General features: G+C 41.9%; 2 protein-coding genes across 3 annotated transcripts; both read left to right on the plus strand.

Annotated features, from left to right (window-relative positions):
- Nucleotides 1-396: 396 nt before the first annotated feature.
- On the plus strand, nucleotides 397-13,963 carry STRAP (serine/threonine kinase receptor associated protein). Of its 2 annotated transcripts, none has more exons than XM_075897601.2 (10): nucleotides 397-776; nucleotides 2,878-3,013; nucleotides 7,762-7,843; nucleotides 8,098-8,170; nucleotides 9,146-9,242; nucleotides 10,131-10,268; nucleotides 11,434-11,570; nucleotides 12,200-12,349; nucleotides 12,963-13,049; nucleotides 13,437-13,963. In XM_075897601.2, the coding sequence occupies exons 1-10, from the start codon at nucleotides 665-667 to the stop codon at nucleotides 13,496-13,498; spliced, it is 1,074 nt and encodes a 357-aa protein (XP_075753716.1). In that variant the 5' UTR covers nucleotides 397-664; the 3' UTR covers nucleotides 13,499-13,963. The 2 variants fall into 2 exon arrangements, with proteins under 2 accessions (XP_075753716.1, XP_075753722.1); XM_075897607.2 differs by having other exon boundaries at nucleotides 404-776; nucleotides 12,984-13,049.
- A 4,052-nt stretch (nucleotides 13,964-18,015) lies between these two features.
- DERA (deoxyribose-phosphate aldolase) lies at nucleotides 18,016-102,216 on the plus strand. Its single transcript, XM_006130270.5, has 9 exons — nucleotides 18,016-18,171; nucleotides 28,367-28,464; nucleotides 39,904-40,051; nucleotides 43,097-43,192; nucleotides 45,308-45,442; nucleotides 59,007-59,135; nucleotides 91,755-91,867; nucleotides 95,889-96,038; nucleotides 97,250-102,216. Exons 1-9 carry the CDS (start codon nucleotides 18,141-18,143, stop codon nucleotides 97,304-97,306), a joined length of 957 nt encoding a protein of 318 aa, XP_006130332.2. The 5' UTR covers nucleotides 18,016-18,140; the 3' UTR covers nucleotides 97,307-102,216.
- Nucleotides 102,217-144,179: the final 41,963 nt, after the last annotated feature.

A 144,179-nucleotide genomic window follows, 5' to 3' on the forward strand; every position in this document is an offset into this window, starting at 1 on the left:
TGTGCTAGATTTACACCCCCGGCCAGCACTCAGTGCCCGGGCAGTGATGACTGGTGTAACCCAGCACAGTCCCCAGCCCGGCTGCCTGCAGGGGCACAGCCACTGGCACTTGCTCCCCGGGCATCTGACCCCACATCCTGCTCCCCCCCCCCCATCTGGCTTTGCCCCCTGGCTCGGGACAGGGGCGGAGGCAGCTGCTGGGTGGGAGTCGCAGCAGCCTGGCGCTGCCTTTACCCCACCTGCCTTCAACCAGGAGCGGCCCCGCTCCATTCGCCTGCTAGTCGGTGCATTACGGTAACCCCGCAGCGCTCCCCCCGATGCCTAGGCTCGCCTCGGGGGGGGGGCGGAAGGAGCGGCGACTGCTCCGACCCGCTAGGGGGCGCGCGGGGATAACACAGAGGCTCGTCACTTGCGGAAAGATCGGAGGAGCACAAACGGTGAGCGTTCGCCTCCCTTCCGCCCTTGGCACGCATCACTTCCGGCGACGGGCTCCCACTTCCGGCGTGTCGTCAGTTCCGCCGCCATCGGTTCCCATTCCTTCTGCCCGGCCTAGCTCGTGGGCCCGGCCTGTGCCTGTCGCGCGCCGCCCTCCTCCCGCCCGTCCCACGCGCGCCGCCCCCCCTCCCTCAACCTGCCCGGAGCCGCCGCCGCCGCCGCCGCCGCCATGGCCATGAGGCAGACCCCGCTGACGTGCTCCGGGCACACGCGGCCCGTGGTGGACTTGGCCTTCAGCGACATCACCCCCTACGGCTTCTTCCTCATCAGCGCCTGCAAGGGTGAGCGCGGGGGTGGGTGCGTGGGGGGGGGGGGTGCTGGCGGCAGCGCGCTCCTGGCATTAGTCGGGGGGGGGGGGCAAATCCATCCTCTGGCGGGGAACCAACCGACGCTGCCCCGGGGCCGCTTGTCTCTGATCTGCTCCCAGGTCTGTGCGCGGCCTCCCTCGGGCTGCCTGAGCCCCGAAACTGGCGCAAGAGACGCTCCCCCCTCCTTTGCTCTAGTTGGGTTGCCCTGCGCTGTGGGCACGGGCAGGCAGGTGACCTGGGGGACACCCCAACACCGTAAACCAGGGCGATGATTTTTGATGAGGGGGGGGCCACTCCAAAATTTTGGTAAGTGGTCAAGGGCCAAGCTCTTCTACAGAAGGGGTGGGGGTTTAGGATGGAGGTTGGGTGCAGAAGCACATTCCAGGGCAGGGGATTGAGGTGCAGGAGAGGGCGTGGGGTCTGAGAAGGAGTTTGGGTGAAGGAGGGGTGTTTGCAGTGGACAAAGTACCCACTCCTCCCACAACAGCACAGAAGGGTAGATGAAGCAGCCAGCTTGCTCTGAACCATGGGGCTGCTCCCTGCCTATGGGTCCAGTGGGATGGGCTGCAGCCCAGTTTGAAAGGCTTTGTTGGCTGGATTCATCCCCTAGAACATTTCTTGCCTGCCTGCCACTTCCTTAAATCCTAATCCTCGCATGCGAGTTAAAAACTTGACTGATGCCTTGTACTGTCCCTGGGATGGATGTTGGAGTAACCCATCTTGGATGGAGGCAGCCCCAGAATTCAGTCGGGGGGGGGGGGAGATATGTGTTCATTTTTTTAAATTGTATCCTTTAGTATATATGGTTGTGACAGTTTTCTTCCACTATTTGATCTGAGGAAGTGGGTCTGGCCCACGAAAGCTCATCACCTAATAAACCATCTTGTTAGTCTTTAAAGTGCTACATAGTCCTGTTTTTTGATTATATTGTCTCACACTCCATTCCCAATAAGTGTGAGCTCAGGTTGCATAGCTGTTTGTTATGTAGTTGTAAACCTTATCCAGGTACGCTTAGGTCTGCAGTGAAATACCTGCCAGTTACTGATATTTTGGAACCACCTCAGGTTAAAGTGTTAGCAAGTTGGAAAGAATGCTGACACTGCATAAATTGCCTTAGATTGTCTGCATACTCAGTGTGTCATTACTCCATTATCTGGCTGAGTTGTGTTCAGTTCACATCTTAACCGTTCTTATCATAATCTTAAGGGTTAGAGACTTAAACATTTGGCTAGTGGATTTTTTAAATTCTAAAATTAGGCATTGTCATCAGGTGAATATACAGTTCCCCAAGTTACTGTGAGCCTAGCCTCCTTCAACGCCTATGGTGGATGGATTATAAAGTGAGATATCTTTCAAATAAATTAACTGGCAATAAATTGGACATAGTGCTCATATAGCTGTACATTAGCAGCACCGAATTGTTTTTTCCTCATGCTCATATCCTGTTTCAGCAGGGCTCTCTTGCAAAAATAAAGATGCCAACCTCCCACCAAATACATGCACATTTTATTTATTTATACTCCTCTCTTCCCTCCTTTTTTGACAGTACTCCTGGATCTTTTATTTAGTCCGGGTTGTATTTTTTCTGCAATAATCTTTCTAGATCTTTAGTTTTAAACAACTGCCATATATATCTGAAAAGTAATCTATGTATAAGACAATTTTAAAGTGAAATGTTGTGTAACTAGTGTTGGCATCAAAAACAGGTTCTAATATAGTTAAACTAAAACAAATGTATGGTGAAAGAAAATGGCTGATTTTTGAAGGAACTGAAACACAGAAAAACTGTATTATTTGTATTGCAGTAGTGTCTAAAAGCCCCAGCCAAAATCATGGTACCACTTTGTTAGCTGTACATAGCAAGAAGTAGTCCCTGTTTGTACAGATACAGAATTAAAGATCCGTGTTTATTAAATTGGTAACAAAATATATTGCATTAAAAGTATGTCACATTTTTATTGTCAGAGTGCACTGGTATTTTCTTTTTTTCCCCTAGAATAGTGTACATGGACTATGCTTGCTGTTAAGTAAAATAAAACTGTTCTGTCTGAAAACTTATCTGTTTTTTGCCTAGATGGTAAACCTATGTTACGCCAGGGTGACACAGGAGACTGGATTGGAACATTTCTAGGTCATAAAGGTGCTGTCTGGGGTGCCACTCTGAATAAGGATGCCACTAAAGCAGCTACAGCAGCTGCAGATTTTACAGCGTAAGTAATGATTAACATTGAAATTTCAACTGTTGTGATTTCATCTTGTGGTGGTGTTTTTCTGAATTGTGGTTTTAAAACAATTGCTGTTTTATGTGTTTACCCTTTAATAAACCATTAGTTACAGATGTGTACCTGGAAAATTTAGAAACTGAGGGTTTGGGTATTTTATTCAAGTACAGTAATAGTAGTTAATTGTCATTATCAGCTGTCCCTTGACTTGAGGATGATGTCTGCCAGGGGAAAAAAGTAATTGACTGGACTTAAAATGACTGCAGAGTCCAATCTATGGCTTATAGGTTTTTCCACATGTGTAACAGGTGGTTGCTTGGAGAGACAGGGCACAACTGCTGGCTGGAATACTACACACTTTCTTTCCTTCTCTGCTGTTTCTCAGCCTCTTGAGCAGTGTAGTTCTCGAAAACAGGCTGAGGCTTGATACGTGATGCAACACCATTGCAGTCTGCTGCCATTGCAGCTCTTCCCAATTCGTGAGGTCAGTGCCTCTCCTCAGAGATACTTTCCAGGCATCATAGCATTTCCCATATCTCAGCAAGTACTCTTACCCACGACTATATTTAGAAAAGAGGAGTTGCTTTAGAAGACCCATATCAGTCATTCACACATAGTCTTCTAAAGCAGCCATAAAGAGGAGTGGGGAAAACTACTACATTGTAAATCAGAATCCGCACATCTCTGTCAATTAAAAACACCAATGAAGCAACTTTTGGCAGGATTCCCTGGCACAGCAGATCATTTGTTTGATCTCCACGTCAAGACTGGCTGCCTGGGAACGGTGGCTACCAAATAGTCAATATGTTATGTTCTAGGAGTTTATCACTGATGGCAACTTGTACTAGGACAGGCTGGTGTAGTAGCCACCTTAGTTTTCCCAATGTGTAGGAAAATTCCAAGGCCATGATTGGTGCATGAGAAAAAAAGGTAGATTGCAAGGATAACACAAATCTCAGCTGTGGTGTGTGCAAGGATATCACAAATCTCAGCATTCTCAAGTAGTAACAATCCTGCTGACATTAGTTTTAGAATTTAAGATGCTGCAAGTTGAAGAGCTGGTCATTCATGCAATGCGATAATCCCAGTTCTAAAAGAAAGATGGTCATGAATAAGAATAAAGATCATAGAAGGTTAGATGGGGTTGGGGAAAGGTTGGGGGCAGTAACAACCCTGTTTAACACCAGTATAGATGATGAATGGATCTGTCTCCTGCCCATTACAGAAGTTGGTGAGAATGTAAGTGAGTTTTAATGAACAACTGAGCTCCACAGAACTTTCCATAATGCTCCATGATTGTTGTGATCAGATACCTTCAGTTAATAAATGCCATAAAAATGGCTGGTGGCATTCTCTACAATTTTCATGGGTCTCTTGTGCAACAAAAATCATGATGGTGGCTTGAGACAGTCTGAAACCACATTGGGATTCTGAAAGGACGTATTTAGTAAGAGGTAGGAAATGGTTCAAAAAGATGTGAGCAAGGATCTTTCTGGCAGTGGAGAGGAGGGCAATATCTTGGTAATTGCCTCATATTGACTTTCCTCCTTTCCAAACAATGGTCACAATATTAGCATCCTTTAGGTTAGGTGGAATTTCCTCATTAATCCAAATTCTAACAAGAAGTTGATGAAATTTTTGCACAAGTTCTATTTCACCAACATTGAAGACCTCCACAGTGATGCTATCTGGGCTTGGTGCTTTGTGTCTAGTCTGAGTAATGGCATATCAGACTTCCTTACAAGATTGGTGTGAGGGGAGGTCTCCAAGGGTTTTGTTACTGGATGCTGAGAAATAGATTCAGTGGTGGCAGCTGAGACTTCAGTTTTGCAGTTCAGTAGAATTTCGAACTGCTCCTTGCAGCATTGCTTATAGGCTGCATTGTCCTTAAGGAGGATCGAGCTGTCCTGAGATTTGCTTGGGAAAGCTTTTCCTTTCATGTAGATCAGCAAAGCTCAGGATTTCCCTGGCTATTTGTCTGTCACCACTAATTCTTGATGTTACACAGTCTCCTTTGAACTACAGCTTTAAGCTCATGTGAAGTCTCTCATTTTTGTAGTTTAGAAGGTTTATTTTACCAAGTGCAAAATGGCAGTCTCTATACTTTTGATGAATGCTAAGATTTCCTTTTTAAAATTAAACTACAGGCAGTCCCCGAGTTACGCGGATCCGACTTATGTTGGATCCGCAGTTACGAACGGGGCTTTTCTCGCCCCGGAGGACGGGAGCGGCGGGACGCCCAGATGCGCCGTGGTCCGCCGCCCCCGTCCTCTGGGGCGAGAAAAGCTGCTCCCCGTCTCCCTGGTCTGCAGGGAGACGGGGAGCAAAGCCACGGAGCACGCCTGCAGCGGGACAGCCTGGGCACGCTTGAGCTGTCCCCCTGCGGGCGTGCTCCATGGCTTTGCTTCCTGTCTCCCGACCAGCAGACCAGGGAGATGGGGAGCAAAGCCTCGGAGCACGCCCGCAGTGGGACAGCCGCGGCACGCCTGGGCTGTCCCGCTGCGGGCGTGCTCCAAGGCTTTGCTCCCTGTCTCCCTGCAGACCAGGGAGACGGGGAGCAGCTTTTCTCGCTCCAGAGGACGGGGGCGGCGGACCGCGGCGCATCTGGGCGTCCCGCCGCTCTGGGCCGAGAAAAGCCCCGTTCTTAACTGCGGATCCGACATAAGTCGGATCCGTGTAACTCGGGGACTGCCTGTAGTTTAATTTAAAAAAGGAAATCTTAGCATTCATCAAAAGTATAGAGACTGCCATTTTGCATTTGGTAAAATAAACCTTCTAAACTACAAAAATGAGTGCCATTAGTGCTGACTTTCCCCACCCCTTTCCCAATGGTGCTTCTCCACCATTTGGGATGTCTTCTGACTCTTGCAGTTAAGTGACTCCTGAGTATAAATTTGTCCTCCATGTCTGTCAGTCAGGACTACATTGAGAACACAGTAAAACTTCTCCTTGTTTTCTTCAAGTGTAGGCATATACGCATTGATGACTATCGCATACTGGTGATTACTATGCTTAAGATAGAGACTTCAGATTTTTAATACCTGTAGAGAGTTCTAAAAAAATGGCTAGCAATCTTGTTTTTGATGACAAAACAACCCCATGAGTATGCACCTCTTTAGATAATTTTTCTTTTCAAAAGAAGGTTTAGCCAACTCCATCTCTGTTGGCCTTCAATGGCCAGACAGCTCTCATTTAGGGCAGTAATATTGCAAGCTATGACATCAAGTTCTTTAGCTGTGATGTCACTTCTTTCTTTCAGGATAGTCAGTGCTTAGGGACTCCATGAGAGAGTGCAGGGACTCCATGAGAGAGTGCAAACATTCCAAGTGGTGAACTTCATTACTAGGCTTCATATGTTCTGACAGTAGTTAGTGAGTCATCTATGGGAGTGGAGGAGTTGAGACAGCCTATGTTTAGGGCATCTTTTCTCGTCCCTTCTCCATTCATGGTAAGTAGCAGGAATTCTGTAAAGGATTTCTCAGTAGTAACCACAGTTGTCGAATTGTTCATCTGTCTCTCAAGTCCAAGCACAGGATGTCCAGCATACCACTTGCATGCAGATTTGTGACTAGGTACTCTGAGACCCCTCCTGTCCCCACCTCTGCTCATCCATCGCTGCAGGAGTACGTTAGGGGAAGTTGTTAACAGCCTCAGCAGAGGCCTATGCATGAAGTATTTTATCATGGAGAAGCCAGTGCACAGGTGGCATTATTGCAAAACTTGACGGAAAGGAACTCTGGACCCAGTGGCAGCGAAGTCAGACAACTGGAGGCCTCAATCCTGCTGCAACCCTTACCCACTTTTGCAGCTTCAGAGAACTGACAATCCCTCAAAATGCTTTGTGAGAAACCTCTCCTCAGAACTGTATGCCAAGGGCGGTCCTACTATGAGTTCACAACTCCAAATGACACAGTTCCGAGAGTTATTGGGGGACCCAAGTCTTTCCGCCACAACAAGGTAATGGTGCAAGGGAAGGAATGACAGTTAATGTCCATGTGGATTGCCTTGTTCTATGGATGGCCCATCCAAATAATTCAGGTATTCTTCATAATCCATAATGTTGCAATTATTTGGAATACCAAAGTTAATGATTTTGTTGCACAATTGCTAATTCTCTGCTTTTTAACACTCAATTTTTTCATTGCTCCTGGGTCAAACAGTAATACATATGACTTTCCCACCAAGATTCTACATAGCAGCATGTAACACAAGGTATATTCTGAGTGAAATTAACATTAAGTGTTGAGTATTAGTTTTACAAAGACATAAGCACAAGCTTCATGTACTGTGAGCAGTTAGCTTGACGTCATTGGGGCTCCTTGCAAAGTGGAAAGTTAAGTATGTAGGCATGTCTTTGTGAAAATGTGACTTCTATGTATGAGCACTTAGCCTATGTAGATCCAGGAATACTATGCCAATCTAACTCTAAAAAGACACGTACTATTAATCTTGGACTGCTCTGGAAAAGCGGTATGGTGGCAGTGGGCTGGTAGTACAAAAGAATTAAGAAATGGATTTTAGTAGGGAAAAAATATTCACAATCTAATCGTTTCCATTATTGAGTTTTAACTGTTTTATCCCAAATGTTTTATATGTAGGAATCACCAATCTATCGTGTTAGCAATAATGGTAGTTATCGGGGAAATGTCATTATAACCAGAACATCCAACTTAGCTTGTAATTAAGTCAGTATTGGCTAATGAAACCACACTTTCTTGTTCTTTCTTGTATTTCAGCAAAGTTTGGGATGCTGTTTCAGGGGATGAACTGATCACATTGGCTCACAAACATATTGTAAAAAGTGTGGATTTTACAGAGGTATGAAAAATCTTTGTCTTGTCTGTTAGGAAGTAAAAACAGTTCAATGTAACCACTGTCCTTTCAGCTGTATTCTTATGCTTTATGCTTTCTCAGGGAGAGAATTGGGTAAAATCTTTTTCATTTCTAGGGAAGAACTAAATGTAATAGGGGTTTATTAGGCTACTAGAAGAGTGTTTTTGTAAGAATCATGATACATTTAATATTATAGTTTTTTAATAAAGCTCACTCACCGTAATTTCTAACTATTTCAGGACAGTAATTACCTACTGACAGGTGGACAAGATAAGCTGTTGCGTATTTATGACTTGAGCAAGCCAGAAGCAGGTTAGTCTACTTTTTATATCCTACTTATGCATTCATTTTGCAGAATTGCACACAGTTCAGTTGATTGTTCCTTTGAAAATATTCAGGTCTGTTCTATTTCATGAATTATACTTAGAAATCAAGATTTGAAATTCTATTCTTAATGATAGTTATTGACAGGATTTCAGATCTAAATTACTGTTTTGGGGACATGCTGAAAATTTCTAGCATCCTTCAGATTGCTTTGCTGCTTATTTATTCTACTGTCAGCACTAGCTTGATTTGAAATTTCTTATTTTTAAAGTGAGCTAAAAAGTGTACAGCAATTTAAACTGTTTGATATATTTCATCAGTAGAAAGCATGGGTACCTTACATTTGAGCTCACAAGGTACCTGCCTCAGTATGTTTGCCTGGATTCTGTACTTGCATCGTGCTTTTACCTGCAAAGACATGTGAGCTTGTTTAACACCAGCTACTGTTGAAATATTCATAGTATTTCTAGAGTAGGAGCTTGTGTACACAATGTTCACTGGTTCAGTTTAAATGGATTTTTAAACCGAGTTAATTTGAAACTATGCAAAATCCTGTGTGGACGCTTATTTTGGTTTGAGTGGCTCATTTCATTTTGGTTTATACATGTTCTTAATTCACTTGTTCTCAGCTGGAGTAAGAGTTTGCATTTCTTTAACTGAGTGCATTTAAATTAATACATGAAGTTAAATTGGTGCAACTTCCTTGTGTGGACAAGCACTAAGAAGCAGGTAATCTGTTTGGTCTGTGTTGTTCACTCCTGGAATTACTTCAGGTAAAAAATAAAATACAGTCCAAACAACTCCGTAGCATTTTCATCCTAATGCCATTTATTGATTTCTGAAAACTGGTAATTATTTATAGTGACTTATAAACCAGATGAAATGGTTGTTCATTGATTTGTAGTAAGATTTTTTTCATCTCTTGTTTATTCCTTATACTACTATGCTTGCTTCAATCTTAAGAACCTCAGATGATCAGCGGACATACTTCTGGTATTAAAAAAGCTTTATGGAGCAGTGATGACAAACAGATCCTTTCAGCTGATGATAAAACTGTCCGGTAAGAAACACTGACTTTCAGACTTTTTAAAAAAATGTTATATCTGAATATACTTGTATTCAAGTACCATAGGCTTTTGAGTCTATAATATCAAAAACCATAGTTTTATTTAGAACTCAGATTCATTCTGCAACTTAAGTACATAAACTTCAATTGTCAGTGGCTGATTCGTGGTATGTAAGATCCCTGATTTTCCTGATTTTTATGTACTGTGTGGGGTTGTCTTATATTGCTCATTATTAATGCCCTACTCTAGAGGGGTATATCACTGAGATAAAAATAGTTAATCACGTTATTTTATCAAATACTCTTTGTCACTACGTTTCATTATGCCAATTGATTAATTTAAGATTGTCACTGCCATCTGTTAGGCTCTTTTTTTTTGTAGTGGTGGTCTCGGAGTCCATGTGGAGGCTCTGTCCCTTTAAAACTGGCAACAGGGGTTGGGGGACTTCTGCTGAGAGAGGCAAGCGGGACTGGCTGCCGCTGCTCTGTCCCTTTCAGCATGCAGAATGGCAGCGTTGGGGCTGTCCTAAGACCTGGCAGGGGGCATCTTTGCGCACCGGCTCCTCTTCTGTCCCGTTAAGAGTGCAGAGCGGCAGCCAGGAGTTGTGCTGAGACCCAGCGTGAGCCGGAAGTGAGCGCTTTAGGTGCCCTTCCTTAATGACTAGTCGAGTAGTTGATGGAAATTCCATCGACTACTTGACTAAAAAATTAATTGCTACTTAACATCCCTAGATTAAGACTGAGCATACCATGCAATCCAGAATGATTATAGAACCTACTTAGTTTTTTGTTTAGGAGGGCTTTGTAACCCAAAGGCTTATATTGATGTGAATGAAAGTAATTTGGTTTATTCGAGTAATTTTAAGTGTCTTTGTTCTACAGCCTCTGGGACCGGACCACTGCAACTGAAATAAAGGCAATAAATGTTGCAATGTCTGTGAGCAGCATGGAGTATGTTCCTGAGGGGGAGATACTGGTGATAACCTATGGGAGGACTATTGCTTTTCATAGTGCAGACACGTGAGTTTCAAACATGAAATCTTCAGAAGTTTAAAGAGGACTAGAGAACATATGAGAATGGTAACAGGTGACACTGGGGCTGTATGTATGGGAAAGGGTCTTAATCTGGTACACTAATCTGGCACCAATACTTCCCATTCCATCCCTTTCTTCTTTTTCCTACCTTTGTTTTCCCCCAATAAAGGGGAATAGACCTTCACCTTTAGTTGGCCCTTTATCAATCTAGCTGAAATAGTACTTGAAAATGATTACTGGGTAACTTTGTTCACAGGTCTCCATCCAGTTTTTATTGCACAAAGGGTGTATCACTCAACTACCTCAGTTTGTGACTGGCATCTTTTTGGGGAATGGTGGTAAGAGAGTCAAAGGTCTGACTGAGCTTGGGGAATCAAGTACTCAGTCAGCTCTAGAATTAGACTTACTAGCACATGAATCTCAACTAATGGACATGTAAAATTGCCACTGCTATACATGGGTTTTGTAGTATTTAAAAATGATGTTGCTGAGAATTACTGTTTATTTGCTTCTCTATATGATGTCTCAGTTAGGATCTGGGCCCTGTTGTGTACAAACACATAGGAATATACACTCCCTGCCCTGTGGAGCTTACAGTTTAAGAATCCCTTTTGCTAAATGACAACTTTCCTGCAAATTATTCATTAGCTCAAGGTTAGGCCTCTTGTTCTTGAGGAAATCTAGTAAATACGTTAAGGTCCAAAGACCAAGAGCTTACAATATAAAGTTAGACAAAACAGTTTGGAGAAAAGGGAAGAACAAGGGTAGGCAAGAATATGATTTTGTTTGGCTATGCATGTATCATCATGCAGCAAATGTTGATTTTGTATAATTTAAACATAAAACTCCTTTTGGTTTAACATGATTAACTTGAAAGTAAAAATCTGAAGTTGCAATGCACTGCAAATAGCCCATGCAGGAGAATTGTTGCCTAAAATAAGTGATGCATTGGTCACAAAATCTTATGGTGCACTATCTTGTCTTTAGTTCAGTGCAATGCAAATTTACCATCTTATGGCTTACACTGGAAATAGCATATTTAAGAACTAACTGATTTATTGGAACATCACATTGTTCTAGAAAGACAAGCTTACAGTGATTATATATGTTTTTAAAAACATTTTAAATAGCATTAAAACTTTTTTCCTAGTCTGGAGCAGATTAAATCATTTGAAGCTCCTGCTACAGTCAACTCTGCATCCCTTCACCCTGAGAAAGAATGTCTTGTAGCTGGTGGTGAAGACTTTAAACTTTATAAGTATGATTATAATACAGGAGAAGAGCTAGGTAAGTTTTCATTGGTAAAATTGATTTTTTCACAATATCTTGTGATTACATTTTAAACTGAGTGCAAGTTAAGTTGACTTAGCTCTGTCATTATTTCAGAACACATTTTTTACGTATTTAAAGAAATGCTTTTAACTTTGCATGCTTTATTTTTTAGACTAGTTAATCTCCTGCACCAACAAACCTAGCATAACACTTTCAGAAAGCCTGGAGTAAGCAGGGGTCAACTCCAATTGAAATCTGAGAGTCAGATTCCATGTTCATGTAAATGATAGTGTAAATTGAACGAGATGTCAAGTGGTATGGCATTCACCTGATGGGCACCCCCGATAATTGTGTCTTATTTGTTGGCATGCTTTCTTTGTACAAGGAGTGAAATGGATGTTTTTTCTGGTCCCAACTAGCGATTGGCTATTAACTTAACAGTTTTTAATTCGGTAGTATATTTTAATAGGCACCAAAATTCAAGTTCACTTGGGTGCAGTTATAGTTTGTACTTGTTTATCTGAGAAGATACACATGCAACCTTCTGAGAAACTGTTGTATTTAAAAATTCAGCAGTAATTTTTTAGTTCTCTTTGTTGCTTAAGATTTTAAATTTAACACTGTGCCAAAACTATTTCTTATAGAATCTTGCAAAGGGCACTTTGGTCCCATTCACTGTGTGAGATTTAGTCCAGATGGAGAGTTGTATGCTAGTGGCTCCGAGGATGGAACGTTAAGACTGTGGCAGACAACAGTAGGAAAAACATACGGTCTTTGGAAATGTGTAATTCCTGGTAAGAACTTTGTGTGTATTTTGGGTAAAACTAAATTGCATCATAACTTGTCAAAATCCTTTATACAGATAGTTGCTGGTGAAAAGTCAGACGTGCCAGAGTTGCATGCATAGTGACTTCTTTCCTTTACCAATCTCTGTCAGGCTGTTTCACTTTAATTTGAAACAGGGAGGTTTTTTATTTTAGCAACTACAAATTTAATCTATTTAAGACCAATAATATAATTTAATAAATGCTTCAGTAAATTTTCTAAGCGAAATAATCTTATGGAGAATTTTTTCCCCTTTGATATAGAAATGTAAAACAAGACTCATAATTTCAGTAATTTAAACAAGGGCAAGATAATAGAAATATGTTTGCATAATTAGAGAAGCAAAGAGTGGTATTATAATATTGAGGGAATTTTAAAAATAAAGTTGATAATAAAATGAGCAATAAAAAGTCTAGTCGGATGCAGAACACATCTCCAGTAGAAGGGAGGGTTGGCAAACACTTCCCATTATTACTCAACAAAGGTTTAAAAGAAACTGGTTTGTCACTTAAAAATAACAGTTGAGATCATCAGTCAATCAAGTTTGTGGTGAATGGAGATTAGGATTAACAAAATTGGAAGATATGTTTTTGTCTTTCACAGAAGAGGAAGGTGGAGAGCTGGCAAAACCAAGGGTCAGTCTTCCAGGAACTGCAGAAGAGGAACTAGGTGATGTATTGATAACTATATACTTCAATTACACCTAATAGTTTCAGAACTAATTCCAGGGGCTTAATCTGTATAATATTTCCTTTAGAATTTAGGGATACTGTGTCAACTCTTTGCTGACAATTTTTCATATTTCACAAGATCCCTGAAACTAGTTTCCTGAGAGTGTGCAAATAGCTACACTTTTTTAAAAAAAACCAAGAAACTAACAAAGTATAGCCTAATGAGTAAAAAAACTGTGTAATCTTGCAAACTATTTTAAAGGGATGTGTTGAAAAAATTGGGAAAAGGTTAATTTTAAAAATGGATCAAGGTTCGGGTATGGTGGTTATTTTATTCTGTGTCTAAGGTGAAGTTTGAAAATAATTTTTGTATTTTTAACCACAGAAGACCTTGCTTCTGAAAATTCAGATTCCATCTACAGCTCAACTCCTGAAGTTAAGGCTTGACCATCACAGCTGTTACTCCACAAATGGACATACAGACTAAACCAAGCAAACAGTGATAAGCAGCAGCCTTCCAGAGTACGCTCTCTACATAAGGCAAAGATGGGCAGTAATTGATGAGAATGCGTTGGAGCTGGCTAGGTGGTATCCATAAAAGAACTGAGTATTGAAAAAGACAAGTAGTAGAGTTCTGCTATATTTCAGCGTAGCCGCCTACTGTCTTTTTGAATGAAGTGTGCAAGCCAAGATCCAGTCTTTCCAATTTCAATTAGACTTAATTGTAGTGTCTTTATTATGGAGGAAATATGTAATGGCTTTTACCAATATTTGTTCTGAAAGTTGGAAAATTTGGCATCATATCTAAAGAAGGGATTATGTGCTAAAGTATTTGGTTCAGATTTTCTGTTTCATTGTACACTGCTTCTGAACATGTTTTCAGTTGTCTAAATAAAATGCCTTGACAACAGACTCCTATTTTAATGTTAATATTGGGTTCGTGGAATAGAAAAGGAATACTTATAGCCTAATTCTTACTAGTATCCATTTATTTTTTAGTATTTTACAAAGAGGGGAAAAAACATTTTTTTTCATATTAAAGTCTCTGAAATAGTGGTTGACAGGTACCCTGCTTCACAAATCTTGTATCTTTTATTCTTTATACTTTGTTAAAGTGAATCTTGAAAATATCACTTTTTTGGAACACCTGAAATATATACTCCAGAAATGGTTTCAGAAACTGACCGTATTCCTCTAGAGTGGATATATACAGAGCATGCATTTAGTCATCCAAACTGGTTTAAAAAGTAGTGGTTTTTCCTTCAATATAAACTATATTTTTCTTCATTAAAGCAACGTTATGGCCATACTTAAATTTGTAATGTCACTTTATTTAATATTGTTTAGTTTTTTTCATTTGTGTAGTGCATGTGTGTGCAGTAGCCTGATAGCCACAACTTTCTTCCTTTCTGAGAGGTAGTAAAGACGACATTTATCAAATAACAGGGCTTCAAGGAAAATAGCTATTGGCAAATCAGTCTTCTTGCTGTTATGATCTGCTACATAAATTAAGTGAACCAAAATGTGTATTCAATGGCACTGGAATGAGAATTTTAAACCTTTTTCTGTACCTCTGGTATTGAGACTTGGATTTTTTAAAAAAATACCAGGAGGGCTCCTTGCCAAGAAACGTTGTTGTAGCTTTATTGTCCTTGTTAAGATTTAAAGGCAATTTTTAAAAAGAAAACAGAGTGCAGTTAACTTTTATAAATCCACTTGAACCCTTAGGTCAAATATAGTATGACTCAGTGTTTTGTCTTCCATATGGTACAGTAGTAGTAACTGTCAAATGTAATTATATTAAAACTATCTAACCCTACTTTAATTACTTTTGTAAAACCTATGTTAATGCTTCATTGGAGTGGAGTGGAGGGGAAATGAGGTACAGAGACTTGTCCAAAGCTACATTGAGTTAATGGTAGGGCTGGAAATAAGATGCTGGCACTGGAGTCTGTTAGCACAGGTTGAACCTCTCTAGTCTGGCACCCTTGGGACCTGACTGGTGCCAAACCAGAGAATTTGCCGGACCATGGGAGGTCAATATTATCTAGTAGCATTACCAACACTTCCACTGCTTATTGTGTTCTTAAACATTTAGGATTATACTAGGGGACTGCACCTCCTGCTCGCTATACTTGCCAACCCACACCCTCCTATGGCTGCTATACTCACTAACCCTCTCCCGTGGCTGCTACGCCCTACTACTAGCCTGCTCCTGCACCCTCCCTCCTGGACAGACTCTGCACCCCCATCCTCTCCTGCACCCCACCTCCTGTCCAGATTCTGCACCCCCATCACTATTTTACTCACTGGCAGAGACGGGGGTTGGGTGTGTGCATGAAGGGGAGGAAGAAGGCTGCATGGCTGAGTGGAACACAGATGATGTGACTGTTATGTGGCAGGAAAATTTTTATATAATATATATGAGAGAAATTTTATTGCTGTCAGTGGCAGGTTTTGTTAAATTTTAGGAGAGAGAGACTGATGCGGACTTGGATCGCTATTTGGGAACTGCGTAAAGAGCTTGAAAAAAGTAAACTAAGATTGGCTTGGGAAAGCAGGTGTGAGCTAGTCTGGAGAGCAACAGGTTGCCTAATTACAACTTTCCAACCTTGTATTCCTTTCTGTCTAGTGTATGCTAGCACCCAGTGTTGGTAAGAGGTGTGGGAGGATGCGAGGGCATGCTCCAAGACTGGGTGCTGGTGCAGACTGGAGCCAAGCTGGGCTAGCAGGAAGCAGTGGAGGAGGTAGGTAGCTAGTATCTGTTAGCATCCCACCGCAGTTGGGGATACAGCCACACTGGCATGGAGCTCTGTTGGTGCCCTGGAAGGTTTGTCTTCTGCTAGCCCACTGCAGTGTGGCCCCCAAGCGCTGTGGCCAGGCCTGGGCCGCACAGAGCAAAACTGAGCAGCAGGCATGTGGGCTATGCCAGGGGTGCATGGGGATGGAGCTGCCCCTCCCCCCCATTTCACAGATCAATCACATGGTCAAGGCTCCTGAGGTGGCTGAGGATGGAGGCGGATGGTGGCATGAGGATGTGATAGAGAGAAGAAAAAAAGATATATTTTAGAGCTAAACAACAGCTCTGAGTTACTAAAGTGGCTGTAAACCAGCTTTATGGGACAATAGGAAACTTGGCCATACTCATGTTAAGTGGACATATGGCTAACTAAAACCATGCCAGGCCACTAACTGAAATTTAGTTTGTAAAATGAAAGCTAGTACACCTTGAAGTTTGTGCTGAGAAGTACATAGTTGCTTTTTTGTGTAATTTTTAAATTAGCATTTTCCTAATATCTTAAAATACCATCTGAAGTATGAGCTGTACCACAATCTTGTAGCTCTGACTCTTGTTTCCTTTCAGGGAATGTTTACACAGCAACATCAACAGTCTGTGTCTACACAGCAGGCAGTTATTTCGAAACAATGTCAAAATACTGTGAAGCAGAAGGACTTCTTACTCCAACTCCCGTAACCCTCATTGTAGGAGCAGTAAGGGAAGTCTGAGGAAGAGTGCTCTGTTTCGAAACAAGTGTTGGGTAGAGGCTCCCTCTTTCGAAATAAGATATGCAATTGATATAGCTCAATTTGTGTAGCTTATTTGGAGGTAAGCCCTGCTGGGTAGAGACACCCTGAGTGGCCAACAGAACTGAGATTTTGCAAGGTCCAGCGGTGGAATAAAGGCCTGGGGCCAGAACAGCTAAATTTGTACACACACTGCAAATAGCTGTGATTTATTATGAGAAAGCAGCATCTTGCTGAAGCTAGATTTCCCCTGCTTTATACACTAAGGAAACTCTGTGGCAGGAATTGTGTATAGTCAGAACTAAAGTTTGGAGAACTGCAGGAGCTCAGGTAGTGATGGCTATGTAAAAAAAATGTTCTAGTTCTATGTTTAATTAAAGTTCCTAAGCCCTATACTCTACCTTTCCCTAAAGCAGGCATGTCCAAAGTTCGGCCCGCGGGCCAATTGCGGCCCGTGTTCCGGTTTAATACGGCCCCACAGGTAATTTGGCAATATCTATCTTTTATGGCCCCCAACGAATCCATATGTATTGAGATGAATACATTATAAAATCTCAGTTAATGTCAGTTGGTCTAAATCAGTTATAAATATATTTGGACACAACATGTATACTTGGTGTTATGTTCCTGTTCATATTTTTTTAACTTAAAAGTTGACAGACAACCTTTATTACCAATAATATGTAATGTACTTTACAATGTTCCTGACATATATTTCAGCTTCCTGGATTTTTTTTTATCTGGCCTTCAGATATGAAAGGCAGAGTGATTTAACACCTGTTTAGATTTGTCATCCATGTGATGAAATGAAAAGTATGTCGTTTGCAATCAACTTTGCATAAAATAGTTAATTTGCATTTAATTTTAACGGTTCAAAGAATGTCAGGCAAAATGGTCGGCCCTTACGCATGTTCACTTCATCAAATCTGGCCCTCTTTGAAAAAAGTTTGGACACCCCTGCCCTAAAGGAAGGGTGAGGGGATGTTGCCCTTACTGGAACAAATGGTTCCTGCTTAAGCAGGCGCTAGCCGTCCTAACTAGCAGTCAGCAATTCGCTGTTTCACAAGATGAGGGAGCCGGTCAGCATGTTCTGATGGAAGAACGCGAGGTCTGATCGCAGAGTGCGGCGGGTGCCCCCGGAGGCCGATGCTGCAATATACGCTGTGGGGAGAGGCACCGGCTGCCTCCCATGCGCACGGTATCGCACTAGTGCACAAGGGGCGAGGGGAGGCGCTGAGGCCCGTCCCTGACTGCAGGCAGTGGTGCAAGGGCGGGCTAGTACTGCGGTGTGCGAGGCGCTCCCAGCTCCGCAGTGTGTGATTTGAGTGCGTGTGGCTGGGGGAAACGCCGCTAAGCTGCAGCAGGCAAGCGCGGAGCGAGTTGCACCAAGTCCCTCCCGCCTGGGTGGGAGAGCGAATGAGCAGCCTGGCCCGGCTTGCGGGAGAGGTAGCGGAGGGGGGGGGGGGGGTAGGGGCGTAGCCAGGAAGTGCCGCGCTCAGCCTGCTCCTTTGGCCCGAGGGCAGCCGGGGGCCTGAGTCTGGGCCGGCTGCTGCAGCTGCTGATCATGTCGGCTAGAAACCCGGGCACAGAGCTGGGTAAGGGACAGCAGCTCGCCCCCCGCCCCCGCAGCCGGCGCGTGTAGTGGAAGGTGGGCTGGGGGCATGCAGTGTGTCCGGGCACGGGTGAGAGAGCCCAGGGGTTGCCCAACATTCAGGGGGCAGCTCTGCCCCCCCGCACCGTAGTGGAGGTGAAGCTGTCAACAACCCAGGGGGGCTCCGAGGATCTCACCCAACCCAAATCCTGCCCAAGCCTTCAGGGAAGGGATGTGTCTGCAGAAACAATCATGAGATTCCTTGTTAAAGCAGCGAGGAGTCCTGTGGCACCTTATAGACTCACTGAAGTGTATCACTGAAGTGTATAGACTTCAGTTAGTCTAGAAGGTGCCATAGGACTCCTCGCTGCTTTTGCAGATTCAGACTAACACGGCTACCCCTCTGATACGAGATTCCTTGTTGGTTCCTATGCACCCTGCCCTTGGACTGCCTCTGTAGAGAGGTTAACATTAAGCCCAGCTGTGCCCCAACAACATATGTGAAACTCTCTAGAACTGTTAGTGTCCAGGTGGGAACCTGTCAGTTTCCACAAAACTTCTATCAGGAAGGATAGAGAAAGGGGGATGGCTCTTTAGCGGGGTAGTTAAGGTACTGGCCTTAGGGTACGCCTACGTTTCTAGTTTCACTTCTGTGAAACTGTATGAAAGTTTTTTCTTTTTCTCCCAAAGCTGGAAAGTTGTGATACTATGGAATGGCCATCTTTGGGTCAGTTTATCTGTCTGAACTGTTACTTGCTTACAATGTATATGATGAATTCTCCTGCTGGTGCACTTGTCTGGGAGGAGATCAGTTTTTAAAGTATTTTTTGTATTGTATACAGTTGTTAAATGAGTAGCTTTTATGAGCAGGTTTCAGCCTGTGGGACCATTCAAGATTTTGATTATTAAATTAAGCTCTGGGTTTTGGAAACAGCTCATTGCAAGTCAGCATTCATTTAACAATAAATATATATTTAGTTATGGAGAAAAGCTTAATAATGTGACCCCAGCTGTGATCAGCTTAAAGGCTACAGAACAAGGAAAATAAGAATAACCCATTTATGGTTTATTAGTTTTTAAACATGATGTGGGGGGCCCTGACTCAGGATATCTGAAGTTGTGTGGTTGGCAATAGTAAGAAAAACTGACCATCCCTGGATTATAAACCAGATTTAGAATCATCCCCTTCTCTCTTCCCCTTCATACTACTTTATTGGTCTCTGTGAAGAGTTGCTCTCTTGGACTTTTGTTCACACAAATACTTATGGACAGCAAATTTTGGGCCTAGTGCCCAGATTTGTTTAACCAAGAAAATAATTGGTTTCAGAAGAAAGAAGTTTATAAAAGAAAGGTCAGCCATTCTGTAAAAAAAAAGAAAAAAAATACCACATGGTATAGAGACTAATCACTAAGTTCAAAGAGCAAATTCCAAATCAAAACGTTGAATGGTCCAATAGTTACTCATGGTTCATAAAACTACTCATTTAACAAATGAGACAAGTAATAGTCAAATATATTAGAATTTTAATATATTACTCCATTTGATTTCTTCTCTTCTATTCTATGTAAACAAGTGTCACTTGTGCATCTAAAATGTCTTATAAAAAGCCAAGATTATAGCTCATGTATCTTCTCCATGAGAAAGTAAGACTGGTGCCCTCAACTCATGCCATGGCACATATCATATAATCACAACTACTTGTTTTTAAAGTTACAGACTAACAGGGCTCCCCCCTCTGAGTCTGTTTATTGTAATTTTCCTATTCCTTATTTTCTGTAAAATAAAACATTGAAAATAATCATTAATTTCTTCTTTTTCCTTCCACTCTCCCATAATATCAGAAGAAGGTAGTTACTTGATTAAAAGCAGGTGCAGTTAGAACAGAAAAAAGGAAGTATTTCGCTACAGAATAAAGTCCCTCTCTGAAATTTGCTTGCCACAAAAGTCCTGTACTGAAGACAGATTTTGTAAAGGACTAGAGGATTTTACAATCTACACCATTTATAGTTTACTTAGGGATGTGACTGATTAATTGGTAAGCATCACCCTTACCGAGTGATGCTTACCGGTTATCATTAACTGATGGGGGCTGGAGCAGTGGTGGGCAGAGAGTTGTTGGGGGAGTGATCCAGCCTAACCACAGCAGGTGCAGATCCACGTCAGCTATGCTGGAGTGGATTTAACCAATTAACTGATTAAACAGGATTTTACAACCCCAATGCATACTGAGATTGGGGAATAAATCTCCTATATTTATGTATTGACCGATTGTCACAGGCAATAGGAAGGAAGGAATCTTTCCTCTCCTCACACTGCTTACAAAGATAGTTTGACCAGGTGCTTAGTCTGTGTGTTTTCCCAATTTCTGTAGACATCAGTGGATGTCAAAGTGCTTTACAAAGGATGTAAATACCATTTTATTGGCTTAATTGTTAAACTGAAGCACCCTCAGACTACTGGAAACTCGATAGTGGATTGGATAGACCATTGGTCTGATTTGGTGTGGTACAGGTTACATCTGTATCAGATGAATAAAATAGACTTTTGCTGGAAAGTGTTTTCCCTGGAGGAATGACTTTTTAAATATATGTCTCTAGCGTTCCCCTCTTCCTTCATTTGGTTTCGCTATAGGGTTAGCAAATTGATGTACAGTATTCCATCTGGAAGTTTATCATAGTCCTCCCAGAGGAATTTTCATGTGAGGAAACCACGTCAGAGGAAGAAGGGACATCCTATAACAGAGGTTACAAGCAGAAGATAAAAAGAAGAATGCTTAAAACCAGAGAGATAGCTCGTCTGTGTAGAGCCTGACTTGCATCTAGAAATCAAGTTTTTCATAAACTTTAATCAGTGGGAACTATGATTCCACACCTTTCACAAATATGCCACTTAAGTGCCTTATGTGCAGACTTGCAGGATGCGGGGTGAGAGATCCTGCAGAAAATAAGTGGCAAATTTGATTTGAACTCAGGAAACCTGGCTACTAATCCTGCACTCATACTATCATTCTCTGCCTTTGAGAACCAGTAATCATTGTAATTCCTAGAACAAAGTGCATTCTTAGATGTTAAACAAAACATCACTCATATTCCTTAGCCCAGAAATTTGAGAGTGGAAGAAGGAAGGGTGGATGGATTTTTCTGCCAAGAATATAAATCTATATATTGTAATAGTTGGCAGTTCTGAGCCATTTCCATGTGTTCTGATGGAGTGGGGAGGTTGAACTTAGGGGTGGGGAGAGGCACTGAGGAACAGGATTAATTAATTCCAAAGTGCTGATGGATGACAGAACAAGGAATAAGGATCTCAAGTTGCAGTGGGGGAGGTCTAGGTTGCATATGAGGAAAAACTATTTCACTAGGAGGGTGGTGAAGCACTGGAATGGGTTACCTAGGGAGGTGGTGGAATCTCTATTCTTAGAGGTTTTTAAGTCATGGCTTGACAAAGCCCTTGTTGTGATGATTTTGTTTTGATCGGTCCTGCTTTTAGCAAGGGATTGGACTCGATGACCCCCTGAGGTACTTTCCAACCCTATAATTCTATGAATTTCTGGACGGGGTCATGGGCAGAGGTGGGTGTGAAAGATCCTGATGCAAAGGCCATAATGACCTTATGGGAGAGAGGGTACCACTGATTGTCTGATATATATTGGGGAGGTGGAGGAGGAGTTCAGTCAAGGGGCAGACTGCAAAAAACCAATGTCATCTTTTTTTGAAATCATGATTATTTGGGCCAACTCAGGATTTTTGAGCTATTGAGATTGGCAATGCTGTCTCTTGTGCTCTCAGTGCTCCCCCTGTTGGCATCAAGTCAGCTTGGTCAAATAAGAAGATATAAGGTAGCTGGAATGTGGAAGTGGGAGGATGGGCAAAGGGGGAGGATGACAACATTTAGAGTTGGGTGACAGGGATGGGGCAAGAGCTTGTGAGAGGATAGGAAAGGAGGTGGGGGCAGAAAGAAAGGAAGTTGATTCTTGCATTAGTTCAGGTATTTCCTAACTTTTAGGTGATCGACTGCAACCTTACCATTTGTTCAATGTAATTTTATTTAGGTTCTCATTCCCATTTCCTGATCTGATTCTTTTCATGTGTGAAACTCATGTTTCTTTATGCATTCAGGGAATTGGGGCTCCACACTGCCCAAGGTTGTTACTCCACCTACACTGTTCTCCTCACTTCTAGGATAAAGAAAGAAAATACTTGTAAAAATACTCTTAAGTTGTGTTGGTGGATAATTTTTAATTAGTGTGTTTGTTTAAAAATGGCCTTTCTGGGAAAAAACAAACCAACAAAAAACTTTGCAGGTTCAGTAGTGTGTGTGTGTATGTGTGTGTGTGTAAACTGTGATGCAATCACAATAGGTCAGTGAAGTAATCAGGCATGGAGGGGCTACCTCCCCAACCAACCCAGACTACCTTCGAGCACCTGGGCCAGGCCAGGAAAAAATAATAAGGAACTATCAAAGCAAATGGATTCAGCTTGAAATGGGGGGGAAAAAAAAGTCAGATTTTGAGGACCTAAAAATGGAAGTGGGCCCTACTTTCAGGGGAGTCGACAGCCATGCTGGGCCTTGGGGCAAGGAGGGGGGCAGTTCTGTGCTCTTGGAAGACGCGGGGCCTCAGGTGGGGCCAGGGCAGTCAACCCTCAGTGCTGCCTGGAGAATGCCATGCCAGCCTCCCTCAGTCCTCAGACTCACCTGGAGTATGGTGCCCCTCCCCAGCCCTCAGCGCTCATGTGTTGCTCTGGTGGCAATTTAAAGGGACCGTGGCTCTGGTCGCTGCCCTTTTCAATCACGGGGCCCCAAAGCAGTTGCTTCCTTTGCTCCCTGCTAAGAGAGATATGAGGGAGTTTGAATTGAAAAGTATCCAGAACTTGGAGCTTCAGGGAGTAGCCGAGTGAGTCTGTTACAGAACAAAACAACAAATGGTCTGGTAGCACTTTATAGACTAACGAAACATAGGGTTATGCTGGGAAGCTGTTTTAAAGCAATAGATGTAGCCCTGCATGGATAAAAAATTTGTATCCGCATTTGCAAAAATGAGCTGCGGATATCCACATCTGTTACCTGCGGATATTAGGGATGTTAAAATGTGTGTAATTAAGTAATGGTGTAACCACTGAAAATTTCAGCAGTTTTATGCGGGGCAGCAGCTCCCTGGGAGTTGGTGCTCATGGAGTGCCAGCTTTTTAAGTCGGCTCCCCGTGTGTATCAGGGCCCTGTGTGTACATGTGAAGGTTAACCGATAAGCTGAGGTTCATCAGTTAACCACTTACATGGTTACACTTTCACATCCCTAGTGGATATACAGTGGGTAACCTCAAAACCCACTTTATGTGTAACCAGTTTAACACATTCCATTATGGAACTTGATCCTTGAGCTGTTACTGATACTTGTAATTCTGTTGAACTCATTAGGCCTATTTAAATGAGTGTGGGAAGCTGGATTTAGCCCACGCTTAGTTGAATTTCTCGCTTTACCACAAAAAATGCACACACTTTCTCTTTTTAAAATTTATTTTTAAGCATTCAGTGTAGCTGTTCAAAAGGATTAAATAAAAGTCCAACTTCTGGTCAGGAACAAATTTGCATTAAAAAGAGTGGGTTATGTACTGTAGCTTGGAGTTTATAAGGTTACATGTTGAAGCAGCTTTTTTATTTATTTATTGATGGAATAGCTTAGTATTATTGGATTTGTGTTGTCAATTCAAAGGGGAATAGTTTTCCCATTTAAAACTTTAACTACAGTTTTGAAGGTTTTCAGATGTCTTCAGAGGAAAAAGTAAACTTTAAGAGAGTGATTACAGAATATTGGCTAATTAGCTGTAGTGTAGCTGTTTTAATTACTTTTATCCCTGAAGCCACATGACTATGCAGATGACTAGCAGATGACTTATTTAAAAAAAAAAAAAGAGTGTTCACACTGCAAGGTTAATGAGCCTAATTAAATATAGTTTTCCCTAGCCAGACTCTCTAAATCATAAAGTGTGTGTATGTGTGGGGGAAAAGAGGGGGGGAATCTAAGGCAAACAGTTCTGTTTAAAATAATGGTTATGTTCTGAATTTTAATAGGCAAAAGCTAGGAGTGAGACTGATTTTTTTTCTGAATAAAGACATTTATGTTTAAAGGTCTGGTGAGATCCCATGTTGGAAACTTTGAAAATCTATTTAGAGATGATTATGCTGATACATATTTATTTGTTTTCTCTTTCCCCAATCCCTTCTTAATTATAAGAGATGTGTGCTTGAAGAAAGGATCTGTGCTGCATAGGAGTCTCCATCTGCTCTTGCTTATTACCATAACCTTTGTCCTTCTACACCACATCACTTTAATATTTTTTGTTACCCTCAGACTTTGCATCATGTCTAATATCAGACTGTAAGCTCTTTTTGGCAGGGATTTTGGTCCAGGTTTTTAAAGGTATTTAGGCATTGCTCTGCTCAGCACTGTAATCTGTAAAAATCTGGGTTTTTGTCTTATTTGTTCTGGTAAGCACCCAGCATGCTTTTTCAGTGCTGTCATAGTAATGGTAATTAATATTGAGCAGATGACTTTTTAAGGGGGTAGTGAATCAGGAAGCTGAAAACATAAGTTGAGTTAACAGAAGCTTCCCTGAATACAGGGATGGGCAATAAGCAGCCTGAGGGCTGGACATGGTTCACCAGGGTTAGTCCCCAACAAGCTGCCAGATGCTTCATTCACCTGTGCGTCCGCAGGTATGGCTGCTTGCAGCTCCCATTGGTGGTGGATCACCGTTCCTGGCCAATAGGAGCTGTGGGAAGTGCCGTGGGTACTTGCTAGTACAGAGAACTCTTCCATCCATAGACAATGAGTTTTTCTTTTCACCAGGGGACTCCACTCCTGCTTTGCCACGAGACCCTAGCTCTGGTCCACTCCATCCTGAAGGCCTCGCACTGCCTCTTCCTAGCGCTCGCTTTGAGGTTCCCACCCACTCGCTGCCCTTCACCCACCCACAAGTTGCACCTCCAGTTTTCAAACAACTGTTTGATGGTGTCTTCAATCAAATGTTTGGCAGCGCCCTAATCAGCTAATTGGAGGTACAGCCAAACAAGCTGATTGCGGGTGCTGCTAAACACCTATGGCTGGCGCATGCTGAGCACCCAATTTTTTTTTTCTGAGAGTGGTCCAGTGAATTGGAGAGCTTCACCTATTGACATAGGACTGTCCACACTGGCACTTTGGTCAGTGTAACTTCCATTTTCAAAGGGGTGGCTTTTCCACACCCCTGAGAGACTTAAGTTATACCGAAGTAAGTGATAGTGTATACAAACTCTAAGGAATCAGCTACCTTATAGTTAAACTGTTTACATGTGAATGTGCATGTTCAAAAGTCCAGGTGCATTTCATTTATCAAAAGTTCTTAAAGGGATGAAAATCTATTCTCAACCCCAGGGTATAAGAACATATAGCTATAGTGCTTTCATATGTTTTCAGAGATATGGGCCAAGCCCAGAGTGCTCCTTTGAGACACTATGTACAGGTTTTTGACTTAACTAATGCAGAATCATTGAGGTTCTTTTTCTCATAAAGTGTGTTAATTATATAAATTCCCCTCTCTCTAATTTTGAAGCATAAGTGGATATATATGGTGAATGCTGCTGCAGTCTTGATTGAAACCTTGATGGAATGATCGTTTGTTCTCTCAAATTGTATCTGACACACTTGGTTCATTCCGATTTCTCTTCTTGCAGCTAGTGTTTTCTCTGTGTCTTTTTTGCTCGTTTAATTATCGGTAAATAAATACATGGCAGTAAGAAATATTGGCATGATGGAATGTTAAAATTTTGCATGCTGTTACTGATACAGTAAAGATGTCTCCAGTTACTCTGCTTATAAATGCAGTTAAAACACTACAGCAGGACAGCTGCAGCTGCCCTGCTGTTGCGCTTCGGTGTAGACACTACCTACATGGACAGGAGATTTTCTCCCATCCATATAGATAATTAGCTTTCCCAAAAGGTGGTGTCTAGACTGAGGAAAGAATTCTTTTACTGACCTAGTGCTGTCCTCACTGGGCATTAGGTTGCCTTAGCTACATAACTCAGGGGTATGGTTTTTTTCTCACCTGGAGTAACATAGCTGAGTGGAGCTAACTTTTTAGCACAGACCAGACCTTAGTTTCTTGCCTTTGTTCTGTGGTCTCACCACATCTGTCCTTAACTTCTTGGTCACAGTAGTTTCCTCCTTGTGCTTCCAGCCAATCCCAGGTACTAAATTAGGAAAACGGGTTGTGCTTAAAAATGCATTGTCTAAATATATTTGAACTAAGAAGATTTAAACACAAACATTGACAAGGCTTAACAACTTTAAAAATGTGTTAGCTAGTCATAATCAACACTCAAGTCCCATAAGGAAAAAAATTTGGGTCAATGTTTCCAAAGGTTATTAGTAATTTTGGTTGCATCAGCTGTTGGGTATCCAACTTAAGACTCTTCAAAGGGAGCTGATTTTTCAGAAAATGCTGAGCTCCACTAAGCCCCTTCAAGGTACTTCCATAAGGTTTAAAAATAGAGCCACTTGGAATCATTAGTCACTTTTGGAAATTTTATCTTTGAATCTTTGCTCTATCCATAGCTAAATTGTCCTCAGAGTGACTACGGAGCTTAGTTCCCTGTTCAAGAGAGATGTAGGAAGAACTAGATACAGTGTGGTTGACAATGGATTTATAGGGTATTTTTTCTATTTATAGGGTATATATCCATCTGCCTTTAGTTTCATTGTTGACTCATTGTTGGATCTAAAGGATATGTACACAAGTGAACATTAATTCAGTTTAAAACCTTTGCATTGTCATACCAGTGAAAGTTGCAAAGTAGAAGATACAGAAGGCCCAACCCTAGAATGGTTGGAGCATCCTCCACTGTCATTTGCTAGTTAGCCTGATTTGAAAAGTGGAGGTTGATTTTAGGTGCTTCCAATTTTTGGTGCTCAGCTTGGAACATCTTAGACCAGACTCTCAGAAATGGGGAGAAGCCACAGCTCCTGATGACTTCACTTAAAGTTTGTGGATGCCCAGCATCCAAATCAGTGCCAACTTTTAGGCATCCTGCATTCAGTTTCCTTAAGTGTTGAGAATGCGAAGCACCTCTTAGGCAGTATGCAGCATCTCATAGGTTCTGAGGCACTCAATTTGTGTGTGTGTGTGTGTGTCTTACTAAGGATGGAAAAAACATCAATCAAATGGTCTGGTAGCACTTTATGGACTAACAAAACATGTAGATGGTATCATGAGCTTCTGTGGGCACAGCCCACTTCTTCAGATGACCAGAGTTACGACTAGAGGATAGGAAAACTCCTCTAGTCCACCCTTTCTCCTGATACTTTATGTATAGAGGTAGAGGGGTGGATGACAGAGTATCTTTCTCTCCCCTCCCCTCTTCCCTTCTGTTTATTTCGAGTTTTCCTATTCTCTAGTCATAACTCCGGTCATCTGAAGAAGTGGGCTGTGCCCACGGAAGCTCATGATACCATCTATGTGTTTTGTTAGTCCATAAAGTGCTACCAGACCATTTGCTTGCTGTTTTTTTTTTTTGTAACAGACTAACCCGGCTACCCCCTGAAGTTACTAATGATGGTTCTGGAAACTGATACAGGGCCTGATCTCTAGGCTGCTAGTTGAAATTTACCTAGAACAATAGTGACTAAGACGCCTTATCCTCACAGCTTTGGTGAAAGATGATGGCATGAGTATAAATCCCAGACGACAAGTGTCCACCTCATAATTGGTAATAACTGGCAGCCTGAGCAGAGTCAGAATGGGCATGATCTTGCTCCTTGAGGAACAAGTCAGGTATTAGTGAAGCACCCTGGTGGGCAGTGTGAAGAAGCTGAACAGCAGTATTTTGAGCAGTATTCTAGGCATAGAGGATTTCAGAGTCCACGACTAGAAATCTGCCATTCTTCATCACCATTAAAGTAACTCAGAAGTTTTAAAGGGAAACAAAAAGCCAGTATATACATCTGTTTCATAAAGCCTTCCCTTGAATAAATGTTGACAAGATGTCATGCTAAAGAGGCTTTTAATATTTTGGATTGCTGAAAGGCCTTTATGTGCTGAAAGGAGCACACGAGTCCAAAGCTACCTTCAAAGGACTTGTATTATAAGAAGAACATTTCCTTTTGCAATACCATTAAGAAATATTAAAAATACACTAAAGTTAATGGGAGTCTTTTTCCTAGACCTTGGCTCAATCTCAAGAGTGCAAGTGAATCAACCTGCAGTTATAAGGCATGCAGAACAAATTCAGTCACGAAGAACTGTGAAAAAGGATTGGCAAGTATGTATTCTTTTTAAGCATTCTGTTCCTGTATATTTAAAGCAGGCATTTTCCCTCTCTAGACTGTAGTATTGAATTTCATTCAAGATGCCTATAAACTTAAAAGATTGTGGTTGTCCGCATCTTATTTTAATAATTTGTATTTGATGATGAGGAATTGGACTAAGATGACACATTATTCCAAAAAAGTTAAAAACCTGATAACTCATGAGTGGCCGAACTACAAATGAATTTCAGGCATCTTTATTCATGAGTGGATTAAATGGTATGTTACTATACTAGCATATTTATTCTGTTTCCCAGACAGATCTCTCTACAAAGTCTTTTTTTTTAATTTAAAAGCATGTACGATATGATTGTGGTCCCCGTCATGTTTGACCTATTTAACTGTGCTTTTGCTTAACAATCCCAAATGTATGATTTTTGCTTAACCAGTTGTTATGTACAGGCAGTCCCCGGGTTACGTACAAGATAGGGACTGTAGGTTTGTTCTTAAGTTGAATTTGTATGTAAGTCGGAACTGGTACATATTGTAGGGGAAACTCTAGCCAAACATTTCTCCAGAGCTCAGTTTTATTCTCCCACACCTCACTTCCCTCAGTCCTTTATTCTCAAGCTGAAGTGTCTGCTGAGAAAAGCCGCTCCGCATCTCCCTGGTCTGTTGGAGGGCGGGGGCGGGGGAGAGGGGCGCTAGCTTCGCGTCTCCCTGGTCTGCTGGGGGGAAGCAGCTAGTGCGGGGTTGCTTCACCCCGTTTGTAAGTAGGGATCCGATGTAAGTCGGATCCATGTAACCCGGGGACTGCCTGTACAACTTAAATACTCAACTTATGGTGGGACTCATGGTAAAGAAACTGTATATCATGCATAGTAAGGGAGCTGATTCTGCAACCATTGTATGTATTGAGCAGTATTTTTCCAGCAGTCTTACTGGTTTCAGATGGGCTACTTGCATTAATAAATGTTCAACATGCATAACATTTATGGAACTGGAATCCTGTGATAGGAAACCTGGCAAGGTGCAAGACTTGGCCACATTTTGCCTTCAAAGACACTATTTTCAAAGATTCCGGTGGGTGGATAGAGGATAGCACTTAACCCACAGGAAGTGGTGGAAGCATTTTACATAAGAACATAAACATAAGAATGACCATACTGGGTCAGACCAAAGGTCCATCTAGTCCAGTATCCTGTCTGCCGACAGTGGCCAGCACCAGATGCCCCAGAGAGGGTGGACCGAAGACAATGATCAAGCGATTTGTCTCCTGACATCCTTTTCCAGCCTCTTACAAACAGAGGCCAGGGACACCATTTCTATCCCCTGGCTACTAGCCTTTTATGGACCTAAGCTCCAGGAAATTATCTAGCTTCTCTTTAAACTCTGTTATAGTCCTAGCCTTCACAGCCTTCTCTGGCAAGGAGTTCCACAGGTTGACTACACGCTGTGTGAAGAACTTCCTTTTATTAGTTTTAAACCTGCTACCCATTAACTTCATTTGGTGTCTTCTAGTTCTTCTATTATGGGAACTAATAAATAACTTTCTTTATCCGCCCTCTCCACACCACTCATGATTTTATATACCTCTATCATATCCCCCCTCAGCCTTCTCTTTTCTAAACTGAAAAGTCCCAGTTGTTTTAACCTCTTTTCATATGGGACCCGTTCCAAACCCCTAATAATTTTAGTTGGCCCTTTTCTGAGCCCTTTCCAAGGCCAAAATATCTTTTTTGAGGTGAGGAGACCACATCTGTACACAGTATTCAAGATGTGGGCGTACCATAGTTTTATACAGGAGCAGTAAGATATTCTGTGTCTTATTTTCTATCCCTTTATTAATCATTCCTAGCATCCTATTTGCCTTTTTGACCACCGCTGCACACTGTGTGGAAGTTTTAAGGGAACTATCCACGATAACTCCAAGATCTCTTTCCTGATTTGTCCTAGCCAAATTAGGCCCCATCATACTGTATGTATAGTTGGAGTTATTTTTCCCAATGTGCATTACTTTACACTCATCCACATTAAATTTCATTTGCCATTTTGTTGCCCAATCACTCAGTTTGGTGAGATCTTTTTTGAGTCCCTCACAGTCTGCTTCTGTCTTGACTATCCTAAACAGTTTGGTATCATCCGCAAACTTCACTGCTTACCCGTTTCTCCAGATCATTTATAAATAAGTTGAACAGGATTGGTCCCAGGGCAAAGGAAAGCTACCCCTGATCTGCTTACACCAGTTGTATAAAAATTCACAAAGTAGGTAATAATGGTTTATCTCTAGGAATAAACTGAAAACTTTATAATACAGGTAGTCCCCGAGTTACGCGGATCCGACTTATGTCGGATCCGTAGTTACAAACGGGGATTTTTCGCCCCGGAGAACTAGAGCAGTGGGACGCTTGGTCCTGCCGCCCGCCTTCTCCGGGGCGAGAAAAGCTGCTCCCCGTCTCCCTGGTCTGCTCGCGGAGCCAGCAGACCAGGGAGACGGGAGCAAAGCGATGGAGAACCGGGGGCCGGACCCGCGCCGCTTCCAGATCAGCTGGAAGCGGCGCGGGTCCAGCCGGGTGCTCCGCCGCTCTGTTCAGCGTCTCCCTGGTCTGCAGAACAGGGAGACGCTGAACAAAGCGGCGGAGCACCCGGCAGGACCCGCGCCGCTTCCAGCTGATCTGGAAGCGGCCGCGGGTCCGGCCCCCGGTGCTCCGCCTCTTTGCTCCCGTCTCCCTGGTCTGCTGGCTCCGGTCCGGCCCGGGTCCTCCGCCGCTCTGCTCAGCGTCTCCCTGGTCTGCAGAACAGGGAGACGCTGAGCAGAGCGGCGGAGGACCCGGGCCGGACCGCGGCCCTGATCTGGAAGCGCCACGGTTCGGCCCGGGACCTCCGCAGCTTTGCTCCACGTCTCCCTGGTCTGCTGGGGGGGGGACGCAGCTAGTGCCCCCCCAGCAGACCAGGGAGACGTGGAGCAAAGCCGGGGGCCTGTGGTAGAGCAGGTGGGGCACTGCCGGTTGGTCCCGCAGCACCGCTTCTTGGCGCTACTGGACCAACCCGGCAGCACCCCAGCTGCTCTGCCCCAGGCGTCCTGATTCAGCTGCTGATTAGTTTCAGCAGTGGCTGAATCAGGATGCCTGGGGCAGAGCAGCTGGGGTGCTGCTGGGTTGGTCCAGTAGCTCCGAGGAGCAGCCGCGCTACTGGACCAAGCCAGCAGCACCCGAGCTGCTCTGCCCCAGGCGTCCCAAAGTCAGCCGCTGCTGAAACTGACCAGCGGCTGACTACAGGAAGTCCGAGGCAGAGTTGCTCTGCCCTGGGCTTCCTGGAATCAGCTGCTGATCAGTTTCAGCAGCAGCTGACTTGGGGACGCCTGGTGTTCTTATCTTGAATCTGTATGTAAGTGGAACTGGTGTCCAGATTCAGCGGCTATTGAAACTGATCAGTTTCAGCAGCGGCTGATGCCAGTTCCGACTTACATACAGATTCAACTTAAGAACAAACCTACAGTCCCTATCTTGTACGTAACCCGGGGACTGCCTGTATATCAATTTACTAATTCAGTGTTTAATGGGCATTTCTACGTTTATAGCTGGAGGCAGCTGTCTTGTCAAAATTTGTGATGCTAGAGGCCAAATTCTATCCTAGTGCAAATCACCAACTATTTGCTGAACCACCAAAAGGTGATGCCATTTTAGATTTGCAGTTGGTGAGTAGCAAGTCCCCATAATAAAACTAGCTGAAGGGGATAATATAGATTCAAGTAATCATGAACCAGTTCAGTTTAAACAAAATGAAGGATAAACAAAAATAGATCTTCAAGTAAGGTCCTTGATTTTGAAAGGGCAAACTCCCTTTTTAAAAAAATTAGCTAGAGAAGTGGCGTGAGCTGATGAACTCAAGGATCTGAATGTGGACGATGCTTGGTTGCAGACGAAGCTGGATGAGCAAGCATCTCAAATAGGTGATTAAGAGAAAGCAGATAACCTACGAGGAATGGAAGTTGTGAGGGAACAGCAAGGAAAGCTACCCTTTGGAGGTCAGAAAATGTAGGATTAAAGTGAGAACTGCCAAAAGCTAAGCAGAGCTGGACCTTGCAAATGAAATGAAAATGAATAGTAAAAGCTTCTCTAGCCATACAAATAAGAAGAAAACAAAGAAAGTAGTGGCACCGCTGAGCACTGAGAGTGGGGTGGAGATTAAAAATACTGTAGGTGTTATGCTGTCTGTCTTGGGACACAGCTAAGAGTGCCAATCTCAGGTCAGACAGCCAGAATACGGGACATATACCCCAGAGTCATAAAGTGACATACTTGTTAGCCCATAAAATCACTAAACTGGTTCACAGAGTGTTGAACGTACTACAAATGTTTGCTAGATATGGCATAAACAACTTAGCTGTTTTCAGTAATTCCTAGCAAGATTCGCCTAAATCATATAAGACATTGTGTTACAAAAACTGCAGGAACCCAGCCTCACTGTCAAGATCTCCAAATGCAAAACAGGGTTTTCAAAAATATTCTATATATGAAGAACAGTGAGTTGGCCTTGATCTCTTAGAAGTAGAATCTATCAGAAGCTGCCCTGCTCCTAGAACAAAGAAGCATGTCCAACCCATTATTGGTGTGGCTAACTATTATAATAGGTGTGTAAGTGGGCTTAGGAACGTTGCCCCCGTAATAATTCTTACAAAGAATAGGAAATTCTTGTGATGTACTCGACAGTGTTTGGGATAACCCTTCCTACATCCGTTTTGCGTAGGAGGTGTGACTGTATTAAAAGAGAGATGACCATGTCTACACTAAGGTATCACTGTGCAAATGTTCAAGGATACCGAACAAGCTGACCTCAGAGACAAACTTTCTAAGCAGAAGGCATGGTATAAGAAAAATATTTGTAAACACTCATCTGTAATGAAAATTACAGTGCTAGTGGTATACTGTGTGATGAAAAAGGTTTACCATTAGCACCATAACTAGTTACTAGTTTTTCCTTCACCTTAGTGTTTCCCTTGGCATTGGCTTTTAATTCCTGTCCTTGGGGCTTTGGTATTTTAGGGTTCAGTGTGGTAAGGATGTAGGGGAATCTTGCATACTAGCAGATCCACTGTGGAGCTGTAGCCAATACCATGATTGTGCACATTCAAAAAGCCCATTGCTCTTAAGTTGTGGCTCTCACCTTCAGGATTGAGCCCTTCTTTGCCTCCTGTTCCTTGGGCAATTGTACAAATTTGTTATTTAAAAGAATGTACTTGCTGACTAGGAGTGTCCTTTTCTAGCAGCCTCCTCTCAGCAGCTTTCTTTGGGTAAGTGGCTGGGGGCAAAGCTCCCTCCCCACTTTCAGACAGGTAATTTGCACTTTTATGGACACCACTGGCTGCTTAATTTTGAATCTACAGCCATTACAAATTCAAAGACTGGACTCTGTCTCAAAGAGATACAATCAGTTTCCACTCGCATATCAGGATCAGTGTCCTGAGGACTTTCAATTACTAATTTGCACTTCCACATGGAATCAGATGTGGCTGGTACTAGAGAACACTTTCAAAGGGTCTAGAGGTGGGAGTCTGCCTTCCAACACCCTTTGTGTTCACAAGGGTTTGCCTGCATGACTGCTCCACTCTGAAAAGTCAGTTACCCAGCCTACCCTCTGGATCTGAGACACAAGCTGTCTTTGTGGATGGACAGGTGCTGCATCATCCTCTCTGACCTGGGCACACCATAGGACAGTGTTTCTCAAAGTGTGGTCCATGGACCACTAGTAGTACGTGACCATCTTGCAGATGGGCTGCGGGCTCAGAGCTTGCCCCCCCCACCTCTGCCCCTCCCCCGCAGCAGAGAGCATGCACTGGCACTCCAGAATCACAACTCCTCCCTCTCCCGCAATTTTGGGCATGCCAGTGCCGGCTTCCCATTGTGGAAGGAGACACCCCAAGCCTTGCAGGCTGGATCCAGCTTGTGGTGGGAGGAAGCGACTCTGTGTGTTGGCATTTCCCCTTCTCCCCATCTGGGGAAACAACAGCACAGGAAACCTTTCATCTGGAGGCTTTCCCCGCTGTTCCCATTGGCTGGAATCCTGGCCAATGAGAGCAGGGGGGATGGTACCTGGAAGCAGTAGGGTGCGCAGTTCCCGGTAAGCTCCCCTCTATTTCCCTCATGCCCAGACCCCACGTTCTTTCCCTTCCCCCACAGATCCCACCCCACTCCTACATGCTCCCTCCTGCACAGAATCCCACCCCAGCCCATCCTACCTCCTCCTTCCCATCCTGACCTCCACTCTTAGCTCGCTCCTGCACCATACCTCCCACCCAGACATCGCAGCCCCACCCCTTCCTGCACCCATTTTGTCATCATGGGTGGTTGGCTGATGATCTGCGGAAAGGTTTGAGTACCACCACCATAGGAATACCCATGTCCAACAACACTGGCAAGTCAAAGCCAGCTCGTTACGAAAATTCTTTTTGCATTTTCTCCTGAGACCTTCTCCATGCCACCTTTTCTGGTGCTCTGTAGAACTACTTCAGTGGAGCTATACTCAGTTGAAAAACTCCAGCAGCTAGCCAATGGGGTTAACCTTTTCAGCTGGTATACTGCTCATCTCAACAGACAATGGCTGTCCTTGAGCTAATTGGAGCATTTCTGTCCTGCACTTTCCAGGCACTATTATCTGTTCATAAATTTTACTAGGAGGCCTTTCTTTCCTTAATGGAGCCTTCTTAAACAATAATCCATCCTTCATAAAAAAAATCTCCCCTCGCTTTTTCAGTTGGGGCAACAACAAATTCTTTCTGTGCTTCTTTAAAGTCCAGAATCACCTCTGGGACAGTCAAATTCTCATATGGCATAAGATGGAATATACTCTCTGCCTGCTGACAGTTTTCCTCACTGACACCACAGAGGGTACTTGTGGCCTGGTTATGGTATTAACCAGGTTAAACATATCTATGACATCATAGAATCATAGGACTGGAAGGGACCTCGAGAGGTCATCGAGTCCAGCCCCCCGCCCTCAAGGCAGGACCAAGCTCCATCTACACCATCCCTGACAGATGTCTATCTAACCTGTTCTTAAATATCTCCAGAGAGGGAGATTCCACCACCTCCCTTGGCAATTTATTCCAATATTTGACCACCCTGACAGTTAGGAATTTTTTCCTAATGTCCAATCTAAACCTCCCTTGCTGCACTTTAAGCCCATTACTCCTTGTCCTGTCCTCAGAAACCAAGAGGAACAAATTTTCTCCTTCCTCCTTGTGACACCCTTTTAGATATTTGAAAACCGCTATCATGTCCCCCCCTTAATCTTCTTTTTTCCAAACTAAACAAGCCCAGTTCATGAAGCCTGGCTTCATAGGTCATGTTCTCTAGACCTTTAATCATTCTTGTCTCTCTTCTCTGTACCCTTTCCAATTTCTCCACATCTTTCTTGAAATGTGGCGCCCAGAACTGGACACAGTACTCCAGCTGAGGCCTAACTAGCGCAGAATAGAGCGGCAGAATGACTTCACGAGTTTTGCTTACAACACACCTGTTGATACAACCTAGAATCATATTTGCTTTTTTTGCAACAGCATCACACTGTTGACTCATATTCAACTTGTGGTCCACTATGACCCCTAGATCCCTTTCCACCATGCTCCTTCCTAGACAGTTGCTTCCCATCTTGTATGTATGGAACTGATTGTTCCTTCCTAAGTGGAGCACTTTGCATTTCGCTTTATTAAACCTCATCCTGTTTACCTCTGACCATTTCTCTAACTTGCTAAGGTCATTTTGAATTATGTCCCTATCCTCCAAAGAAGTTGCAACCCCACCCAGTTTGGTATCATCTGCAAACTTAATAAGCGTACACTCTATCCCAATATCTACATCATTGATGAAGATATTGAACAGTATGGGTCCCAAAACAGACCCTTGCGGAACTCCACTTGTTATCCCTTTCCAGCAGGATTTAGCACCGTTAACAACTCTCTGACTACGGTTATCCAGCCAATTATGCACCCACCTTATCGTGGCCCTATCTAAGTTATATTTGCCTAGTTTATCAATAAGAATATCATGCAAGACCGTATCAAATGCCTTACTAAAGTCTAGGTATATGACATCCACCGCTTCTCCCTTATCCACAAGGCTCGTTATCCTATCAAAGAAAGCTATCAGATTAGTTTGGCATGACTTGTTCTTCACAAACCCATGCTGGCTATTCCCTATCACTTTATTACCTTCCAAGTGTTTGCATATCGTTACCCATCAAGATATAACTTGGTAGCAAATCCCTAATACTAACCAAATCTCACATTTAAAATTTTCCCCCTCAAGGTGGATTTTGGCCAAAAGCCACTTTCACAGAGAACTCAAGAGAGTCAGACTATTCAAACTCTTATCTGGCAACAAATATGCTGCTCTGACAAGAATTCCTTTAACTAAAGTAATATTAGATGTTTAATCGTCCCATGCTACACATCCAACATTATGAACTTTTGCATTGTTAACAAATTCTTTTCTATCATTCAAAAACTCAGCATTAATATCAATCATGGAATCATTCCTTTTCCATCTCCTTTGAGATTAAGTGACAGAATTTGCACTCAAGATGGCAGTGTTAGTGCTTACATGCTTATCCTCAGTATTTGAGCTAATAGCATTAGCAAGGCAAGATTTGTTGGTGTGAACTATGGAGTGCTTTTAAGGTTCGGGCAGTTTGGTTTTATATAGCCACTGTGATTACAGATAACCTGATTCATTGAGGGTGAGAGGTTTTATGTTCTTTAAGGGTTTTTTTTTTTAAAACAAAATTGGGATTAGGTTTATTATTAAACCCTTCATCCCTTTTAAATTGTGGTGCAGAGGGATTATCTTTCCTGTTGGACATGAACCTCTCACAAACCCTAATTTCTATATATTCGTCATCAGTGTCTGCTGCTTTTAAAACGGAGTCAGGCTTTCTGTCACATATTGTAGCCTTAACATCTTCAGGTGTCAGCCTAAGCAACTTCTGTAGGGTAATTGAATTCAACAGTTTTCCAAAGTCATCATATGCTCTCACTCCCATGACTCACTTCTTAACATAACCAAGCAATTTATGTGTGCATTCCACATAAGTAACATTATCAGTCATCTTAAAATTTCTAAATTGTAAGCAATATGGGTTAGGAGTAATTTTAACATTTTCAATGCAGTTTCTTTAAACTTTTTATAATCTCAAACCTCCTGCACCCCCCATGTCATTAAACATTTACCTCATTTAACAAGTCAGTTTGGTCAAAAGAATTGGCATCCAGTTTTCTGGTGGAATTTTATGACACAACACAGAGACTCAATAGTAGATTAAAAGTCTTAAATATATTTTTCTAACTGAGCACTAAATTTGGGATTGGGAAGGAGTTTTCCCCAAAATCAGATTGCCAGAGACCCTTGGTTTGTTGTGTCTTCTTCTGTGGCGTGGGACAAGGTCACTTTTAAGTTAAACTAGGTAAATGGTGGATTCTCTGTAACTTGAAATCTTTAATTCATGATTTTTGAGGACCTCAGTAACTGAGCCAGAGGTTATGGGTCTGTTACTGGAGTCGATGGACAAGGTTCTGTGGTCTGCAATGTGTAGGTGGTTAGATTAAGGTCAGAAGGGAACATCGTGATCATCTAAAGTCTATGAAGAACATTCTGATTTGCTGTAAATTACCACAGGAGCTACAATGGAGTGAAGAATTATTCCCCTGGATTGCATAGATATAATCACTTGGGATGGTGATTTACTTTGGCTTTGAAGTCCCCCTTAATGTGACTACAGGGCAGATGTATTGTTGCTCCTAGTACCCTTCATCTCTTTATTTATGTAGTAACGCTATTGTTCAGTTAAATAATTCAGTATTTCTTTAAAGAAGGACATCATAAACACCTTTTTTCATCTACCCAAGCACAGCCATAGCAGCTGAATATCCATTTGCTGTCTGACAAATAGAGATGGGCTGGAATGTGATTCTTAACTCGTAACACTCTGAACTTTGGGGAAAGTTCGGACTGAGATAATGTTCCACAGCCAATGGCTCAAGTCCATATCCAAATGTGTATAATGACAAAATCCTATTATAAAAAATAATCAAAGTTCACACCATTTCTTGGAAGCAGTTTATTACATCTGTCTTCACAACTTCACAACTCGTTTCACGAGGGTTAGACTCATATCCCTTTCTTAGCATCTGATTAAATATTCTCTTCTTTCTGGAAAACAGTTTTTGTTTAAATTTAAATCAGGTTTTAAAAAAACCTAGTTGATATAAAAAGCTAACTTTTTGAAGTAAAAAAACAAAAATGCAATCACAGTTAAAAATAGTTCTTTGAAGTTCTATAGCATAAGGACACTGAAATGAATTAGCAATATTAGTCAATTCTCTCATCTTTTTTACAAGAAGATAGGTGAAAATGGAGACATCTGGGCTACATCTACACTGGTGGCTTCTTGTGCAAGAACAGCTGTTCTTGTGCAAAAACTTGCCGGGTGTCTACGCTGCACGTGCGTTCTTGCGCAAGTAAATTTACAGTCTAGCGTCGGAAAACGGCTTCCTCTGGAAGAATTATTCCTCTCCCCACGAGGAATAAGCCCTCTTGCGCAAGAGGGCAGTGCAGACAGGCAACATGAATTTCTTGCACAAGAAAGCCCTGTGGCTAAAATGGCCATCAGAGCTTTCTTTCGCAAGAGAGCGTCCACACTGCCATAGACACTTTTGCGCAAAAGCACATCTCTTGCCCAAAAGCACATGACAGTGTAGATGCGCTCTTGTGGAAGACTTTTTGCGCAAGAACTCTTCCACAAAACAGTTCTTGCGCAAGAAGCTACCAGTGTAGGCGTAGCCCTGGAGTTTAGGATCCAAATATTAAAACTTGTGCAAGATACTGGGTTGAAATTCTGGCTCCATTGAAGTAGCTGGCAAAGCGTCCATTAATTGCTGAGGGACCAGGATTTCACCCTGATGCATGTACAGAGATTAGAGTTGTTGTAAAATGTAATGGGAAAGTGCATATTCCTGACTTGTGAGCATTCAGGTGACTTGCCCTTACAATTCATGAGCTTACTGAAGGTGTGTATGCTTTCTGTGTGGACTAGCTGTGCATGAGGCAAACTTAGCATGTTATGGGGCACCAGGACATTCTGTTAGTTGAAGGTTGCTTCCTTCTTCCAGTAGTTGCCTATATAAAAGGATCATTGACTTAGGAGCCTGATGGAATAATCTGCCAGGATTCCTGCTTGTTGTTCAGCCTTTGATACATGTTCCATAAGTGGGAACTTGGTCCTTTGACTATTCAGTAGTTGATGTTTAGACTTTGAGTAAAATTTTCAAAAGCTCTATTGATTATCAATGAAACTTAGATGCCTAAGAGACTCATTTTTGAGATGGGCTTAGTCTCCTAAATCTCCTGGGCCACATTTCAAATTTAATCCATATTTTGTCTGACTTTTTTCCCTAATAGGCTGCTTGGCTACTGAGAGCTGTCACCTGCATAGACCTCACTACCCTGTCAGGTGATGATACCCCTTCAAACGTTCACAGGCTTTGTTACAAAGCCAAACATCCAATTAGAGAGGATCTCTTGAGAGCCATGAATATGCATGATAAAGGTATGATGGTTTTGGTTATATCATTTGCAAGGTTTGACTGTAAAATTGGTTATGGTCAGAACAACAGGCTTTGTTTACATAAACTTGATAGCTTCTTCTTTTTCAACATCCATTGCCTGAACATTAGTGATGTTAGAGTTAGCGTTGCACAGCCAGACATCTCTAGAAGAATGAACTGGATCCTAGACAGTCTCATTCAAGAAAATGGTAACACAAGTTCTGATTGCAAAGTATTCATCCCTAATTATGATATAAGATGTGGGGAAACCCCCTCACCTTGATTTACAGTTCCCCAGTCAGGGTTGCAGTAGGGACAGTTAAGGTATGTCTACACTTGCACCTTACATTTGCATCCTTAGTTCGAACTAAGCGGTTAATGAAGCGAGGATTTAAATATCCTATGCTTCATTAGCATGATCTCGCCGGTGTGTTACTCCACTCAACAGCTGTTCCAAAAGTGAAAGTGCACGCCGGGACACATTAGGTCGAACCAAACCCCTTGGTTCGAACTAACGTTACTCATTTTGAGGAGTAACATTGGTTCAAACCAAGGGGTTTGGTTCAAACTAACACATCCCGGCATGCACTTTCACTTTCGGAACAGCTGTTGAGCAGAGTAACACGCCGGCGAGATTATGCTAATGAAGCACGGGATATTTAAATCCCTGCTTCATTAGCAATTTCGGTCGTCTACATTTGCATCCCTAGTTCGAACTAGGGTGCAAGTGTAGACGTACCCTTATAGAATAAGCTGCACTATAAGGTGAACTAATGTGATATGGAAACCATTAAGAGAATAAATACAAAACTGCATCATATGCATCTCTCTTTTAATAACTGGACAGTAAGCTGGCACTGAATCGATTTGCATTATATGCACATGATATCCCTAATAAACTTTGGGGATTCTTTAGTGTCTCAAAATACTTTGGGTCATATCCCTGATTGATGTTATGCTGTGTGGCTCCAGGATCTTGTCCTTTGTGCAGACACATGAAGGGGTGTTGTAAAACAACAGGCTTTTTTTAATCTCTCCTCAACGTTATGTTTGCTGCTAAATTATGTCAGTAACTAAGGGAGGGATCAAAATAACAGCTAGCCCTGTCTATTAATTATGACTTCAGTGGCGTCAGGATTTGACCATAAGGGTGCGTCTACACTGCAGCTGGGAGATATGATTCCCCGGGTGTGTAGAGATTTGTTTTAGCTTGAGTAGAGCTACTGCGCTAAAAATAGTACAGATTGAACCTCTCTGGTCTGGGATTCTTGGATGTTGCTGGACCAGAGAACCCTGGACCAGAGCCCCAGCAGCAGTCTGCTGGGAAACCAGCAGGGGGCTGGGAGGGCAGGGCAGCCTGGCAGCCGCTGGGGGCTGGAAGCAGAGCCCAGCTAGCCCCTGGGTTGGGAGCAGAGCCAGGCTAGCCAACCTCTGGGTCCAGGAGCAGGGCAACAGCCGGGAGGAAAGCCAGTGGGGAGGCCAGAGCTCCTGGGAGAGCCCTCATCTCCCCTGCTCCAGCAAACTCCCTTTTCTAGGAATTGTCAAGTCCCGAGGGTGCCAAACCAGGGAGTTCCAACCTGTAGTGTGGACACTATTGCATGGACAACGGCTCAGGATATCTGTCCAAGTCCAACTGTCCTGTTGGGTTTAAGTTTAGGCAGCTAGCTGAGCTGCAGCCCTTGCAGCAGCTTCCATGCTACTATTTTTAGCATGCTAGCTCAGTAGCACTGGAACAGTTTTTGGCGTGGGGTTGTTGAACTGCACTCTTCTCCCTGCCCCACTCCTGTCCATACCCCTAGAGCTGAGGCTGGCAGCCAGGACCCTGGTCCCAGCAGCTGGGTGGGACCTCACATGTGAGGCATGCGGAGACCCCCAAGGGCAGGAGGCGGAGCTTCCGGGCAGTAGTGGTGCTGGCAGCCAGGGTGCTGCATGGCAGGGACATGTGGCCAGGAGGCACAACACTTGGGGATGCTACCGCACCCCTACTACTCATGCCTATGCCCAAACTTAAGCAGAGCTACCGCAAGTCTTTCTACCCATGCTTGGAGTCACACCACCTGGCTGTGACATAGGCATTCCCAAAGTATGTTGCAGAAGTGGGGCCTCAATATAAGTCTCCATGTTACACCCAATGCTGGCTGGAGTAAAGTGTCAAGGCATTTATGTGGCCATGCAGAATTTCTATTAAATGATAGCTGTAAAATGGCACCTTTTCATACATGGTACTGTACAGTGCTGAATATTGTAACTTCTCAGAAATATTAATATCATGGATGTGTCGGATACAGGAGACTCTTTTACAATGCCACATGATTTGGGTGCTTTGTTTGAACTGTAACATTCAAACAAAGTCAAACGCACAAAGGTAAATATTTGGAGCCTGGCTGATGAATCGTAGTGATAAGTTTTACACAGGTATTATCCCATTGTTTTCAACACCGGTGTACTGTGTAAAAACTAGAACAACATAGTGGTGTATCATCCCCTCACTATAAGGCATATTCACGAAATAAGAACTCCTCCCAATACCTTTTTAAGCTCTGATTTAAGAATTCTTTCTAACCCTATATACATTTAAAAAATATATTAAATATGAGGCAAATTTTCTTAGGATGTGAGAATAAAATTTGAAATAGAAATGCAGTGATACTATGCTAACACAAACTGTATCCCATGCTGGTCAAGCTGTGCTCTAGGCCCTTACGATACTCTGTTATCATAGTTTCTGACATAATAAATCTCAACCAAACTGGTTTAAAGAACTCCTGCCTTAAACTGTATCTGCAATTGAGCTACTACTGATGTAGCCCCACTGTTCTCTGGGTAGAGCTCACAGACATGGTGGTAACACTACTAGACACCACCTGAGCCTGGCTGTGATCAGAGAGCTCATGATTGCTACAGCCAGCAGAGATCAGTTGGTGGTTGTAAGAGATTTTTAAAAAAAGAAAGAAATCTAGTGCCCACAAGGTCATAGTGTGGACAAGGGGAAAATGAATATTACATGGAAATATATAAGTAAAACAGTGGATTGTAACTTTTTGCAGGTATTACAACAGCAGCTGTTTGTGTGTATCCAGCAAGAGTAACTGATGCTGTTAAAGCACTCAAGGCTGCTGGTTGTAACATACCAGTAGCTTCAGGTAAGTGTCTTTTCTTTATGAGTATTATTTGATAGATTCTTTTCCCAGTGGGCTTATGCCCTTTTTACTTTTATAAGATGTGTAAGAATACGTGAATGGGTTGTGGGATTTGGTTTTGTTGGTTTTTTTTGTTGGGGGAGAGGGGAAAGATCCTCCTTGTTTTTCACTAAGAAGAATTTGGAATGTGACGTTTTTAGTTGTCAAATCTAAGTTTTGCTGGAGGAAGATCTCCTGGGGAGACTTTGAGGTTTGTATGTTAAGCTCATGCTTGAACTGAAGGGTTAAGGATAACTAATCTTTATACAGACATTTTTATTCCCTACTGGAATTAGTTATTAAAGCTGAATAGATGTTAACATCAACAAATCCAAATCAGAGTTTTAAGCGATGTGAATACAAATCCCTTCCTTGCTTAACAGCTCAGTTTTTAGATTGCATACAGGTGGATCCTTCCACCCGTTGAAGTCTGTGCAAGTACAAGGGCCGATCCATGTAAAAATACTTTAATTTTGACTCTTTATGTTGTCAACATTTCACTAGTTTTCCAGGCTAAGGATGTTAAGTATCGACTAATTGACTAATCAAATAGTTGGTTCATTTTGCATCAATAGTGTGCCTTGGCTTTTGAAGTGCAGCAACAGCCCTGCTGACCTTGGCCTCCACGAGGCACTGCTGCTTTGAAACACTGTGAGGAGCTTGACACTGGAGTCCCTGGGGTGTTTCAAAGCGGTAGTGCTGCATGGAGCCTGGGGTCAGCAGGGGAGTCCACAGCTGATCCTGGGCTAAACCTGGTGCTGTTGCTTAGAAACGCCACATGCAGCCTGGGGACACCCCAGCTGGCCCTGGGTTGCACACGCATTTCAAAATGGCAGTGCCATGTGGAGCCTGGGGTCTGGCCCCCAGGCTTCCAGTGGTGCTGCCGCTTTGAAAAAAACATTTTTCTTCCCCCGCTCTCTTGCTGCCTCTTTTTGATAGAGGCAGCAAGGGAGGAGGAAGTTACTAGTCGACTATCCTGTTGACTATCTGATAAGCATTTGCTTATTGGATAGTTGTCCTTCGTATCCCTATTCCAGGCACCACAGAGAGGAGACAGTGTGAAATTTAGGATTGAAAAAACACCATAAAAACATGTGCATGATTTTTAAGAGGGAAAGAGAACTTTTCTTGACTCTCTTTTTACATCATAATGGTGAGGCAGGAGGGAGAGGGAGTAGCACAGTGAATGCAGGATAAGGCTATTTTTTCCTTTTCAAGTCATCTTTATGTTAAGTACAAAAATTAAAACGGTTGACCAATGTTCCCTCTGAGCTACCTAGTATAGCTTCACAGGCCATTCAGCAGCCTCCTCCCCCAGTCATTCAGCCTCTGGGAGGGGCAGATTAATTGCCTGTGAAGTGCAGTTTAACGGGAACTCTGCTGTTGACTAGTGTGTGATTGCATGCAACTTTACCTATTGTGATTCTTGTTTGCTCATATTAGATGCACTTATTTTCAAATACTATTTACAAGAATTTGGGAGGACTGAAGAATGTACACATCAAAGATTATTTCACACATTAAGTCAAATTCATTCCTTGTGTATGCAGGCAGAACTCCTCTGAAGGCAGTGGATTTATATGTATTAACCAGGCTGAATTGGAAATAGCTGTAAGGAAAGTGGGGGAAAAAATCCATTTGCAGGAATTATTTAAAACTGAGCAAATCATTGAATAAACAACTCAAGGGAAGAACTAGTACTCCTGTAGATGAGGTGGGGGATATCGTAGGTGCTTTGTGGGCCTTTGAAACTATGTCTACACTGGAACTCCTGAAATAACTATTTTGAAATAAGCTTATTTCTCTTCACAAGCAGGAGTTATTATTTTAAAATAACAAGCCCATTATTTCATAATAATGAGGTTGGTAGTGTGGACACTCACCTTTGTTATTAGAAAATAAGGGGAGTTATTTCAAAATAACTCCCCAGTGTAGACATGTCCTCAGTGTTTACTGGGGTTGTAGAGTAACTTCCCTTTCAGGGAAAAAAGAAAAGCTTGACTTTTTATATGCCTTAATAACAATTGTGTTTATATATAAGCCTTTGCATCACAGCTTTATTTCTTCCATTCTTCATAGTGGCAGCTGGGTTTCCAGCTGCACAGACTTCACTGAAAACCCGATTAGAAGAGATTAGGATTGCGGTGGAAGATGGTGCAAGAGAGATTGACATTGTAATTAACAGAACCCTTGTGCTGACTGGACAGTGGGAAGGTAAACACTCATTAAAGCTAAGGAGCCAACTTTTATTTTATGCCCATGTTGGTGATGGCAGAATGTGATGTTTGGTTGCCACTGTGGGCCAAGATTTTCAGAAATGACTAGTGATTTGAGTATCTCTGGTTTTTTGGGTGCTGAGCTTGAAACACCCAGAAAGAGACTGATTTTCAGATGGCGGGAATGCTTACCACTTGGTGAAAATTCAGGCTATTTTAAGGTGTGTTAGACTTGAAAAGGTTTATAAAAGGAGATATTTGAAAAATGATTTCCCAACTACTGCATAGTTAAAGTGAAACAGAAGAAAAGTGAATGCTGATGGTCTAATTACTCACAAACAGAATGGTTAAAAAAATACCCAAACGGGTTGTCAGTGTAGATGGTATCTCGTTAAAATGTGCATTTTGGTCCTTGACAAAAATGGATGTCTTCTAATTGCTTTTCTCCGAAGTTGAGGGTACAGATTTACAGTTCATATTATTACTGGTGTTCTCTCTCTCTCTCTCTCTCTCTCTAATTAGTAAGTGTAATAATACTAAAGATGGTTTCTACTCTAATTGGTTCTTCCTTAATGTACTGTGAATGGTTTGCCTTAAGTGCTGACAATAGTCCTATAGCTAATCTCCATGTAAAGGTAAACAACACATCCTTGTCTTGGAATCAAATTTTCATTTAGTTTTACAATGCAGCACTAATAACCTTCACTGAGAACACTTCAGAAAAGAACATACAATAATGGAGTTTGGTTAAAGAAATGTAATCATCATGGTGACATACCATAATTTTCTCATTTCCATCATCCTTCAATTAACTTTTAGCCTTGGACTAAAAATCCATCAATTTCAACATGCCAATGTTTGTCTCTTCATGAGTATTAAGTTTGTGCTAACTTGTTTATGTATCTTGATCTCTTTCACAATATACTTCACTTATACCAGCTTGTACTCAAATATATGCAGTAACCCAGATCATGGGCATCAGCTTGGCTGTCTTTCAATATGGCTATTTTGATTTCAGATGCAGTAAGTAAGTTGGTGATCTCAGTTCTGATTGGTGTGCACTGACATCTATGTCACAAAAGCAGCATGATTGTTCAACCTTTGTTGGCAGTCTTACTTAGATTGTTCGCTCCCAGTTGCATAGAACAGTGGAGTCCTGCTCCATGACTGAGGCTTCCAGGTGCTCCCACAATACAAATCATAAATAACAACAACAGGACTGAAATAGCCATGGTAACTAGGTGATCCTTTCCCCCTCACACCTCAGGTAAAAGATTGAAGAACATTCACTGGGAACAGACCTGTACACAGGAATTTCTGGGGAGGGGGGTGTGCAAACTGTGGAAGGGGCTGGTGGCTGCTCAGCCCCTGCAGCCCAGCCCTGCCTCCAGCCTCGCTCCTGGAGAAGGGGGGAAGATCAGCCCCAGCATTCCCCCAGCCAACCGGAGCACAGGGGAGAAAGGCTGGGGCAACGTGCTACTCTGCCTTCCCCCAGCCAGCTGAAGCATGGGGGAGGGATGCTGGGGCAACACGCCGCCCCAGGCTCACGCTTACTTTGAGGATCATGGGGGGTGCATTCTCACCCTTTGGAACCGCCCCCCCCCCCCCCCCCCCCACACACACACAGAGGCCTGGGGAAGAAAGCAAAAAGCTCAAACAGTTGCTGTTCACAACGTATTTGCTCTCAGGACATAAATGGAAATATAAATAATCATCATTCAAATGCCATCTGAAACCTCATTTTGTTGTGTTGATGTTTGTGGTGTTCTTGCTTAGTGAGTTGGGAGACATTAATACCCTGTCTATGCTACTATGAAGCTAAACTGATCTTGGAAAGAGTCTAGCACAATTTGAACAGTGTTAAGTGAAACCATTTTAAAAGCCAGCTTATGTCTTTGCGGCACTGTGGAAATGTATCACATTAGAAATTGAGCTAGTACCATTTTAAGTTAATCATGACTTAGCTTCTAGAATAGAATAGACTAATACCATTGTATTGTTGATGTATTAATTAGCTGGTTGTGGTTAATCATAATCCCTCTCTCATGGCCAGCTAGCACATTTTTTTAAACACAGACATGCATGACTACAATAGGCTCCAAATAGTATTTAGCACATTTTCTAAAACAGTGCATTTTGTAAGTGTAGACCTATCCTTTGAATGACCAGACAACAAAGATTAGATGTACTAGACTTCTTGTCAGAATGGTATGGGCACTAGTTTAGGTTCAGATGTGATTCTGTAGCACCTTTCCTGCATGGTTTAGAAATTGCTTAGTGTAGACACAAACTGAGCCAGTTGCAGTATGGAATGTAGTGGGCATAGTCTTCTATAACTTTTTATAGGGTCAAGTATACAGCTGGAACTAATCGTGAATAATCTTAATGTTAAATAGAGTTAACATTTTTAAAAGCTACTCTATGATGAATATCAATGGCATTAATCCAAGTTCTTTTTTTTTTTTTTTTTTTTTAACTATCTGACCAAATTCCAGTGTATAGTAGTTTTGTGTTGGATCCTAATATGGATCCAAATAATTAGAGGATAAGGTGACTAATATATTTCCACTAGTAAACATTCTTGAGAGCTCCAAAACTCAAAAGGATTAATTTTTTAAAAAAGCTAATTAGTTATCAGATATGAACAAATTCATCTTTAAAAGTTCAGATTGTGCCCTTCTGTGGAAAACCCCGCTGAATGGGATCTGTCCAGCAGAGTAAGATTTTCAAAAGGTTCCCTCCTGTTGTTTCAGATAGACAGTTCTGACATCCAGGCAGGGTTTGTCTTTTCTACCTAGGGAGCAAGAAAAGAGTGTTAACTTAGATTTCTCCCTCTTGTTAATTGTACTGGAAGCTTAAGCCATCTGCACAATAGAACCCTGTGGCTCCACACTTGTTCTGAGGCTATTTACTGTCTTTTACTCCATTCAGCCACAACCAGGGACTCCCTGATTCACCAACAGTCCTCCTAAGGGAGTTTCACATTGCAGGGAGAACTATAAGAACTCAGGCTATGTCTAGACTGCAGGCTTCTTTTGGAAGAACCTTTTTTTGGAAAAGATCTTCCGAAAAAAATTCTTCCGAAAGAGAGCGTCCACACACACAAGTGCATCAAAAAAGCAATCTTCTTTTTTGAAAGATAGTGTCTGCACTGATTGGATGCTATTTTGCATGTAAGGTGTGATTACCATGGACGGAATGGCCAACAGGGCAGCTGTGCTTTCTCCGCTTTCCTCTTCTTTCGAAAGAACTCCCTCTTCCCCATCCACACATGCCTTTTTTGTATGGCCAAGCAGAGAACCTGCATATAATGGGTGCTTCTACATCAGTGGTTTTCAAACTATGGGTCGTGACCAGTACTGGGTTGTGGAATGTCAGACACTGGGTCTCATTGCTGCAGGGTAAGCAGGTGACCACTGGGGGTGCTAAGACAAGCTACCTGTCTATCCTGGCACTGCAGACTGTCCTGCGCTCCAGAAGCAGCTGACAGCAGGCTCGGTTCCTAAATGGGGAGGCAGATAGCACTAGCTGCACTCCCATTGGCTGCTGGCTGCTTCTGGGTTGCTGCTTTTGAGGTGCAGCATGGTCTGCAGTGCCAGGACAGGCAGGAAGCCTGCGTTAACACCCTCCCTGAGCCACTCAAGGTAAGCCCTTTCTGCCACAGCCATGACACTCCCCAAACCAGAGACCCCTCCTCCCCCCCCAAAGTTCTTGTCCTCAGCCCAATCCCAGATCCCAATTATGTTGAGTCACAGGCACCAGACCTTTTTTTCAACTGGGTCATGAGAAAAAAAGTTTGAAAACCACTGTTCTACATGATTGTCTCCACATTATTACTTGAGCAGGAGAAAGGATGGGGTCTTGAGCACATATCAGGCTAACCCAGTTGACTGTTACAGAGTCTTTTCCACAAGGGAACACCAAACTGTCCAAGAGTAGCTACAATTGGTGCCTAAAAAAGTCATCAGGAATTGTTTTGCTTAATGTGCAGAACAGGGCTTGAAGTTGTTTCTGATCATGCCTGCAGTTACCATGCTTCAAAGGTCACAGCATGGGCAGGCTTTAGACAGACTACTCAGAACAAGGGTCACCCAGTTACCCATGTAATCAGCTGATAATAGAACAGAAAGTATATTGAACATGGCTATGAAAAGGGACATCAAAGAAGAAACAATGGGCAGATTCTTTTTACTGCATGAAATTGTGACCTGAATTATGCAGGAAGTCAGACTACGTCAGTGGTTCTTAACCAGGGGTATGTGTATTCCTGGGGGCATGCAGAGATCAGGCCTACCGAGAGAGGGAGCAAAGAAGGCAGTTGCCTCAGGGCCCTGCAATTCAAAGTAGTCTGGGGCTCCCAGCTGCTGTTGCTGCTACTACAGCAGCGGCAGCTGGAGCCTCGGGCCCTTTAAATCACCGCCAGATCTCCAGGCGCTCTGGGAGGCTCCACAAGTGGGGGCTGCACCACATTCCAGCTGGTGCTGAGGGCTGGCCGCCCTGCCCCTTCTACCTGAGGCTGCCCCTTCCTAGAGGGCAGAGCTGGCTCCTGTATCTTGCCCAGGGACGTGCAGAGGTCGTCAGCTCCCCTTGCAGCGGTCATTCAGGTGATACATCAGCTCATCTAGATATTTGCCAACTTGTACAACAGCAACATAAAAACGCCCAGTGAAATCAGTACAAACTAAAATTTCCTACAGACACTGACTCGGTTATACTGTTCTGTGTACTATACACTGAACTGTAAGTCTAATTTTTATATTCCAATTGATTTATAATTATGTGGTAAAAATGAGAAAGTAAGCCATTCTTCAGTAACAAATCAGACTCCTTAAAAGGGATATAGTACAGTAGTTTGGAAAGGATGAGAGCCACTGGAATAGGTGACAACTGTGGTCCCATCTGGCCTGAAAATCCATTGATTCTTATTGAAGTTAATTGGAAGTTGCAGGTTTGAGGATTGGCTCAATGAAACAGGATGAACTGGCACCACTGAAACTGTGGGGTGGATATTTTAACGTGATCTGTATCAGCTTTTTCTGCATGTGGTGACAGACAATTATGTATGAACAGAAGTCATGGGAAAAGAGCACTCAGCCGTAACAGGGGCTGGTGGAGTGGATTAAAAATAAACAAATGAGATTACGAGTTCATTTAATTCATTTCTTGTATCCACACCAAGTATTGTGGCAAGCTTGAAGAAAGCAGGTTTTTCAAAAATAAATAGTTGTGATTGATTTCCCCCGAGGTGGAGGTAACTGAGTTATCACTGATAGATTGCCAAGAGTTTATGTAGAAAAGTATATCCACGTGTACTGTTGCCTCTCATATTTGTCATGAAAAGAGGACTATCCAAGGAACTAAATTTATTCTCCCACTCTTATGACGATGATGATGTTAACAGAGGGGGAGAAACTCTGGCATTTAACTTATCCATGAAGGAAAGTGACTCCAGGGGGTGAGGAGAAATTTTGTTGCAAGGCTGATGTTCAGTATATAGGATTAATGTTCTACAGACATATATATGATTTATACCACCACCCACACAGTAGCTATATCTAATGGCTAGATATGATAAAGCTTTTTGCATTGGACAATTTATTTGAGGAAGCTAGAAAAAGGGCTAAGGAAGTCTTTCCAAGTAGGACCCATGTGTTTTATAAAATTGAAAAGTAGTGGCGAGGACAGTAAATACATCTTTGTTCCAGTGACTTCATAAACCACAACCGCTTTCCTCTTGTGCTTTATAATAATGACAGAACCTTTGCATATACTTGTAGCCCCAGTGTATTTTTATGGTTCTTTTCTCATGGTGTGATTCTTCAAAACTTCAGGTGTTATTGACAATAAATATGTGTGGTTTATATTATTTTTTTTTATTTTGCAAACTAGATCTTTCTGTTTATGTATTTTTCATCCCCCCACCACCGATGGTGGGTAATTAAAGTCATCTTGATAGATGAAAACTGTATTTTCTTAAAGTTTTTTATGACTTTGTTTAAAAAGTTGTTGGACAATGTTATATTAAGCATTTTAGTGAACATCCAGTTGAATTATTTTAAACCTAGTCTTACTCATTATTGAACCTATTTATTGTACTTGAAGTATAATTGTCTAAAACTGCTCTTTAACAATTTTTAAACTTCTTTATAAATCTGTGGATTATAAAAGTAAATTTATGATGTGTTTTATTTGAGGTTTGGAAATAAATCCATAAATCAGATTTACTTTAAAAAAATTACGATTTATGTCTAGCTTTTCTCCAGTAGTCTTCTGGTAACACGGTATTACTTTTCAGAAGGCATTGTGTACTTAATTATCTGCTTTTTTCACCCATTGGAATATCATAAATGAAAGACAAGTGACATTTTTGTTTGTGAGAACAATAGGTTGCAGAAATGGAACACTATACAACCGTACGGGCCGGGCCATGTGTCAAAAATTAGGGAGTCGATCCATGGTCCACTGAAGCTAATGGGAATCTCTCTATTGACATCAGTAAGTGTATGGGATTGAGCTCTATAACTCAGAACCTGCCAAGATGCTGCATTCATGCTGCAGGCTGCTTAGTCTCTGCCAATTCGGTCTAGGTAATTATGAGCCCATCATTAGCTGCTCTGTTAGGGTTATTCTACACTGCACCCTTAGCTCGAAATCAGCCACACAATTTGACCTACGTAAATTGCATATCTTATTTTGAGTTAATATCAAAAGAGCTTATTTCATAATTTGGTGCTGTCTACACAGTTGCAAATTTCGAAATAACTTGCTGTTCCAAAACATCCCTTAACCCTTGTGGAACGAGGTTTACAGGGACGTCAGAATAGCAAGCTCTTTATATTTCAAAATAACAGGTTTATTTCAAAGATGCGGGGAATAGCTATTTTGAGATACCAGTAGTATCCCAAAACAGTGCCGCAGGGTAGATGTACCCTTATAGTTGAAGCATCGTTTTCTGTAGGCCTCACTCCATAAGGGTAAGGTACCCCAAATCCCTCCCCAGTAGCGGTTCTGGAAAGGATCCCATCTTGGATGCCACTAAGGAACTGAAGGATCTGTCACCTTTTGAAAATGCTACTTCAGATTTGCCTGCATCTCCCTTGGCTTCCTTGGCTTTGGTAATAGGAAGCTGCGTTGTTAACAGGCTATGGACGGACATGAATTTGCAGAATGACAGCCATAAGATCACTACCTGCTCACCTTCTAAAACTTGTCTAGATTTTGTGGGGCAGCCATGTGCTGAGGCTCATGTTAAGAAGATGGGCGAGGAATGGAAATGGAGGAAAGAGAACTATAAGAGGAAAGGAAAGGAAGATTAAAACACCACCCAACTAACCAAAGAGGAAATGTCAGTCAAAAGAAGAAATTTCTTAAAAGGGGGTTGGACAACATTAAGATACTATAGACTGAGCCACAAATCCATTAAAATGCTTGGACTGGCCATAGAAAATTTTAAGATTGAGCTGGCTTACTGAGGATCTCAATCTTTTGACAAAGCTGCTGCTGTCTCATGCCACACTGTATTCCCATGAGTAGAGCCCTGCACGGATACAAAAATGCGGATCTGCATCCGTCAAGCTCTACTCCTCATCTAGTCCACATGGTCATGCAAAGAAGAGGCAGGCAGCAGGAAAACAGGCACTGGTGGTAAGAGGCAGCAGGGATCCGGGGCCGTGGCTCCACAGGCCAGTGCTCACCAGGTTGGGAGCGGGGAGGAGGAGAAGGAGGCCTGGCACTCAGACTCTCTTTCAGGGAGATTTAGGATGCAGCTTCTTACACCCTTTCCCTGGTAGCAGTGCAGGGGCCTGCCCAGGCACATCCCCTCTGCCTGATGGGGTGGGGGGAAGCCCTGCTGAGGTATCTGTTCCCCTATCTGTGGATATGCAGGGCTCTAGCCATCAGCACAGACTCTGCTTCCATGCCAGATATTCAGCTGGTGTAAACTGAAACGTTCTGTTGACTTCAGTGCTACCAATTTACAACAGTCAAAGGGGCTATGTTGTTTTACATCAGCTTATGATCTGGTTCAAATCTCAAGGTTGAAAGACAGGCTAGGATTCTTTTTCTCCCCTTTGATTGTTTATACTTTGAGTCTTTGCTGAGTTGAAAGTGACAGCTTTTAATAAAGATATAACTCTGTGTGTCGGGATGCTACACTTAACAATTTTCCCTGGAGTTAATGAGGTTTGATTGGCTGGGTTTTTTGTTTTTTTTTTTTTTACGGCAGTCAGAAGTTTCCTCTCTCATAGCTCATCCAGTCATTGTGGAGAAGTGTAGTGGTCTAAGCTTCACATCTGAAACAGGAATGTTGTTTCTATGCTAGACATTTTTGACCCCCCCAAAAAAAGGAAGTTTTCCACCATTACTAATAACTGGTTCAGTGGCACCAGTTATCTCAAAAGGATCATAAGCGTAGACAAGACAGGAGGTGGTCACTGGCATTTTAACCACATTGGTCACCTCACCCTCTCTAGCAAATCTGAACAACGTGGTCAGGTTGGGGTGCATGTGCATGTGTGCGCATGCTCAGGGCATGAAAACTCCCCTTGTGGTCCCCCAAGTAAGCATGCTCCGGCCAGCCAGGGGAAGGCAGGAGCAGCACGCTGTGAAGCCTCCCTCCCCCATGCTCTGACCAGCTGGGCGAAGTTTGGGGCTGATCTTCCTACTTACTTGAGGGACCATGATGGGTGCATTCACACCCTTGCATTCTGTATTTACCACAAAAAAAAAAAGCACACTCACCCAGAAATTCCTGTGTACAGGCATTATAGTGGTTAAAATATCAATGGCTACACCCTGTCTGCATTTCCTTACTGATGGGACTGGTGACGCTGAAGAACAGCTACACATTGTTGGTGGCAAACCCTACTGCATACAAAGCCCAGACACCATGAAACCATGAGTTCAGGGCTTGGTATGGTCAGCTCAGTCCTGTTTCTTTAGGAAGTATATAGCTTAAGAACGTAAGAATGGCCTTACTGGGTCAGACCAAAGCTCCATCTAGCCCAGTATCCTGTCTTCCAACAGTGGCCAATGCCAGATCCTCCAGAGAGCGAACAGAACTGGGAATCATCAAGTGATACCTCTCCTGTCATCCATTCGCAGCCTCTGACAGAGGCTAGGGACACCATTCCCACGCATCCTAGCTAATAGCCACTGATGGACCTAACCTCCATGAATCTAACTACTTCTTCCTTGAATCCTGAAAAAGTCCTGGTCTTCACAACCTCCTCTGGCAAGGAGTTCCACAGGCCGACTATGCGCTGCATGAAGAAAAACTGCTTGGTTTATTTTAAACCTGCTATATATTAATTTCATTTGGTGACCCCTCATTCTTATATTGTCGGAAGAAGTGAATAACTTTTCCTTATTCACTTTTTTCACATCAGTCATGATTTTATAGACCTCTATCATATTCCCCCTCAGTCTCCTCTTTTCTAGGCTGAAAAGTCCCAGTCTTTTTTAATCTCTCTTCATATGGGACTTGTTCCAAACCCCTAATAATTTTTCTTGCCCTTTTTCTGAACCTTTTCCAATGCCAATATATCTTTTTTTGAGATGAGGCGATCACATCAGTACGCAGTATTCAAGGTGTGGGTGTATCATGGTTTTATATAGCAGCAATAAGATGTTCTCTGTCTTATTTTCTGTCCCTTTTTTAATGATTCCTAACATTCTGTTTGTTTTTTTGACTGCCTCTGCACATTGAGTGGATGTTTTCAGAATATCATGAAAACAACTTGGCTACGTCTACACTGGCCCCTTCTTCGGAATAGCCATGCTAATTTAGAACTTTGGAAAAGGGAAATAAGAGATCCTCCGGAATAGGGCTTTATTCTGGAGGATCGTGCCAGTCTGGACGCTCTTTTCCGGCTTTTCCCCAAGCCGGAAAAAAAGCATCGGCCATGTTTATTTAAATCCCGCGGGGGATATTTAAATCCCCCGTGCATTTCCCTATTCCAAAGTTCTAAATTAGCATGGCTATTCCGAAGAAGGGGCCAGTGTAGACACAGCCCTAGAGTATCATGAAGCCTGTTGTGCAAGTCATTTGGATGCAACCTTAAAACGATCTCTTGTCTGCTCTGTGTAAACACTAAAGCCTTTTTTATGGGGCTAGGGCTTTGTCCCAAAATCTGTGATCAGAACTTCTTTTCTTTTTACTATATTGCAGTAGGACTTGTGCCAGTTGGGTACCTTTTTCCCCACCCACAGCTATAAAGTTGCAAAGTGTGTTAGGATATTTTAGGATCAAAGGCACCAACAAGTTTACCTATAACAATCGTTCTCTACATATGTGATAATTATTACAGACATGTTCTTGTATCCTCCTTGCTAGAGTTAGGGGAAAAAGTACATATGTACTTAGTGAATCAGTGAACTCATTCCAGCACTAATTTCATATAGAAACAGATATCAAAAGTGGAGGGATAACACTATAACTGCAGCACTACCTTTAGAGAACGAGAGATACAAGAGGTAATTTTCTTTCATGGCTTCCAACCTAAATTTACATTCTGCTAATTTATTTTGAAACTATTGGCAGCATGTCTTAGAACTAGAGACAACTTGAACCTTTTCTTATTGCTACTGAAACCAGTAGAACATGAAAGCTGCTTTCCTTTGGTTTTCTAAAGGCTTCAGGAAGTAGTCACTCCACAAAAAGAGACTGGATTATGAGCTAACATGAGCATCAGTCAGTCATATTATCACTTATCAAATGCTCTACTCAAGCAAATAACGTAGATTCTTTGTGTTTCCTTTCTAAGTGTTGATTTGATCTAGGAGGTTTCTGGAGTATGATCAATTATCAATAAAACATGTTCAACTGTATGGTAGCACTGATTAATTTACACTTTGGATACATAGTGAGATGTGAGGTGAAGTCAGGTGTCTATAAAGGGACTCACTAAGTGCATTAGCCAGTTGTCTGCTAATATGCATAGTATGTTGCAGTGGAACACTGCAGTGCTATCAAGCAGCTACATCCTGACATCAATAGAATTCAGAAGCACAGCAGGTGGAGTGGAGGACCAGCAGTAAAGCTGTTTGATAAGTCCACTGAACGGCTTGGAGAGTCTCTTGGGAGTGGGAAGAGCATTGCTAGTTTGTGCCTTTGCTCTGAAGTGTCCACAGTTATCATGGTCATTGCACAGCAAAGACATATTTTAACTTTGTTATCATTATTAATATACTTATATTTCCATACATGTATGAACAAATCTTACTCATAACCTGAATTTGTTATCTTTAAAGGATCCAGCTTGGTTGGCCAGCCTTTTAGTTGTATCTTTATTTTGTTAAAAAATTCCCAAACGGGAAACGCTATACAGGCAGTCCCCGGGTTACGTACAAGATAGGGACTGTAGGTTTGTTCTTAAGTTGAATTTGTATGTAAGTCGGAACTGGTACATATTGTAGGGTAAACTCTAGCCAAACATTTTTTTTAGTTTTGGATAGCATAGGGAAAGGTTAACTCCCCTCTAATGTTTGTTTTGCTGTCTGTTCCCCTGTTCAGAAGATTTCACATCTATTTCTGTCCCTGTGACAAACTCAGGACTAAAGGAGTAACTCATCAAATACCAAACAGCTCTGCACCATGCTTTGAGCTAATAGCTTTATTTCCACACACCACCCAGGGTTCTAGGAGGAGGGTCCTTTTTTTGCTAACACAATGAGGCCAGCACTTTGTTTGTTTTGGTGGAGTCTTTGTTTGCCCAGGGAGCCCAGCATGTATAGGGGGAGGAGGGGCGGAGAGGCTGCTTTTGTCTGCTGTTTGGCAGCCTGTTGCTGGCAGGGGGGGAGGGGGAGGCGTGCAGGATGCGAGGCTGCGGGGGGGGGGGCAGCGGGCGTGGGGAGGCACTTTTCCTCTGCCCGGCAGCTCTGCGGGATCCCTGTCCCTGTGGCCAGCTGCTGCAGGCAGAGGCCAGTTGGAGCCGGCCGAAGAGGAGGAGGATGTGGATTCTAGGACCCAGGTGAGCGAGCCCCGGGGACGCTGCTGCGCTCCGGGAGCCCAGCATGTATAGAGGGGAGGAGGGGCAGAGAGGCTGCTTTTGTCTGTTCCGCAGCCTGTTGCTCAGGGGAGGGGGCAGCCTGTTGCTGGCAGGGGGAGGCACTTTTCCTCTGCCCGGCAGCTCTGCGGGACCCCAGTCGGAGCCGGCCCGAGGAGGAGGAGGATCCTAGGACCCAGGTGAGCGAGCCCCGGGAATGCTGCTGCGCATGTGCGGGAGTTGCCTCACCCCGTTCGTATCTAGGGATCCGACGTAAGTCGGATCCACGTAAGTCGGGGACTGCCTGTATTAAAGAAACTGTTTGATTCTGATATAAAGCGATCAGAGGGGTAGCCATGTTAGTCTGAATCTGCGAAAGCCACGAGGAGTCCTGTGGCACCTTATAGACTAACAGATTTATTGGAGCATCAGCTTTCGTGGGCAAAGACCCACTTTGTCAGATGCATATAAAGCTGTCTGCCATTGTTTCCAATGAAAGGGCTTCCCATACTTGATTTCTTCAGCTCGCTAATATTGGGGTATCTGCCCTTTTCCAAAATACCTGTAATTATATTTTACTAGAAAAGAATAACTGTGTATTACTATTCATGTTTAGATTTATCTAGTGGCTATTTCCCGTCTTTTGTTGTTTTACAATATTTCAGTCCCGACCAAAATATGGTTTATTTTTTAGGGCTTCTACACTCACCTTTCATTATCTAATCAGGTAAAAAATGTTTAATTAAAAAAAAAGTCAATTAGCGATCTCTTAATGTTTTCAGTTTTATACTAGTCCATACTGAATTAAGACACTGTCAAGGGAGGGCATTTGGATGTATGATGTTCCTGTGGCTATGAAAAGCTTTTCAGATTCAAAAGCAGAATTATTTTGGTTTGTTTATTTAATAGCTGCAGGTTCACACAAGAGCTCCTTGCTGAATTGTAACCAGCTCATCTTATCAATTATGGATAAGAATAAGGGCCAAATTCTGACCTTGAATGTGTGTATGTAACTCTAGTGGGAACTGTATGTGTCATCTAAGGGCAGAATTAGAAGTGTGTGGGGATAGAAAAGGATTGGAAGACAAGACAGAATGGGACAGATTGAAAAAAAAATTCCAGAAAGTAGAAGACATTCTAGAAAGTTGATGACAAGACTGGGAGCATCAGAAGGTGATGAGTGAGGAGAAAAATGACATGACGAATATACAGTAAAACTATTAGCAAACATACAGGAAAGGTATTAGAAGTATTGATAACATTTTATTTTGGGCTTGTCAGTAAGGTTTGTAAACCTTTATTGTGTTTATACTGCTGATTTATTCATATGTGCCAAACACATTTAAATACAGTCTTCGTTTGGAATGAAATGAAATTAACAGCTATTAAAATACATTTGAATCTGTACAGCAGTGCTAACTACCTACATAGCAATATGATTCACTGAACCATTAACATTTTGTTTTATAAGTAATTATTATTAGACCTGTTTTGCATTCACCCAGAAGTGGAAATTAACACTATACTTGAGAACGTTTCTTGACCAGCTTTTATTGTTTTAATATGCCTTTCCGGTAGGTCTCTATGAAGAGATCCGTCAGTTTCGTCAGGCCTGTGGAGATGCACATTTGAAAACAATCTTGGGAACAGGAGAGCTGGGATCACTTACCAATGTCTACAAAGCCAGCATGGTAGCTATGATGGCAGGTAAATATATGCATTTGGAATCATTCTGTAGGTAATGCAGCTGCAAAAATCTGAATTTTAAATTAGAGGCTTGACACTTGTATGTTAAATAATTACAATAAGCAAAAATGTGATCCAGTAACCAAAGGTGCAGTAACTTTTAGTTCACTGTAGAAGCACCCACACAGGATGTTACTGCATAGAAATTTGGTACACAATGTCTTGCCATGCCCTAGCTTCCTATGTAGACTAGCCTTAAGTTGGGCAATGTTAAGAGAGCCATCCCAACGCATATACACCAGTTAAACCCTGAGAATGCTTCACTTCAAGGACTGCTGCTCTACTCTGCACTGATTAGGCCTCAATTGGAGTATTGTGTCCAGTTCTGGACACCACATTTCAAGAAAGATGTGGAAAAATTGGAGAAGAGCAACAAAAATGATTAAAGGTCTAGAAAACATGAGCTACGAGGGAAGACTGGGAGAATTGGGCTTGTTTACTTTGGAAAAGAGAAGACTGAGAGGAGACATGATAGCAGTTTTCAAGTATTTAAAAGGGTGTCACAAACAGGAGGGAGAAAATTTGTTCTCCTTGGCCTCTGAGGATAGAACAAGAAGCAATGGGCTTAAATTGCAGCAAGGGAGGTTTAGCTTGGACATTAGGAAAAACTTCCTAACTGTCAGGGTGGTTAAACACTGGAATAAATTGCCTAGGGAGGTTGTGGAATCTCCATCGTTGCATATATTTAAGAGCAGGTTAGATAGACATCTATCAGGGATGGTCTAGATGATGCTTGGTCCAACCAGGGGGGCAGGGGACTGGACTTGATGATCTCTCGAGGTCCCTTCCAGGCCAAGTATTCTATGATCCTATGATTCAATGGTGAATTTCATCTTAAATACACAGTTCTATATTTGAACAGATATGGGATAAACAGTGCTAATCAAATGAGCTTTCATGAGCAGTCCCATTGATGTTGGAGTAATGTGGCCTGATGAATAGCTCACAGGACCGGCATTCGAGAGACTCTGGTTCTATTTCTATCTTTTACACTAACCTTTGGCAACTCACTTTGCCTCTTTGCCTCAGTTTGTCCATCTGGAGACACTAATGCAGACCTCCCTTGTAAAGTGCTTTGAGATCTAATAAGCGCTATTTAAGAAACTATAAAGGATATAGAATTATTATATGGGACTAATTAATGTAACTGGTCTTTGATACAAATAAGGATTGTACGGTGCAGCTCAAGGTAAACTAAAATTGTTCTCCCATATATACTTTCTGGAAAATTAATAATGTTTACACATATTTTTCATCCATATTACGACTGGTCCAAATGTTTTGAATTCTGAAATGTTGATGAAAAGCTTTGTTGACATTCGAAATGTAAATGAAACTTACTATTTTACTGTAAGTGCTTCAGAGGAAGGAGTGTCTTTTACTATGGGTTTGTACTGAGAGTAGAACGATGGGGCAAAATCTCAACTGGGGCCTCTAGGAGCTGCTATAAGTGCAAATCAATAAAAATACAGGAAAAAAGTTTTACTAAACTTTTGCAAACTAGTCTTTCCATTTTGTGACCAACTCAAATATAAACATAATTTTATACACAACAAGTGACGTATCTTCTTATCTGCAATGTTAATAGTTACTGGCAAAGATGATGGAATAGTTTGTATACTGGGAGTGCTGCAAGCCATTGGACCAAATGGTATACCCTTTCTATGAAGGAAAACACTTCAAGCCAAGAGATGCAGCAGCACCTGCAATACTTCTAGTTCCATAATGAGCTCTGATAACAGAACTTATAGTGCACTGTAGCAGTGTGCATAGAGGATGTTACTGTGTGGCAAGCTGGTGTGCTGTGTACTCACACCCGACAGGATAAGCCCTTATAAGAATGCATAATAGAAATCTGTAGAGGAAAAACTCAGGACTAGAATACTGTCAGATCAATGAAAACTGAAAACATATCCAGGAAATACTAGATTTTATTCATATGATAATTCTTTTAGAGATGTACACTGAGAGTAAAGAATGTCTTTGATTTATTTTATAAGTAAAACTATGTTACTGTAACTGTTATAGGAATTACAGATAAGATTCACTAGTATTTGTGGGCAAATAGCTAAAAAAGGACAAGGCCCTCTGCATTTTCAGGGAGCAAATTATGTCTACTAGTGCATCCCATCCTCATTGAATCTGAATAGGGATGCACACATTGCGGGGGAAAGGAATCTTTGTCCAAGCAATTCCAAAATGCATTCAGATAAATATCCAATTTGGATTCTGTCACTTTACTATTTTAAATACATTGAAAAAAGCCTAGAAAGAGTGATCTGGGCAACTCCCATTTCCACCTTCATGTCTACTTTCATGTAGAAAATGACAGTTCCATAAAACAGTTACCTTCCCAAATCACATATGTTGATACTGCACACGCAAAATCTTCAGCTTGTAGGAATAGCACATACCAACTAGGTATTTTAGGGGTAAAATGGTTAGTTAGGTTATAATTGGGACATCCGGGAAGCAGCAATGTTCTCTATCTGCAGCTAAGAGGCACTCCAAAGTTGTAAAATCTTTCCTGCTTGTTGAAAACATCAAAGAAAATTACTTTTAATCTGTTCCTTAGGACTCAGATAAAAGCTGCAAAGTAAGTGGGAAACAAATACCTCAGCATAAACAGGAAGTGATTTTTTTGAAGTGCTTTAGGGCTTCCTCATACTGTTTGTTTGGTTTGCATTAGTGTAGCTGTGACAAGAGTAGGTGTATGGCAACAGTTCAAGCATTGTTTTGTACAGTGAAATGTATCTGCAGTAGCCCGGTGCAAATTTATTTAGCCTAAACAAGCTTTTAAGGACATAAGGCGGTCTCATAATTAAGACTCAGAACTAGGCATTAACTGACTGGAGTTCTGTTCTTTAAACCCCTTCTGCAAACCCACTTCTTTCACAGCACTGATAAGAAGAGACTTTAATAATTGAATTAAATGGAGGGAACAAGTTTAAATTAGAATCATAGACATTATTCCCACTTCTGGAGTGTCCTGTCTTGTTTATGCCCATGTTTACTATGGTAAGTTCTTTGGGACAGAAAATATCTATAATTGTATGTGGGAGAAATCACCAAGGACATTATTGACATAGAAAAAAATACTACTTTAATAAATAATTAATAATGTTCTAACTTTGAAACTTCTTTCCTCTGTGACCTTGAAGAAGTAAGTCACTTAATCCCCGCTCTCCCTCAGTTTTTTCCTATGTAATGTAGAGATGATACTTTTCTACCTGGAGGATGTTGAAAGGCTTAAATGATTAGTAATTTTGAAATGTTCAAATAAGTTCAGTGATACAGACTATGCCTGTAAATATGGTTTTTAATCTAGACATCAAAACCATCCTGACAGGTGGTGATCTTGTAACAATTACACTATAATTTAAGTTGATCTGATGATCATTTTGACCTGTTTTGTAATACAGAATAGCTGAAAACCAGAAAGTTGTTTTGGATTATTTTATACATTATCAGATTTGTTTTTACTGGTGTAGTTTTCTTGCAGTACAGCAGATGGCTCTATTGTTAATGATTTTTCTTGCATCATGATTCATTTTGTAGTTATCCTAGCGTCTTTATTTTGGTCTCTTGCTTTCTGTTTGAGGGTGCGTGTGGGAATCTGAACTGATTGGAGAGATGTATCCAAGTGGTCTGGGCCAAATTTGGAAACATTGGGAGCCTAATTTTCAGAGGGAGTTTTGAGTTCGCCATCTACGTAAAGCAGTGTGAACTGCAGGTGTTCAGCACCACTAAAAAATAAGTTGCTGCTGCCCAGATCTTCTCTGGTATTTAGGTGTCTCTTTCCCATTTAAATCAATAGGAGTTAGGCATCTAAATGCCTAGAAGAATCTGAGCCTGTGCACCTAAAGTTAGGTTCATAAATCTCTATTGTCAGGCATCTAACTTCTTTGCAACTAATGTCATGATTTTTGTTTAAAAAGGTGTGCTTAAATGTCAGCTCCTAAATCTTGATTTCAGATCTTCAACATGTATGTGACCTGATTTGAAAATGTACTGAGATTCAAGCAGACCTATGGAGCTAGGTAGTTCCTCCAAGGATGAATTGACACTACATCTTGGATCATGCTAGCAACTATCATATTGCTTGCACACACACAAAAATTGTCATTGAATGATCCTGAGAAAAGTGAGCTTGACAACACACTTTTTGCTATTATGATTGTAGCTCAGTTTCCATGCTTATGACAGATGAGCTTTATTTTTAAGTAAACATTTGTACTGTTGTTGTGATCTGATTATTTTGCTATTAAATATCCATTATTGCCTGAAGCTGATAGTATCGCATCCAGCCCAAAGTGTAAACCTGTGCTCAGATTTTCAAAATTAAGAATGTAGTTACACTCTTAAATCCATATTTAGGCTGGCTAAGAAGTACTCTGATTTGCAAAACCACTGCCGGACCTAGCTGCTCCTATTGATTACAATGCACTTAATTCTTGCTCTCACAATAAGTTTTTCACCACAGAATAAGTCAATAATTTTAAAAGCAATACAGCTGTGGGCTTTGATTTTTTGCAAAACCCTCAGCCTTATTAAATGACTCATAGAAACTGAACTACAGTTCATAGCTTGGGGGAGAATCCCAAGGCTAAGAATAAAAAGAGGCCTTTCTGTGATTTAACTATTAGTATCAGTAATAGTACAGGTTGAACCTCTCTGGTTCAGGACTCTCCGGTCCGGCAACATCCATGATCTGGCTGGACCAGAGAGCCCTAGGAAGCTGGCGGCCGGGAGCAGAAATAGAAGCTCAACAGCTGGGACTGGAAGCTCAACAGTTGGCGGCAAAGCAGGTTCTGTAGATGGACCTTGAGAGAGCATGGAATCTGTCAGCAGAACAGCTGGGACCTGTCAAGTCCCGAGGGTGCTGGACCAGGGAGGTCCAACCCATAGTAGAAGTATTTGAATAGTGCCTAGTAGCTCCAGTTGTGAACCAAGATGCAGTGTACTTGGCACTTCATGAACACTGAACAAAAAGATGATCCTTGCCCCAGAGTGGTTGCAATCTAAGTAACCCAGTTGCCAAGGCATGTAAGGGGTTTTCTGGGACAAGTTGGTGAGCTCTTAGCCAGAAGTTTCTGTAGAATAAGCTTTATTTTAAAATATATTTCTCACCCTTGTCTAATAAAGTAACCCTTGTGAACATAAGCTGGTTTGATGCTGCCATCTTGAATTTGTAGACAAATAGTCTAAAATCTGGGACCTAGCAAACATCTTCAGCAGTCAGATTATGCACTGACAGCATCTCCCAGGGCTGGAGGGGGACAATTCCTTCAGACCTTGGCAACAGAGCTGTTCTCTTGCCCATACAGCCTTATGGCTACAGAAGCCTTTAAACTTGTAATATGCAAGTGCAATGTTGCAGACACTCCAGGTGCTGCAACATTGCTCTTGCATATTACACCTGGTTCTGCTACAGGAAGGCCATCCATAGCCATTGGGGAATGGGTGGAATTTGCCCCAAGAGAAGTGAAACTGCCTCCTTCCAGATCAGTGGGGTGCTAATTGTGCAATTTCACTCCTGAAAAATGCTATGTCTAACACAGAGGGGTGATCAAAGACCCTAATCCCGTGGTCCCCAACACGGTGCCCGCGGGCGCCATGGCGCCCGCGGGGGCATTTGTCTGCGCCCGCCAAGTGCTCAGGGCTGGCCTGGCCCCGGGCACGTGGCACATGCGCGGTGCCGGAGCCGGCCCCGGGCACGTGGTGCACGGTGAGCGCCGGCCCCGGGGGCGCCGCGGATTCACCCCCCACGGCGCATGGGGGGGGGGAGAGCACCAGCACCAGCGCCGGCCCTGGGCGCACGGCGCTTGGGGAGAGAGCGCTAGCGCTGGCCGGGGCGCGCGGCGCTTGGGGGAGGGAGGGCGGAAGAGAGCGCCAGCCCCGGGCGCGTGGCGCTTGAGGGGAAAGCGCCGGCCCTGGGTGTGCGGCGCTTGAGGGAATGGGGGGGAGAGAGCGCCGGCCCCGGGCGTGCGGCGCTTGAGGGGAGAGCGCCGGCCCCTGGAATGCGGCTATGGAGGGGGCCCGCCCCCCCGGGCGCCCGGCGGGCGAACGGCCACTCCCCCTGGCGCCCGGCAACCCCAAATGGTTGGGGACCACTGCCCTAATCTATGGCTGGAACCCCTGTGTGCATGTTGCACACTGGCAGCAAGTAAAAGTAGTCTTCTGGCTAACCTCTTGGTTGATTTGTCAACAGATTATTTTGTTTAAGCATTTCTGTACATATACTGCCTGATTTTCAGAGGTGTTGAACACTTGCTCATGGCTCTTTGACTTTAGTAGGAGCTGTAGGTGTCTCACACCTCTGAAAACCAGGAAATAATGGGTGATGCTTGCCAGTGATATCTAAACATAATGGGAAAAACAACTGGCTACTGCAGTGCAAATGTTAATTCATTGAGTCTTGCAAATTTCAAGAGCCCTTTATGCACTACAGCAATTCCAAATTAATCCAAAAATTGCATCAGAAGTACTTTTCTGGGTCTTTGCTGATCTGGATTTAAAATAAACGGACACCTCGCCCTCCCTCCCGCAACCATGGTAATATAAACTCTTTGTCCCTCAACAACAGGAATCTTTAGCCTTGCCTTGCTGTGGAACAAGCCATGTTTGTACTTTGATAAATATATATTTGGGAGAGGGGGAGGGAGAGAATTCCTGAGACAGAAGGCCCTACTGCCTCTCTGTGCTCTCAGTTTTATAATGAAGGATGGTCAATGTGCCAGTTGATCTTAATTGCAGTGGCGAGGTACCCTTATGTTGTTTCACAGGGTCCTATGTTGCTTCACATCCCATTTCCCTTTCCTTTAATGGCAGAAGACAAAAGTCCATCTTCAGCCTTCTTTAGACTTTGATGGGTAATATGTCATTTTTATTTAGCAAGCGCTCTTCACCTGATCAAATACCCAGTCAGCCTAATGGTTTTAGAATTTGGCCTGCTGATGGTTGGGGAGCGAGTGCTTGGCGCTCGTCTGCCCAGCAAACTCAAAAAGGATGTTAGTGGATCAGCCCACATGACTATTGCATGCAGTTATATTGTTGGATTATATTAATATTTAGAGAACATGAGGCAGTTGTCAACACTAGTCACAGATCGTGTCAACAGATTTTTTTGCAAAGAGGTGCTCCTTCATATTCTATTTCTTAAAATCCCCATGACATTGCCCCCAACCCTCCCACATTCAAATGTTCAGCATTGCATAGTGCATTGTAGCCACATTATTCAAACATTTCATTGTCCTCTGCAACATAAGGCGTTGACAGCAGCCAGAAGCAGGATACTTGACATGTACCATTGATCTGATCTGGCAAAACATGTGCCTAGATGAAGGCTGTGATTTTTAAAGGGGAAAAATATGTGCTTATATCCCATTGAAATTCAATGGGAGTTGGACACCTGCCTCCTTTAAGTTCTTTTGGAAAGCCCAGATGAAGTCTTCAAAATTTGACTGACAGCATTACTACTTCTGGAATATTTAAGATTATTCATCTCTCTTTATGTAAGCCCAGATGAAGTCTTCAAAATTTGACTGACAGCATTACTTCTTCTGGAATATTTAAGATTATACATCTCTCTGTATGTAACTCTGTGCTAAACAGCTATAAAGATCTTGGCATCCCTCTAAGGATAATCAGTTAGCTGACAGGTGTAATTCTTGCAATGTTAGAGGGAAAAATAGTGGCACCTGGAAGTGAGTGCATGCAAGTGACTAAGGAAGTACATTATTTTCAAGAAAGCAGACTATATGGCAATATGAATTAGGATACTCTCCTCGCGAGCTGTTTTATCTTCTGCATTGTTGGTTTTTGAGCTCTTTGAAGTCTTAGGTTAGATCTGTGGAGCTTGTTAATCAGGGTTAGACACTGTCAGGGTTTCGCGCTTTATTTACCTGAGCCTCTGCAGGTGCGGATGCTTGAAGCTCCCTTTGACTGCAGATCACTGTTCCTGGCCATTGGGAACTGTGGGAAGCGGTGCAGATGGTGCAAACATCACTTCCTGCAGCCTCCTTTGGCAGAGAATGGTGATCTGTGGCTAACAGGAGCTTCAAGCAGCTTTACCTGTGGAGATTCAGGTACATAAAATGGCGCGGCCTGCCAGGGTCTAATCCTGGTGAACCGCATCTAGCCTGCAGTCCAGTTATTGCCCACTGCTGAGTTAGACACTCATACATGGCCCATGCCTGCTGGCTCTTCATACATTTAGAAAGCAGAGGTGCAGTGGGGAGGACCCGGCGCAAGCCAGGACAGCTGATTCCCGGCTCAGGCTGGTGCGCAACAGGAGGGACCTGGCGAGAGCTGGGAATCAGCTGTCCCAGGTCACGTTGGGTTCCCCCTGCTGCGCTTCAGCCTTTTAAATGTATTAAGAGCCTGCTAGCTCTTAATACGTTAAAAAGGCAGAGCTATAGTGGGGTCAGCTCTCGGGGTCAGGAGCTAACCCCGGTGTTGCTCCCACGCTTATCGACTAGTCAATGGAAATTCCATCAACTAGTCGATTAGTTGATTAAACTAAATTTAACATCCCTAGATAAGGAACCTAAGGCTTGTATGTGGCCCCTGGCTTGCCTCATTCTGGCCCCTGAGGCTCAGGGTCCCCCCTCCCCCAGCATTGGGGAGGCAGCGCTTGTGCTCCACTTCCTCTGCTTCTCACTTGTGGGCAGCCTCCAACTGATTTTTCTGCGGGTCAATAGCCCCTAACCCCTTTTTTAAATGTAATTTAGCAGGAATGTGAGAGTGTGACTTTCTGCTTGTCTCAGGACTGCTGCCCTCCTAATATGGCTACAGACAAAGGTTTTAGGTCTCACAATTTGGCTACAGGAAAAGGACTTATCCTTACAGCTAATCATATCATATGAATATTGGTAGCATGGACAGAAAGGAGCCAGCTAACTGGCATTTTAAGCCATGTGCTCCTGTTCTATGAAGGTCAGTAAACATACTAGTAGCTGTCTTGGTGCTCAGAATATATTCCTGCTGTGATATGTGGGTTATCCTGCCCCAAAGGAAAAAAAATCTTCAAAATATATGTTTTATGAAAAATGAACAAAGGAAGGAAGAGTGCTGTCTGCAGTATAGGAAACAAGCCTGCTGAAGGAATAATATATTTAGCACTTAGGATAACTCTGTATTTCAAAACACTGTGCATACATGAGCAGAGTATCCTTCATCTCATCTTTGTGAAGTAGAAGAGGATTCTCTTTGTTTTACATAAGGAGGACCCAACTGACACAAGAAGACAGGACCTGGGGTGAGAACTCAGGAGTTCCTGATTTTTTAAAATCCTGTGCATACTCCAGAAGTTGTGGTGTCACTCAGGGTTCAAAGCATATTGTATTGAAGGAGAGTGTGATTTGTAACTATAGCTGCAGCCATCGTCAGTTAGAAACTAAGCTCCTAAAAGCAAGAGGCAAGCAGGAGTTGTGCAGTGGATGTAGTGATATTGAGCCCTATTCTTGCTTTTTATTAGGCAGTTGCAATAGTATCGAGTTCACTAATTTACTTCAGCTTTACACCGTAAGTCCTCAAGGAGTGGAGTATAATTGCTCCAGAAGCACACAGGTCAAGACTGTTAGCCTGAGGCACAATCTGGTACCTAGTTCCCTTCATCCTTCCAGAGGGAAGTAATCTGTACATGTCCCATAGCAGGCATGAATTGCTTTCTCTCCATCCTGGCTTTGTTGCATAGACTGGCATTTTGGGGCAGAGGAGAAATGGAATTAAAGTCTGACACAATGTCTGCTTCTTCTGATTTGTTATTGTAGAAGAGGTTTTAGCATTCTTTCGGTGGCTGATCCATCATTCATACTGTGACACGTGAAGTTGATAGTCCGAGCAAGGGAGCAAAGAGACACTTTAGATCCTCTTGCTTCCTTGCATTGGTGTGTACAAAAGCTCACAATCTGGTCCTCCATGAGAGGAGAATCAGGCCCCTCATCAACAGAAAGAATCCACAACTATTGTCGTGTAACTCTCCTCTCCATTCTGTTGTCTTGCTTCCTGCACTGTCTGCATTTGTTCTGCACATTCAGCTCTTCCAAAGACATCACTGGAAGGTCAGTGTAAAGAATGAGTACATCACATCCATGGAGATCTGCTTGATGGAACTGTGTATCACAGCGCAGGACAAAGAAGAGGATTTTGCATGAAAATTTGAATGTTTTTGGATGACAAGGTAGAGCAGGAAATGTTTGTGCAGAAATAGGACTGACTCTCTCTCTCTCTCTCTCTCAAAAGGGCTGGTATAGCAATAAAAGGGATTTCAATTATTCTGATTCTGAGTGAAAAAGCAGTAATAGAAAAATGAAGGAAGCTGTGTGTTCAATAAGGCAGTGCAGGACTGCTCCCTGAACTGGTGTAATTGCCAACAAGCTTAGAGTTATTCTACAACTAATCATTGAAAATAACGTAGGCATGATAGATAAGGCTGAAGCTGAAAAGCTCTAAAGATCCAATCACATCATCCTCAGATTTGAATTGCTGATGGCGGTCCGTAGAAAGGATGGTAACAAAAAATATTGGTCATGGGTAAAGCAGACCTTGAAGGAATGCAAAATGAGATTTTAAAAATCTGTCTGGAATTCAATAATGTATGTATGGGGAATCAAAAATGAAGGAATGGAAAATAGTTATGAAACAGTAGGGGATCTTATAAAAATTCTTCCCCATAAAGTCAAAAGAGGAACAGAAGACAGTGTAGTTAAGTAGAGAACTAAAGTAATACCAGAAATAAGCAGAGGCATTGAAAAATACAAAGCGTCTGGCAAGGGAGAGTCAGAGAGTTATAGAAATAAAGTGAGAATATTAGAATTTTATTAGTTTACACTTCATTAAGCTGCAAACTCAAATACTAATACAGCATCATATTTTTATTGCCTATTTTCAGGTTTTCTACTTACCAGTAAGTATAATAGCTGCCTTCTTTAGCAGTATTGGAGGAGAGATCAGGGTGCTTGCTAGGACACTCTCTACTTCTCAAATGTTGACTCTTAAGGCTTGTCTACACTATGGAAAATATTGACTCTCCAGAGGTCGATCTTCCAGCATTCGATTTAGAGGCTCTAGTGTAGACCCCCCCCAAATCGAGCGCTGAGGGCACTCTGCTCCTATCGGCTTCCTGCAATATAGACTCTTAAGGAAGTCGAATGCAGCTGGATGGCATACCTTAAGCCGACCTGCCTGGTCTAGTGTAGACCAGGCCTTATTGACTTACACTGTTTGCATATGTACAATATGTGTCGTCTTCCTTAGAGAGGTAATTAGAAAATAAAATGCAATTGAAAGAGATTGTAAATAGCAGTAAGTCTTACACATACAAATACATTGGACTAAAATCTTAGCTTCCCTAAATCAAAGCAGCTATGCCAACTTAAACCAGATAAACTAGCTCATTGTTTATTCATTATTACTCTTTTTGATTTCATAGCCTCCATGATATGCTAGGTGCTTTTGGCTTTTCAAGCAGACTGTGCTTTCCCCAAGGAACTCTCACGGGAGAGATGGATAGACCAACAGGCAAGTGTCAGGAAAGGAGAACTAAAGCAGTAGACTGGGGACTAGGACTCCTGATCGCCAGCCTGCCATTGACCTTACACAAGTCACTTAACCTCCTTAAATTTCTGTTTAACCATCTGTAATATGGTTGTAATACCTTGCACCACACCTTTTATCAGATTAATCAATGAATGTTTATAAAAGCTGTGGAATGTTTTGGATGAAAAGCACCAAATCAGTAGGGAGGGGGAGTGAATTTTCCTTCTGACAAAATATTACTCCGCTTAAAGGCACACGGTTGTTGGGCACGTTGCCTGAGTGAGGACTGAGCCAAATGCTCTTCAAAGAAGGATCTGTCTGAATGTGCAGCAAGAAGCGACCTGAAGTTTTTGGCTGGAGGTAGCTGGGTCTGATCATCTAGCAAAATCTGGGGTAGAAAGAGTGGAGGCAGCAGCGGGAAGAAAGGCACTGTTGCAGACTGCAGTGGAGATAGAGCCAGGCAAATGGTGTAGTGGTGGATCTGGAGCAGGAAAGGACACCTTGCCTTAGCAGCTAAAGCTCCCACACCATATGCTACATACATGGAAATCCAACTAAAATATACCCCTGGTCATCCGTTTATGCAGTGGGAAAGAGTCAGCAATTTGCATGGTAAAGGAGCTCCATGCAAACAGGAATGCAGCATAGTAGCTGCAGATACCTACTAGTGGTACCACTTTTCTTCCCTATGGTCATGCCCCCAGTGTCCCCTCTGCCTTTGAGCAGCATGGAGTCAGTCACAGCAGAGTGTCCTTCATGCAAGATGGAGGAATAGCAGTTTCCTGGCAGCAAAGGATACTCCAGGGCTTGGTGCGACTCCACGCTGTTGATGTGATACTATCTACAGCAGTGGTGGGCAACCTGTGGCCCGAGGGCTGTGTTTGGCCCACGAGACATTTTGTTTACTGCTGCCCAGGTGCAGGTTGCCAGATTCCATCTGCATAGTTTTTTCCCCCCTGGTGGTATTACTAAAGTGACACACACATAAAGCAAGGGCATGTGCTGATTGCACACAACATTGATTGTAAGAGCCATGTGCTCCCTCTGCATCCAATCAAAGCACTGCTATGGTTCAGTCGGCCTACCCCATGAATTCTAGGTACACAAGTGCAGTTAGCAAAACTACCTTATTCCGGGAAATCATCTTGATTACAACAGTCTTGCTGCCCATTCAGATGGAGGGCCACTCCTGTGTCCTGCTCACTAGCCTAGTTTCCCATCGCTGGTCTAGAGGTATGGATGAATGGCCAAAACTCAGTGAGGCAATAAGAGTGTTTCCTGTGAGTTCATTAGGCTTGGACCTGACCCAAGGGGAGATCTTTTCTAAGCCTGTAGTAGTATGGTGCTAAAGCATGAGCAGTCAGTAAGATCACTCCATTTATATCCTGCCTACCATTCCCTAATTTATTAAATAGGACTTAGAAACTTGTCTTTGTGGTAATGAAACCACCACAGCTATAGAGTGAAACTGCACTTTGTTTTATAATAGCCAAAGGGTTGACAGCTCTTGTACTTTTACATCAGGGTAAATGACCCTCCCCCTGGCTCATTAGCAGTGTTTGAGCCCAGGGCCTTTAACCCAGATCTCTCCCACTTAAGAAGAAAAGAGCAAGTGACTCACTGGAGCAGGATGAATAAGCTACATTGAACAGTGGGTTACATGCAATAGCATTATGCTAAGGTTTATTGCTATTGTTGTGAAGGGTCTACATTCTATTCCCATTCTAGTGCTAATACTTGCATAGCATTTTTCATTTGATTATCTTATAGCTCTTTGCAGCAAACATTAAGTAAAAGGCATGCTTTCAATTTATAACCACAACACACAGAGGTGAGAATGCACCCCTATTGTGTTAATTGTCCTCATGAATGAAAGCTTGCTTCCCTATTAAATAATTTTTTAGCTTGTGCACAAACACCAGGGCTACGTCTAGACTTGAATGATTTTCCACAAATGCTTTTAATGGAAAAGTTTTCCGTTAAAAGCATTTGCGGAAAAGAGCGTCTAGATTGGCACGGACGCTTTTGCGCAAAAGCACTTTTTGCGGAAAAGCGTCCATGCCAATCTAGATGCGCTATTGCGCAAAAAAGCCCTGATCGCCATTTTTGTGATCGGAGCTTTTTTGCACAAAACAAATCTGAGCTGTCTACACTGGCCCTTTTGCGCAAAAGCTTTTGCGCAACAGGACTTTTGCCCGAACGGGAGCAGCATAGTATTTCCGCAAGAAGCACTGATTTCTTACATGAGATCGTCAGTGTTCTTGCGGAAATTCAAGTGGCCAGTGTAGACAGCTGGCAAGTTTTTCCGCGAAAGCAGCTGCTTTTGCGGAAAAACTTGCCAGTCTAGAGACAGCCCAGAAGTTTTATACCGCATCAAACTCAGAAATCACTGCAAAGTGCATATTTCCAGTCAGACGTGACCAAAATAATATGGTTTTACAGCATAAAAGGTAACATCTATGAAGACTCAGTATTGAAAGTAAAGGATTGAAGTACTTTTGAAACATGTAGATGTTATAAAATTCAATAGATGTTCAGGGTATAGTATTTTTCTATGTTATTTCAGGTGTCTTTTATATTTTGAGCACCAGTTAAATTTAACAAAACAAGTGATAAATAGAAATAAATATTTAACTTGCTATATCTAGATATTATAAAAATACAAAATTGACTTATGAAATATTAAAGTAATTTTAAGAGATTGCTAGGAGGAATAATAGCTGGAAAACTCACCACCATTAAAAGAAATGTAATATAGTTGTGGAAATAAGAGGCATGACTTTAGGGTTGGTGGGTTTTTCTTCTTTAAATGAGCTCAGCTTAGAGATCATGCTTATTTGATTTTAGATTATTTTGAAGGCCTGTGTTTAAAATAGCAGAATGTGAAACTGACTTAAGAAAAACATGTTGAATGAGAAAATTGATTAGGAATGTGTTGTTTAGAATGTCTTTGTTGGAAAAGCATAAAATGTGTGCATTCATTCAAATAAAACTGGTTTGTCTTAAATAGCAGAAGAAACCGCAGTGATTCACAAAACACGCAAATACAAAACAGGAGGTATGCAAAAGGATAACCAAATGGCGAGTAAGAGAAGGGAAAAAAGGACAGAAAACTACTGCAAGTGAAAGCATTCTAGCAGAGAGAAATAAGTTAGTCATAAGGAGCTTTTGGTTAATCAATAAGGGCTTGATCTAAAAATGGCTGAAGTCAATAGAGTGACTCCCGTTGACTTACATGGATCCTTTCATCAGATGCAAAGGATATGCTCACATTGCAGTTGAACAGTCACAGCTGGCACATTAGGGGTGTGTCTAGACTACATGCCTCCTTCGACGGAGGCATGTAGATTAGCCAGATCGGAAGAGGGAAATGAAGCCGCGATTAAAATAATCGCGGCTTCATTTAAATTTAAATGGCTGCCCCGATCTGCCGATCAGCTGTTTGTCGGCAGATCGGGGGAGTCTGGACGCGATGCCCCGACAAAGAAGCCTTTCTTCATCGACACAGGTAAGCCTGGTTTCATGAGGCTTACCTGTGTCGATGAAGAAAGGCTTCTTTGTCGGGGCATCGCGTCGAGACTCCCCCGATCTGCCGACAAACAGCTGATCGGCAGATCGGGGCAGCCATTTAAATTTAAATGAAGCCGCGATTATTTTAATCGCGGCCTCATTTCCCTCTGCCGATCTGGCTAATCTACATGCCTCCGTCGAAGGAGGCATGTAGTCTAGACACACCCTAGCTGAGTAGGGCTTGCGGGGCTCAGCTTGAGGGGCTGGGCTCTGGCACCCTTGTGGCATCCTGGAGCAGAGGCTCCAGCCCAAGCCCAGATATCTGTTACATTTATATTAGGCTGGAGCCCAAGCCGCACAAGCCCAAGTCAGCTGACATGGGCCAGACATGAGTGTTTAATTGCAGCGTAGGCAAACCCTGAGAGTTGAATTGCACAGGTCCATTGTGAGCTAAGTCTAGAAATATGTGCTGAATGCCCTAACCAACCAGGGCCCTGAACCTGTACATGCTACATTTTACCCATGGGAGCAGTTCCATTGAACTCAATGTGGCTATTCAAATGCATAATGTATGAAAGCAGATGGGTACTGGGTTTCTCACCAGGATATTATATTTGGACCTAGCAAAGGAGGGGAGAGACACAGAGGGAGATGATAGAAACACTGCTCTCTTCAGTGGTAGCCTCTCTTGTTTCTGCTGCAAAACTGACATTTACTCATGCAGTGGTCAGGGGAGAGTGCTCAAACACTTAAAGAGACAGGTCCTTGCAAAGGACACTACCCTTGATTCCCACTGGACCTCAAGGTTTCCTTTTCTGTGTGTGGCCAGTGCCTGATGGTTGTTGTTAAAATTAAAGGTTACTGACATGCTTTGCAAACAGTTTTATGAGCTCGCTAAGCATCGAAGAAACTGCTGAAGTTAGGAAAATGGAAAAAAAAAATGGCTGACACACACACCAAACAGGAGAGTTGTAAGTTCTTTGAATGCTTGCCCACATGACAGGTGTGTGCGTGCCACATGCACAGTTGCCACAGATTTTTTCCCCATAGTGTTATTCATAGGATCAGTTCTCGCGCCCCCTGATGCGATGTGTATATGGGCTGGTATAAGGGGCGCTGCCAGCTCTGCACCCTGTCAGTTCCTTGTTACCACTCATGATGGTTGCTTGGAACAATCTCTCTTCCCCATGCAAGGCTTCTTTCCCAGTGGTTTGGACTTTGCAGTTTTTGTAGCAGTAATAAAAAGGAGAAGAGAGCTGCTTCTGTCATCCCAAATAATCGCGTCCTGGAGAACTGCCTGTATCCACGTTTGCTATGAGCAGACGAATGTTCCACCTCCAGCCATTATGACCACATGAGAGCTCAGGCTTTGCCAGCAGCCTTCTTCATGCAGGCACCAAGGTAGAACAAATGCAGAGCTGTGATGTGGTCATCATCTCATATGCTAGTGTTCCAATAAGCCATCAGCCAACAGTCCCGTGACAATGCCGGGGGTGTCAGAAAAGCCATGTTGCAGCCGGCACGTCCATGAATTCTGAGTGCACGTCTGGGGGTGCTGCTTGTGACTCACCTGGCATTGAGTGAATGTGAGCAATCATGCGAAGAAGAAAAAACGGTAACTTACTAGGCTGGTTTAAATGGTTAACCAGTTCAACAATGGTGTTTAACAGGTTAACCATTTTAACCTGGGACGACCACCCAGCTCCATCATGTCCGTAGGGTCTCACCACAGTTAGGAGTCCCTTTACTGGCCCTTCTGCAGCCGAGTGGTCCCTCTGCCCAGCCTGCCAACCCCTTCGTAGTCCCAGCTGTGCTGGCCCAGCGCAGTTGGCCACTGCCAGAGTTAACAGGCAAGGGCCAGTTAACCAATAAGCATACCACTAAGCTTCATGCTTACCCGTATGCTTGCCGGTTACCTGTTTAGCACCTCAACTACTTTACTTACCTTTTGTAACTGTTTTTCTTCGAGACGTGTTCTTCATGTGCATTCCCCAGACCTACCTTCCTGCCTCTTTGGCGGAAATATCAGTGAGAAGGAGCTGAGGGTGCAGAGCCAGCAGCATCCTGTATAGGCACAAATATTATTAATTAGTGTCAGTATTTTGTAACTATTAGTAATTGGGAGGACATTGGAAAGCTGAGGCTAATGTCTAATTCCCAGAGTTATGGAACATGAATGCAAGGAGGGACTGAGATCATTTGACTAGGTTTGAGGTGATGCAAAGGGGAGTTGAGAACGCAGCTGTTTCAAGCTGGAAAAAAGGCAACTAGCAGGGCACTAGCGGTGTTAGTGATGTGTTTTTCATTCTTTACTGTGTAAAGCTGTGACTTGGATATGGCGTATAGGTTTTCTGGGTTCTCATTTGCTAAATTGGGTTGGACAACATAAAAAGAGCAGAGTAGTCAGTGAAGAGTAGAAAGATTTAGATCAGCGGGATCACACAAAGCTTGTAGATGCCTTTCTACAAAGCATTAGCTGCTACCGCACTGATTTTATGTTAACTTTCTAGTGAATAATTTAGAAAGACCTGTTTATTTTTTAATAAAAAGGAAAGATATAAATTGTCTGAGTTCTCATAATGTTACTTACAGCTGCCATTGAACAGCTGTTGGGACTTCTTAGTGGTATTTTAGACCAAAATAAGTTATAGAAATAAACCTTCCTTCTACTGCCATTCTTTCCAGGCTACTTCTCTGCCAAAATTTATAGGAAATGTCTTTAAAAACATCCCATCTTATAAATATTTACCTTTTGTGTGCCACTTTTTTCAGTATGGGTTGGACCTCCCTGGTTTGGCACTGGCACCTGACCACACCCAGATGAAGGATTTTGCCGGACCAGGAGAGGTCATTTCTGGCTCCCCTGCCACAGGTGCCCCAAGTCCTGGCCCACCTGCCTGGCCCCACTGGGTAGCCTCATCCTGCCAGGTCTCAGGGCTCCCAGCTGCCAGCCCTCCACCTGGAGTCTCTGGTCCTACAAGATCTGTGATCTGACCAGACCAGAGAATCCCAGTTTAGAGAGGCGCAGCCTGTGCTTGCATTTTAGTGATGATGAACTATTTTAATAATAATGTAAACTGTTTTCTTTTTTAGAACCAAATCCAATTCCTATTGAAATAAATAGAATTTCCCTGGGGATTTCATTGGTAGCCAAGGGGCTGGCTTTTCTGTTATTGCAGCTGCATTGAAAGTCACCTTTAAACAGTTATAAACATACACCGGGGCAACTCATAGTATGTTGACACCATATTGCATGTTTTAACTCTGCATAGTGCAATTAAATACTGCCTGCTGTCACTTGTTGCCATTTAATATAGGTGCAGCTTGAATCTCTTTAGTTTAGCACCTCAGGACCTGACAGAGGCTGAACCAGAGAATTTGCCAAATCACAGCAGGTCAATATTGTAGCAAGTGGGTCTCTATTTTTATTTCACTGAGGCGAATAAACGGAACAATACTTGCTGTGCTGCTTAGTAATGTATGACTGTACTGATACACCTTATATAAGCCTATGCTTAGCCAAGGCTTATCAGCTCTCTACATAACAAAGTGTAAATGTTCTTTCACAATGTTACTGTATTAGCATAAGGAAATAAGAAGATAAGGCATAAAAATCATGCGTACGCTTAGCAGCTTTACCAAAACTTACACTGCTTACTGGTCTCTTTAGGGGTAATTTAGAGCTAAATTACCACACAGAACATTTGAGAGACAGGATTGGTGGCTGTAAATGAACTTTATAGGACTGCAGGAAATTTGGCCATGTCCATGATAAGCAGACATCCAGCTAACTAAAATCATGCTGGATCACAGATGTTGTCAGACCAGAGAGGTTCAACCTGTGTTTTAGTTGCACTAAATTTAAAAAAAAGCTGGCATAATGGGTACAAAAGTATTAATATTTTGCAGTTAGAATCTTATTCCTAGTCCTTGTTAGCCATCTAGTTTAGATGTGGGAGATACTGGGCACCCATAGCTTCTGCTGACTTCAGTAGACACTGCAAGCGCTCAGGACCCTTGGAAATCAGACTGCTTAAATCTATATGTCAGTGCTTAACGTCAGGCACTTAAGTTTGGATAAAATTTTCAAAGTAGCTTCTTTAAGATGGCCTAGCAACTTAGTGGTTGATGTAGGAGTGAAACCCAGGGATTCTGATCTGTAGTTCATGTTCTAAACAGGGAAGAAAATTAACTTAATTAAAAGCAGCTGCTTGTTCAAAAAATGGACCAATCATGTTTAAACTTCACTTGTATTTATTTTTGCATGAATATTCATATATTAGAAGCCATACATGAAGAAGCCATAAAACACAGTAATGGGTGTTATGATCCTATTTTGACACTAGCTAATATAGATCACTAAAGACAATAATACATGTGAAATCTAATCAGTGAAAAATTGTTCTTATATGGTGGCGCTGGAACGATTTTTAGGATGGGCTGAGCTATACTGTCTCCCCCCCCCCCAATCTTATCATGTCCACACCTCCGACACCCCAGGCTGTTTAACCAGACCACTAATTATATAAGAGGAAGTGTTGTTTGGAACCCAGAAGATAGTTTGTAGCCTGCCACCCTCTCAGGAATGGACATTCCTGACAGTGGATCCAGAGGATCAACCCTCCAGCATAGTTTTTAGTCATTTCCTGGATTATAGCCTACTTCTGACAGGAAATATGCATGAGTATTTGGAGGCTATTGTGGTTTTTATTAAGCACTTTGGCTAAATTCAGTGAGACGACACATATTACCAAACTGGGTATTGATGGTGCATACATGTGAAATACAAATACACTATTTGACTGTAAGTAAGGCCACGTATAGCTGACTTTGTAAAATGTCAGGGATCCAAATCACTCCCGTAGCAAAGTTAATTTATTGAGAATTTTATTCACTGAGAGAGCCAATCCTGCAAACCTTACTAATGGCAGTAGTGTCTACTCAGTCATAAGGAGGAGTTGCAGTTTGGGCCCCAGTACAATCATGTCTGCGAACATGCAGGAAGATGGGGCACACATTCATTTAAAAACACTGACCCAAATGTTTTCCTCATCTCCATTGCCAGACCTTTAAGATTTGTAAAGGATCTCCCTGCTATGTGCCATTTTCCCTTTTATGTCTCCCTCCCCACTCCCCAAGCTAAGGATCCTGTCACAAGGCCTAGAAGATCTCAACTTCAACTCAGGGATGCCTGTGGCCAGAGATACAATGTTGGAAGCTGCAGTGGAGGACAGCAAGGACCCAGGGAAAAGGCAGCCAAATTATTGGTGCCATAATGCTGCCTCATACTCTCCTTCACTGAGCAGAAGTTGACTACAGGAGAGAGACTGACTCCCTTCTAAGTTTTCAGACGTGACATATAATCTTCACACATGGAAATCCTTTTCCTGCCACCCTTCTCGCCCACGCCCTACACCAAATCAGTGCTTTTTCTCTGAATTAGAGAGCAGGGACACCATCTTAAAGTACATTTACCATAAAATATTGAAAAAAATATTCAAGATGACATTGAAATAGCATGATCTTGGTTGTGTTATGTATGGCTTTTTAAAGTTATGTTTAAAATTCATAGCACTTTCTAATCCTGAAGTAGACTAATTTTCTAGCTGCTTTATTCACTACAATGTATTTCTAAATCCATTTTAAACAGCTATTGCTTCAATTTGAGTAATTTTCTCACAAGTTAATAGACAGTGCTCAAGCATACCTGACTTTTAATGTTAGCAAGTTTGGAACAAATCTATCATCAGCATTAAAAAGCTGAAAACTAAAACCAGTTACTCAAATCATATACTGTACTGCTGAGCTGCTAAACTATTTGTACATATCTATTACTTTCTTCCAAATCATAGTGTTACTTGTTGCAAAGCATGTGTTGCTATAGTTACAAATTTTAGTGCCTAAAACAGGTGTGTAATGGAGGTTGTGTTGGGCAGTGTTTTATGACACTAAATACTGATCTAAAACTTGGGCAGTCAGTCATAATGAAAGATTAAAGATCTTGTACAGTAGTTTCATTATCTAGGAGATTGTTTGAATTACCCTAATATGAGCTAGTGAGTGACAGTGCAATTCAGTTTAACTAGAGATAGCCTAAAGAGCTAGATTTTCAAACCCATGTGCATAATGTATGCTTTTTAATGGGAAATAATATGTACTAGAATATTCAGAATTGGACATCATGATATTTTCAAAGATGATGAAAAATTTCACATATCACGTCTCTATTATTTATGCTGCTCAAAGCCAGAGCAGACAATAGCAATCTTTATTTGATAAAGAAACATTGTATAAGCCAACTTCCTGTGCTTATCCAACAACAGCGGGGGTGTTTTCAAGTCATTACAGTAGGAGTGTGTGTGTGGGTATTGGGATTTATGGATTCTCTGCCTCTGTTTTACTATATGGCCTTACACAAGTCACTTTTCCCTTCTCGGCTTTGCCTGCAAAATGAGGATATATAATGGGGTTGAGACTCACTGCTGCGGCACCTCCTGCAGATCACACTGGGAATTAGCTCTGTCCTCAGCAGGGCACCCCAATCTGGCTGGTGTCTCACTCACCATTTCTCCATGTTTGCACTCTGAACCCATGTTGTCCTAGGACCACAGTGTCCTCTGGCAGTGCCCACCACACTAGTCTCTCCTCCTCCCTTCTGGGGATATCAGCAGTCCAGTGCCTCACACCTGACAATGTGGCCAACTGCAGCCTCCATCTAGCTCCTCACCTCAGGGGCAAGCCACAGTCCGTAAAAGCCAGTCCTCAGTGTGGTTAGGTGCAGTGCAAAGGGCAGGAGGGATACCCAGACCCACCCACTACTCTGGGTCCCAGCCCAGGGACCCTCAGGCGTCAGTCTTGTCCTGCTTTTCCCCTCTTCTGCCTCTTGTTCCCTGGGCAACTTGCTCTATGACCCTTGCACCTTTCTGTCCCTTATAACAAGGCCTGCAGCCTGACAGCTATCAAAACTGGAGCCTCTCTTGCTCTGCTCCCCAAAGCCTGCCCAGCACTGCTATATCCCCACATGCTTCTCTGGAAACCAGTTCTGCACCCTCCCTGGTCAGGCCCTAACTGCCTTCTGCTCTGCTGAACAGCACCTCATATATAGGGCTGCCTCATATATAGGGCTCCCTCCAGCCTGCCCTCATTGGCCAGGACTCTGTGAACGCTCCCTAAAGTCCCTTCTGGCCAAAGCGGGGATAACAGAATTAATCTTACCTATAGATAAATTGCTCTGAAATTCTTAAATGAAATTCATTGTATACATTGTTTTACTTTAGGAAAAATAAACCTCAGCTAGGAAAAACAAAATTGTCATCACATAGGAGCAGTGTTTCTTAAACTGTGTTCCGCGGCGCACTGGTGTGCTGCGAGGCAGTCAGAGGTGTACAGTGGAGAACAACAGAATTCAAAATGGCCACCCTTAAAGGGGGCAGGTGACCCTTTTTTTCTGTAACTTTTTTTTGTCCTCAACAAAAAATCTTTGGTGTTCCCCTAAAAATTATTGTTTGGTGCTCCTCGGTCTTAAAAAATTTAAGAAACACTGCATAGGAGTATATTTACCTGGTGAAATTTGGATTGGAAGAACCCCACTCAAAAATATTCATGAGGCGATAACACATGGTGCAAACTGGTGTATAAGAAAAGCTGATGTAGCTCTTCCTTTTGGATCTCCAGAAAGAGATATATAAAATGAATATGCAAGAAACACAATACTAATGAACTAGTCCTATCTTCTGGAGAACTGCAGCAAACACTGTACCCGTGCCATAGCAAACCATGAATGATTCTAATGCCATAATTCTCACAGACATCATCTATGGGTGCAGCATCCTTCTCTAACTGCTTAATGTCTTGAGAGAATTTTGTATGAGGATGGATTTCATGATTTGTGTGAGGCCCACAAGTGTGTCCCTAAGGGCATCACTTTGCCTATAGAATCATAATGACAGGGGATGAGAGAAGGGAAGAACCTATTTTGAGTCTTGAAGCCCAAACTGAGATGGCAGAACTAGCAATTAGAAAGATCATCTTCCTTTTATTTATAACCAAAGCAAATACGATACGGATGTACCGAGAGACAAGGAGAGTGGCGTTCTATGATGTGCTTTTTACAGCAACTTTTCAGAGCAGAAATGAACTATACAGTATTTGAAAATGTAAACAACTTTACGGTAAATGGATAGAGCAAAATTTTCAAAAATAGTACCTATAAAGTAGGCACATGAATATGTAACCATCGGATTTTCAAAGAGCTGAGCACCTAGCCACTCCCATAATCAAGCCACCTATTTAGATACTTCAGTATGGGCTGAGGAGCTTAACTCTAGGCACACTTTTAAACAAAGTTGGTCATAAAATGTGTATCCATTGTTGACAATATTCATTAATCACTGCTACCACTTCATCACATAGCAAAATCAAATGTGTGTCTGTCTTAGGTCAGCTTGGTCCCCATCACTTTACATGTGACCTAGGGATCTTTGTAAGAATATTTACCCCATATTGCCACATCCTGTTGTAATTGTGGTACAACAATAAAGAAATCATCACTAGTGCTTTACTAGTAGTTAGAAAATTGCAGAAAAAAATGCCTATTATTTTCAACTGCCAGCCACATCTTTGTTCTTTATTAAGACTAAGACAACTACAAGCAGTGTGCAGTTATAAGGAGATAATCATGCCCCCAAGGCATTTGAGGTGCTTTGCAACCCAAAGGTTGTGATTGTTCCATGATTGCTACACTGCTTATTATTTCTTATTGCTTAATTATTGAGAGTCATCATATTGTTCCTGAATACCGGAAGCTAAACAATGTTCTACAGTGCTAACTATTCGCTCAGTTACATTTACACAATATGAGGGATCTTTGCAGTCTGAAATGAATTGGGGGAGGAGCATGAAAGGATGGAGAAGTATGGTTCTGTGGTTAGGCCACCAGCCTTGGTGTTCAATTCCCTGCGTTACCATAGATTGGCTATTTGGTGTTGGGCCACTGAGTTAGATGTCTGTTCAGTTCCCATACGTACAATGAGGAGATCAGTAGTGCCCAGCTAATGGGAGATTATGAAGATAAATGCCGTAAAGCAGTGTTTCTCAACCTTTTTTTTATAAATTACCTGTTTGGTTTTTTTTAAATGTAAGTACCCCCAGTACTTACAGTTTTCAGACACACACAATTTTTTTCTACCATTTCAACACATTTGTTTTAACAACTTAATCATAGCTGGGCTGGCGATGAAGTTTTTGGTATAAAAAGTCCCCTCCCTCCAAAAAACTGTAAAACTTAAAACAAAAATTGAGTTTTCTCCAAATTATTGTGTTGATATTGTGTTGACATACCCCCCGGACTTCTCTCGAGCACCCCTGACAGTACTCGTACCACTGGTTGAGAACACTGCCTTAAAGCTTGTGAGGCTCTCAGTTACTATAGTATTGGGGCTATAAAAGCACCTAAGTCAGACCTAAAAGCATCTTTCTTTACCTATTGTAGAACTCATCCTCACATCTACATGCTGCTAACCCATCCTTACTAAGCACTGCATTTATTTCTGGCTCACAAAGCTTTTATTTTGAAGAACACTTTTTTTTCTTTTGAAATGCAGCAGACTGTACTAAATAGCAATAGCTCCTTGTCACAGGGCCACTCACCCATGGTGGCACCTCCAGGGTCCCAAAGTCTTCCCTCAGTGTTTGTTACCCGCTTCCTGGCTTAATAGGCCCTGCCTGTTCTGGCTCAGCAGAGCCTATTTTCAATTCCCTGCTCCTTAGCTCCTCTTCCAGGTGTAGCATGTGGAGTTAGTTGTCTTGTCTGGCCTCCTTAACCTTTTCAGGCACGTCTAGACTTGCTTTCATTTTCGAAAGAAGATATGCAAATTCACAGTGAATTTGCATATCTTCTTCCGATCGCTTTTTAGAAAGAGCCTCTTTTGAAAAAGCGATCGGAAGATATACAAATATGTGCCAAATTTGCATATCTTCTTTTGAAAGTGAAAGCAAGTCTAGATATGCCCTTCTAGTCTTTCATGAGACAGATGTCCCATCACACTCCTCTTTCCCTTCCCTCCCCCCCAAAATTAAATCCTGCAGAAAGAAGTCCTTAGAGCAGTGGTGGGAAACCATTTTTGGGTCAGGGGCCACTGACCCACATAAAAATCAGTTGGAGGCTGGGGGGCTGCGGGGAGGCAGCAGAGGACTGGAGTGCCAGCGCAGGCTCCCTAATGCTGGGGGAGGCCCTAAGTCTTGGGGGCCAGATCCAGGCAACCCAGGGGCTTTAGGTTCCCCACCTCTGTCTTAGAGGGCTATCTCGTCACCACAGTGTTGCAAATTATTCAGTATTAATAATAGATGTTCAAATAAAGTTCCTAAGATGACATTGAGGCACCTGAATGGATGGCCAGATCTAGCAGCTCCCAGTATAGTCAATGGGATTTTCAAAAGTGCTGGGTGTTTTGCAAATTAGGACTCTTAGGGTGTGTCTAGACTACAGAGTTTTGTCGACAAAAGTGGACTTTTGTCGACAAAACTATACCTGTGTCTACACTACCGCTGAGTTGTCAACATAACATCGACAGAACTCAGCAGTTTGTTCGACGCTGGTAAACCTCATTTTACGAGGCAAAACGCCTTCTGTCGACAGAGTTCTGTCGACAGAAGGTATTATTGCATGTAGGATTGTGTCTAGACTGCAGGGTTTTGTCAACAAAGCAGCTTGCTTTGTCGACAGAACTGAATGTAGTCTAGACGCTCTATGTTGACAGAAGTTTTGTCGACAGTATCTGTCGACAAAACTTCTGTCGACAAAACCCTGTAGTCTAGACATACCCTTAGGGGTTTTTCTATGTGGCAGATCGATGCTGCAGTAGTCAATTTATCACATCTGCTTAGAGATAAATCAATCTCTGAGTGCTCTCCTGTGGACTCTGGTACTCCAGCAGGATGAGAAGAGAAGCCGGAGTCGATGGGTGAGCAGCCCCCACCAACCTTACTGTACAGGAGACACTGTGGTAAGTGCTCTGACTTCAGCTAGGCTAGTTGCTAGTGGTGGAGCTGAAGCTACATAGGTTAGATTGACATGGGGGAATGGAGCGGTTAGTGTAGACAAGGCCTTAGCATCATAGAATACTAGGAGTGGAAGGGACCTCCGAGAGGTCATCGAATCCAGTCCCCTGCCTCCATGGCAGGACCAAATGCTGTCTAGACCATCCCTGATAGACCTTTATCTAACCTACTCTTAAATATCTCCAGAGATGGGGATTCCACAACCTCCCTGGGCAATTTAATCCAGTGTTTAACTACCCTGACAGTTAGGAACTTTTTCCTAATGTCCAACCTAAAACTTCCTTGTTGCAGTTTAAGCCCCTTGCTTCTTGTTCTACCCTCAGAGGCCAAGATGAACAAGTTTTCTCCCTCCTCCTCATGACACCCTTTTAGATACCTGAAAACGGCTATCATGTCCTCCCTCAGTCTTCTCTTTTCTAAACTAAACAAACCCAATTCTTTCAGCCTTCCTTCATAGGTCATGTTCTCTAGACCTTTAATCATTCTTGTTGCTCTTCTCTGGACCCTCTCCAATTTCTTCACATCTTTCTTGAAATGCGGTGCCCAGAACTGGACTCAATACTCCAACTGAGGCCTAACCAGAGCAGAGTAGAGCGGAAGAATGACTTCTCGTGTCTTGCTCACAACACACCTGTTAATGCATCCCAGAATCATGTTTGCTTTTTTTGCATCACATTGCTGACTCATATTCAGCTTGTGGTCCACTATGACCCCTAGATCTCTTTCTGCCGTACTTATTTCTAGACAGTCACTTCCCATTCTGTATGTGTGAAACTGATTGTTCCTTCCTAAGTGAAGCACTTTACATTTGTCTTTATTAAACTTCATCCTGTTTACCTCAGACCATTTCTCCAATTTGTCCAGATCATTTTGAATTATGACCGTATCTTCCAGAGCAGTTGCAACCCCTCCCAGCTTGGTATCATCTGCAAACTTAATAAGCGTACTTTCTATGCCAATATCTAAATAGTTGATGAAGATATTGAAGAGAGCCGGTCCCAAAACATACCCCTGCAGAACCCCACTAGTTATACCTTTCCAGCAGGATTGTGAACCATTAATAACTACACTCGGTTATGCAGCCAGTTATGCACCCACCTTATTGTAGCCCCATCTAAGTTGTATTTGCCTAGTTTATTGATAAGAATATCATGCGAGACCGTATCAAACGCCTTACTAAAGTCTAGGTATACCACATCCACCGCTTCTCCCTTATCCACAAGACCCGTTATCCTATCAAAGAAAGCTATCAGTTTGGTTTGACATGATTTATTCTTTACAAATCCATGCTGGCTGTTCCCTATCACCTTGCCACCTTACAAGTGTTTACAGATGATTTCCTTAATTACTTGCTCCATTATCTTCCCTGGCACAGAAGTTAAACTGACTGGTCTGTAGTTTCCAGGGTTGTTCTTATTTCCCTTTTAATAAATGGGCACTATATTTGCCCTTTCCCAGTCTTCTGGAATCTCTCCTGTCTCCCATGATTTTCCCAAGATGATAGCTAGAGGCTCAGATACCTCCTCTATCAGCTCCTTCAGTATTCTAGGATGCATTTCATCAGGCCCTGGTGACTTGCAGGCATCTAACTTTTCTAGGTGATTTTTAACTTGTTCTTTTTTATTTTATCTTCTAAACCTACCCCGTTCCCACTAGCATTCACTATGTTAGGCATTCCTTCATCAGACTTCTCGGTGAAGACCGAAATAAACAAGTCATTTAGCATCTCTGCTATTTCCAAGTTTCCTGTTACTGTTTCTCCCTCCTCACTGACCAGTGGGCCTACCCTGTCCTTGGTCTTCCTCTTGCTTCTAATGTATTTATAAAAAGTCTTCTTGTTTCCCTTTATTCCTGTAGCTAGTTTGAGCTCACGGGAATAAAGGGAAACCAGGAAATAGTTCCTGGTTTTGTATAATCAAGGCCCTATGAAACTCATGACCAGGAAAAATTAATCAGCCCCAATGAAATCTGATCCTTTGTATACTTTTACCCTATAATACACAGATTTCATAGGTGAGGCCAGCATTTCTCAAACAGGGTGTCATGACCCAAATAGGGCTCTGGGGGGTTGTGGTATTGCTACCTTTACCTCTGTTTTGTATTCAGAGCTGGTGGCTAGTCAGCAGTGGCTGCTGTCAGGCAGCCAGCTCTGAAGAGCAGAAAATAAGGGTGACGATACTGTACCATGCCTTAAATCTGTGCTGCTGCTAGCAGCGTCACTGCCTTCAGAGCTGGGCTCCCAGCTAGCAGCCACCGCTCTCAGCCACCCAGCTCTGCAAGTAGCATCACCACCAGCAGCTCTGCTGAAATAAAGGGGACAGTACCATGACCCTTCTCCACTAACCTGGCAATCCCCCACGCATCCTCTTATAGACCAGGACCCTTGCAGGTACAACACCGTAACATTTCAGATTTAAATCTGAAATAATGAAATTTACAATTTTTAAAATCCTATGACTGTGGAATTGATCAAAATGGACCATGACTGTGGTACGGGCCTATATATAATACAGCATGCAGGCATACTACTGAGCACACACAAAACCACATTCAAGTCAATAGCTGAGATTTTCAAAGGTAGCTAAGGATTTTGGGCACCCAAATCCCATTGAAATGGAATAGGCATTGGGTGCCGAACTCCCTTCACACTCACTTGAAAAGTGTCTCTGCATTGGCACAGCCTTCCACCTGTGTTCTGCATGTTCTGGGATCAGGGCCTATAGATGGACCTAAGGCCTAGATCCTCAAGATATTTAGGTACCTAAATCTTTATTAAAAGATATTTGAGGATTTGGACATAGAAGCCTGAATTTACGCACTCATTTTTGAAGATTCTTAGCCTTAGTATTTCACCTACTCACTTTCTACCTCACAGGCTATTGAGAAATATATTTGAAAAACCGTTTGTCTTTGTGTATGTGCATTCATAAAAGGACAGCTGGATGATGGTTTTAGATTCAAAATTGTCTAAATCACCAGATAAAACTCTTGCTGAACTTTTGCCAATAGCATGTCTTGTTTTGTTTTTTACAAGTATAGAAAACAGGGGAGCTGGTGAATAATGTCACCAGATACTCCAATTACAAGGTTGGCATGAATTCCACTTAATGACATGCTCCCAAAACAGTGGTCAATTTTTAAATCCCTTTTTTCATATGTGAAATATAAAATGTTAATAATACCTTACACTGTAATGCTCCCTGTTAGCATACATCTTCTGTGTTCCGCAAGATTCTTTATGAAATCCTGCTGTCAAGCTTTTGTATCATAAATAGAATTTGTTCATGAAATAAAAATGTATTGTTTTCATTGTTAGGAGATGATGCTAAATTGGCGGTATGTTTGTCTAATAATCACATCCAAAAGCTGATTATTCTCATAATAGCCTTAAGATATTATTTAAAAATAAATAAATAAATGCACTACTTTTGTACTAATACTAGTTTTTAATCTCTTCTTGTTTCTATGAAGTCAATGAAATTTTCAAAATTGAATAATAATTTGATCCGTTAATCTTTTGAAGCTAGTAATTTTATTTTCCCCTCTTTGCGCTCTCTGAGGCTCGCAAATGAATAGAGCTTCATTACTGGAGTCTGCATTTAATAACCATTATCCATTATCTTGTAATTAAGACTCCCTGTAACGAATCATGAGGACAATGCAAAAATACATAGTACATTTCTTTAATGAACTGGAAAATGTTCATCTTGTTCTATTTAGTAATGAGCTGCTGAATAGTCGTTAAATCCACTGGAGAATGGAGCTAGATGGATTTTGAAGACTATCTTGAGTTTGTGGTTAATCTATTAGAATTAAAATTTCATCTTCTATTTTTATCAACAGCTGATTAGAAGTCATTCTGTTTGACCAAATTGATTAGACGACCATATACAAGGGCAGCTGTTGTTTAATGGAAGTTTTTAATGAAACTGTACCATAGAGACTTGTAATTATAAGACTTATAAAAGCTTTGACTTACCTTGTACTGGGGGGTGAGGGAAGGGAATATTGTACTGAAGGACTTACATTCTTCGGTTAAAAAGAAAACTGCAAAATATAATTTGATATAGTGTTACAGTTTCATTTCCATTAAAAAAAAACCCACTGTGACCAAGTGTGTACAGTGGGCTCAATCCTCTCTTTTAAATCAGCAGCAAAACTCTGGTTTCAGTGGGAATGGCCCCGAAGTATAGAACTTGTTTAGTGCTTGTATGACCTTAATTTTTGTTTGCAATGTTATTGTAGTGATGTTGGTCCCAGGACACTAGAGAGAAAAGATGGATGATGTAAGATCTTTTATTGGACCAACTCCTGTTGGTAGAAAAATGAAACAAGTTGGTCCAATAAAATATATTACTTGATCCATCTTAATGTTTTGCAAAGGTCAATCAATTATGAATTGCCCCTTACTTTAAATTGCATCCCAGCAGTGTAAAGAAGAGTTTCTAAGTTGTCTACATCTGATCAACATCAGGTGACGCAACTTAAACGGCAATTGGCCTGTTCAGTACTTGAATAGGAAACTTGCAGGGAAACCATTGGTGCTGCACGATGTGGTGTTAATGATTAAAGAGATGGCCTCTTTCACTTTGCTCTCATAATGAAACTGCTCCAGCTTTCTATTAGAAGGCACTGTGCTGTTGGAGATGCCACCGTTCAGATGAGATATAAAACAGACCTTGAGATAAATTCGATGCCAAAGTATAAACAAATATAGCACCTGTTGATTTAAATGGGGACAGCACTGTTTTACCTTATGGTTGAATTGGTCTCCCAGACTACTTTTGCTAATTAAAGAGCTTGTAATTCCCCGGGCTTCAGCCTCCTGTATTACAGTCATCTGAGCAGCAGCAGACAGCCCCACTACACTCCTTCCCCCCTCTCCCCCCCAAAAGCAGCTTTTTCACAAATGGAATACTGTGTTGCAGGATTCACTTTAGACAACACTGAAATGCAGCAGGGTGCAACCAACACTACACAGGAAAGATAGGAAGTATGACAAGTATAAAAAAGAGCCCTACAAAAAGTGGAATTAGGTCAAATTATAAAGCATGAATATAAACAAATAACATATGTGTGTAGGGGCAAAATTAGAAGGGCCAAGACACAAAACAAGATCAAACTAGTTAGAGACAGAAAGAATAACCAGAAAGCATCCTACAAATACAGTAGAAGCAAGAAGACGACCAAGGAAAGGTAGGAGCGTTACTCATGAAGAGGAAAAAACAATAACAGAAAATGTGGAAATGACAGAAGTGCTTAATGAGAAATGTTCTGAGGTAAATAGGATGGAATTCAATAAGGTTAATACAGAGTACTCTACTTAGGAGGAAACAATCAGTTGCAGACATACAAAATGGGAAATGACATCCTAGGAAGGAGTACTGTGGAAAGTGATCAGGAGGTCAGAGAGAACCACAAGTTAAATTAAGTCAACAGTGTGACACTGTTGCAAAAAAAGCAGATATCATTCAGGGACGTATTAGCGGGAATGTTGTAAGGAAGAGACAAGAAGTAATTCTTCCTCTCTACTCCATGCTAATTAGGCTTCAGTTGGAGTATTGTGTCCAGTTCAGGGTGCCACATTTCAGAAAAGATGTGGAGAAACTGGAAAAAGTACAAAGAGTAATACAAATTATTAAAGGTGTAGAAAACATGACCTATGAGGAGGAAAGATTGAAAGAATTGGGTTTGTTTAGTTTAGAAAAGAGAACACAGAGGGAACATAACAGTTTTCAAGTAACTAAATGGTTCTAATGAGGAGGAAGGAAAATTATTCTCCTTAACCTCTGATGATAGGACAAGAAGCAATGGGCTTAAATTGCAACAAGTGAGTTTTAGGTTGGACCATTGGAAACACTTGTAGGATTTCCATCAGTGGAGATTTTTAAGAGGAGGTTAGATGAACACCTGTTAGGAATGGTCTAGCTGATGCTTGGTCCTGCTATGAGTGCAGGGGACTGGACTTCATGACTTCTAGAGGTCCCTTCCAGTCCTATGATTCTATAATTCTAAGAGCTCAGGCCATAAAAGGAAGAACAACATTGTATTCAAATGAAAATGCAAAGTAAAATAAGCCAGGAATGGCTTTTTTGGGGAGTATTTCTCTAATTCCTTTATTCGTTACTGATCATGCATTTAAATATTGTATATCATAACATCATCTGATTGGCACATGAGTGAAGATGGATTTTGTTGTGATGGATAGAGACAGGAACTGAGTAGAAATGCCTAGATTTTGTCCCCTGGTTGTTCTTCTGAATTGCTCTGAAACTTTGAACAGGACTCTTAATCTTATTGTGGTTGAGGTTCTCCATCTATAAAATAGGGATCATGCCTACTTTATGGGGATGATATAAGGCTTAATAATGATTGTAAAGCATAATGAGATCCTTGGATGAGAGGAGCTATATATATGTGCAACGAATTACTGTTATAACACTGACATGGAATTTTCTGTTTCTTTTAAAGGTTCTGACTTTATTAAGACCTCTACAGGAAAAGAAGCAGTTAATGCCACCCTTCCTGTAGGCATAGTCATGATGCGAGCCATTAGAGATTTCTACTGGAAAACTGGCAACAAGGTAATTCTTATGATTGGAATCTTTTCTGTAAATAAAAATGTTGCAATTTCAATGAGAAGTTGAGGTAAAACCTGATTATTTTCAAAATATAGAACATATGATTAATTGATTTATATGCATTTGAGCTTTCATAAAGGTCAAGCTGCAACTCATTTTCCTTATACAGGTTGAAACTCTCTAGTCCGGCATCCTCAGTTTTGAACCAGAGAATTTTCTGGATCATGGCAGGTCAATATTGTCTAGCAGTATTACCAGCACTTCCACTGTTTACTAAAGACATTTAGGAGTAAATTAGAGCTAAATAACAGCACAGAACACTGAGAGCTAAGACTAGTGGCTGTAAACAAACTTTATGGGACATCAGAAAACTTGGCCACACCTGTGAAAAGTGGACATCCAGCTAATTAAAATCATTCCAGATGAGGGATGTTTCTGGACCAGGGAGTTCTGGACTAGAGAGGGTCGACCTGTAGCTCCCTCTTTCCATTGGCTTATGAAGATGTTCCTCGTTGGCTGAATTTTAAGTCTCAGTTAAAGAGGATTTTTTTCCCCCTGAGAAAAATCTGAGCAACATCCATTCAATCCCCATTGCATATATGTAGTGTTTAGGTTGACTACTTAGGCTGTTTAAAAGTGAATTTTACTAAACATTGGGCCAGATCCTCAGCTGATCCATGGGCTAGATCCATGAAGTTTACAGAGCAGCACAGATTTATACCAATTGAAAATTGACCATGCAATAATTGTTTTATATTCATGTCCAAAGTGGAAGTTCTGCTGGTTTCTTCTTGGCCATGTAGGGCTTCCCACCAGCCATCAAAGGCAGAGTGTAAGTTCTGCAGCAGAACTAATATGAGAAGGGAACAAGGTACTTAGAGCTTACCCAATGTGTTTATTGCTAGTGTCCTTCCATCTCACTGTGGAGGGGAGACTTGGGACAGTTCCAATTTTTCATTCATCTGGCCCTGTTTTCGTGGCAGTAATGGAAGGGGAAGTTGGCCAAAGGAAGCTCTAATCCACCTTTTCCTTTCCTGTGTTCTAGGGCAGCTGGGGGCCTGTCTAAACCCCAGATTAAGTTAGAACAATGCTTTTCACTATTTTTGAAGTAATGACCACTTTGGCAAAAGCTTCAGTGTGAAAGCCCCATCAACTACTACATAAACACATAGCTTACTATTCCTTAATGATGTAAGGTTACAGAGCCACTCATGTAACTACAATGTAGTCTACTTGTACAGTAACACAAGACTCCTTTTATAAAATAGGGTTGGGATGTGTGTGAAGGGAGTGAGAGGTCTGGCTGGGGATACAGGCTGTGGGGTGAGGCTAGGGGTGAGAATTTTGGGGGGCAGGCAGGCTGCCCTGAGACTGGGACCAGAGGATTCCCCTCAGCCCTCTCCCTGCCAGCAGCATGGAGCTCTGGAGGAAGGGACCTCTTTTGCCCCCCCCTTGCTGGAAGGAAGGATGGAGAAGGAGCAGCAGCCCACATTCCTCTCCAACAGCCGGGAGCTCCAGGTCTGGGACCTCTGCCAGCTTTCATGCTGTAAATAAGCACCTCGACTTTCATAAACTAGAAATCAAGCTAATCCTGTTTCAAAACAAGCCAATCCCTAAAAGAAGCCCAACACTCTGTATAACTAGATCACCTCGCCCAGAGTGGATTCTGGGACTATGGTGAGCCCACCGTGTACCTTTGTCCCTGCTTGTCCTCCTGCCCCTCCAAATTTCTTCAGTTTTAAAGCAGTTTTGGTAACCAACCCTGCCTGTACGTCAGCTGGGAAGGCCCCTTGCTGAGACAGTCTCAGGAGGCCACTTCTGCTCTTTAAGCCACCAGAACAGTTTACATGGGTCTTACTGTAAAAGAGAATCTGATCTAATGTATCCACAACTGTGGCGTTGGCTAGAGCAGGATTTTAAATGTGTGATGTTAGAACATGGTACATTCTAACAACTCACCTTTGGCCCTATTCTAAATAAGGCCCATGGGACTCCATTTGCTATTTCCCTCTATATGTGTGTGTATGTATGTAATGGCTGTGGCGACTCCTGCAGCCACGTGACTAGCGGAACACCTCTGTAACCTGTGAAGGAAGGGATTCTTCCCACCTTCAGCCTCAATGGCTGTCCTCAATACAGATCCCAATTCCATGAGCTGTATGCCAGAAGTCAAGCTTTGCCCTTTCACACCACATTACTATAAGATTTTTATATTTGATTTTTATAATTGTTTAATTTACCTTTCATTTTAACAGAATTCATTCACAGTTGAAAATGTGATATTACAAGACTCTCTCTGTGTGTGTGTGTGTGTGTGTGTGTGTGTGTGTGTGTGTGTGAGAGAGAGAGAGAGAGAGAGAGAGAGAGAATTAGATGTAAACTGACTTTATATCGTTCTATTAACAGAAGACAATTTTATCAGTGACAAGAGATTTCTAAATGGTTTCTTTAACAAACTAATTCTGCTGCTGTACAGACGCTTTCTAGCAACGTGTGAGCCAGCAAAAACAGGTTAATACAGAAATTAAACTTTTTCAAGGAAAGGAACAGGTTGCAGAGTAACATTTATTGAATGATAAGCTGTGGTAGTGATATGAAAAGTGTGCAATATAATGGGAAATAATCTTTTCCTGTCATTATTGAAGGACACACATAAATTGGTTTTTCTGTTGGGAAACCCCCAATCCAGAAAACATATTACTTTTAATAATATAAGGTGAAGAGAAAATTCTCGAGGAGATGAACTTATTAAACAAAATAATGAAATGCTGTGAAACAGCAAGGAAAAGGCAGCTAGACGTTATACAGCTCTTGAATTAAATATCTTTTTTTTTTCTTATGCATTTTTATGGCAGTCAGATGTGTTCTTTGGAAAGCTGGGAAATGGAGGCAAATATAAGCCAGTTGAAAAAACAACTTTTTTAGAATATTAATGTTTAACAGGAAAAATTGTGCAAGTGTAATTTTTAATTATTCTCTCCCCAACCTTTAAAAAAACCCTCCCAAGTTTACATGTTTCAGCCACAGATTATCTCAAAGAGCACTGGTAGGAAGACTATAATGAGATTTTCATTAGTTTTTCCCTTTGTGAAAGAAAACAACACCATATATACTTTGCTTTGATTCTTTGCATTGCAAATGTTTTTCCAGTGCTGTGGTTTGAATTATTTTTGGAAAACTAGAGCTATTATATTCCCTCTCTCTCTCTGTCTGCATTTCAGATTCAGAAGCTTTTCCTGTTTTTATCTTTTGGAAATAGTGTTATTAGAATGCTTTAGTGTGAGAGAAACATACTTCTTCTACAAGTTTATTTTGTTAAATTACTATAATCTTTACCAAACACATAGGTTAAAGATTTTTTTTTTAATTCCAATAAATTTTCTTATGTCTCTCACTGAATCCTGTAGACAATGGAATTCATGCTTTCCAGGCTATAACTGCTTCAGATATTTAACAGAATGATAATCTTCTCAGGAAGTGAGGGCATAAGGAGAAGCTTCTCTATGGTTGACAGATAACCCCCGATGCATCCAGACCTCTTTGAGGCTATGATTGTGCATGTGTGTTTATTAATTTCTGTAAAACTCTAATAATCTGTGTGCTTGTGCAAAGAAATAAGAATCATCCTTTATGCCCCAACATCAGCTCCCCAAAACTTGAGAACAGGCATGTAGGAGCTGGAGACATTACTTCCTCTTTCTCCAGAGCAAGAAAGGGTGAGGGGGAAGAGGTAGGAAACAGACAGACTTGTCGCTACCCCATTTTCTCATTGTGTTTCCAGAAAGAAAGTGGAAGCAGAGAGGAACTGTACCTCCCATAGGAGTGCGTGAGGCACAGAGCGTTCCAAGACTACTCCTGAGTTGGTGTAGGGTATTGCTTGTTCAGGGCTTTGCTTATAGTTAGAACCTAACCTGTAATGGAGTCTAGTTTGTTTATTGTGGATATTTCTCAGCTGAAGATATGCCAGTTTTCATTTCTCCTAAAACGAAGACAAATCACTTAAATGTATTATGCTCTCTTTAAGGTTGGATTTAAACCTGCTGGAGGCATTCGTAGTGCAAAGGATGCTCTTACCTGGCTCATATTGATGAAGGAAGAGCTAGGAGATGAGTGGCTGAAACCAGACCTCTTTCGCCTAGGTGCCAGCACGTTGCTGTCCGATATTGAGAGACAGGTTAGTTCTGCGAGAGCAGGGTTTTCCTTCCAGTCTTACATCCTACGTTCCTAATAGCAATTTCCACCCTGGTTCAGAGAAAACATTTTCCTAGAAAAGGTTTGCCTTTTGCTTTCACAAAGTACGTATTCCACCATTTCAAGGATAATGGAACACACTTCTAATTATTTAAGAATTACAACTTTGCTTCCATGCTTTAAATCTAGCAGGTTTCTACAGGGAGTCATTAGGGGGCTCCTGGGATCCAATCAGTCTGTATTGCCTACTTAGGCAGCTGTTTGGGCCAGGCTCACAGTATGGAGCAGAAAATATACTCTTCTTGCTTTCAGCTAGTGCTGCTGATCTCCTCCACAAGTTGCTGCGATGCCATCTTTGTTTCTCATCCTTCAGAAAGGGTGAATGTTAACAAAGGGGGGATGGGACCAGATGTTGGTAATTTCTTGAGGGATAAAATTACCTGCCTACAAAGTGCTTGCCTGCCACGATCATAGTATTAGACCAGGTCTACACTGGCAGAGAAAATTGATATAAGGTACCCAAATCCAGCTATGACACTTGCATAGCTGGAGTCAACGCACCTTACGTGGATTTTTCTGGGGCGACCGATTTCCGCTCCCCCCATGTGGAAGGTTGATGGCAGATACTGTCCTGTTGACTTTTCTTACTCTGTGTGGTAGATGGGGGTGCAATCAGTGTTTGATTTAGCAGGTCTTTACTAGACAAGCTAAATCGAACCCTGGAAAATTGAATGCCAGAATGCATCGATCCTCCAGTAAGAATATACAAGATATAAGATTCAATAGTAGTAGCAGTAGTAGCAGCAGCATACATTAAGAGATTTTTCCTTGTGCTACGGAACAGCCATAGGGGAGAAAGGATTGTGTTATACCCATTCTAGAGTATTCATCTGTTTCTAGGACCCCGTACAGTTTACAATCTCTAGAACAACCGGAAGCATATGACAGGTGGGAAAAGAGAGATACAAATAAAAGTACATTTTATATTCAAAATTGGTCTGATCTGAAAACCATCATAGTCAGAAATCTTTCTATACTCACACCCCTAGTATATTACATAGACTCCTTGAAAAAAATGAACAAATAAATGTACATCAGCTACACCCAAGTGCCCCTCCACATGTCATTAATTTGTTGGCTAATGCTACCTTTAATTGTGTATGATGCCATTATAAATTCTCCTTTTCCTTGCAGATTTACCATCATGTGACTGGCAGCTATGCAGCTTACCATGACCTGCCAATGGCTTAGCCACATGAGTAATTCATGATGACTTTCAAAGACAATTTAAAGAAAATAATGCCCTAAAGTTTTTTCTGCAACTGAATCCAAAAGTGCATATAAAAAAGATTTTAAAAAAACTTAATTCTGCTTTCATATTTTTGTTGTATTTAAAAACAAGTCTAGTTGATGATGCTTGCGCCAAATGGAGGGATATGTAGGGGTAGAAAGTAAATCTGAAATAGTAAAGATTTGTGATACTAATATCATGAGGTCATCCTCAGTGTAGCCTGAATAGAATACCATATACATTGTAATACTATGAAAAAGCAGTCACCTAGTAATACTTTCCAGTAGTCGAATATGAAGTATATGTGGAATGCTGCAGATTTCTAATTACTTTCAAGAGCTACAGATTTTGCCATATCAATTAGTCCGCAGCTTTTGCCATAGAGACATTGCTCTATTAATTGTTACTTTAATTACATTTCAGACACTGTAATCTGAGGCAATGAAACTTGGCTATTTTTAAAATAAAATGTCTTTGTAGCCGAAGTGAAATTTTTCACTGGAACATTTATATTCCTGATTTCCAGAACAGCTGAGCAACCATTGTTGCTATTGATGTTAATGAGGTCAGAACAACTGAAAATCAAGGAATCTGCATCTTGATGCCTAAATATTCAGGAGTCTATTTTTAGAAACTAAAGTTTGAAAATTTCAACCCCATTTTCCTGGCAAAACCTAATTTTTAAATATGTTAATGCAGAACTTTGCATTTTAATATATAGATCCAGAGTATCAGTTTTTAATGATGCTGCTGTTCAAGAACTTACAGACTGAATTTCCAATTTTGTTTGTCTAAAAACAACTTACTATTGACATTTTAAATATGTATATGTAAAAAGTAATCTTATAGAGGGTTGCTCCCTGTAAAAGAACTGTTTACACTTACAGCACAGTGACAATACTACCCTACTCATTAAGTACCTCCTGATCAAACTTCAGTGAGTTGAATGAACTGTCATCACTGCATTCTACTAAATTACTAGAAATATGCTAAGTTGTGATTATCTCATTACTGTAACTAGTCCCACTGACTTCAGTGGGACTAATCATGTGAGTAAGATTGGAGAGATTTAGCCCCATATCAATCTGCTTGATAAATTCTTCATAGTTATTTGCTTTATTTAAGGCAGGTCCATACTACAGGAAAAAGTTGATCTAAGCTACACAATTTATGTTAGTTGACATATCTTAGGTCTGCTTACTGCAGGGTTCACACTATGCTGGGTTAACGGGAGAGTCTCCCGTCGACTCCCCTTACTCATCTTGTTTTGGTGGAGTACCTGAGTCAAGGTCCAAGTGATCAATGGTCTATTTAGCAGATCTTCACTAGACCACCTAAATCGACTCCCAGTGGATCAATCGCTGTGGTGTCAATTCACAGTAGTGGAAACAGGCCCTTGATATTGACATTCCAGCAGAATTCTAGTGCTCTAATGTAGTGTTAATGTTCTCTTAGGCAAATGGATAAGCCGAACTGTTGGAAAAATGGAGTACAGCTTTTGCAGAGATGTAATCCTATATGCAATGTTTAGTAGTAGGAAAATATATTCCTAACAGGAAATAGAGTCCAAGTGCCTCTTAACTTTTTCTGGTTTACTCCTGCAGCACACAAGACTCAGCCTCCTAGACTGAGCTGTGGAGACATATTTACATAAATTCCTCCTTCTCAAATAGCTTCCCGTTGACTTTGTCGTAAGCCTCTATGGAGAGAAATTCCAGTTGTTGTTTGGAATACCTTTATGGCAAAATTCTACTATTGTGCATAAGTGCCCATGCTGTGGATGGAGGCAAAGCTATGGCCCAGTGCATACACCTCACACTGAATAGGTGGCAGGCCAGTACAAGGTGCTGTGGGAGTGCTGTCTGCCACCTCCTCCCCCGATTGCTTGGACTTGCTATTGTTAAGTGAGTCATAGAAGTGCAACCTTAAAATGTACACAGCATATTACTATACTTTTATACCAAATGGATCATTTTTGAGGAGGAAAAAAAATGTAGCTTCAATGTGAAGACCTTCCAATCCCAATATTTTGGCCCAAAGCTATTTTTAATTGCTCAATTTCAGATATTTTTAAAGAATTTATGTATAACATGAGGAGTAATAGCATTCTGAGATCCATAGATGAAGAGTGTGATATAGGTGCAGATATGATCAAAGGACCTGATGCTGCCACCTTAACCACTCAACATGAGTATCTTGTTTTGCAAGTATTCTCATTGATTTCAGTGAGGCTACTCATATAATTATGTCCTACTTTAGCCTGAGTAAGTGGGGTGGAATGTGGCTCATCAAGCACACCGTGATGAGTCAGGCATAGGATAATTAGATGCCAAGGAAAATTGCACGTGTTTCTGTCAGTACACTCCAATTCTTGACCCGCAACGCCTGCTGTTCCAGGTTTTTTTTTTTGTTCTTTTTCCTCTTTAGACTCCCGTTATACAGCCACAGAGATAAACCTGGCTTTAAACACAGCCTTTTGCATCTCCTCTGAGCCATCCATTCTTCCTCAGTCTTTTTCTTTGGGGTGTTAAAAAAGACCCTACTAAAATATTGTGCAACTCCTGGACAACCAATGCTTTGAAAAAGCTGAACTTCTGGAAAGCAACATCTGCTCACATTTTAAATGCTTCTATCTTGGAATTTGTGGGATACTGAGGAAGGAGGAAAAACTAATAACGATCAAATTGATTACATTAAAACTGTTTGGTGCTTTGTTTGTGACAATAAGCATTCTGCTCAGCATTGCGTGATTTGGCCCCAGGTTTATACTGGCCTCGTCCAGCATGTCTACTGTTACTTCCACATTCCATTTTCTGACATCTCCCGTCAAGCAAATTAAGGTCATATCATCACATGAATCCCTGAGGAAGGGGAACCCCTGCCTAGGTTATTAGTATTGTATCAGCTGCTTCAGAAAAAATACAGAGAACACTGCATGCCTGAAGTCCGGAGATGGGCCTGAATGGCAAGTTTGGAACCATATCTTAAGAAATCCGAACTTTGTGAAAGTTCAAATCCAAGGTTATGTTCTGCCCATTAGAGACATAGGAGCCAACAGTGCAGTTTAGATCTAAATACAAACTGTCACAGAGTTCAAGGGATATTGTGATGCAAAGTTTGCTTCAAGTCATGCTGTAGTTCTAACACGTAAAACCATTATTTTTAAGCGAGGACATTTTCCCTGCCCTGTTATTGATTTGGAATCTTAGCTTACTTTTCTTAAGCATTTCAGTTTCTTTGCAATAGAGAGTCAAATGGAAGACTGTAAGCCAAGCTCAGAACCTTTCTAAGATGTATCATGGCATAACGGAGATTGTTCTCAATGTTTATATTTCGTGACAAAGAGGAACTTTAATAGGGATTATAGCCAAGGTGTAAATTTCAGATTGTGTAAATTGTATTTTGGTAACTGCAATGGTCTTATAGCAGAAGTCCACCATCCATCCCCTTTTGTAGCATAAATAATCAGCCATGTGTGCTGTAAAACATAACACAGAGAAGGGGACAATCTGATCTATTTTAAGTGCATTTTGCTCAGTTGGAACTTTGGCTTCTTGCCTCCCCAGAGAAAATCCCCAAGTTTTATCCAAACCCTGAAGCTGAAATAACGAGAGGTGACCTTTGGATGATATATAAAATGTATAGGGCCAGCGTGAGGGTGGAGGGAGGAAAGAAGCAGTTTTGATTCGATACAGCTTGTTCAGGAGGGAAAGACAGGGACATCTCCATCTGGTCAATTCTTACTCAATAAGGCAAATGGGGGTGTGAATATTCTTGGTTCAAAGGTGTAATACATAAAATGCCAAATGACCATATGCACTGAAATCCTAGGTAGTTTAAACTATGTTAAGAGTGATAAAGGAGCACTGTAAGAGAGCTGGAGAGAGCACAGCTTGAAAGCTGTGGCAGACATATGATGGGTGGCCTAAAAATCAAGGCAATCAAGAACTTTTACGACTTTTACATTGACAAATTGTTCAGATATTTCCCCTATTGTGAGGAAATACGGCAACTGTTTATCTGGAAAATTAAAATTTACAAATAATTCACTCCCACTTTAGCTTCTTTTATTGACATTTAGGAGCTGAAAAAAGGAGATCCAGTCATGTTCAATGACATGGTCAGTGTCTAGTGATTTTAACTTCCTCAGTTCTGGATGCCAATTTTCAGAAATTGCTGAAAATCCCATCCTCAGAAAGTGAGCCTCTTTAAGGTGTCACAAATATATAGCTCCCACAAATATATAGCTCCCAAAATAACTAGTCATTTTTTAAAATGCTGACCAGTGTGCTCAAGGGAATGTTGTATAATTATTACCTTAGGTAGATGGATCACTTGATTTCCTCTTCTGTTGATTCCCTCTGAAGCGCATTGGCCACTGTGAGAAGACAAGATCTGGGCCACAGGGCCATTGTCCCAGATCATCTTTAACTTGATCCCAGAGAAATACTATCATGAAATCAAACCGATTGATTTCTCATCATAACCCATGAGTTCCATGGACTCAGACTTAGCATGCATTCATCATGCTGTTGATTAACAGATCATCTGATAGTCATCTATTTTATTTATTTGTTTAGAGTGTGCAGCTATGGCATTCTCTGGCTTCCATTACAGTTTTTCCTTTATCTAAAGCAAAATGGCTATTCAACAGATCAAAATATTGCTCCGTCATGTCCACTGTGCTGCCATTCACATTCATAGATATACCAGATGCTTCAAAAGAAATAATGTGTCCCATTCACGGTGTAGGGATCATGGAAAAAGGAGTTTGGAGGCACAATAAGCACTGCTTAATGTAGTGGTAAAAATTGGAGGCAGAAAAGCTTGATGTTTTTTCTACAAAAACAATAAAAATACAACTTCTCTATTCCACGAGTGGTGTGAAATTTGTTTGTGGAGTTTTACAATCCACAGTGGGGTTGCTACATCTGCCATCACATGCTAATAAGAGCGCCTAGGTTAAAAAAGAAAAAAAGAGAGAAGGCAAGAGCTCTTTTCACGAGTCACAGCAGAGATGAGAACAAATGCACTAAATATGAAATAGAATAGGACCTATCTAAGTATCAGTTGTTCCTACACCCAAACAATGAACATGATGTTTGAGGTTGAATGTGCTTTCAGGAGGATGTTGTCACACTGCAGGAGTGGATGAGCCATAAAGTATTTACTTTGCATTGAATGTTCTAGGGGAAATAGAGATTTCGCCTTGAAAATTAATGCTGCTTTTGGCAGAAGCAACATTAGACCCACCAGTTTATCATCTCAGAAGCAGTAAAAACCCACAGATGAAAAGCAGGTGGCCAATGGCAGCATAACCACAAAGCAAGTTGTGTCCTACCAGAGGGAAGGGAGTCTATAGCAATACACTGTTGGAGCCCGGACTCCTTGCATGCTTTCAAGAGTAGGACTTTTAATGGCCCACGTTCCTTTGCTATACATGAGGCTACTGATCACCTGTTTGTGAGGTAAGAATACCTCTGATCCAGGGCAGGACTTGCCAAATTGGATCAAATGTGATCTATCTAGTCCAGTAAATTGTTTCTGGCAGCAGCCACCACCAGATGTATGAGTGGAAAGGACTAAAACCGTATTATGGTGAAGTTTAACAGAGAAAGTTTCTGCCTTACACCCATGAATTAGTTGCTAACTTATGATCAGAAGCATATAGATTTGTATTTTTATATCGCACATTATGTAACTATATTTTTTCTTCAGATCCAGAAGAGAATTCATCCAGCAGCACTTGCTGGATATCTACTAAAATCAGCATTACCACTTTTCATGGTTGCCTCTTGGTCTTCTATTGAAGCACAGACCTCATCTTAGGCCAGATCCACACTATAGCCGAAGCTCAGCTTAAGGTACACAATTCCAGCTATGTAAAAAACATAGCTGCAGTTGATGTACCTTAAGCCAAGCTTTGGCACCGTCCTCACAGCTGGAGGTCAATGGGAGAAATGCTTCTGCTGAATCTCTTACTTCTTGCGAGGAGGAGTAGTTCTGGCATCAACAGGTGTTTTCAGCATTCGATTTAGTGGGTCTTAACTAGACCTGCTAAATCAAACTCCAGAAGGTCAACTGCCATAGCGTTGATCTTCCGGGAAGTGAAGACGTAGCCTAACCCAAAGAAATTGAATTCAGTCAAGATACAGCATAGAAATTCAGCCTTTGAGTAAGAAACACTTAGTAGTCTGGTTAACAGAAATCTAATCAAGTCCAAAAATGTGGGTGAAATCAATCTACCGATCACAATTTCAACAAGACACCTGGCTGGGTAATGATAGGAAAGGGAATAAAGAAAGGTGGGGAGGAAGGTAAGAAAAACCACCACCACCACTTATTATTTACCTCCTGTTCCAAAGACATCACAAATAAGATCTTTTGTGATATCTTTGGAACAGGAGGTAAATAATAAAACAAAAGGGAGGGAAAATTTTAATAAATGCAGTGTGTGAGTGCATGTTAAAATAGATGTCAGTTTAAAAATAACTGAAAAAGAAATTCTACTGTAGGAAAAAAGCAGCTCCTTTTTCTCCAACATTTCATATTCCACTTTTATTAGGCAGCGGGTAAAAGAGCTGTGTAGGAAAAAAGAGAACTTGTGTTGTTTCCCTCTGAACCTGAAGAGAAGTGTAATTTGTGCACAAGGGGGACAGTTCTGTGGAGCAGTGTGTTGGAACAATTCTCAGAGTGAGTTCCAGGACATGCAGGATGTTAAACAGATGCACTGTGTGTGTGCCAAGTTTAGGGAATTGGAGCTTTAAAGCTGCAGTGTGCTATATCTAGGAGGTATTCTCCCTGCACCCTTTAATCCTGAATTACAGGTTTTGATGAGTTCTCTAATGTTTAAAACAAAATCCTGCAATTGGGTAGCACTGAGCTGTGACCATCTTGTAACCATAGGAGCTAGAAACTAAAGACTGCACTTTACTTCCCTCCCTAGTCTTTTTTTAGCATGACTTCATCAATAGGGTTATCATGTTTAATGAGAGGAGAGGCATTGCTACGTATGTTGACTCTTGTGGGAGGGCTTGCATAGAGTGGAGCCTTAAAATGCTTCCCTTCAAGTCGTAAACTCATAATGACCTTTGGAGGCAGGCAATCCCACAGCGAATGCCTTGTTCTATCCTGCAAGAGCTTCATTCAGGGTTCTGTCTGCTGGCTGCAGTCTTCTTCAGTAAGATGCACTGCGATTTGTGGTCTGACTGGGATCACATAAAGCTTAAGACCTACACATTGAAGAGATTCTGGGAACCACTGGGCTTCTCAGAGCACTGATGTGTCTGTCCCATTTAGATGACAGGTTTTCAGGGGATGAAATGGATGCAATGTTTGCCTAATATCCCCCTTCAAATCTTAGGCAATTATTACACCAGGTCAGCACAGAGGTAACAAAAGCACAAATCGCCATCACTAGGGCTTTATCTTAAAGAAAAGAACATACTCTCCTGGCTTGTTAAAAATAACAGACACTATCTTTGCCTAGTGTTGTAATGTGTACAGGAGACCTGACAAATCTATTAGGACCCAGGTACTGCATACAGATCCTCCCGCCTCGAGAGGAAATGTGGGCCAGCTTCTGCAATGTCTCTGAGCATTTTTTTTTTATTCCAGCAACACTCCATCCTCCCCACAATGTATCCTGAGCTCACACACAGATGGACTTTGCTTCAGACTGTGGGAGAGCTGGGTGAATACAGTGATGGTGAGGGAAGTGAAAGGAAACCCAGAGTTGGTGTCATAGGCAAAGAGTGAGGATAGTGGGCCACACTGTCCCCAAAGTCACTCCTAATGTTTTTACCTATAATGTTGAATGATGCTAGAACCGAGGCCTACAGGTGAGAGTCTTTGGGAAGGAGCAACAGCTGCCTCTTTGTGACTCTTTGCCGTTTGCCAGAGAAGAATGATCAGAATTGGCTTAATGCAACTGTCAGTCCATAAAAGGTCTCATGGGTGACTCAACAACATCATGGGCATAGAAGTATCAAAAGCCATTATGAGCTCAAGTCTCATGTCTGTCCATAATCATCAGAAGGTTGTCTCTCACTGACACCAGGAAGACACAATGATATAGATTCCCCATCCCCCAGCAGTACTCCCTTCCTATTAATAAGAATAGAACTTCTGTTGTGATATGAACACTCCCAGTATGGCTTGTCGGCATTCTTCCCATTAATCTCTCTCCACCAGAATTTTGTTTCTCTGCTCAAAAAGTAAAGACCCCTTTCCCTTGAGCTAACAGAAAAAAGAATCTCTGTTCTTTGTTGATAGGACATGTGTTCACTGGGTCAAGCCCCTGTAGGGCAACATCATCATCATTTGATAACTACAACAAAACTAACATGTATAGACAGCAAAGGTCCATGGCCATGTTGTATGGCTTTATTCCAGGTGTCTAAATATGCCACAGGGTTATTTCTGATTTGGTACAACCAGATGAGTTGTGAATGACTGCATGGCCACCACCAGGAAGTAGCCGGACAATGTTTCCTCCTGACCTGAAGTATGACTGTCATAGTGCGAGATTGTAGGGACTTTATGTCCAAGGTGGGCTGGATGACCAAGATGTGCCAGCCAGCAGTGACAGATGACTATTTCAGTCCTTAATAATATATCACTGCTTCTGATAAAATCAAATCATATTATGCCCAGCTGTAACTGCTGCCAATGCATAGGGAATGCCTCCAGCGACCTGTTATCTTATTTAAGCAAAATCCATGTTTCAGATTCACATAATAGGATTGGCAGTATGCAGGTTTGATCAATCTTTATATCTGTATAAAATGTAACCTTCTTTTGGCTGCAGGTGCTATGCAGGTCCTGGATGCATGAGGCTGCTGAATTGGTTTTTCTTCCGGTGTCTCATTGTCTGTGCCCATTTGATGATAATTTACTGCTCGGACAGATGAAAACCTGCAATACGCCCACAGTTCATTTGGTAGCACAGATGTCTTGTATTACAAATTTTGCACTGACACACTGGATTTTGTTTTTGCTCCAAAATCCTTAGCCCCAGGGCAACTGTCCTGTGCTGGAACCTCACTAGTACATGTTTGTTTAAGGTTGTTTGCATTCTGGCCAAAGAGGCCTGCATGGATGATGTCACCCAGGTCAATATAAGAAGATGAACTGACAATTATAGTAATACTTCTGGAGACATGTTCAAGGAGCCAGTCCATTGCACGGGAGAACAGGGAGATAGAACACATCCCTGCTTCAGCCCAGATCTAATGTAATATCAGTCCTATGGGTCTTGAGGATGTTGGGAATGCCAGGGTCTAACAGGGCTTTCCACAAGGCAGCTCTGGTGACAGAATCACAAGCTGTCTTTAGATCTACATGTGCTGCTCTCAAATGGAGCTCAGCTAAAAGGCCAGGAATAAAAATACAGTGTGCATCATGGATCAACCCAGCAATCGCTCTGAACAACAGCATTTCACAAGGAGAATCTGGAGTTGGACATTAGCAGAGTTTTCACAGGGAACAGAACTCAGAGTTATTGCCCGGTAGCTACTGCAAATGTGGGCCTGTCCCCATACAAAGCAGAATGAGGAGCCTTCCTTCCATGCTGCTGGTATCTTTCCAGTAGCCTAAGCTTGGACAAAAAGTTGTTGTAATGCTACACTTTTGGGCTCCATGGTGTATCTTAGAAGTTTGAGTGTTATGTCCTGGGCTCCAGCATGCACAGACACTTACTTGTTGAACATTGACTTAACTTCATTTTCTTGAGGAAGTCTGACATTTATTCCACTAAAGATATTGCATAGATATTATTAGCGGAGCCCTGGTACTCAGTCATAAGCTTCATGCTGGATGACATATAAACAGGTATAACTACCTTTGGCACCATTCTCTACTGTCTTATTCCAGTTTTATACCAATGTAGCTTCATGTCAAACTAGTGCAGCAGCATACAATAACAGAATACAGTGAAAAATCAAGTTCTTAGGCTCAGATCCTCAGAGGCTTTTAGATGTCTAGCTTCTACTGATTTAATGTTAAACACAGGATTAGAACTAGGAATATGAGATTAAGTAATAAAGGTTAAATTTTGGATGAATATCAAATATCTTTTTGAAAGTAAGATGTTAGGCTGCTCAATAGTCTCCCAGAGGAAGTAGCAGAAGCCCCATCACTTGGGACTAGATTGAATAAAACACTAGATAGACAGACATGTATTATAAGGGCACAATTTTGCCCTGGAAGTAAGATCGAAGAGACCATTAGATCATCTACTCTCTTTCTAAATTTCTAGGATTCTATATGCAGCTTTCCCCAAAAGTCAGCTGAAATAAGGAAGTTGTCAAAAGAGCCGACATGTTCATACACGTTTCTAGAGCTGAGAACTATGAAAAGGAATCAAATAGTTCTCTTCCATGAACTAAAATTGAAAGCAAACTCTATTCCAAAAGGAGACTGGCTTGCAGAGGAGCATATAAAAATCTTATAAAGCTCTGCAACACTCTATAAATAATTTTCAGGCAAGAGGCTTTCTCTTTCAAATGGCACAGTATTACAAAGTCAGAATGGTGAATATCAGTTAGGGAAGAGTGGAACAATTCAGTGTAACAGTCCAAACTGGTGGTAACTTTAATCTCTACACAAACTGTACAAAATCCTCCTCCCCTGCACACAATTATCGGTCATTTATTAAACACATAAGTTATTGCTGCCGAGATTTAGATTAATGCACACGAGACTCTGGTATCCTGCCAACAGTGCCACTGTGATGCAAAAAGCATTGAGTAAACATTCTAAGAAGTCAGTGTGTTATAAATCCTACAAATGAAAGAAATTAAAAAGCCAGAAGCAATTCTGAAAATGATTTATGATTGGAAGTGCACTTAGAAGTGCTTTTATTGTCATAAGAGCATCTCCTCTCACATCCTAAAGGTGACAGAAAAACTCTACTTTGCTCAGAGTTTCTTGTCATGCCCTAAGACTACATGCGAAGAGGCAAGAGCAGCAGAAATGTGCCAATTGATTTGTTCATATGTGCACTTTAGGAGCACTCTTATGGGTTCTAAGAGTTTCTTTTGCACAGCCCTAGGGTGAGAGAACCACAAATCATTTCTGACATCTTAAGTATGTGCAACGAGAGAGACAATTTAAAAAAAAATACCATAACTATGTTCTTAAGTGCACATATAAACATTTTATAATGTGTATTTAGAATCATTCTTTAAAAATAACCTTAAGCAGGGTTCTTAAGCATAAAGGTACTCTTATCAAAATAACAGTCCTACAACAGTCAGGTATCAGCATACATAAAAATACAGCCATCTGACTGCATGTCTTCATCGTTAGGATAAATATGTCTCATATTTTTAAAAGAACAAAACAAAACAAAACAAAACAAAACAAAACAAAAAGGGATGAAGGCTGACAGACAGACAGTCCCGGAAACTGAAGCTATCTAGGTAGCCACTGCAAAGATACAACCGAAGGTGGTGGCAGTTCAAGTCAATAGGCCTCATCATGGAAACAGATAGACTGGGTGCAATTTTCAGTCTGCTTTGGCTCCTTTATGCCAGACATCACAACTATGAGGCTAGTGGCTTCTCTGTCCTGTTTCTGGTCTGGTCTTTCAATACATCACTTCTGGTGTCCAGCTGCATGTATTTCTTCTAGGATAGAATCATGCAATTGTATTGCTCTTAGACCTTGTCAGGTCCAGCTGAGTTTAGCACCTGTGGTTTTTGCCTGGAAAAGTTGGTTACCACTGGCAAATAGAACGATAGTGATTTTCATGCTCTCCTACTCAGTTTCGCATTCTGTAAAATTGGGATGATAATTTCATCTTCTGTAAAGCACTTTAAGATCCCTAGATGTTGTATGAAATGAGATCTTCAGATAGTCCAGATTAAAAAAACAACAAGCTTTGGTTAAAAATCCTATAAGGGAAATCTCTTTTTGGGGTGTTTAAGGGTACATCTACACTGCATGCTTATTTTGAAATAAACTCTTCTGGAATAGTTATTCCGAAATAGCTTATTTTGAAATAGCATGGCTACACTGCAGGGAAGCCTCAAAATTAGTCCAGAGGCTTCCCTAATGTAGATGAACTATCTCAATTTAGAGCCCCAGGAGGCACTGGGAGGAATAATTTAGAATGGCCCTGGTGAGGGGCTATTTCAATATAGCAGCAGTGGAGTGTCTACACATGCCTTATTTTGAAATATCTATTTTGGAATAGGCATTACAGATTTCAAAATAAGCCATCTGTTATTTTGAAATAATGGAATGAATGTGTAGACTCTTGCATTGTTATTTCGAAACAACACTAGTTACAGTAAAACTCCAGTGGCCCAGCATCCAATGGTCCGGCACTCCAGATGGTCTGGCACCATCTGGAACCCAGAAGTGCTCTGGGCAGCTGGACAATTGGAGCTGCTCTGTCCCCAGCTTCCCCGATTCAGCCGCTGCTGAAACTGACAATCGGCTGACTCGGAGAAGCTGGGGGAAGAGCTGCTCTGCCCCCAGCTTTCCCTAGTCAGCTGGTTGTCAGTTTCAGCAGCGGCTGACTTGGGGATGCCTGGGGTAGAGCAGCTGGGGTGCTGCCGGGTTGGTCCCACAGCGCCGAGGGGTGCATCCCTCCCACTCCACACCTACCCCTCATAGCCCCCCCTTCCGATAGTCCGGCATATCTGATAATCCGGCACCCCCGGGTCCTAAAGGTGCTAACATCCGGAACATCCGGATTATCGGAAGTTTACTGTATCTTGAAATAACAGTGCAGTATAGATGCACCCATATAATGCAACAAAGGTAGTACAAGTCCTTTGCCTAATAGTTGAGGAAACATCTAAAGCGGGTGGCCAAGCAAGATTTCAGATGAATGGGACTATTAGGCAAGGACTTGTACTCCCTGCTTTGGTGGCAGATAACCCTACTTTGGTTACTCTGAACCTAAACTAACAATGTGAGGCGTAAATGGCATTTTAACTGTAGTCCAGCCGATGTGCCTGGCCTGCTTCTCCACCCACTGAAGTGTATGTCAAAACTGCTGTTAGAGCCAGCTTAATATCAGTTTTCTTACGAGATAATCACTATCTGTTTGGAGGGAGGTAAATTTTGCCTCATAGGTTCTTTTTCCTTTCTCCCTGTCTCTCACCCCATCAACACTTTTATGAAAAGGGAATGCCACCCAGTGCACTTATTAATACACAATAGAAATGCCAAGTGTGATTGGCTGTGACTGTTCCAGAACTTTATGTAATACAGATATAGAGATTTCATTGTAAAGTCATTTTTAAACTCTGAACTAATGGGTAGTTTGGCAACAGCTTCTAAGTATGAAATCATTATTAATTCCTTTAGTACTGTAATAACATTGATTTAGATGAACTCTTATAACATAGAAATTGTGTAGTATTTAGCAGTAATTAACGTCCTCTAATTAGGAAGTGTTGCCAAGTAGTTTTCTCTGCTGGCTCTGTTGTAGTTAAGTGCAGCTGGATGAAAATTAATCACAAAGGAAACAGCTTGTGTTTTATGTGAGGTTTGCCTTTGATTGATTAAAAAAATATTCCTTAGTACTATATTTTATTATCAAAAAGGGTACACTGAAATATCAAAGTTACAGAGAGGAAATAGTGAACATGCCATAAGCCATATATAGATAAATCCAACAAGCTAGATACCTATTGGAAAATTCACAAATTTAACTTGCAGCAATGCCACTGCTTACCACAATAAAATGATCTGATTTTAATGTGGCCATCATTATTATTAAAGTCTGCAGGAATTACAGTGGAAATGACTTAACATCCACTTAGAGGGAAGTATCATCCATTGCAAACCGGAGAGGCATTTGTTGGTATGAAAACCCTGACACTTTTTGAATTTCAAATGATAAATTAAATGCTCCTGTCACTTTATTGTGCAACTTTGTCGCATATGGTACTTCTGCTGGTGGGTGTTATTTCAAAGTTTGCAAATCACACTAGGAGAGTGTCCCTCTGGTGAGCTCTTGCAACGCTTAGCAACTGTGAATCAAAAGTGACAGCACAGAGGAAGAAATACTAAAAAAAAATTGTCTCTGAGTTGGTAGTACGAAGTACATAATAAGTTAATACACTTGTACAGGGGATTAGAAAAAAAAAAGAGGCCAACCCACTAAAGCTAAAGAGATCCAGTTCCTTCTTTCATGCAGAATAACTCACATTCATCTAAACTGTTAAAATAAAAATATGGTTCCTTTCTCCCACTCTCTCTGACTTTGTGGGATGACAAGAGAACTAAAACAACTGGCAGATAAAAAGAAGAGAGCTATGAATCATTTTAAAGCTCTGGTAATGTTGCTTCCAGAAATAATAAAATTGCTAAGAAAGTCTTATAAATGTATATGCTGTATTACTCAAAATAGATAGGCCTTAAGTGAATGAATTCAACATATAGCGTTATATTTATCAAGAAATAGTATATCAAATCACAAAATCCTGATTCATTATCTGATGTTAGAAAGTGGATTCTGTTCTATTTTAGAGGGGAAGGTTTGGTACCAACATGAAATTATGGATCTTGTATAGAAGGCTCATCAATTTACCACTCAAACTCTCTAAGAATGAAAAGTGAGGGGACTGCCAGTGGTAGTTCAACCAAAAGTAATTCTAAAATAAGCAATTTGAAAATTCAAACAGTTACAATGACCAAGTGTTATAAATTTGGCCCTTAATTACCGACATGCCAAATTAACTCAGAATTGCCTTCATAGATAATGATAATGCACAGAGAAATTTCTTTCTTTTACACCCACCCAGAGAATTCATTATGTCAAGCTTTTTTCTTTTGTCTAAGAAGATGTCAATTTCATGTGACATCACCAGTCCCAGAGTAGCTGAAGACTCTCTAGGCTGTCTGCCTTGCTGTAGGTGGGCATGCTTTCTTTCCAGCTGTATTTTCACCATATGGAAGCAAAGTTTGTTATTAAAAGTGATTCTGTGCAGAGTTAATAGAGTAAGTTTCCCAGTCTCAGCATTCAATCACTTTCCTGATATAAAATTACTTCTGGGCATCAAGGATGAGACATGATAGTGAAATACGAGGACACTTTATAGGTCAAGAAGAACTCTGAGGATTTCCATTGTCTACCCCCTGGCAGTTCCTCGTAGCTGCCATGGTTCCTTTCCATATGGTGGCAGAGTAAGAGAGAGAGAGACTAGCGGACTCATGGTTTGAGTGGGTCCCTCTGCATCTGGCATAAGAGGCAAATGGGACTGGAAGAGACTAGGGATGTAATAGTGTAGTTGTTTAACGGATAAGCAAAAGCATATAGGTTAATAGTATAAACTACACACATTTCCCTTCCCCACACACTAGTAAATTTTTTAGCAGGCTGGCCAGCAGCCCAGCTCAATTCTGGCTCATGCCAGGTCTGGGACCTATCCTCGCTGTGGCTCTGCATTTAAAGTGTATTAGGAGCCAGGCGGGCAGGCAGCCCGGCTCAGTTCCAGTTTGCACCCGATCTGGGAGCTCAGACCCTCCCACCCCAGGCAGGGGCTGCTGCCACCCCACACTGCTGCCTCTTTTTCAGAGGCAGCAGCACAGAATGACAAGCAGCTGGTCACCAAGAGGAGCTGTTTTTAAAACTGACTGCCTTGTGAACTAGCTCCCGCCTGACACCCCACGTTGCTGCTGGTCCCATCCCCGGGGATTATAGAATAATCGACTAACTGATAAGAATTCATGAGGTTACTCGACTATTCAATTAACTGATATTTAACATCCCTAGAAGAGACCTACCTTGCTCTCTCATGTGAATAAACGTTCATATGTATTACCTGTGTTTAAATATAAAGACAGCAATCTAATATTTCTAATTGTAAATTATAATAGAAATGTGTTGTAATTTCTCATGCCTAGCAGTTGTTGAATTTGGGGTTTTGTTTAACAAAATAGACTAAAGAGATGAAACTCTCTCCATATTCAGACTCCATACATCAATAATCTATAGTTCATATAACATATAATATCCCTTCCAGCAGAAAAATCTCAATAATCCATAATTATGGATACAAAATAGCCATAGTTCACACCTCTATTGCAATCCCAGCATTAATCATTTTGGGCAGATTCTGCCATCCGTTCTCTTGAATAAGTAGCAGCTTATTCCATGAAAGTCAATAGGACTATGTATAGAACAAGGGGCTACGCAATATAAGGATAACCGAATCCAGTCCCTGAGAAAAATGCATCACAGACATGGCACCCTAGCATGGACTAACTAAAATTTGAACACCTAAAAGCAGCCATCCAAATTCAGACTGGTTCAAATAGTTCTCATTGTCAACAATGGCTCACCCTGTCAGTGTGTAGTGTCCCCTTAAGGTAGGGATCTCCTCTTCCCCCGCCACACAACCAGTGCCTGTGTTTTCATGCACAGAAAGGGAAGAGAGCCTTTTCTTACTGCCTGGGGAAGTTTTAAATTGCTTCTTCTTTACTCCTTGTTTCCCAGGGGGATAAGTCAGGGGTTTGGCTTCAATTGACCACCACAGGACATCTTACCACCACAGGACATGCCCTGTAAGCGCTCTACCTCCCCATGTGTATGATGGTTGCATAAAGGGTCACAATTGTTTTGTTGCCTCTTGCACTTTTCCTTATGGATTTGGATGTAATGTGCTTGCTTTCTTTTTAATACTTGGCATGCCCATGATGGAATGGCAGGGGCCTTAGGCACTTAAAAATAAACAACCCTCAATAAATCCCCTTACGGGCCCATTTTAATTCTGCTTACGCTCTTGATGTGCATGTTTTTATCCTGCTATCCCCCTGGAAGCAGTTTATTTCTGTCTGTCAGCACTGCCAAAGTGACAAAATCCCCTTTCCCACCCACCATGTAATTGCTCTGTTGTTGCCCTTCCCACACATGCCTTTAGAAAGAAAGCTCTTGCTTTATTTGTACTGCTGAAGTGAATAAAATCTCCTCCCTCCTGCCCGCCCTTTATGTGGCTTTCAAGTAGTCATATTGTCACTAGTTATTTCTGTTCTAGAGGAGCTTCCTATCTGAGGAGTGAAACTATTCAATGTAAGAAGATTAAGGTCCTGTGTCTTGCATTCCTTCTGCACTCCCATCCCTCATTGGCTTCAGGGATCCCATCTCACCAATGGCAATGAAACAGACAAAGCATTTGGTTTGCCTTTCAGTGTACAAAGTGGCATTGAACGTCCTGTTAAAATTTCAGAATTCCACTGCAACATGAACATAAGCGCAGAGGAAGAACCGTTTCCAGACACAGGCAGACCTAAGGGACATCATAACAACTCTGTTTTGTAAATGATATATGTGCAATTTCTTGTCCCTTTCTGAAGCTTTTACAGGTGACACTGCTCCAGCTACTCAAGCACATGCTAAATGCAGAAAGCATGTATTAGAGGCCACTATTGTAGGACAGTAAACAATGACCTAAACCTCCCCATGTCCATCTTCAGTTGCCAATAAGCACACAGGACAGGTTGTTCCTGAATCCATGCACACAGCGGTTGACTATACCCCCTTTGAAGCAAGTGCAATACCAGATTTGTGATCTGAACAAATTGTTAAGAGCTCAAGGGAATGTGTTGTAATACTCACATATAGAAATCAACAAATTTACCGGGAGGCGGCAAGTAGCAACTCCAGTGCAGCACGTGGTACTTCCAGCCTCTTCAGCATCCTCTCACCCCTGCAAAAATACAACATAATATCAAAACAAGTCTTAGTGCTAAGAGAAAGATATGACAGCAGCTATTGGTGTAAATGCTGTATTCACCAGTCATTACTGTAGCCTTGCTGCTTCCTGAGCATGTTTACTGGGAAAAAGGAGAGTCATCCAGCATCTCCCATACTTACTGCTTCTAAATAGGGCCAACCATAAGTTGCTCTCAGATATAGCTAGCTTGGATAACAGGAGGCAGGAGGGGAAATGTGATATCCTTTAACAAATATTCCAAGGGTGTTGTTACGAGAGCTGGCCAGAAAATGGGATTGTTTTTCCAACGGAACATTTCAATTAAAACAATTTTCTTTTTTTGTTGAAAATTTTGAGAGAAGTGTGACTTTTCTTTAAAGAAAGTGAAAAATTTAAATTTTCAGCCCAAACTTTCCAATCTTCAGTATTCTGATTAAAAACCTAAAAGTTTGAGAAAAAGCAGATCCCTTGGGTTAAAATTTTTGATTTGACAAATACCCAGGTTTCTATAAAAAGAAGTGTCAGCAGAAAACTTTTGACCAGGCTTATTGATTACCCAAGAAGGAAGAACAACCATTTTGATGGTGTATTTGCCGCCTCTCCCTCCCCCCCCCCCCCCAAACACATACATTTTACATCACACATAGAGGCAAATTCATCTATATTGTAAACACATTAGCTGGTCATTGGTATATGCTGCTTCACTTCTTTGCCAAGTCTAGACATTCCTGAGTGAGGCTCACAGGAGTATAATCAGAACCAATGTGATGATGTTGAGAAAAGTTATAAAAGAGGGACACACTCATAGCTGAAAAAAACTCATTAACGTTTCTAACAAAATATTAATGGAAAATGTTTTCCATTGTTTGCTTGTGGGTGGTGTTTTCCCAACATTCCAGCTGAGACACAAAAAGGTCAGTGACTTTGCCAGGCCAGGATTTGTAAAAGTGACCAGCATTTTTGGGTGGTTCAGTTTTTAGAGTCACTTAAGTCACTGTACAAAGACCCTGACTAACTTATCCAAAATCACCAGTCTATATCAGTGGCTAGATTGATTTGAAAACAAGGATCCCCTTGACTTTTTTGTCTGCACTTTGTCTCTTGGCTCATAGATTTAGTAGCATATGGTCCAGTTCAACAGTTCAAAGTACAGACTGGGAAGAACTTACCCAACATTTGTTAGCAACATCACAAGCAAGGCCTGTTAAGCAGCCATCTCTGAATATCTGTGCTTTCCTTTGTGCGACTGCTACCCCGTTGGGACCTCTCCCCCATCAGTCCACCTTTCCTTCACTCCTCCATTCCAGCTGCTATGCTTTGGAGGCAGCTGGACTGTTTTAAAGTTTTATCTTTACATTAGAAATTGAATGAAAAGTAAGAGTTAAACTTTAAAGAAGCCCAGCTGTCTCTCCAAACTAATCGCTGTCAGAATCACAGTCTTTCCTTTCCTTGGCTAACTTAAATGATTTCGTGCCTTGAAAGACCTTTGTCACTCCTCTCTCTCTCTCTCTCTCTCTCTCTCACACACACACGCATCGTCTGCCTATTTCGGACAGCTAAGAAACAGATAGCCAAACATTGGTTCTAGTGCAGATTCTGGGGCGCTATAGTGCTAACCGTTCCATCCTGGCAATTAACCATGTACTTTCTAAATTTTGTCTCTTGCTTTTCTCCAACTTTTTATTAAGTTTTCATAACTGGCTCTAGATTCATCATTTTACACTCAGCTCCACTTTTTTCCAATTTAAACAAAAACACTTCCCCATAACTTTAATCAAAAGGCATAATACCCCCATGATAGGCACACATATTAGAACTGTATCTGGCTATTAATATTTATCTGTTGTTCTCCCAAACAGAATGTAGTACTGCATAGTGAAAGTGTAGCTCAGTGCTCAAGCCGTAGAACTTTAAAAAGGGGTGGGGAGGTGAAGACTTAATAGAGTAGGGATTCTGAATATGCTTCTAAAAGGTATTTTTAAAAAATACTCCATTTAGTACAATCTGATTATTCTACAGTTGAAAAAAAGTGCTCACTCTAAGTATTTTGTGAGGCTTGGGGTGCTCTCTGTAGTATGGATGTGTGGCCAGGTCCCAGGCGGCTATGTGGCCTAGCAGCTAGGTTGCTGAGTAAGCAAGTGGAAAAAGGGGTGGAGGGACCCTGTGCTTCTGGCCCAGGAACCAAAAGTGCCAATTTGAGCACATGGGGGGCAGCAACTATGTGTCCCAGGATGTGGCTAGCTTTTCATCTCATTCCCCGGCCTCTAAGGGAGTGAGGGGAAAGTGCTTGCATTACGTGCATTCCTCCCACACTTGTCTAAAGGAGCTCACCAGCCAAGTATGAGAGGAATGCATGTCATGGAAGCACTTTCCCCTCACTCCCTTAGCATCTGGGGAATGGGATGAAAAGTGAACCGTGCCCTGGAGGGCACGGTTGTTGCCCCCCCCCATGTGTGAAATGGCACCCTGGCAAGGAACACCAGACCCTATCCAAGTTCTTAAGTTTGAGGTGTGGTCCCAAGAGACCAGATTTGCCTTAGTTGGGGCTTCTCAGTAGGCCCCTTCCCCCCAAGGGGTCAGAATAGAAGATTACTTGCTCCCATGGCTGCTGAGAAGACTCTGGTTCCTGCCTTTAGTCTGCTGAACTGCTCCTACCTCCTTGCTAGTTAGCCCCAAACTGAGCCAGACTTCTCATTTTCTCCCCCCTCCAGGCCTGGCATTGGAATTTTAGTCACGGAGCCTGAGGAATTCACTCTAAGCACTTCAGTGTTACAGGCCCTGATCCAAAGAGCACTAACTCAGTAGAAAGAATTCCACTGACTCCAGTGAACTCTAAAATCATGTTCTTGGAGGGCTCTGATTTCTCATGCGGGTTTGTTCTTATAATTGTAGTGCTACAGATTTTCTCAACAATTTTCCTTAATTTTAAAAGTCAGGCTTATCACATTGTAGCATTCAGGATCAGTGCTCAAGATTCAAAGAGGTAGAATCTTCTTAAAAAGATTGGAATGAGATTAACCACTTTCCTACAGTCCTCTATTATACCTATAGTTCATTATAGACTTTATTAAGAAATCATGTCGCTCTTAATTTACAACCCTTGAGTGCAACCATCCATTTGGCCACAGAAGAAGAACAGCATGGGCAACAATAGTGCAAGCCCCTATCCACATTTTCTTGGTTCTGAACCAGTGAGACGGTAATTTAAACTCCAGGGCTAAATTTTCCAAGGATAGGTGACTAAAGTTAGAACCCCAAATCCACATTTAGATGCTTAAATAAGTTGCCCGATTTTCAGAAGTGCTGATCACACAGCCACTTCCATTGACTCAGCAACTTCTTCAGGTGCCTAAATATCAACTTAAGGGGAAGATTTTCAGTGGCATAAGTGGCAGTTAGGTCCACAGCTGCCATTTTACCTTGAAAAATCCTCTCCCAGGACTCTAATTTAGGGCACTCAATTTTAAAAATCTTGGCTCTCGTCTATTTAGTCCTTGCTTGCCTGTTAATACTGCCAACAAAGGTGTTAATTAATATGAATTATTTTTTGTGATATGAGCCAAAGACCACTTGGAAGTAGACTGAGACCAGTAAATAGCCTTCAAATGATAACTATTAATCACTGCTGGCTTGGGCTAATTTTGATTCAGCAACCTAAAGTAGAGATGAAAAGCTCTGTACCCTAGCACCATTCCCTGAAACTAACCAATATGTTACTTAGTCTATGTTAATACTATAGGTGCTTTGTGGTTCACTTCCTTCTGATCATTTGGTACCTGATTCTGCTAATCTACATTGAATTAATTTCTCAATATGTAAATTTATATCTTTTTGATACTTGCATTTGACAGTGGAATAGCCCTCAGTTATAAAAGTAATACCAATGGAGATAATTTCCCCCATTCTCCTTCTACACACCAAGGAAAGAAATCATCTAATGGTTCTGCAGTTTTTTTATCTTTGACTGCTCAGTGGTAGACTCATTGAGTCTCTTGGTGGTTTCCAATTTCTGATGTGTAACTAGAAATTTCTGAAGTACGTCTTGATATCATGGCAATTCAAATTCTTCTAATTTCTTCCTTGCCTTCCATCTTCCGTCTCAACTCTCCAGTATCTCTCTTAATCTCTGCTCAACACCATGACCAAATCAAATATGAAATAAAATGTAGGCGAAACCATTTTAGAAAAGTAATAAATATAACATTTGTGTTGCAATAAATAGCAACATAAGCTATGATTATATTAAAGTGTAATTCTGCTCTGAAAAGTGACTTTTAAAGCAGGGTACCATGTTTACTGTATCAACAATTTCTGAATCAAGCGTGCTCAGTTTACAAGCATAGAGCTAGGGGATTTTCCCCAGTGCTGTAAACTCAGCCTAAGCTCTAAGAGTTAAAGTGGACTCCTTCCTTCATGGACATTAATCACCAGAAATAAAGTGTTCTCCAGGCCAAGCGTAGCCCACAGAAAGAGCTGTGCAATCCAACTGCCGGTACTAGTTTGCACAAAAGGAATGAATTTAGTAAACAAGTCTGGTGAGGATACAGAAAGAGGAATGAAGCTCACTCTGTTCTAGTCACGCTGGCTCTATAGTACTAATAGGAGTAAAAAGAAAAATATTTAATTTTTAAGTCACAAAACTCAGCAATTCCTAATGAACACCGGAAGCAAATCTGTTTAGTAAGAATGGTATATTTAGAATCTAACTACATTTAAGGCTTGATCTAACTATCAAAGTCTGTGGACCATATTCTGTTCTCACTTTCACTAAGTTTACACCACTGACTTTGAAATTCTCCCAATTTAGATGAAAATCAGACCCAATATTTTTTAGGTGACTATTTTTTTACCTGTTGGCTTTGTAACTCAGCATTTGAGATGGGGCCAAATAAAACCCAAGAGATAAAATACCTACAAACTTCATATCTGTATCTATATGTAGTTCATACTAACTGTCCTTATGCTAGCCCAAATGAAAAGCCTGTATTTTAGTGCTGCTGAGGTTTGGATCTAGATTCAGATTCAAAGCTGGACTTCAAGGTTCTGGTTCATTCCTAGCCATAACACAACTTTCAGTGACTGGTTGCAGTGTGTTGTTACTACCAACTGAAAAAGGTGAAAGATTTATCTGATCTGAAGAGAAACCTGGGTACATGTGATTTGCTTTATTGGACAAGAGAGTTTATTATTATTAATTATTATTATTATTTGAATTGCTATAGGGCCTAGGAGCCACAGCCATGAACCAAGACCCTCTCTCCCCAAACTGTGCACCGTATGTCAAGCTTATTTCTAGATAGTCTATTTTGAAATTTGGTGCTGTCCACATAGCACCAAATTTTGAAATAGAGTGCTATTCCAACAAGACCCTTAATCCTCCTAGAACAAGGTTTACCAGGACATCAGAATAGCGCGCCTGTTATTTCGAATACATTTTGAAATAATGGGCACGATGTCAAGATGCATAAAACACTATTTCAGGATACTGGAAGTACCCCCAAAATAGTGCCGCAGTGTAGACATACCCTAACTTTCAATTCTCTATCTTATCAGAACACTCTTGACTTCCCAGTACTGAAAGGTTGACTCCCAGCTTCAAACCAGTCCAACTGATCCCTCCATCACCCACTTGTCAAAGAAGCATTGTCATATTTTGTCCCATGCTTGGGAAGAACACCTGGAAAACATCCAGAAACCAAACACTTTACTCTTGTTTTGATTAGTGCAAGTCAGAAGTCACTTCTGTGAAGATAAAGGAATTACTGCTTCCTCACAGAAATGTAATCACCAGCAAAACCTGTCCATTTGTGGTCATGTAACATGTATGGGCAGTTCAGTCCTCATGCTTACCTTTGTCTTCAATGTGAATATACAGGGTAAAATTTGGCCCAGAATATGTATAATTAAAATAGGAAAAAAAGAGATAAAATGTGGCTGTATTCATGCAATATTTCAAGCAAACCAGGAAACTGTGGCTAGAATTGAAATACAGAAGCATGTTGGGTTGGTAACCACGGCAACCCTTCTTGCTTCAAGACAGACTTTTCTGTTGATAATCTATTGTAATGCCAGTAATTGCAGCTGACAAGGCTCTGTTTGTTGTGAGAGATAATTAGCACTTGAAATAAAGTAACAGATTTAAATAAATTGGGGGGAACGGAACAGTCTGACCTGTCTCTTAGAGACAAACAAGAGCTTTGGGGGACTACTGACGGTGATGTTACTGGTGGCCTTCAGAGTGAGCGAACAATATTTATTTCCTATTGGGCTACACATATAATTGGGAATTACAGGCACATTCATGATGAAAATATTTTTTCTCCCTCTCACACATTCAGGGTATGTCTACACTACAGAGTTTTGTTGGAAAAACGTCTGTTTTTCCAACAAAACTTGCGGAACGTCCACACTGCAATTGTAATCTTTTGCAAGCAAATCAAAAGAACAGAGGGCTTTTTCCGACAGCGATGATCCTCTTTCTACGAGGAAGAAGGCTTTTTGCAAAAGACCCTCTTTCGCAAAAAGTTGTGTATTGACGGGGAGGAGGGTTTTTTTTCAGAAGAGGCCTCCAGGAAAAAGCACAGGTGCCCTGGTGGCCACTCCATACAAAGTAATCACAACTCTATAGTTCCTGTCTCCTGGCCCCTCTTAAAGTTGCAGGCACCCTGGACAAGCCTTGTGGCAGGAAGCCAGCCTGAGAGCAGCACCCTGACCACACGGCTCTCCTTGCCACAGGCATTGCAAGCCATGTCTGCACCTGAAGCCCCCCGCAACTCTGCTGGCCCTCGCTGGGAGCAGCCTCAGGGGTCCCAGGACTCACCCAGGGGGAGCAAGAGGCACGCCTCATCCTGGTCAGGCCTGGAGATCCAGTCACTCCTCAAACTGTGGGGCGAGGAGGCCTTGCAGGATCCCTGGGCAAAGCACTGCAATGTGGACATTTATGGCTGGATGGCCGAGTCCCTGGTGGAGTACGGACACCCACCCCCAGAGACCTTGGAACAGGTCCAGAGAAAGGTGAAAGAACTCTGCCAGGGATATGTCCATGTCACCGAGCACAGCTCCCACTCAGGGGCAGGACCCCACACCTGCTGCTGCAGGACCAGGAAGGCAGTTGGAAGAAAGTGCTGCAAAAACTGCAGCATAGCCGTGTGGGGCCACCGCATGCCCAGGGGCAGCTCCAGCTCCATGGTACAAAGGTAAAGGCTGTGGCATCCCCAAAAGAACAGGGAAACCACAGCAGGCACTGTGAGAGCTTTGCTGTCCCTCAAAGAAGTAGGCAAGCACATAGCAGAAACAGAGAAATAGCTGTCCGGGGGGGGTCCCTTTAAGCGTGTGTCTCTGCAAGTGTCCGGCACCAGCACTCAGAAGCAACTGGTGACCTAAAGCCCCACCTGAAGTGGTTCCAGGTAGCCTTTTACGTGAGAGAGTCCAATGAGTCTGGATGCTCTCTTTCGCATCGCTTTTTCAAAGTGCTTTGCGTGTGGACGCGCTCTTGCACAAGACGTTTTTTCAGAAGATCTCTTTCAAAAAAAGCTTCTTCCAAAAGAAGCCTGCAGTCTAGATGTAGCCTCAGATTCCATTTATATTTTTCTTATTGTTTTTGCACAAAACTGATATTTACTCATGTAACTTCATTCATCTCACTTGTATTTGAATTGGTTACAACATTTTTGAAAGAATAATTGCTGTATTACATCTTGAACCCTAGTCTTTGTACCACACGGGTATTGACAGTGTGTCAGTCTTATGCCACAAGCCAAATATCTCTTTGGGGCACAAGGGTACACTAGAATGAAAGCCCAGCAGATGTGCAAGGTATTTAAGGTAGAGTGACAATCTGGTTTCAGCTCCTCAGTTGATTTTTGTCTTTTTATTACTTTGTATCTTATCTGTTTCTTTATATTATGATATATAGGTGGTTGCATTCCGTGGATGACAAGAATAGTGTCTCATGTTAGTACTACACCTCTTGTCCCAAAGGAAAGGAAGGTATTTTAAATGTCATGGAATAACTGCCTAAATGCAGGCATACCTAGAGTGGAATAACACAACTGTTTAGTAGTACACTGCCAAACTGTCTATCTTAGGTACTTACATGGCCCCCGGTAGTATCTCAGAATTTTTCTATCACTGAAGTGTAGGCTCTTCTGTTGGGCAATGATACAGCTGTTTAATAGCACAGTCACACTGCGAAAGGAGTTTAGGGCAAGAAGTGATGATGAAAGGTGTGCCTCTGAATGTATCGCAGAATGAAATTTCTTAAAAAATAGATTTTGAACAATCATGAAGATTGGCATGGGATCTTTCAATGTGACCTTATTTTGATTTCATCTGAAAGGCAGCACTTTTGTTGTACCTAAAAGAGTACCAACATTGTTAAAACTGTGAATGTTATTACAACTATCTAATCATGTCAGAACCAGGCATGAATTATGGCTTCTTGTTTAACAGCTACCCTCATACTGGCCTTTTGAGGCCTATGACCAGATTTACAAGGAGTTACACCATGCTCTGCACATGACTTAGTCGACAAGGAAAGTCAAAACTTGTCCTAAACAACCTGCTAAAGTCAGACACAGCAGGAGTGCCTGAGCCAGATTGGAACTCAGGTCAGGGCTTAGACTCCCATCATTTGCTTTCTCATGCTCTTAGAATTTTCCGTGAGAATTCCGAGATTTGCCAAACAAAGATCCTCAGTCAAGCTACAGACTCAGAACAAAAAAACCTTCTTTTTTCTTTAGTAACCAGGATAGCAGCTTCACTAATCAATATTTTAGTTGTTTAAATGTTTTGAAACTTTAAAAAGTCGTTCTCTATATTATACAAAAACAGCATCAACGACAACTGGTCTGTAGTGAGTTCCTTTGGAATTAAAAAATTGCCAACAATTTATAGCATATGCAGGATTTTAGTGCAAATCCCATCCCAAGCCCTGTTCTAACTAGCTCATAAAATCAGCCTGTTTATTTTCCAAAACGATCCGCATAAAAGGATTAAGCTTATTTATTGTAAAAATTAACATCTTTCTGAAACAGTAATGACTATATCATCGAGGAATGTTCTCTCCTCAAATGCCTCCCTCGGCAGTGCTGTGCAAGAAGACCTGCATTTACGGCCTCCCAGAATAGAGTTATTGCTCATAAGACTCCACTCTTGTACGCCTACAGCTAAATCATGGTACCTAGCAGATGGTGTATGTGTGTTTCCCAATGCAATGTCTTGTATGTGTGTAGTTGTCATAATTAAATAATAACTCCCCACACCATCTCATATAACAACAGAACCAAAGGCATATTTCTCAGAGGAGGGAAGCAGCCAAAGCCCTCTTGTGTGCCAGTTTCCTGTGGCACACTTAAATTACACACAAGAGGAATTGCCCAGGATTAAAAAAAAAAACATGCATTTTTGTGTGCTCAATTTAAAAAAAAAAACTCTGCATCAAACAAACATTAAAATCTACAGGCCTGTTTCACTCTTGCTGTAACTCAGCTGACTCCTGAGAAGCTGGCCTTATACAGTTAGGGCAGGCTCACCACCTGGGTCAGGGCTGGGGGAGGGGGGGGGGCGAGGAGAATGGGAGCAGTCATCCTGGAGGCCAGCAATTCAAATGGACCTTGAGCTCCTGGCTGCTGCTACTGCAGCGGTGGTAGCGGCTGGATCCTCGGGTCTTTCAAAACACCACCTGGAGCATCATGGCATGACGCTGTGGGTGGCTGTGAGTGCTGGGGGGTGGGGCACACCACGTTTCAGGCAGCGTGGAGGGCTGGCTCCCCTAGATCCATTTTTTCTGCCTGAGGTCCTGTCCTTTCCAGGAGTGCAGAGCCACTTCCCACCCACAGAGGCTATCAGCGCCTCTTGGTTGGGGTTTCCATATTTTTCCAGGGTCATCCCTATGACAGAAGAAATATGCATACCCATGGGAGGTATTCATGGGGGACAATAATTAATGCCTGTCATCTTTCTAGGTTGGAGAAAAATAGCTGCCTGTTGAAGTCCTTGATAGAGAAGGGCAGCATGAGAATCATCTGTGGAGATTGTTCCTTCCTTGGCAAAAGGAGGGAATTATAGCATTGATTATGCCCGCCAAGGAGTATTTCTGGCTAAACTGAAGACAAAATATAACCTCATTCAACTGACAGAGTTTAAAGCACTAGATTCAGAGGGTTTACTCGGATATACTTGCTAATAACCCCCTGGTTTAGAATACCTTGGATTTTTTAAAAGCCATTCCTGCCTAGAACACATAGAAGACTAACTAGTTTTTTTTTATTTTATACTAAAATGTAGACATAGATGTGTCATAAAAACCTCCATGTCCAAGCAGACATGTTGTCATGGATAAAAGGGAAGGTTCTCTCATGATCAATAACTAGTTAAACAAAGGAAACAAAGTACAGAAATAAATGGTCAATTTTCAGAATGGAGAGAGGCAAATAGTAGTGTCCCCTGGAGATCCTGACTAGGATCAGTGCTTTTCAACATATTCCTAAATGATCTGGAAAAGGGGGTGAAGGCAAAATTTACAGAAGGCAAAAAGGTGGCAAAATGTACAGATGATTACTATAAATTTACTCCAGATACCGAAGAAATTTACTCAAGTGTTACTCAAGAGAGTTAAGTCCAAAGCAGACTGCAAAGAGTTACAAAGGGATCTCAAAAAATGTGGGCGACTAGATAACAACATGGCAGAAGAAATTCAGTTCAATGTTAAATGTAAAGTATCGTAACACTGGGAAACAATCGCAACTACACGTACAAACGGACGGGATCTAAATTAGCTGTTACTACTCAAGAAAGATCTTGAAGTCATTGTAAATGGTTCTCTGAAAACATCTGCTCAATGTACAGCAGCAGTGAAAAAAGCAAATAGAATGTTAGCAACCATTAGCAACGTGAAAGATAAAACAGAAAATATCATTATGCCACAATCTAAATATCCATGTGATGCTTGCATCATGAATACTGAGTGCAGTTCTGTTTGCCCCATCTAAAAAAAAATATTAGAATTGGAAAAGGTACAGAGAAAGGCAAAAAAATAATTAAGGGTACGGAGCAACTTTTATATGAGGGCACTTTAAAAAGACTGGGACTTCTCATCCTGGAAAAAAAGACAACTAAGGGGCAGTATGCTAGAACTCTACTACATCATGAGTGGTATGGAGAAACTAAGTGTTATTTATTCCTTCACATTGCACAAGAACCAGGTTTACACTCTGACTTTCAGGTCAGAAAGGACCATTGTGATCTTCCAAGTCTTACCTCATGCACATTCCTGGCCACTGAACCTCACCTACCCTAACTTCCGTCTGAGCTTTTGAAGTCTTTAAATCATGGTTTAAAGATGTCAGCTTGCAGAGAACTCACCATTTACACCAATTTAAATCTGCAAGTGATGCATGCTGTAGAGGAAGGTGACACCTCCCCCCCCCTTCCTCCCTTGGGTCTCTGACAATCTGGGGCAAAGGAGAGGGCAAGGATTCCTTCCTGACTCCAAATATGCTATTCCTACTTCCCCAAAATTCAGGGTAACTGCTGGGCTATTTTTCCATGCCAAAGTAGGCCTCAAAGCCTTATGCTAACTGCTTATGCTAATATCTTACAGGATATGGCCTGTAGGTTTCTTGCATTAGTATTTTATTTGACTTAGCAGTAAAGTCAGCTCTTACAGAAATAACCAGTGCATCTCCTCACCTTCACCTGCTTTCTAGGATGTGGCAGTGGGAGTTCTTTTTCAATTGCTTTGAATCCAACTGCTGCTTTGCAGGCTATGAACCTCCAAACCAGGATTCAAGTATAAATTTGGCAAATGGTGCCTTTTTTCTAATAAGCTAAACTCCTGCCACCTTTCAGACTCAAAATCACATGAACCTGGAAGTGTTAGAAATTAAGTTCTGGACCCACCTTCCAATTTTGAAGCTTGAAGCCCTCTCCTGAACATGTGGACCAGCCACTTCCAGCAATGGCTTATCGTGATAACAAACTCCTTATTTTTTTCTGTTGTCTCCCCCCCCCACTTAGGTTTATGTTACAATAAATATTCATGACACATTCTCTGTCACATTGTAACTTCTGGAGAAAACACTGTAATCTGTTTAAGAAGAACATGAATCAGGCTGATAAAAATAATTGGCTGGGTTTTTCTTTTAATTTTTTTAAATATATATATTTTAAATAAAGCCGTCAAAGGTTCCTATGGTAATAAAGAGCTTTGTTGTTATGACAACTGCTTATTCTTTTGCCTTTGAAGAAGTCTGCAATTTGATAGGCAAAACATCAGGAATAATTAAAACAAATGGTAAGTGAAGAAAAACATCTGCTATGAAAAATCCCCACCAGAAAGCTTAACAATCTCACTTGTTAACTGACAAACTTCAGATGGGGTGTAGGCACGTCAGCGAGCACAGATATACTCACCAGCTGCCAGAGGCTAGGATAATCACATATCAGGAATCCCAGCTCTTTGTATGGAGCAAATAGGTCTTATTCACATGATTATTTCTCATTATTTCTGAGGCTTTCCCGTGTATATTATGCACCTATGTTGCTGCAGCTCAAAACAGGGCTTCTTTCTAAATGTAATTTGTCTCCCCTCAACTAAAAGAACCTTCACAATATTGCCTCAGGGCATGTGGTAAGTGGAGGTACTGTTCACTTCTGGCTCTAGTCCCAACTGCAGGAAGGGGATGAGAGGAGGCTTGACAAGCAGTAGAGAGTTTCTTTTGGAAAGTTAAGGCAGACTATGGTGTGGAACTCTCCTCTGTGTTGGGGAAGATTGACTTGGCATGTACTGGAAGCCACCATCATTCTAATGGAGTCATGTGGCTGACCAGCTGGAGAAAATCATGGGGGATGCAGCCAGACCTGGTTCAGAGACCGATAGCCTCTGTGCGTAAGGCCTTGTACCCCCACGGATGGATTCTGGGGATAGAAACCCCCTGCTTCTGGGATTGAAGCAAGCACGGGGAGAAATAAAACCAGACACAATCATTGAAACATTTGGAGACATCTCTGTAAAGGAGTTTGCTTCCCTATCCTATGGGTTTTCAGAGGTGATGGCATAGTCTGGCCCTTTCTCATTTCCCAGGCAAGATTCCTGGGTGACTCAAAGGACTTTTTGTTGAGTAAAGAACTTCTGGTTTTGACAGAATACTAAATAAATAATATAATATAGCTGATGGAAACACACACTAATGACTCCATAATGCTGAAGCACTTGGGTCTGGAAAATAAAATTGAAAGACATGAACCTTTCAACGGTTGGAATGGAAGAGCCAAAATTCCTGCTGTATTGCTGACCTCAGAGGAAGCAGGAAGACTGCAAAAAAAGTATTGCAAGTATCTTGCAATAAAGCCAGCTGTCCTTCCTCCCAAGATTTTCTGATCTACTTTTGCAACACAGTCTGTTCCCTAGTGCGCCAAAAGGATCTGCTATTTTTAACTGCACATTTTCTGTTGTGTTTCCATAGTGTCTGTATTTGAGTGAGTGCATGCAAAAATATAGGCTCTTCTGGATGCATGGGTTCCCTCTATTCAGCCATCCATGATATTCCTATTAGAGGTTTTCAACCCTCTTCCCTACAGAGAAGACATGTTCCTTGCATGTTGCCCATTTCACATGAATAGACTGCATCAGATATCTAAGAAGATTGCCTTGCTGAGAAGATGACAGGGTTGGGCAATAAAACCAGTGAGAGGCAGGATGGCTTTTGGGACATTAACTTTCCAGCTGCACTAACTATACTTGAGCAAACAGAAAAACTGCCTTTGATTTTCACTGCTTCCTATCTTCATTACCGTCTTAAATTAATAACAAGGTGAAATTACCAGTGTGGACATTAGGTGGTGCTATGACAGTGGTTTCAGTAGCAGGAAAGAAGATTATAAATGGTTGCTTAGAAATACAGCACCACTCTTATACAGTTAATCTATTGCTATCTGTCTATATTAGGCTAACTTACATGATTGGAAACCATGAGTTGCCACTGATTGTCTACTGCTGCCTTTTGTCATCCTGTCATTTCCCCCCATTGCTCAAGAGGATAGCACTAGCAACTCCACCTAAAAATGCAGACAAATATGCTCAAGTAGTATTTTCTTGTGAGTGACGCAGTCGGAGGCAGAAGAGGTTTAACTGGCCTAAACATGGAGCTAGATCAACCATGAACCATGCTTATAACACCTGTCACACAATACAATGCTCAAATTGGCTGCAGGTTGGAAGGATTACACTAGTATCATTTCAGACTAAGCGCCAAATTTGGCCTTCAATTACATAGCACAAATTTGGTGACTTCGAGAGGTTGGACAGGTATAAAATCAAACATAATTTGCCCTCCAGTATGTAAAAAGAGACAGAGTAAAGCCAATAAGACCTGTGAAAAATGTGACCTGTGGCCTGGTTTTAATCTGAGGAGTCTAAAGGACAAATTCTGCACTTCTTAATTATGCTTGGGATTAATCATTTAGCTTCATCCTCCACCTAAATCAACTTACTCATGATCACTATGGCTAAAGTAAAAGGACTTGAAGCCTGCCCAATTCATGCTTACCATTTCAGTGAGAGTTAAGACACAGAATTGAAACAAAAGACAGGACTATGCAGCACTTTAAAGACTAACAAGATGGTTTATTAGGTGATGAGCTTTTGTGGGCCAAACCCACTTCCTCAGATCAGTTTGTGGAAGAAAATTGGCATGACCATATATACCATAGTGATACAATTAAAAAAAGTGAACACATAACACGGCTGCATCTCTATCACTATTCGACACAGAATTGGATATGGTTTACAATACATTTGTAAATCTTAGTAAGGAAAAAGCATAGCAGGGTAAATATTGATAAACAGTACTGACTAAGTGTGGTCTAATATAGTCTACCTAGCGATATATATATATATATATATATAATTCATACTGTATTAATATGCATTATGCATATGATATCAGTAACCTTGTATTGTGTAGGTAGGTTTAGATAGCTAGGTAGGTAGATGGATAGATATTTCTAGCAGCTACATGTCCTGAATTGGTCCATGACTTTGTTTAATTCTGTTCACTTAAGAGTAGTACCCTGTAAAAGTCTGTAAAGCTGCCATCATTTTTGGCATTAAAAATATTAGAATCTTCGGATAAAATACATTAATGCTCTGCCCCGGTATAAGCTGGGGAGATACCTTCACAGACTACTACCTGGAGTGCTAATATCCAAAACAAATGTAGCGCCCCCTCTCCACCTGGTTACCTTCTTTTAAAGCCATCTCCTTTCAGGTTCGGATGGATAGGTCTGGGTTCTTCTGGATCCCGCCACCTACTCAATTTTATTCTTTCTGATTGATGTACTTGGCGGTGCCTCCACCCCCCTCACTCCTTCCTAGCAGGGTCACCAGGGCAGCTTGGGAGGAAAATTCTAGCCCAGGATAATCCCCACGTATTTGCCAGATAGTTGGAGACTCCCAGAAAATAACACAAACACATACACTATAATAAACACAATTATATTAAACAGGAGACAATTATAACAGAACAGGGTAAAACACTATTTTTAGGGTCACCGGTGCCCAGCAACTGTGAGGTTAGTGTCCCGTTGGTACGCGTACTTTGTTGGGGCCCTTGATGACTGTTGACCACACAATCCTTCTCTGCAGTGGTTTAGCAGTGGAGCTGACTAGGTCCAGTACAGCCCAAAGGACTCACAAATGGGAGAAGGCAGTAAATCCCTCCACAGTTTAATATGCTGCAGGTAATAAAATCCCCAAACAAATTCCCTGCCTGACTAACTAAAAATTGGTGCACTCACACACTCCATGAATAAGCCTCAGGTTGAGAGATGACTCAGTCTCTGCAAAGGGGCTGCTCTCTTCTCACAGGGGTCCTCTTTAAGCAGGAACCAGGCTGCTTCGGTCCCAGAATTTCCCCTCACCGCGAAGGGGTGCAGGGCTCAAGATGCAGACCACACAACTGCACCAAAATTCAAAACTACAGCCTCCCAGCCCAGCATTCAGACCCACACAGCAGGCAGCAGCCCTGAACTTGCTGCTAGAGCCCAGCTGACCATGCAGTGACTCCCTCACCCAGGGAGCTGGAGAGCCAACTCCGCCTGGCTGGGGAAGCCTCCCAGCAAACTCCACAACTGGGAATCAACAGTGGAGACATAAACCCAGCTGAGGGATCCTGCCTTCAGGTCCCTAGAGGCTAGTTCCCAGGGGGAACCCTGCATGCAGGCCTGGGGCTTACTAGCTCCCTCACACTCAGTCCTCCCCTTTCCCTGGCTGGCTCCAGACTCCCCTCAACAATGGTCTCTCCTTCCCCCTGGGAGGGGCATCTCACTCCCCATGGGTTGCCGGGCAGACTCTGGCCCTGGTAGGGAGGGGGAGCCAAGGCAAACTCAGAGCCTCTCCCTGAGTTGCCAACAGACAAAGCCCAGGGAATCCAAGCAATCTCCTTGGGGGTTACACAAATATAATACAATTAGTTAGGGAACTGGTATCAGCTGGTGGGCTGGATTTTAGTGATCATATATATAGTAGCCCAATGTCTGTAACGCTGGCTGTTCCCTCTGGGTGGTGTTGCTGCCTTCTGCTGTAGCACTCAGGTGACTTTTGCGCCGCTCACCCGGTCAATCCCTTTAAGGGCTCCCGGGAGGCGGGGAGGGAGAGAAATGTTCTTGATTGAGGCTGGAGTGCCCACCAGGACACCCTGGGAAGACTGGAAGCCCCTTATTTCGAAATAAGTGTCTACAGAACACTTATTTCGAATTAGCTATTTTGAATTTGGCATTATTCCTCATGGAATGAGGTTTACCAAATTTGAAATAAGCATGCTGCTATTTCAAATTATTTTCGAAATAGCAGTTTGGCTGTGTAGGCGCTAATAAAGTTATTTAAAAATATGGGCTGTTATTTCGAAATAACTTTGCTGTGTAGACATACCCTAACGGACAAATTCTGCATTTCTTTATTGTGCCTGGGATTAATCATTTAGCGTCATCCCCCACCTAAATCAGCTTACTCATGATCACTGTGGCTAAAGTAAAAGGGCCCATTTAGTGTTTACCATTACAGTGAGAGTTAACACATAGAATTGGATATGATTTATAATACATTTGTAAATCTTAGTAAGGAAAAGCACAGCAGGGTGATTAACAGTAGACAGTAGGTAGTGGTTCATGTTTATATCAAAGAAGGCACAATTGTATATCAATATACTTACAGGGTACCCAGAAAAATAGCACACTAGTTTGTTCTCGGACAAAATAAAATCACATCAGCACCCAGCACAAGTGGTTCTTGTGACAAATTTCTGTTTTGTCTTGGGCTTCTGTGGAGCATAGGTTATTATTTATAGCCTCATCCATTGCCTGCCCGTTTGTCACTTACAATGGGCAGGTCACATACACAATCACACCCCACCAATGAACAGGCAGGATCCAATATTCAGCAGTAGGGACTGGCATGTGGTGACCACAATTAGGCTCAGTCCCTTCCCATCTGCCAATCTGCAATTAATGTGGCAGACAATTGATACAACTATTTGCTAGGGTGATCCTGGCTGAGCTCCTTCTCCTGGTATGGGTGTGCTACTATGGTGCAAATCTGAATTCACTTTGTAAGCTCTCAGTTTAAATGCTCAAGAGTCTTTCCTGGTCCTGCTCGTAGCTATAGGGCTCTGTTGGGAAGCAGGAAATCTGGGGCTAGGTTCAGCCAGTTCTGAAAGTGGTGAGATGTGCTTCTCTGCCTTAGAGAGACAAAGCAGGCTGCTGCCTAGTTCTGAGTTGTTGTGTTAGCATTCTGAATTCTAAGCAATGAAGTAGTGGTACATTGCAATCGTCTGCAAAAATATGTTCTATTTTAAATTACCTTCTCTGGGTGCATGAGTGAAACTTAACAGCTAACACCCTCCTCTAACTCTCTCTACAGTGATGCCTCATTGACCTGGAAATGGAAGCAGAGTGACTAAGCTGTGAGAGGCTGAGACACTCAATCAATGCAAATTGGGCAAATGAGCAGGAAAGAATTTCCAATCTTCTTGGGGTAGTGGCCCTTAAATAGCTTTGGTGGAGCTAACAGGCGTTTGTGGATGAGTAGCCTGACAATGAAAATGACTATTTATACAAATAGAGTTGTAGGAAAGCTAATTTGTAGAGCAGCTATTCTAGCATAAGTCCACTACAGATGTGGACACCAAATTTTCCTTAGGTAGGATATTCTCAACTGTGGCTGTTTATGGCCAGACCATGAGCAGCCCTTAGGAGAGGTCCTGTGTGCAACTGCGCAAGAATCTTAGCTAATATACGGTTACCATATTTGAACTTTCCAAAAAGAGGACACTCCTGAGAGGGGCTATGTCTAGACTGAAGGCTTTTTTTGGAAGAAGCTGTTCTGGAAGAGATTTTCTGAAAAAAACTTCTTCCGAAAGAGAGCGTCTACCCAGCAAAAGTGCATCAAAAAGTGATCTTCTTTTTTAACAGATAGCATCCACACTGAATGGATGCTATTTCACATGTAAGTTGTGATTACTATGGGGGGAATGGTCACCAGGACACCCGCGCTTTTTCTTCTTTCCTCTTCTTTCGAAAGAACTGACGGTTCCCTGTCCACATACGCCTTTTTCCAAAAGAGCTCTTTCAGAAAAAGGCTTCTTCCTCATAGAAAGAAGTTTACCAATGTTGGAAAAACCCCTCTGTTCTTTCGATTTTTTTTTTCCAAAAGAATGCAATTGCAGCGTGGCCGTAAATGAAATTTTTTCAGAAAAATTGCGATGTTCCCCCCAAAATTCTGCCGTGTAGACATACTCAGGGAGTGTATCTATATCGGTATCTACCAACTCATGTTGTATTAATGTGTTATATGTTGTAATACATTAATACAAGGTGAGTTGGTAGATACAGATACACTCCCTCTCAGGAGTGTCCTCTTTTTTGAAAGTTCAGATATGGTAACTGTAGCTAATAGCAACCTATGTGCTCTGAAAATGTAATTAGTCTAAAGAATAGCCATGATGGTAAAGTTTCTTCCTAATGCTTTGCAACCAAAAGGAATGGCCTCAATAGGCATACAGCATGCTGCCCCTGCTTGTTGAATGAAGAAAGTGCAAAGATTTGTGTTGCTTGTCTTCTACCTGAACAGCAAGATTTGTGTATCTTAGCACAAATCTAAATGGAGAGTTAATATTTATAGATTTCTAGCTTGGGAGGTATGTGCCTTCTGCAGTTGTGTATGCCAAACAGGGTAGAAATGGTGTTTACTACTTGTTTAGTGCCAAGTAGCTTAGTTGTCTCAAATATGATTACGATTTTTTTTTACTATCTTGCTGATTTTTGCGACTGACTATATGTGGTTATTGTGGTTATCTGTATCAAAGGGGATTCCTGTCACACCTGACAGGTTGTCACACCTGACAGGTTGTGACATTCAAGATGCCACCCACATGTGCAGCAGTAGGGTGAAGTGAAAAACTTGGTTTTACATTTCAAGGCACCTTTGATGCCTTCCCCTCCCCCCAATTTTTGCACTCTTATGTCCTGAGATCCAAGAGGAAGCTTGCTAGAGTTGAACCTTGCAGAGGAACAAAGCCACCTTCACAGCCACAAAGGGGAGATGACATCTATGCAGGGTAGGATGTGTGGAGGGGGGCATGGCTCCATGCTCTCAGAAGGAGCATGGCCATGGGTGGAAAGGGTGGGAACGGGGGCAGCCAGCCCTCAGTGTTGGTGAGAGTATGCCACATTGCTCTCCTGCAGCCCTTTAGGGCGGTGGGCATTGGGAGCACCAGGCTCTTTAAGATGGTTGGGCTTAGGGGCAGATGCCCCCTTGTTCCTCCCCATAGGCAAGCCTTGCAGCCACAGCTTTCCATTCCAAACAGAGCTCAATGATAGAAACAGCTGCTTTAAAAAATCTTTTCATTGCACAAGGCTTGGGCCTGACACAATAATTGGAATGGCCACTGTCTGTATTCACTTGAATTTGAAATGCCTCAGGCGCATTTCAAGATTGGTACTATTCAACAAAATTAAGTCATCTTCAAAAGAAGATGTGACTATCCTGCTCAGGAGTGACTATCCTGCTCGGGAGTGTTCATTTTCATGAGGGCTCCATACATCTGGAAAAGTAGGTGAACAGTTTGTTCTTGTGAAATAAAAATCACATAGTGTTTTCCTTTCCACAAGGCCAATTTCCTTTAGCAACCTGAATAACCAACTGGCTACTAGCCAATTGTGGTGGATTTGTCCCATGTTTGCAAGATCAGTCAGTGAGCAAAGCTGTTTTCTGTTAATAAATATTTAATTTGCAAAGCATTGTAAGTAATAAAAAAGGGAAGGGAGTTTAGCTGCTGGGAGATTTGTTTAGCACTTTAGTAGCAATAACTAACAACCAGGTTTGGTTGTTTTTTTCCTTCGTATGGCCAGTGGGCAACTGACTTCATCAGTTTTGTTGCATTACACCTTGTACTGAGCAGAGTTAACACGCTGAGCAAGACAGAAGTGAACTGGGACAAGTACTGTGCCTTGACAGAAACACAGCTGAGGGCAACAATCTTGGATTCTCCTTTCTTCTTCTTTCAGAGTAACCTGTGATAAATATTGCATTTCTCAGTTATACTGGGAAAAAGTCTAAAATGTTTGATCCTTCCTATATGATACAGGTAGTTCTATATGAGGGTGGGATGGGGGTGCAGGAATGTAATGTAGCATCTACAGAATAGCCAGCAACACTTTATCAAAGGAGGAACAGGACTCCAGAAGAGAGGAATAAGATAACTAAGATGTCTCCAGTATTTCAGAATGCAGCTTGTTAGATAAAGCAGGCAAATTAAGTTATACCAAAATAGGCATGATAAAGGAAAACAAAGAGTATTCCACAAAAGCCCGCGCAATAGAAATATGAATTGAAGGTAGTGCATAGCTAATTTTTAATGTATTCTGGAAATCACTACTCTTTTAGGGAGGGAAAATTGGCCCTGTGGTTAAGATAGAGGTATGGTGCATCCTGTGATGCAATGAGCACTCAACTGACTATGGCAACAAGGCATACAACACCTGAGTAAGGAGAAGACTCCTTGGTTCTATTATTGAGTTTTTCAACAGACTTCCCATGTGTCTGTGGGCATCTGTGACACAGAGGCTCATTTATGGATCACTGCTCTAGATCATGATAGGTGCCTTTTGTCAGGCTTGATAATATATATCACATACTGGTGTCATGATACTTATCTAATATGTCACCTGGAAACCAATATCTCATGAATTAATAATGTTGCCTGATGCAAGTACACAGTGTGTTTTAAGAGTTACGAAAATATGCAATAATTAGGACTAATTGGTGTTTAAACCCAATATCGGGGGAATTGGTAAACAGGTCTGTCCAGGACAAAGCAACACATTTGCATTTCTAACCAGCATCCTGATTATCGGACTGACACAATGAAGGTATGTTTACATATCAGGTAAACAAAGATATCAAGCTAACAAGTGTGGTGGTGGTGGTGGTGGGCAGATGGGTGGTGGTGGGGTTACAGCACAGGGTCTAAAGAGGAAAGAGAAGCTTGGTCTAAGTTTTATTTTTCAAAGAATACATTGCAACGGTTTGCTGATATATAAGGGCAGGGTGGCTTATCTTCAAGATATGAACAACTGAATCAACTGATTGTGTATTACATTGTTGTATTACTAAAAAAGTGAATAAAGTGAGGGCTGTCTGAAAGCTAATGAACACATTGATCATTACCACCTTTGGCTCCATCACTAGAAAGATCGCAAGGGAAGTGAGCTCTCGCAAGCTGAGAAAGATGGGTTCTTCGACTAAGTGTGGACTGAAGTCTCCAGAAGTGAACACAGAAGGAAAATCTGCATAGGAAAAGATTTTTCACCTAGGAAGACAAGAGAAACAAACATCCGTGGAAGGTTTTGTGGAAGGGAAACTTTTGTGGCAGGTTCTGATGAAGAGTAAGTCAGCCATAGCTGGGAAGAAGGAAGATTGAGGATTTGCAATAGAAAAAAATAAATCTTGAACAAAGTCAATGTCTTGCTAGCTCAAGTTTTAGACTTTTAGAAGCATATTGTTTTATTTTCTTTTTAACTCCGTCTTCATTCCTTATATTTGAATTCATTTAATCTTATGTACATTTTGTTAATACATTTGTTTTATTTTCACTGTAAACCAGTTCAGTGCTGTGCTTAAAGGATTTACCACAGCTAACCAGCTCTGATGTCTCTTCAAAGGAAGAAACCAACAATCTTATTATTTCTTTGAACAGTTCAAGAAAAGGCTGGATATAGCAAAGCACATGACACTGGAAAATTAGGAACTGAGAGTGGTGTTGGGTCACCATGCTGGTTATAACCAAGGCTGGTGGAAGTCAAAAGGGGACTGTGACTTTTGAGACATTCATCTCTTAGCCCTGGTCTACACTAGGGAGTTATTTTGAATTGAGGGGAGTTATTTCAAAATAACCCCCTAGTAGAGTGTCCACACTATGGTTATTTTTAAATAAGGGGATAGTTATTTTAAAATAATCACTCCTGCTTTCCACCAGGAATAACACTTATTTCAAAATAGTTATTTCAAAATAGTGGTAGTGTGGATGCTCCACTGCTGTTATTTCGAAATAATTCCTCTCCAGAGTCATTCAGAGTAATTACTTCCCGGTGCTTCCTGGGGCTCTAAGTCAAGGCAGCATGTCCACATTAAGGGAGCCTGCCTTGGACTAATTTCAAGGCTTTCCCATGGTGTGGACAAGCTATTTTTAAACAATTATTTCGCGAGTTATTATTTCAAAATAATTTCCTAGTGTAGACATGTTGTTAGAGACAATAGACAATTCTACAGCCAGTAAGAAGCATTGTCCAATATAAAAGTGGATTGGGCAGGCAATCAGGATACTTGGTTCTAGTCCAGTTTCTGCAACTGACCTTCCTTTGACATGAGACTAGTTACGCCCCTCTTGGTGCCTCAGTTTCCCTATCTATAAATGGGGAAAAGGCAACTTCTCTTTTGTAATGCAATATAATGAAGAGTGCTATATAAAAGCCAGGTGTTATTAGAAGTGGGAGGCTTCTACCAACTTTTTTAACATGGTCTGCCAATTCACCAGTGCTGGCTGGGTGAGATTCAAAGCAATAAACTTAGGGTAGTAAGGTGCCTAACTTTGGCACACTCAGGTCACATTTATTCTTAGACATCTACCTATCTCAGCAACATAACAGACAAACTGCAATGCATAAACTTCAGAGAGAAAAAAGGAAGGGATTTTTTCCCCTTCGTTTGTGCTTTAGACTTTAATAGCCATATTTGTGATAGCCGGACAAAAAAGTTTATTGTAATAACAGAAACATTATAAAATTGATAAACCCCATCCTTCAAAAGCAGATTGTGCCTCTGTTTGTTTCTCAACTGTGTAGGGAATTGTCCCAAAGTATCTCCCTTTGGGAACTTGTCTCAGCATGAAATGAGTAACACGATTTATGTATACACAGCTAGCTCCTTTTGCTTCTCAGACAGAAAATGACTTTATCTAGTCAGGTAATGTCACAATAAAATAGTACAGTAGAAATTTCATCACAGGATGGGCTAAAAGAGACTGATCACCCAATCTATATTTTCACAGTCTGTTTAAACAGTGTGGTGTGCTAGGAAGGAGATGAGCAGTTACACAAGAAAAAGAAAAATTGAGACCACAACACAGATTTTAAGCAGAGAATTTCTTGGTGGGTTGACAATGGCATTACCAAAGTTGGATAACAGAAAGGGTGCAGACCTGGTAATGAGTTTATTGTATTTTATAAGCTGAATCTAATCTTTGCTTTCCCACTGACATTTTCTAGAATTATTCTATAATGATTATATTTACACACACACACACACACACACACACACACACACACACACACCCCAGCCACTTTCTTAAAGAATAAACAGTCATAACTGCCGTTGGTAATCTTAACTATCTGGAGACTAAGGGTACATCTGCACAGCATCCTAAACTTGAAATAAGATACGCAATTTGTGCTATGCATACTGCGTATCTTATTTTAAATCTATTTCAAATTAGCTTATTTTGAAATTTGGTGTGTCTACCCAGTGCCAAATTTCAAAGTAACATGTTATTTCGAGCCATCCCTGAACTCCCACGCAATGAAGTTTAGTGGGATGGCAAAATAGCGTGCCCATTATTTCGAAAAATATTTTGAAATAATGAGCAGCTTGTGTAGATGTGGGGTATCTCTGGTATCCCGAAATAGCTATGCAGTGTAGACATACCCGAAGGGGTTGTCTTCAGAAAAGATAACACAGCTTCTTTCTTGGGTATTGCCCCATCCTGAGAGGTTCTTTTACTTTTAAAAACACTTAATAAAGTCAGTTCAGTTTTCAATTTTTACCATGTTTCTGAATTACAAATTCAAAAATAAATGCCCATCCCAACCAGTACATGTTGAATTTCCAGTAGCCAATGCTAAACAAATTGATTCAAATCACCTATAAGAATATAAAATTTAAACTCCAAACGAAGGCATCAACGCACTAAACATCTAGGCTATGTCTAGACTACCTCCCGTTTTCGAAAGAGGAATGTAGTTTAGACGTACCCCTAAAAACCCAAAGAACCCAATAATTTACTTTGTTTTCTTTTTAAAATGGATATCTTTGCTTGATCCAAAATAAAGTATGCAAGGCATGTCACATTTGTGAACCTGCACTTAACAGTACAAAATAAATACAGTTGGGGAAAAAGGAAGGGGTAATAACCCTGAAGTAAAAACAAATAATGTCTGCCTCCTGCTCTGAGTAAGAAACGTGAAAAATGATCTCCCTTATGTCACAAAAAGGACACGACACAGATACTTCTGGAGTCACACAATGTACCTGTGGTAATAGCCCCGTGAAGAATTCTTCATTGAAGATCCCCATCCTCTTGGCAATTGGAGGTGTGGATATAGTTCACCTGGCTGGAGTCTGTCACAGAAGCTGTCCTCTCCATATCATATTGGGAAAATCAACAAATGTTCAAAAATGAAAAGACTCCACCACAAGCAGGGCCTGAGGCAACCCGTCTCCCTCCCCACTACAAGGCCTGCCCTGTCCTGCCCCTGCTTTCTGCGGCCACTGAGAATCCATGTGCATTGAGCTGGGGTAGTGCAGAGGGGAACAGGCTGCCGGGCTGCTTCAAATCCTACTACCATGTTGAATATGGAAGGGAGGGTGACTCCTGCTGCCACTGAACCAGGCCCCCAGGTAATTTCTTGGGTTCTTCCCATCCACAGGATTATTGAGGTGGCTGCCGGGCACCCAAAAGTGCAGGGTGTAGGACAACTGCCCCAAATCATCTCATGGATGGGACAGCTCTGACCACAAGCATATATAGCCTAAGCTATTAAAGTAAATTCAGAAGCTCCATTGAAGGCTAAACTGCCAGGCTCGTCAATGTCCCACTCCACGGCAGCAGCAAGCAGCAAGAAAATAGAAACGTTATAATAAAATCAGGAATGGCTCACTGAAAGAGGCAACTGTGCAGACTGGTAAAGCTGCCTCTAAGAAGGTCTGAGACCACCTCTGATAAAAGAAAATGGGAGAAACCTAGCAAATATAACAAAAGCCAAGACTGATAGCCAACATACCTGCTGAGAGCCATGTAAAATTAGTAAAAACCAATGAACTTAAAAATTTTCTTATACCTGCTGCAATAAGGAAAGAGAAAACGTTTAGAAGCAAAACGAGCAATCCTCATGACAAGCTGACCTGGGAACTTCAGCTACTTATCCTGAAGCCTCAGCTTAAAAAGTCTCAGACTGTTTAAAATGCTTTGATAAAAACCGAGTAACACCTCATAAGCTGAGGCACAGAGGGTCTAACACAAGACGTTCCTGATCACAACTCAAACCCCTCTACATGCCAAAGAAAAGACAAGACAAGTTGTTTCCAAGGAACATGCTCACCCCAAACAGCTGTTGTAGACACTGTAGATTGTATCTTTGCTCAAAAGATCAATGCCATCCACAATAGGCAGCTAAAAAAATATTCTGCCTCAGCCAGTGCTGGTCAGCCCAGAAAAACTCCAGAAGAACCTTCTGGACTTCTTCTAAAAAGCGTGGAAGAGGATTCAAAACAATACACCTTATGCCACAACATGCGAGCAATTCAATTATTAATGACTAGCATCTGCCCTTGGATGAAAAGTCAAGGCAAATACCACTTCCACCTTTGCAACATCCCCTCCAACTTTTCCATAACTCCCTCCCAGTTCTGATCCAAAATACCATCTGGTTCCGGCATGAATCCCAGTGCCTTAAAGCTAGTTTGGTTCCGCAATTGCTCTCTGCCCCATATAAAGTCACCAATATATGCAAGCTGGGGAAGTCTGCTCAAAAGAGAACTGACATTAAGTAAAAACTTGGACCTCACAACCATGAGTAATAAATGGAATTACAGGCAGTCCCCGAGTTACACGGATCCGACTTATGTCGGATCCGCAGTTACGAACGGGGCCCTCCCTCTCCCTGATCTCCAGCAGACCAGGGAGAGGAAGCAAAGCAGTGGAACACGCGGGCAGCGGACAGCCCAGACGCCTCTGGGCTGTCTGCTGCCCGCGTGCTCCGCGGCTTTGCTCTGCTTGCTCCCCGTCCCCCTGGTCTACAGACCAGGGGGACGGGGAGCAAAGCAGAGCAAAGCCGCGGAGCCTGGGGTTCTTAAGTTGAATCTGTATGTAAGTCAGAACTGGCGTCCAGATTCAGCAGCGGCTGAATCTGGACGCCAGTTCCAACTTACATACAGATTCAACTTAAGAACAAACCTACAGTCCCTATCTTGTACATAACCCGGGGACTGCCTGTAATGTCATCAGATGTTTTTTGGTATTTCAAGCTCTCATGCAACCCAGCATCATTATTGTCATGAAAATCTTTTAAGTTCCACAACTTCCATCTCATACTCCAGTGAAGGGTGACAATAAGATTTAACTTTATCCACCTTCCATCATTGCTTTAAGGAGGAGAAAGCATCATCTGAGGTAACCCAGGCAGCCCAAAAATAATGGAGAGAGTCGAGAAAGTGAACATCTTATAAAGTGAGTGTTAAAATGCCTAGATGGACAATGATCTTGAATGCAAGAAAGAGACAACACACATTTGCAGCCATGATCTGAAATCCAAGCAGCGACAAGATAGCTAGAAAGCAAACAAGATAAATGATGAGTAAAAACATTAAAACGGTCCAAACGGGCCATAAAGACCTGGCACTGCACTCAATCAGGCATATTGCTGTGCATACGGAGGAAAATGTCATCACACATCAATGTGTCAGAATCCTGCAAAAGAATTGCAAGTCTCTGAGCAGACAGAGGATGTGGTTCCAAATGATTCCTGTCCAATTTCTCATTAACTGTACAATTAAAATTGCCCCTCAAAATAAAACATCATTTTTCAGAAGTGCACCCAACCTCTGGAACACAACTACAACAACCAACAAACATGCACTGTTTTCCCCTATCGTAGGAGCATAGACAACAATAACAAAAAAGATATTTCACCCATTCACATTCAGAGAGCCACATAGAAAATTATCCTCCAGACCAGTAATCACCAGAAAGAAAGAAAAAAAAAAAAAAAAAAAAAGGAAAAGACAGACACAGATCTCCCCTCCCACAACCTCCATTAAAACCTTCAAATGATCATATACTCATTCATTCCCCATATTTCCACTGGTCCATGCACTTTGGTCATCAGTTTTTTCAATCCATACCACTTTTGTTTGTCAAACTCAGATGCAGAGACATGGCTCATTGCATACTGAGTAGACAGCAAAATTAGATCAAGACCAGGAAACCAATTTGCCACCTCCTGCTCCGTGTTTCCCTTTACTCTCACCCAGAAACCTACCAATCACATCTGAAATATATCCCTGTTCTGGGAATTCAGTATGCAAAATGTCATGCTCTCACCCTCATGCTCTCAGACTCAGTCTTTGCTGAAACTGAAGCAGGACAACCTCAGAAAGACTGGAGGGAGGCTTCTTGGACTAAGAGGGCGAAACTAATATCTGAGAATTCTCCATGCTTCCAATCAAAGAACTACCCTCAGCAGTGTGCTTCCCTACTGCACTGACAAACTAGCCTGCTTTGCAGCACCCTCAGGAACTAGAGCCTCCTCCACTTTTTGCTTTGAGGCTTTGCCAGCAAGCCAGAATTCACAGCCAAAACAGTGGAATCCATAGTAACACTCAGCCTCCATTTCACAATGAGGCTCAGACTGAGATACCCCTGAGTCAGGAAGCACAGAGCCAGTAATGCCATGTCCTCCACATTGTAAAGATAGCACAATCATATTGTGAGACATTCCCTGAGACATTCGGAGCCTGTCCGCACCACAGCCATCCCACCATGTACTTTACTCTCAGACATCTCCACATTCCCCACTGTTCCCAGAGGCAGCTTCCCTCTCTTTTAGGCACTGATTAAACAAACTTGCCAGACTCCCACAGTGAAAATGGACCATAAACTCAGCAAGAACATGCCCAGTGTAGTCCCACTCCCCAGACCTATACTTCAGGGAACTTTAGAAATTTAGAAACATTGTTTAATATCATATAAATCTGGATACATAAGGACAAAACATGCTAAACCTTTCAGGCTTTATAGACCAAAGGGCTAGTGATCTTACCATAATTTGCCTGGTCCCTAGCCAGTTCTCATTTCCTAAAAAGAGAGGAACATCTGAGAGTGGCTTTAACAGCTGGTGTTGAGAGGGGCACCACAGAGACAGAAACACTGCACAATCATCCTCTCCTCAACAGCCTGTTCAACAAGGCTAAGCAAGGTAACAAACCACCTGCTTGGGCAGGAGACACACCTCACATTTTAAACCCAATCCCCTTCCGCAAAGCTAGAACACACTCCTCCATCCAGGCAAAATCAGAAACTCCTGGCCAGTGTTCCCCCTAAGATTTTCCAACCATGAGCGGAGTGAGGTCACGTCCGCAGGTTTGGATGTGTGCCACTGTGGCACCCAGTATAACAACACAGACACATTCCCGGCCACCAGAGCAGAACTCCCTCCATCTCCTGCCATGCAGCATGTCCTATTCCCGGACACTGGAGCAGACCTTGCCCTCTCCGTCTATGTGGCATGTCCCATTCCTGACTGCCAAAGCAGAACCCCACTGCAATGTGAC

The sequence above is a fragment of the Pelodiscus sinensis genome, chromosome 1 (genome assembly GCF_052426305.1).
Source record: "Pelodiscus sinensis isolate ZL-2025 chromosome 1, ASM5242630v1, whole genome shotgun sequence".
NCBI lineage: Eukaryota > Metazoa > Chordata > Testudines > Trionychidae > Pelodiscus > Pelodiscus sinensis.

Excerpts from the sequence above, each read along its gene's own strand:
- STRAP (XM_075897601.2), top strand. The coding sequence starts at position 665 with ATGGCCATGAGGCAGACCCCGCTGACGTGCTCCGGGCACACGCGGCCC. Across the intron at positions 777-2,877 it reads CCTCATCAGCGCCTGCAAGG|ATGGTAAACCTATGTTACGC; the intron begins GTGAGCGCGGGG and ends TTTTTTGCCTAG. Across the intron at positions 12,350-12,962 it reads TTGGAAATGTGTAATTCCTG|ATATGTTTTTGTCTTTCACA; the intron begins GTAAGAACTTTG and ends CAAAATTGGAAG.
- DERA (XM_006130270.5), top strand. The coding sequence starts at position 18,141 with ATGTCGGCTAGAAACCCGGGCACAGAGCTGG. Across the intron at positions 18,172-28,366 it reads AAACCCGGGCACAGAGCTGG|ACCTTGGCTCAATCTCAAGA; the intron begins GTAAGGGACAGC and ends TCTTTTTCCTAG. Across the intron at positions 45,443-59,006 it reads GCTGACTGGACAGTGGGAAG|GTCTCTATGAAGAGATCCGT; the intron begins GTAAACACTCAT and ends CCTTTCCGGTAG.